Source organism: Ovis aries, chromosome 6 (genome assembly GCF_016772045.2).
Source record: "Ovis aries strain OAR_USU_Benz2616 breed Rambouillet chromosome 6, ARS-UI_Ramb_v3.0, whole genome shotgun sequence".
In the NCBI taxonomy this organism is placed as follows: Eukaryota; Metazoa; Chordata; class Mammalia; order Artiodactyla; family Bovidae; genus Ovis; species Ovis aries.
The window spans coordinates 21,053,909-21,198,087 of NC_056059.1; the positions used below are offsets into that span (position 1 = coordinate 21,053,909).

Sequence of the window (144,179 nt, forward strand, 5' to 3'; positions counted from 1 at the left end):
CCAGTACTTTGGCCACCTCGTGCGAAGAGTTGACTCATTGGAAAAGACTCTGATGCTGGGAGGGATTGGGGGCAGGAGGAGAAGGGGACGACAGAGGATGAGATGGCTGGATGGCATCACTGACTCGATGGACGTGAGTCTGAGTGAACTCCGGGAGATGGTGATGGACAGGGAGGCCTGGCGTGCTGTGATTCACGGGGTCGCAACGAGTCGGACACGACTGAGCGACTGAACTGAACTGAACTGAACTGAAGAAAGGTGTTCAATTTAAAATAATTTCAATGCAATTTTCAGGTTGTTGCATGTAACGGTTCAGATCTTTAGAATATAGATGTAATTTAAAGCCATGAGATTATACATACTATCAGGTATATAGACAGCTGGTGGGAAGCCGTTGCAGAGAACAGGGAGCTCAGCTCGGTGCTCTGTGATACCTAGAGGAGAGGTATGAGGGGCTGGTGGGAGGGAGGTACTTGAGGGAGGGGACCTATATAATACATACAGCGGAAACTAACACAACATTGTAAAGAAATTACACTCCAATTTAAGAAAGAACTTATTTAAAAAATAAAATCATAATATTGGATGAGAGCTGCAAGGGAGTGAGTATAAACAGATAAGATGTCTAAACTTTGGATTACTGCAGTGTTAAGAGGTTAATAACACAGAAGGTAAACCAGGAATATGGTTTCCTAAAAGCTGTGTGAAGAAAATGCCAAATGCTGCTGATGGGTCAAATAAAAGTAAAGCTGAACACTTCGGATTTAACAAGGTGCAAGTCATTAGAAATCTTGACAAGAGCCTAGCTGGATTGCAGTCATTTCAGGAGATAAAAAGGATATTGTGACACGGCATATACACCATTCTTTCAAGACATTTTTCTGTCAAAGGAAAGAATAAGCTCCAGGTTGGCAGGGAGAGTGGAATTATATCTACAGATAGATACAGATGGATATCAATGAGTTTGGATAAGGAGACGAGTGTACAGACATACACAAAGGTTAGAATCTACAGACCTCTCTTCATCTTAATGGAGGTGTGGAGACCTTCATCAAGAGATGACCTAACTGTATAGTTATCCATGTGACCATAGAGTTTTTGATTTTTCCTTAATGGCATAAAGTCCTTACTAGTAATTTATTGGCTTCTGTAAGGGGTAAACTCAAATACATAGCAGGCCCCTCTAGCTTCTGTTTCTCCACAGAAAATAAATGATAATTTCCCATGAATAATCAAATAACCAAAGTTTTGGCACATATATGAGCAGAAGTTGATCATGAGATTGTACGAGGAGAAGTAATAGTAATGGAAGCTTGCCATCTCTTCCCAAACCAATTAGTGGTGAAAATAAAACTGCTCTGACTACAACCCTAGGACTGCCCCTGGCAGCTTCTTTCAAGGCTTTCTGGACCTTTCAGCATCATTATTTCTGTGGACCACTCAGCAGTTTAGGAATACCCTTCCTTTGGGGAATTCCTGTCACTATCTCCCTTCCTGATATCTCTTTCTGAGTCACCTTCCTTGTCTTCTGAAGCTCACCTGTCCCTTAAATAGACTGTAGGCATCCCTAAAATTTTCTATGAGATCTCATTCCTATCTTATTCTGTGACAGGGATCTGAATCTTAAATGCCCTCAAGGGACAGAATGTGTCTCCTTCCACCAAATCATCTTCTCCAACATACATCAGAGGGACTTCTTCAAAACCCAAAAAGCTGATAGTAAACATCCCATATTCAAAACACCGAATGACCTCTTTTTACTACTGAGCAGTCTTGTTTTACTTAGCATAAGGTTGAACATTGTCCATTACTGGTTTTCTTCTTAGGCAACCCTTAGCTGGGTTCTGATATACACTTGTGTTCCTTGGCTTCCCAATATTCTTTCTCTTCTTCTTCATTTGTTAGTCAGTCCAGTTCAAAGAGGCCTTCTTTTGTGAGGGCTTTCTGAGAAGCATCTCAGTCCTTCTAATTGCCCAGTCTTCCCTGCTTCCTGTCATGACACTGTGTGTGTGTGTGTGCTCAGTAACTCAGTCGTGTCTGACTCTCTGCGACCCTATGGACTGTAGCCCCCCAGGCTCCTCTGTCCATGGGATTTTTTTCAGGCAAGAATACTGGAGTGGGTTGCCATGCCCTCCTCCAGGGACTCTTCCTGAACCAGAGATCGAACCCACATCTCCTGCGTCCCCTGCGTTAGCAGGCAGATTCTTTAGCAGCTTAGCCACTGGGACACTTTGTTTAACATACTTTCAATACAGATATTTTCATAGTCTGTTTTTGTGTTACACTTTACCTATTCATTTAAATTCTTCTTAAAAAAGAAGTGAGATAATTGTCATTAAATTTGTGTATGTATGTGTGTGTGTTTTTTCCCTGAGTACTCTCTATTAGATTATTAACTTCCCCAGGTCAGTTTTTTATTCCCTCAGTACTTCATACTGTGTTATGCATATATCTGCTGTTAAAGAAATGTTTATTCAATTAAAATATGACAGGGAATAACTGAGGCTAGAAAGGAAAAGTGAATGGCCATCAGCTTAATAAGGAGATGCCACTAGAATGTGAGTTCCAGAAAAATAGGAATTTTAAACTGCTTTGTCTTTTAGGAGTGCTGTTAAAATTCGTTGAATAAAAAAGACTAATATAAGAGATTTCACACTTTTATTTCAACACTTAACCTTGAACAACATACAAGAGTTATATGAAAAGTAGGGTTTGCTACAGCCCAATTCAAATGCACTTTTCAGAAATGGTGGCTACTTTTCTAAGGTTTTTACAGTCAACCTTAAAAAAATCTGAATATACGTAAAGGAGAAAAATGTCTTCCCAAGCATAATATTACAATAAAATAGTCATTCTTCTTTTCATCAAACTTTTAGGTTTAAAGAATGCTCCTTAATTCTATTCAATTTTTATATCAATCACTCTTGTGCTGAATATTTTTAAATGAATATGGCACTTTTGCATGGATCCATAAATAAACAAAACGTGCACAGCTTTGTTTATGTTAGGAACCTTCTGCTAAGTGTTGCTTCTATTTATTTACTTTTAAATTATGCCAGATTTTTGCAAATTTGAGTCAGTCTGGGGATCAACTTGAAATTTTAAAGACTGGCTATTTACTTTGTTTCTCATACCTCACAGATATATTAAAGTAATAGTTTTAAGGGCCAGCAGAAGTTACAAGAGGAAATTATTCATGATGGACTTAGTTATGGAAATAGATGTGATATACCATTTCTCTTAATTTAATTTATTTTTAACTTCCTCATTCTCTTTGCTTTCTTCTCTTATCCAGAGTTTTTAGCCCCATCCCTTATCTTAAGCTCAAATATTACCTAATTTGCATGCCTAAATGCTAAGTCATTTCAGTTGTGTCTGACTCTTTGTGACCCCATGGACTGTAGCCCGCCAGGCTCCTCTGTCCATGGGATTCTCCAGGAAAGAATACTGGAGTGAGTTGCCATTTCCTCTTCCAGGGGATCTTCCTGACCCAGAGATTGAAACTGCATCTCCTACAGCTCCTGCTTTGCAGACTTATTTTTTACTGCTGAGCCAGCTGAGAAGCCCATCTGATTTGTGTAGCATGGCACAATTTTGAGAAGAACTTGAAGGAGTCTATTAAGGATATGTTAATAAATCAAAGCTTTACCCAAAAAGCCATGTTGCTAAAAACAAGCTCTACTTATAGACATTCATAGCTGAAATTATAACTCACTAATTCACTCATCATAAAGAACTGGTGTCCATGAACTGACTTCTTACCATGTGTAATTTGGCATGATTCATGAGATTTAGAGCTGGTTAGCTTTTCTTAGAGAGCAGAAATGAGGTGATGGAGTCATGTAGGGTAACAATAAACACTGATACTGGTCTCACCAACATTCATCTAATCCTCCTACTTCCTTCTTCCTCTTTCTTAATTGAACCACAATTATGTTCCGGTATTTCCTATCCTTCACACTGGCATGTGCTTCAGGATGATCTCATCTCTAGCTCTATGGATTATTGTTATTATTTAGTCACTAAGTTGTGTCCGACTTTTTGCAACCCTGTGGACTGTAGCCTGCCAGGGCCCTCTGCCCATGGGATTTCCCAGATAAGAGTACTGGAGTGGGTTGCCATTTCCTTCTCCAGGGGATCTTCCTGACCCAGAGATCAAACCTGCATCTCCTGCATTGGCAGGTGAATTCTTTACCACTGAGCCACTTGGGAGGTCCAGCTCTATTACCTATAAAGCAAGTCAATCTCACTCCCTTTGAGAGTGGTTGATTTAAGCGTGGGCATGCGACCTAATTTGGGCTAATGAGATCTTAGTGGAAGTCAACCTTAGTGCTTCTAGGAAATTATATCACTAGAGATATACACACAAAAAGACAGTCATTTTCTTTCCTTGATTGCTTTTTGTGCTTGGATATGATGACTGGAACTGCTGCAACAGTACCTGTGAGGGAAGGCTGCCTGAGGGAAGAGCCAAGATGATGGGGATGGCGGAGTGTGAAAGAGTGGGAAGAACCTACCCCACCCATGACACACTGAAGCCTCAGACTGTTCCTGCCTGGAGCCTGCCCAACCTGGGACCCCCTCATTCAGGCCACTTTCGAGCCATTTTCTATTACCTGCAGTCAGCAGAAATCTAACAACTTTCCTTCTCTTTGTGGTTAAAGAAGAAAATTATGTTTTATATGTGAAAAAGACACAGATACCCAGATTCCTTTTGGAAGTACATTAGTGGCCATAACATAACTGGAGATTAGCTTTCAATGGACATTGATCAAGTTTTGGACACTTGAACTTCAGTAAGGAAAGAAGTATAATCAATTACTGCTGCCATTGGGTAACAGAATTATTTCATTTTCCCTAATATAAGGTAGCCAACATTACAGGAATAGAATAGCTTTAAAAATAGAAACATTCAAAAGGAAATGCCATCAAATCATCATGCATTTTAAAAGAGCTAAGTTACAAATAGATTAAAAAAAAAAAAACTGCTCTTCCTAGCAGTTCAACCATTACAAAGTGTTAGCAGCTAGCAGAAAGAGACTAGGGTGTGAACAGTGGCCTCCTCTTATAAAGAGTAGGTTTTCCCAAAGAAAGAAATATAACATTATTATGACTCTCCAATATACATGACTGCTTAAGTCATTTTGTTAATTTTCAATTAAATACAGCTCCCATTTTCTGTTTCAATGAGTTAACACAATTAAAATTTTCATATTATTTTCATCCTATTTGTAAAATAGTTTATATTAGAATGTGTTTTAGGATGAAAATGGGTCCACAAAAATGGGGTAAGGATAAACTTGAATATGATTTTAAGTTTAGTCTAGATATAGTGTTATAGGATATAATTTCAAAGATCGGATGCCAGATTTTAATGCTAATTAAAGTGGCTATGACATTCATTGCTCTATTTAATTGACTTATAGCTGGGATACTGACCAGGCCATTTCTGCTCCCTAGAATGCCTTTATGCAAATGAGACCAGGACATGGCTTGGCAAGCAGAGCAACGGGCTGGATTCCAGTCCCTACTTGTCCATTTGGCCAGGCATTGTTGTGTGGTGAACAGCCAGCACAAACGTACTCAGGGGCCCTGGGTTGCAAATTCCAATGTTTAGGCGGACAAGTGTTAGATAATAAGGAGTGCAAAGAATGGGCAGACTAGAGACCCCATTTCTAATCATAGCTCCAGCTACTGTTTACAAGAGGGAAAGTAGACACAGTGTTTTCAGACCTCCCAAGTTTTGAAAGAGGCTGGAAGTCTAATTCAGTTTATTTAACACCATGGACCCAAGCAACATGTGTGTGAGGCCCAAACTGAAATTATGGACTAGATGCTTGTTACTCTGATCTAAGTGCATCACCACAGCTGCTTACTCAGATTCCATGGTTATCCTGATCCTGTGGGACTTGGGAATGTGTGAGCTCTTGGAGGTGATGGTGCAAGTGAGAGATGTGGGACAGAGGCTATTTGTCATCCAAGGTAAGATTCAGGTAGGAGAGGTCATAGAAATAGATATGAAGGGCGGCGGGGGAAAAGGTAATAAACGTGATATTAACTCTGAAGAAGAAAGGAGTATATAAAATTAAGTACTACATGGGGAGGGGGGAGTTGTGATTTTCAGGTAGTTTGCTTTTTATAGTACTGTTCTACTAAATAGCTCCAACACGTTGCTAACATTAATTAAACCTCACAAACCCTTGAGATATGTAATTACTATAATTAAACTGATATTCCAGATCAGTAAAATAAGACTTAGAATGCCCAAGGTCATAGTGAGATTGTGCGGCCCAGTTTGGCAGACAAACTACATATTCTTATAATGTATTACTTTCCTGGAAAGGACTTTTCTAGCTCTCTCAATCTCTCTCTCTCCCTGTTTAGGTTAAGAAGATATAATGATAGGATAAATAAACTTGATCACTGAGAAGTTAAACCTGCAAGTTGATTAGGGAAGCTTAAGGACAATATGAAAAAAAGAGCCTAGATGAATGAACAATTCATAGTTCTAAACCTTTATAATATGCAAATTCCAATTAATTGCATTTGTTTAAAATATTTCCATTTAAATTGCTGGTTTAGCTAAATGCGTCAATAAATCAAGACATCAGTGCATGTAAAGCTTTCTTTAGTTTAGAAAAGACTGTCATTAGTTTGGAAAGAGAATACAACAGGCAGACAGAAGGAACTCTTCTTGTTGCTATAACTACAGCATAACAAAGGTCAGCACTGGGGAAAATAAAAAACAACACAAAACAACAAAGCTTCCCGGATTGAACATTAATAACTCAGGGATATTATCCTGAATTTTTCCTCCCAACAGAGAAAGATAATAATCCCTTATGTTGTAAATAGTTAATTGAAGATAAACCAAACAATGGAAACCTACATTTTAAAAAACCAAGCATAAAAAAGTTGGTTTTGATTTGAAATCTTGAGAGCAATGTCAGAAACTTGTGCTTTTGCAAACAGGGTCATTCAGGTTACACTGGAAGTCAAAAATCTCAAGTTCAGAAGAAAAAAATTAAAATCACATTTTATGAAAAATCTTTCTTGTATTTAAAATGGCAAATCAAAAAATCCATTAACATTATTTAATAGAGAATAGTTTACAATAAATTTAACTTCCAAGTTGTTTGACGGAGCTAAAAAAGTATGATTTTTATAAGCCTCATTTTACGTCTCTAGAAAGTCAACTTTAGAAAGAACTTCATTATTAAAATTCTTTGAGTTTTTTGTTTGTTTTGAATAACTGGGCAAGTCCTATCTGTTAATTTGAAGATTCAGAAGCCTATTTATAAGATGCCAAGTTTTTGCATATGAATTCAGTTTCTACCTTTGAGCTCAGGAGCAAAGTGATTACCCGAGTTACTGGGTTTGAGATTTTTACTGAGAGTAAGAGAGGGACTGAGAGAGGAGATTCTGTCACTTGCTTTCCAGCATTCTGTAAATCCCTGTCAGATAACACTTGCGTGCAGAGAGAATAGCGGAAAGCGCGTGGAATGCCGCCGCGTTCTGGACTGCTCTCTGGGAAACAAGGACCCTGTGGCAGTGCTTGTTGCCGGAGCTATAGGAAGTATTTTCTGATCAACTCATAACTGCCCGTTTCATCGGGTTCCTAAATTATCGGAAATAATCATCTCATATCCACTTTAAGAGATACTAATAACTTTCAAGAAAGCATACAGATGGCTCCATGCCTAAGACAAATTTTCCCAGGAGAAAGGTCAGTGAAGGGTGCCTGGATACTGCCAGGCAGAGGAAAGAAAGAACCCCCCCAAGTAGGAAGTTGGGGCTCAAATTGCAAATTTGTGTTTATATCTTTGAGTGTCTGGAAGCTACTCACTGTGACTTGTTTTTTGTCTTTTTTAAACCACTATTTCCTTTGAAAAAAAATCTGGAATGTTATTGCTTGGGTTTTCTAATACTCCAATGGACAAAACATACCAAATATTTATGGTAAAATACAAGGAAGCTCATATATTACAAAGATCAAGCCACATTAAGGAGCCTTATGGAAGAAATGTTCTTCCAGAGATTTTTATTTTTAGCCTATTGTTATTTCATCTGTGTGGGTTTCTGCATTTGGGGACAACTGCTATTATCCTGCCATGCAGTATCAACCCATGGACTATACAGTCCATGGAATTCTCCAGGGCTGAATCCTGGAGTCCGTAGCTGTTCCCTTTTCCAGGGGATCTTCTGAACCCAGGGACTGAACCCAGGTCTCCCGCATTGCAGGCGGATTCTTTACCAGTTGAGCCACCAGGGAAGCCCAATAATTTAATAGAAATGAGAATTTATATAACGAGGAGTGAAAAAATAAGAAATGGCCTAGACCAAATTAACTTTTGCAAAGAACAATTCTAAAAATTAACGCCCAAGTTAGTGTTTGGTACAGACTGTCCAAATTGTATGTAAAAATAAGTGAATGTGTGTCCTGATTAGCAGAGTTGATTAGAATATGCTGCTAATGAGGCCAAGGTAATGGGTTTAACCCTGTGAACCCATTATTTTCATTATCCTCAACAGTCACAGATGTTATCCCTAACAGTGGTCAGCCATTCCATAAATGCATCCTGTTAGTCATTAGGAGGACAGGGCAACAGAGTGTAGATAGCTTAAGATAAATTTATTATTGCTAGAAAACAGCTCAAAGCACATGACCTGTGGTTGGCAGGTTAAGAGTGCCAGCTACCAATATGAAGGTCAATACTATGATAATGATGTATAGATGCTTAATTAAAAGTGAAAGAAAATAACAAGAGTGCAGAATATTGATTTTAAAGATTAATTTCATCAAATTCCACTTTGTTGAGTCACCATGAAAATCTCAGAAAATTTTAGTTCATTTAAGAGATTTAAAAGCATTATTTCATTATAATAGTTCATTATAAGTAAAATATATCATATAAATAATAATAACTTCATCTTAGTTCATGGTTTTCTATCAAAGAGTTTCTATGATCATGGTAAGGTGATGAATATTTTCTGGGAGAATTGGATCTGCTAGAGTAGACAGTTCTTGCCAGCTGTAACATGAGATGAGATTCAAAACATGGGACAAATTAAAGAAGGGTTTTGGTTGCCAGTTTATTAATTTTGCATTTTTATCCTACAGACCATGGGGGAACTTACTTCCACATATTTCGTATGCTACTTTCTTCAATGTGCTTGGGACAGAATGTAAGAACCTTCTGTGGGCCAGGTGATGTATGAGGTAGAACACAAAACTGATTGTGACATCAGACACAATCACTGATGTCAAGGATCTCCATCTCTGGCAAAGAAGACGGGTCAATAAAAATCCAAGGTAGCTAAAGTCAGAGAAGAATTAAAGACATTATTCCCTATTGTTTTATTGGCGTAGTCCTCCTGTGAACGTGGTGGTTATTGTATTATTAATTGCAGTATTAATTACTATGGAAAGAGGCAGTCCTCAGAGACTGTATGAACAGGAATTGGGAAGCTGGGTTCTAAGATGGGTGAGAGAGTTTCAAGCACTTTACCTAATCTGAACAGCGAGTAGATTTTGTGACTAACAGGGAGCACATTATTGGTGGAGGGATTAAAGCTTACCTCCGGGTTTTGAAAATACCAGTAGACAAGCTGCTAATGCCTAAGATTTATCTCTAAGTCAGTTTATTTTAGATTTATGGTATTTCCTCTGCTTGTGTTACTTCTGTTTCTTTATTCTTTAGTAAATTTTTGCTTGACTATTTTATCCATAGCTTGGCTGTTCTACAGGTATTTAAGAAAACATAGTTTGTTCATAGTTGCCAAACTTTCCCCAAAATCATTAAGACTGCTTTTAGTGGTAATCTCTAAGGATGGTAATCAGCAAAAAAATGCTCGCAAGGGAATTGAACTCTCATGTTCGATTGAGGGTTGTGTGGGCCAACTTAACCTCTCTGGTGGGTTATTTTCCTTCCAGTGTTACTCTTCTGGGAAACTGCCAGCTGTCCACCAAACTGTTTTTCTCCTCCCCAGTAATAGAGTTGCATCTAGGAAGTGACTGTCCAGCCCATCTCTGCAGCTAGCTGCGGCATGTGACTGGTTCTTGACAACTGTCAATGAGCTGTGGTGCTGTGGGTTACTTCAAGATGAACTGTTTAAGAAGGGATCAGGCCCCTTTCTTGCCCTTCTGCTCATTGGATGTAGCTGATTAGTAGCCGGTCAGGGATGGCAAGGTCCTGTGATGGAAGGAAACTAGATCCATGAATCAGTCATAGAGGAGAGCCATCCTCTAATCTGCAATTCCCACCCTGGATTGTGACTTAAACAACAAATATACATCTATGGCTTTTGCACTGACACATGCAATGTGTTTTAGAGATTCTGGATAATGATGACAATATTGACTATGATGAAAGCAGCCATGCTTTAAAAATATTTCATAGCACAGCGCAAAATTTCTGCAGAGTACAGGACACTTTTTCAGGTGATACGCAAGTTAATTTTTTTCCCATGAAGATATCAGTGAAACACCCATACTCCTACTGCAGATCACAAAACAGACAAAGCGGAGTATTTTGCATAGAGAAGGAACCTGAAGTTTTAGTACTTTATAGAACTATGAGTTCCAAAGTAAAGTTAATAGAAGACTAAGTGTTCTCAACAATTTACCTAAAAACTCTGACACATTATTCTGAAGAATACAACAAAGAATGTGGAGTAATGTGAGAAATGGCAGGCATGAAAGTGCTAAAACTAGCCTATATAAAAAATAAAAGATATAAGATATTCTAGACCAGAAGAGAGATGTTGCCCTTTATCACATTTGGCTAAAGTTGCTCAGTCATGTCTGACTCTTTGCGACTCCATGGACTATATAGTCCATGGAATTCTCCAGGCCAGAATACTGGAGTGGGTAGCCTTTCCCTTCCAAGGGATCTTTCCAACCCAGGGATCAAACCCAGATCCCACATTGCAGGTGGACATTTGGCTAAGGATGTCATCAGTTCCCTCAATGCTTCCCTGATGGCTCAGCAGTAAAGAATCAGTCTGCAATACAAGAGACGCAGGTTCTATCCCTGGATCAGGAAGATCCCCTGAAGGAGAGCATGGCAAGCCACTCCAGTTCTCTTGCCTGGAGAATCCCATAGAAAGAGGAGCCTGGTGGACTACAGTCCTTGGGGTCGCAAGGAGTCAGACTTGACTGAAGTGACTGAGCACATACATGCACGTAATCAATTCCCTGCTGCTGCTGCTGCTGCTGCTAAGTCATTTCAGTCATGTCCGACTCTGTGTGACCCCAGAGACGGCAGCCCACCAGGCTCCCTCGTCCCCTGGATTCTCCAGGCAAGAACACTGGAGTGGGTTGCCATTTCCTTCTCCAATGCATGAAAGTGAAAAGTGAAAGTGAAGTCACTCAGTCATGTCTGACTCTTAGTGACCCCATGAACTGCAGCCCACCAGGCTCCTCCGTCCATGGGATTTTCCAGGCAAGAGTACTGGAGTAGGGTGCCATTGCCTTCTCCAATCAATACCCTAGCAGGAAGGAAATGGATGTTGTATCAGAGCTAGGAGATATACTGTTTAAAATATATTCTGTATGTCATATGAGGGGCTTGTGATCATAATTAAAGCTAAGGTTCTAGGATGCAGAGAGGGCTATTGGTTAATTAATTGTTAATAGTGAGACTAGAGCGGAGGTTATAAGCACAAAGCTTTGGAGATACAGGATTGGGTACCAATTTCAGCCTTGTTGTCGTCATTCAGTCGCTAAGTCGTGTCCAACTCTTACTGACTGCATGGACATACTAATCTTTTGACCTGAGTTATCTGATATCTACAGGCTTATTATTTCCACTGAAAATAATAATAACTACCTCATAGGGTTATTTCAAGGACAAAGTCAACTGCAAATTACTCCCTACAGTGTCTGACACAGATGGGTCATTAATAGTCACTTTTACTAATGATTAAGGCTAAGCATTCTGAGTTTTCCCATTATAGTCTAGAAAGTAAAATTCTTTGGAATTTAGACCTTATTTTCTCTCATTTGTTTTCATTTTGAAAGAGAGCTTGAAGCATTCTGAAAAGGAAAGCAAGGTTGGCATAAGAAAGCATGATATCTTTATTTGATTTTTAATTTTTAATTTTTATCATGTTGTGTTGGTTTCTGCCATACAACAATGGAACCAGCCATAATTATACATATATCCCCTCCCTCCCCATCCTGCATCTCTCCAGGTCATCTCAGAGAACCAGACTGGGCTCGCTGTACTACACAGCAACTTCTCACCAGCTATCCATCCTAATTACATGACACTGTATGTATATTGATGCTACTTTCTCCATTCCCCACTCTCCCATTGTGTCCAAAAGTCCATTCTTTGTATCTTGTCTCCATTCCTTCCCTGCAAATAGGTTCATCAATACCATTGTTCTAGATTCCATATACATGCAAATATAGGATATTAGTGCATATATATGGAATCTTTGATTTTTAAAATCATTTATTTACAAACTTCAAAACATTGATATTTTAAACATTTTGAAAAGATGTCTAAGAATCTATCATCTTTCCAGTATAATGAGTATAGGCACTCATTAAAAAGGGCCTACATTTTGCTGATATACTTACCATGATGTTCAATTAAAAAAAAAAGCAAAAGCAAAAGCAAAATTCTCTTCTTTGCTTTCACAAAGCATCAATAAAACTATAAAAATGTCAATGAACTTAAATAATAATTACTAATAACCATCTAGTTATTTTGTCTATAAATACCACGTCACTGGTTTGATTGATTTTATAGCCAAATTTATTCTATCTTTTTAAATTACAAAACATACTTGTCAATGAGTCAGAAAACAAGCTGCCCCCTATTTCAATAGTTGTCCACTCTTGGTACAGCACCTTCATTTATGTACACCACAGTTGTTAACAACTTATCAATAATCAGTCTTCCAGAGTTGGCAGAATCTTTATATGGTCAAGGTCAATCTTGAAAATTCAAACACAAAGTGCTTTAAAATATCTCTTCAGCATTTTGTTATTATAAAAGAAACAGCTCATTATCATACTTTTCATCTTTCTCTGAAACTATATTATTGTATTCTATACAGTTTTAATTTTAACAGAGAACTTTATAAGATCAATTTAAATAATCTGAACTTTTTTCTTTCCTACTTTTGTAGCTTATTAACCATTTTTTCTTTAAAACTATCCAAAAGATTCATATTTTATATGTTTCATATAAATATGAACATACTTCAATAGTGGGATAGCATGTAACCAGGGATATCTCATGTGCTTTAAGGCAGCAGTGAAGAAGTTAATTCATAGTTGCATTTATGAGTGAGTTTTATTTATTTTTGACCTGTGGTAAAAAGATTTATCTTTCAATTACTAAAGTATTTTTCCCAAGTGTCAAGAAGTCATACTAGTATAAAATAGATTAATGTAGCTATAAAAGTAGTTTTTGTTTAAGTAAAGTTTGGAATTAAAAATAGGGTAAGTTACAAATCAGATTTAATCATTGGAACAGTCAGATGGAACAGTAAAAGAATGTGGGGGGATGAGGAGAGGGATAGAGATTGATTTTGAGCTCGGTCAAGCTCACTTTTTTTTTTTTTTAAACATTCTGGCATACTAATATTTAGAAGAGCTGGACAACCTGAACACCAATCCGTTTTCCCTTAAAGATTTAAATGATCATTTTTAAAGTCGTCTTGGGTACACCAGTAGTAGTATTTAAAAGCCATGCGGCAGAGTGTGAAATAAGAGTATTTTTCAAACAAACACGACCTTTTCTGTTTCTTGTACCGCTTTCTCTACCCAGCCAGAAAACCCAGACAAGTTTATTTACACACACACACCCGCACATGCACACACACACACACACACACACCGCACACGCAGAGTGAGAGAGAGAGTGGCGGAAACGCCCTCTTTCCATTCCTTCCAAACAATTATCTCCGAGAGTAAAAGAAAATAATCAACAGCCCTCTGTGCTGGGCGGCTGAGCCGGAGAGCCAGGCGCGAGGAGGAAGGGCGAGCAGCAGGCGAGCCGGGAAACGTGGCTCCTCCGGCGAGGAGAGGATTTGTGAAGGGGAGCGCCGGCCCGCGTGCGCCTCTTGTTCCCCGTGTAATTTGCAGCCAATCATCAGTAGGTGTCCGCGTCCCTGCGTCCTCCTCACCTCGGCGCCGACCACCCCCCCCCCCCCCCCCCGCCCCCAGCCTCCCACCTCCTCCCTCGCCTTTCTCTCCCGCTCCCCTCCCCCAGCAGCCGCACACAGGCACACACACAAACAGAGAGGGAGAGAAGGGGGGGGAGACGGAGAGAGGAGAGAGAAGAGACTGAGAGGAGAGAGAGAGAGGGGAGAGAGAGGGAGAGAGAGGGGGAGAGAGAGGAGAGACTCCCCGGCTCCCTCCCTCCCTCGCACACAGCGACTGGAGACGGACGGAGAGCAACGCGCTGGGAGAGGAGAGACCACCGAGAACAGCCCCGCGCTCTCACACATACACTCACACTCGGCTCTTTCCTCCCCCCCCCCCCACCTCCTCCTCCTTCCACCCCCACCACTAACACCATCTCCTCCTCCTTCTCTCTTCAACAAGAAAAAAAAAAGCCATTTACAGGTATATATTTTTTTTGATCCGCATATTTATTTATCCCCCCCCCTCCCCAACAGTTTGTTTACAAGTATTAAAGTTGTAATTGGGAGCTGCCAAGACACATCTGGATTTGTGTTTCTTTGTGTTAGGGGGTGATGTGCAACTAATTAAAGGCAGACTGGCAGCGTCTGCAAATTCTAAGGCTCCCCAAATAAAAAGAGACTGGTAAGTGATTGTTCTTTCTCTTTCTCTGGCTTTTTGCTCTTAAATGTTTGCTGTCCGTTGGGATTGTAAAAGTAGATTATTAATGCTGGACTCCAGCGATGAAAGGCGTCGCTGTATTAATTTATTAATTAATCTGCACCCGCCCCTCCTCCTGAATGTTAAATATGACCTTTGATCTCTGTGTCTCTGGTAGACCAGACATACAATATTAGGCATGTACAGTCACATTGTTTAAAGGCAAAACAGGATCATGAAGTATGATGTCTAATTTAGCTTTGGAATACGACTGTAGTTATTTGTGTGTGTTTTATTTTGTTTTTTAAAGAAAATCCAAACAATAGCTGTGGCTTAGATACCTTTTTCATGCTCCAGAGATGCATTGATTAAACAATAATGACCTGGATACTGGGCACAATCATTTTCTACAGTTTCTGGTGGCATTAAACCTTGAGGGAGAAGGGGGAGGTGATGGTAATAAGGAAAGCTTCTGTTTGGAGACACCACTCTAATACTCCGAAAAAGGGACATTAAATTATTTCTTTATTTGGAACAAGGTCAAAAGACTAAAATGTTGAAATTTTTCCCTCCACTCAATGCGCTGGTAGCTAATGCATGGTTGGCATAACTAGTTTTTACTGAGTAGCAGTTATTATGGTCTTGCAGTTACAATGTGATTCGCAGAAACTGAAGCTATATGCATATTCTTACTGTGTCTTCCCCCATCGCCTTCCCAGCATCAAGAATATTTAGCCAGGAGCATTTTGGGGGCACCCTTTGTATTGCCTTCAGACCTCTGAAGGGAGCAGTTTTCCCTAATGCGAAACCACAGAGGTGGCTCCTGAGTGATTAGGGACTTGCTGTGATTGAAAGATGCCTGCTAGCTTCTAATCCAGCCTGGGGTGAGGTTCCTTATCTTGATTTACTTTGCCTAATAGGGATTTGTTTACATAAACCTCTCTTTTTTTTAGGGCGCCTTCTCATCAGGACTTGAAGTTTTTGCACTTGGAGTTTGGGCATAAATGGCTCATTAATCTAATTATAAGCATAATTGCTATAATTGATATCCATTTTGAACTGAATATTTGAGACTGAGACTGCTGGGCCCCCATTTAAAATTCCCTGAACTCCACATTCTAGACCAGTATGTGGGTTTCAGAAGATGTCACAAAAAGATATCTGTCCCCCCCCCCCCAAAAAAAAATCTGGAAACAAAGAAACTGGTTTTTTAGGTTAATATACATTTTACATTTTTGCTTTACTTCTTAAAAGGCTCTGATGCACCTCTCCCCCTGTAATAAACAACTAAAATACCTCTGCCTAAGCATAATAATGCCCTGTAAGCAAAGAGATGAATGCAAATACTCAGTTAATATTAAACTTTGCTCTTAAAGAGAGCTAAAGAAAAAAATCATCTTAATGACTGTTTCTTCATGGAACACCTTAAATGATGTCCCCCTACTTTTACTCAATGTAAAAATCAGTGACTGGAGAAAGCCTCAAAGTCCATGCTTTCCTCTTGTCTTGGGAAGAGGCTGGAGACTCCATTAGGAATTATTGGGAATATTCTTAAAGTGACTACAGGCACTTGGTTTGAAAGCTATGACACGGTTTGCATTATTAAAAAAATTTTTTTTTAATCTAGCCCATCTTTCTTTTCTTTCTTTTAAACAAGTAGAACACCACCCTCTTACCCCCTCCAAGCCCCACCACCAAATGGCTTGTACAATTGAGACCTGTCCTTGGTCCACTGAATTAAGACCCTAACAGAGCCAGCTGTGCTGGGATTCAAACTAATGACCGCAGACACAGAAGGACACTGTGGCAGCTGGTAGTTCTTTTTTCCCTGCCTCTTTAGTTCAGATTGTATGTGGGCAGTCTCTTAGCTCTCAGTTGTATTGTGTTTGCTTACAGTTTATACTCGGATGTATTGTAGACTTTCTCAGTACTTCATTTGCTAATTTCCTGTTCATTTTCCTCATAGGGCCATAGCTGTTTTCTACTTTAGAGCATTTGCATGCCCAGGCAGCACTTGTTCACACATTTCATAGTGTTTAAATGCCCTCTGCTTATAGGTAGTATCGCCCTCCCACCCCTGATTTGCATGTCTTTAGCACTCCAATTGCCCTTTTCCCTCGGCATTTGTCACCCCCGTCTTTCCTCTACCCTGGGTATCCTGGCTATTAATACATTTTCTCAGGAGGGTTATAAGAATAGGGGGGAGGAGCCGTGGTGTGCTCTGGGGAGGGAGGGATCCGGGTTGGGAGCGTGGGGGAAGGATGGGAATGAGGTGGGGGGGGGGTGGTGTCACGTCTTGATGATTGTTATGCAAACGACCTGACGAAGAATGTGGGAGCTTTCTGTGTCTGCGGTGGGGTAGTGAGGGAGGCTGTTTATTTTTTCATCTTTTTCCTCGTGCATCTCGTTGGAATGACTTTCTTTATTTTAGTTGTAACAGTTGGAGGATAATGCAAAGGAAGACGCTGCCTGGGAATTCACCGTCTGTGGAAATGCGCCCCAGAGAGGAATAAAGCAGTCCTCACCTTGCTGTCCCCACCCGGACCCACTTTCCCCTCCCGCCTCGGCCCCCACCCCAACATCACCATCACCCCCTTCCCTCCCCCCCACCTCCCCCCCTTCCCCACCCAGGTGTCGGACCAAACGGTCCCCACTTCCACCCTGCACCCCTTCTTTCCCCCTTGCACCATGAACACCAATGTCTGCGTGGAGCCCGGGCCGAGCCCGGAGGCCCCGGGCTTGCCCAAGGAAAGCCACCTGCCCGAGGGGTCCCTGAACAGCCTTGTGGATTACAACTCGGAGATGGAGCGCTACCGCTCCTTTGCCACCTCCTTCTACAAGACCAACGGGGGCGCCTTCCCGCAGGCCGCCAAGATCGCGCGCATCACCACCCCCATCTTCCCCAGCAGCGCCGCCGCCGCCGCGGCCGCCGCGCGCATCGGCATGTCCCCCTGGAACTGCGACAACGCGGCCACCGCCGCCGCCGCCACCGCCATGCTCTGGGGCAGCGGCGGGGGCGGGGGCGGCGGCGGGGGCGGCGGCGGCGGCGGTGGGGGCGGCGGCGGGGGCGGTGGGGGCGGCAGGAAATCCTCCTCCGCCGCCGCCTCCTCCTCCGCCTCCTCCTCGGCGATCCTCCCCGCCGGCGGTGGCGGTGGTGGCGGCGGCGGTGGCGGCGGCGGCGGCGGCGGCGGCGGCGGCAGGACCAGCATGCACCACCGAAACGACTCCCAGAGGCTGGGGAAAGCTGGCTGCCCGCCAGAGCCATCGTTGCAAATGGCAAATACTAATTTCCTCTCCACCTTATCCCCTGAACACTGCAGACCTTTGGCGGGGGAATGCATGAACAAGCTCAAATGCGGCGCTGCTGAAGCAGAGATAATGAATCTCCCCGAGCGCGTGGGGACTTTTTCCGCTATCCCGGCTTTAGGGGGCATCTCATTACCTCCAGGGGTCATCGTCATGACAGCCCTTCACTCCCCCGCAGCAGCCTCAGCAGCCGTCACAGACAGTGCGTTTCAAATTGCCAACCTGGCAGACTGCCCGCAGAACCATTCCTCCTCCTCCTCGTCCTCCTCAGGGGGAGCTGGCGGAGCCAACCCGGCCAAGAAGAAGAGGAAAAGGTGTGGGGTCTGCGTGCCCTGCAAGAGGCTCATCAACTGTGGCGTCTGCAGCAGTTGCAGGAACCGCAAAACGGGACACCAGATCTGCAAATTTAGGAAATGTGAAGAGCTAAAGAAAAAACCTGGCACTTCGCTAGAGGTCAGAGGAGATGATTTCTTGTTTCCCAGTCTCCCCCCTTCCCTCCTCACTCCCCTCTCCTCTCCCCTCCAGGGCTTCTTGTCTGGCTTCAAGATGCAGTCCCCTTTTCCTGAAGCTTCATTCAGGTTGTAAGATACAGTTGGTGGTGGTTTGCGGAGGGCATGGCCTCTCCTCGCCCCCTCCCCACCTGCACTTCGCCTGGAACCGCCCTCCTGATGCGAGGGCGCTCCTCCTTTTTTTTTTTTTTTTTTTTTTTTTTTAGCTCTGGGAGGAAAACTAATGTAATTGGTTTGAAAAATCAGAAGTTTCACATTCAATATGGTCAAAAAATTCCCTAGGTGGTTGAAAATACCCCCTTCCCTCTTATTATTTTTAAAAGCATCTCTGCCCAAAGGGTCGGATACATCACATTCTATATACTTATACTGGGCAAGAGAGACCTATTACTGACCCAGGTGTAACTGTGAGGACACAGTTTGTGGCACACAAGCCTACATTCCCTTTTACACACACACACACACACACACACACACACACACAGAGTGAACATTGAAACTAACATGCATGAATTCAAAAGGGGATTTTCTAAACTCTTCTAATTTTTTTCCTTACCATGACAAAATTTTTCTGTTTTCCATTTTATTTTCTGCATAGTTGGTATTTTTTCAGAAAGGGGAAATAGTAGAGAAAACTGAACACCACTTGCAGTTTTTTTAAGGAGAGATGACAATTTGTAGCAGGTGAGATGGTAATTTTATTTAAGAATTATTTTATTTATATAGTTTAGAAACTAAGGGTTCCTAAAACTCAGTTACAAAAAATATAAACTTGGGGTTCTGTGTTTAACAAAGTAACCACTATGTGGTCACAAAATCGTTCTATACATCAAGCACTGTTTTGGTTGATACACTATATGGTCAATGACAGTTTCTTTTCCTGTGTGTGCTTAAAACAATGTACAGATTATCACTAAAGTACTTGTTAAATTAGGCTTTTGGCTATGTTAAACAAAAAGATTGATGTGTTTGGTGGAAATTTCATACAGTGACCTGATCACAAGAAAAGGGGGAAAATGGAAAATCAGAAGTAAATGGCTTTGGTGATATACTTAGTAATGAAATATGGACAGATAATCATATTTAGCCTCTTGATATAATGTACAGAGTAGATGGCTAAATGCTCATACATAGGTGATAGATTTAGCATTAGGGAATATTCTATGGGCTGGACTGTAGGCTGAGAGTGGTTCTCACATGTTCTCATCAGAGGGAAACCTGCATAGGAGTTTTCTCCAAGGACTGGCCTTTGAAAGAAGAGTTAAAAATCTTTGCAGGTTTGGATATAAATAAGATACAGATTTTTTTAAGTTTTATTACTATAAATCAAAGCAAATAGCACTTTGTAATTCTCCTCAAACAAATATTATGTTGATATCATCATTGATTATGATCAATTCCATAAAAATATTGCATTTATTCCTCCTTATAAGAGAACCCATGTCTGCTGAAAGTTTGACTTTATTCTAGAGTGGTTTATTACATTCCCTTTGGCAGCTCTTCTTAAGCAAAGATAATAGCAATCATAAAGGCATGGATCATGTGTTTTCTTAGGTGGAAAAAATTTGTTTTTAGCTTTGAAATATCTTCTCTGGATTAATTTATTATAACTTCTTAAGGTCTCTAAGACCCATGGGAAATTAAAATTCAGTTCATACTTAAATCTTCTGTTAATGCTTAGTCGATGAGCACTCCTGGCTTTAATTATTTTACCCTTGAACTATAGCATCTAGAATTAGAGAATCTAGAATTATAGATTTGCTGTGGTTAAGTGGACTTCATGTTTAGCTAGACCTATGTACTGCCTAAATTCCAATTTATTGTATGTAGTAGGTAGGACCACGGAATAATTCCGATTTATCTAGTAAGCAACCTCTCTGAACAAGTTTAATGTGAATACCAGTAGGTTTTCTGCACAAGTTTCTATGCCGGTTTGTTAGTCTAAACAAACTTCATAAGTTTCTTTTTTCTTCCTTTTGATAGTTTTCCCAACTTCTTGTGATCTTTACGTTCCTTAGCTTTTTTTTTTTTTTATCACAAAATTCCATAGTATTACCTTTTCTTCTTTTTAAAAATTCACATGCAAAAAGTTCTGCTGATCTTCGGAAAGTGAGATGTAGATGAGAGGGGAAACATATTTCTCTCTTTGTAGAGCTCTCTGAAAATGTTCTCCTGACTATATACCCTTTCCTACCAGAGAGTTGTTCTTGGTTCAAGGCTAAGATTATTAGTGGAATGCAATTTGGCAGAAAGAAAGAAAAAAAAAAAATTAATTGGCTAAGATTCTATCTAGGTCACTTTTAAAAGGAAAGGCAGCATGATTGCCTTAAGCACATGTGTAACCGCACAGTTATGGTTGTAGGAAACCAGCTGGATGCGTGTCAGAGTGACAGGGTTTACAGGACTGAACCAGAGCTGAAACAGTGGTTGCAGAATGGTGCAAAGTCCCCCTGCTGACCTGCCTCCCGCTCTAATTTGGTTTCTGTAACTTATCATCATCTGTGGAGATGTTTCAGATGTCAGATAGACTCCGGAGCTGAGGATAGTAATTTGAAGATTCATTATGGATATTACCTGTGGATTTCAGGTGTAAGTTCAGTAGCTAATATTTATTGGCTTTAAGTTAATATCTGGACTATAGTCATTGCTGATACTAGTATTTATCACTTCAAGTCCCACGTGCTCTTCTTTCCTTTGACTTATTCTCATGCCAAGGACTGGAGGCATAATCAGATTTTCAGGGTGAGTAAACTGAAATTAAGACAGACTCACATGGGTGTGTTGGGCCTCTTGCCCACATTTTTTAAAGCCTCCCCTCTGGCATTCCTTTTAAAATTGCTTTACTTATTTCCACATTTTCCTGATAAGTCTCATGTGAAGGGCATCTTAATTCCTTAAAAATTTATTTACAAAATCACCACTTAATAGTATTTCATAGGATAAAAATGCACATAAAATAAATTTAGCTTTTTGGTGTTATTGTGTACTATATAGTTGCATATAACACTATTCATTCAATCAATCGCTGTACTAAAAAATTATCACTGATTAGTCAAAGCAGTCATGCTGTATGCCCTTGTGTAACAAAACTTATCTTAAAAACTTGTGTTCTAAATGGTTAATATTAAGTTCTCAGATATTTTAAAAAACTTATCATATATCATAAGTTCTATGATAGACCTTTGTCTCATACAAAAGTAATCTCATACAAAGGTATTCCTTTAGTTTTCATATTCACAGCAGTTACATTTCTTATACTAAGATCTAAATCTCTCAACCTAATCTTACTCAAGGGAGAGTCGTCCCGTGGGCCACCCCAGCCTCTCTTAGTCCCTGAACGTTGTTCAGGTGACATGATTGATCTCTGTGGGACAGCATTAGAGACCACACAGATCTGGTTTCTCTCCCATTAGCTGATTTATGGAATTACATTAGTCAGCAGTGCCTCAGGAGTGTTCCCTGCCCCCACTCCTGGCTCTCTGCTGCTGGGCACACAATGCCACCGCCACCTATGCTTCCCCTGAGCTGGACAAGGGACGTAGGAGAGGCATGTGAGAGTGAAGAGGCTGAGAAACTGGAAAGTCAGGAGAAAGACAGTCTTTTTTCCCTCTCTTTTCTTTTCTCTATTTTCAATTATCTGCTGAATGTACAGGCCCTAAATTATTTCCCACAAGTTAGGTCAAGCTCCTAAGGGGTCTGGTGGAAAACATCCAGGTATTGTCCTGCACTTGATAACTGGATTTAGAAGAGTATTTTAAAGGAGGATGTTAAGTTCTCAGAGCCCCAACCACACAAATGGCAATTGTAAGAGTCTGGACAGAGTGTTGACTGCAGTTTGTGCAGGAAGGTGACACATGCTACCCAAAGAAATGCATTTGTTTATTTCAGTTCACTTCAGTCGCTCAGTCATGTCCTACTCTTTGTGACCCCATGAACCGCAACACACCAGCCCTGTAGACACACACATAAAATAGTTGTGTCACTCAGATTCAGAATCTGTATGGTCAAATAGTGAAACTGGTCACCAATTAAACATGTCATATAAGTTCTTGAAGTTGATGACCAAAAAAAAAAAAACTAGAGGTAAAATATGAACGTTTCATATCTTAAATTGTGATACATAGTGGTTTATCTTTTTATATCATAATTCAAAAATGGGTTTTCAGATTGAAGAGTCAGAACCGTGCCAGTATAAAAACAAACATATTTTTTATTGGAAAATGTAAATATATAGCTATTAAAAGGAAAGAGAAAATTTTTCAATAAATTCAAACAAAATGATAATATCTTAACACTGGAATGTAGGATAGAAACAACATAGAGAAAAGTTGCAGAATTTCATAAATGTTAAGAAAAAAGCACAGAGAAGTTCAGCTTTGGCTGAAGTCAGAAAGTAGATTTGTAGCTAACGCAGCAAAGTATTATACAAGTCCAGTGAGATTCTCTTTCCGTCACTAGGTTTAGTACAAGGTAGTCAAAGTTGTTTTGAAAGAATCACACATTTTTAAATAATTCCTAAATGAAAATAACTTCCTTTCCTATCCAAACATCACGTAAATTCTAAGCAGTCTTTTGGATGGCAATTAGGAATAGTAAAATGAAAAAAATTAAAAGCATTTGTAAATTATTCTATAAGAATGTTTGAAATTCAGTCAGCACCAAGCAACATTTTTTTAAAAAATCAGAAGCCAATAAGAACAAAAACAAACTTTAGACTTTAATCATATAAAAATATGTGGATATTTTAAACAAGAATGGAAAGTGTATCCAGTGATGAAGTAGATAAAAATTACTTGATTTTTAAACTTTTTAATTAATTGATTACTGAAGCATTGTTGCATATTTTTGTTTGTCAACTGTTTTTGGGTGAATACTTAAGATTTTGGCACAGTTCAGACTTACAGATTGACAAATACAGGACAATTTATAAAAATAGCCTGTAAGACTGAAAATTGAAAGGTGTGTCAAAAGTGATGGGCTTTTCATCCGTATTTGCTCTAGAGTACACAGTTGGAGATTGAAGATCTATGTCGGGGTGACTGTGAAGAAGCTGGTAGAATATTCCTTCTGGATATAAACATAAACATTATTGGAGTTTTCCCCAGGAATAGGTTTTAGTGTGTCTTTAAAAAATCTCTTCGGAAGTAGTTGGTGCTCCTAGAACTTACTGTTCAGTCTGAGTTGGTCAGATTGGTCTTGTATTCGTTTACTTTTACTAGAAAACAATTCAGTTTTGATTTTTGCTTTGGAAAAACATAACAAAATGTCCTGCTATCCAAACATTTCACAAGCATGGATATGCTCAGTTTCTTATGTTTATTTTTATTCAAGTTATACAAAATGTTTAACATAAATTCATTCATCATATATAAAAATCACTACTTAAATCAATAGGTTAAATTCAAGATTTATTGAAAGGCCCATGTAAATATGCAAGTTGGAGAAAGGACTACTTCTCTTTTAGTTTTCTTCTTATTTTTAGATTAGTTTTTGAAAAGTAATAATGAATCCAAAGTAATGGTAAAGTCATTTTATAAGTGTGAGTTTTTAGTCACTGATTAGAATATCAGATGATCTTGGCTGGGGAAGCAGAGCACTGTAGAAAAAGTTTGTTTGTTTTTAACAAAACTTGTTTTTAAGAAAGTACTTGTACTTTTCTGGTGGGATTGGTATAAGTTGTGAAGATTTTTGTGCATATATAATTTAATTTCTTTATTTGTCCTGCAGTGCTTCTGTTCATTCTTAATATACTTTTTTCACTGAGCATTTATGCTGTTATCCTTAGCAGTTTCAAATAATTGGAGGAGGGGCACACGGGTGGTTTTGTCCCTCAGTCACATCTTGTTCCATCACATGCAAACACCTGTCCTGAAATTGAATTATTCTGCGGGGTAATCGAAAAGCCTGCCTCCATCCGGCATCATATGTTTTCTGTTGTTTATTGAGTTATGTTGCACCATACTTCAGATGCGACAGCCATTTAATAATGTTGAAGACTTAGCTCTGCAGGGGCTAAGAGGATCCCAGCAGGCTTGTTAACTTCTACTCTAAAACATTAGGAAAAATATTTTTTCCTCTGTGAAACTTTAGGGCTTTCTCTTAATTTATTTCAAGAACAGGAGAATCCAAAGCCAGATATGAGAGTGAGCCTGTGAAAATCTCTGTTTCTGTTTTTTGATATTTAACCTCTTTATTTCATGGTATGTTTCTTACTCAAAAGACAGTGGCAAAGCAAACAACTGCTTTTTCAGAGAACTAATGACTAAAGATAAATTTCTTTGGCTGATGCAAAACCAAATATAAATTCTATTTAGAAAATATACTACTAGTTTCTTGGCTTTTCATTTCTTTTATAATTAAATTTGTATTTGGGCCACGTCACATTTAGATGATAGGTGGTGGGAGGAGCTACCAGTTTCAGGTAACTTACCAGTGGAACTATGTTAGCTCCATCAGCATAACTTCTCTGAACATTTCCTCAGCTGCGAAATGGACATAACAATATCAACCTTCGTTTCAGCTCTTTGATACTGTATGTAGGTTCATATTCTCTGCATCCTGAAAGATGCTATATGATTTCTCATTCCTAATTTAAAGTCATCAATAAAAAGTAGAGAAGATGATTATATTTACAGATAATTCTGTACACCAGCAAGTTATTTGTTGTTTTCAGGAATTAAAGCCTAGATCGATTATTTTGTGATTTTGAGTTTTCTGAATATTTGTTTTAATCATACAGTTCACCAAAGCTCTGGCTTGATTTCACTTGGAAGGGGATAAACCTGATAAACAAGTTTCCCTTGTTCTTGTACCTGTATTGTCAAAAGCCTGGGAAATCTGCGCAGGTTACCTGGTGACCTTTGTCACCATGGTGAGCCAATTTAGATAATTTAGTGCTCTTCCTCCTTCCTCACCAAAGGCACACTACTGCCATTACTTTCTATATCTTTTAATAAGATTGTGTGTGTGTTGGGGGGTGTGTTTGACTTTACCGACTCAGTACCTTTGTTTAGCTATTTGTCTTTATTTGGGCAGACACAGGGAGTTGTTCTAAATGTGCATTAGTGAGTTTAGGAAAATCATTGTAAGAAATGGTTAAATGCTTATCACAAATTCTTATTGGAGAATGTATTTAACAAATACTGAAAAATTGTAGAGTTACTCTTGTTTCAGAAGATAGGGATGTGTGTGTATGTGTGTGAGTGTAGGAAATTAAACAGGTAGATAAACATTTTGAGATTAAAAAGTGAACTATGTAGAGCTTTTTCTCTTATTAAGAAGAGAGCATTTATGAAATGAAGAAAGTGAGCAATAATAGAAAAGGCTGGTGGTTTTCTGGGAGAAAATAATGTTAAGTCTTAAAATATTTGAAATACTAACCAAGAAAGCTTTAAAAACAAGGGAGAAAGGAATATGCAAGCAGGCTGCAATGCATTATCTGGAAGGAGTTTTGTAAAGACAGGATATGGATGTCTGCTTTGCTTCAGCAGTTGTAGAAGTTTTGCCGAGAATGCAAACTATAAAGAGGGGAAGATAATGTTTTCATACTTGACTTAGTACATTTGGTTTGGAAGTCAGAGCGAAGTCTCAAGTTCAGTGGAGTGGCAGCTGACTCTGAGACAAGGAAAAACAGATTGTGTTTTAGATGATGTTATTATATTTACTTATGCCTTTGAAACATTTGGTAGAATAATTTCAGAGTGTAAGTGAAAGAAGACATCCAACATGGGTGGAAAATGGGATCCTATTTGGGTCTCATTTTCATCTAAGTTCATGTTTCAGAGGACATTCTGGAGCAAATGAACAAAAGTGTTAAACTATTGGGGAAACTGGGCTGAAAGTGCTGTTTCTTGCTCAAGGACTTAAAAAAACCCAAAAACCTCTGAATGATTGATTGTATCAAAAGGATAGGGATCAAGTAGGATGAGAGAAGAAAGGGATAAATTTATAGATCAGGAAGAGTCATGGGCATTTCTGTATAGTTCAGCAAATCTGGCAAATTACAGAGAAGATACATTTTCTCTAAAACTTTACAGAGTGAAAGGAGATGAAATGAATTTTTTAAAGAATAATAGACTCAAGTTTAATTGTGTAGAAATGATGATTTATGAGTGACAGTGAATCAGTGGCAGATAAATAACTGTGCTGGGGGAAGACTTCTCTATGGTAAATGTCTTATTTATAGGTTAAATGAGGTCAAGGTTGGTTTTAATGAAGTCAAGAAAAAGCAAAAGAGATAAAATTCTCAGTTCTACGTAGATGGATGTGAAGTGAGATGTGGAATCTTCTAACAAACCCTAAATATGTTGTATGCTCTAATTTTCACTCCTGAAAAGCAAAATAGAGAACACCAGCCTTTAAAATTCCAAAGGCTATAAATGTTGGATCTTCTATATCAGGCTGCTATCTCTCTATTGTTAAATGTGTTATGATGTGGAGTGGTTTTCGGTTTTCCTCATGTGATGCTCTTCACATGTCCATGTTATTTGCATGGCATGCACTTGTAGATAACACATTGGTGGCATATGAGGCCAGTGTGTTGGCTTATGGCCAGCATTTTTAGAAAGTAGAATAGAGTGGAGGAGGAAATACATGAGTGCATCACATGTAATAAGAGCACATGTTAAGCTTCTGTTTTAATTATGTGTGTGCACATAAATGTGTGTGCCTGTTCTAGGCTGCTGTGTGAAATCTATTTCTAACTTGGTTGCAGTCAAAAAAGTTTGAAAAACTCTAATGACAGCAACAACTCTACTGAACAGATATGTAGTGAGGAAAGAAATTATGTTTGTAAATGGAATGATGTTAACAAGATAAAGGGTAAAATGGAACTGTGTTTCTGTAAGTAGTGTGTTTTCTCTCAGGCAGGTCTGTACATATGAGGTAGATTTATAAATTCATGGTGTATGCTTAACATATGGTGAACCCTTGATAAGTTCCATTCACAATATCTTTAGGTAGGATGAGATGGTTGGATGGCATCACCAACTCAATGGACATGAGTTTGAGCATGGGAATTGGTGATGGACAGGGAAGCCTGGTGTGCTACAGTCCATGGGGTCACAAAGTCAGACATGACTGAGTGACTGAACTGAACTAAGGAACCATTATTTTTCTAAGATTTGTAAGCAAGCGCTGTGAAACACATATACACGTATATACACCTTGGCTTAAAGAACTCAAACTTTTCTTTGTTTCTAATTACCTTCTTAAAATATCCATGTAACTCCATAACTCTACATCTTACTCTTTCATCCAAGACACTTAGCTTCCTAATTACATTCTTTATTCTCAGTCCATAAAATGGACACATTTCAAAGATATGATTATAATTTTAGAAAACTCTGAATGCAGGCTCACACCTACTTAAAAGCCTTGAATTCCTTGATTCACCCTTGGCTTAGTTCTTCCCAGATCTAGATAAGAAGCACATTGTGCAGTTGTGATTTCTACTTAGCTACCTCATGTGGTTATGTGGTATACTACTATCTTCTATTAGTACTCCAGAATTTTTCAAGGAATAAGAAAAGAAAAGAAATACTTGCCTTGAATATTTGAACACAGTGAGAATGTACAGTATGACTTGTTATTTCAAATGTATTTTATAGAATACTGGAAACCATTGTATGACCTGAATAAGGGAAAGGGCCATGTTGAAGAAGAGAAGGAAGGGAGGGAGGCAGGCAGACTGTAGTGTTACAGATTAAAGGGAACTAAGAAAGGAGCATTGTGGCAGAAAGGACTGTCATGTTCAAGGTCATCTTCTTGAGTCTGGTTTAAATAAGAAATTAGTAGGAATGGTTAATGCCTCAAACTTTTTTGAAGGATGCCACGAGTTTGGCTTAGATTCACCAGAAACACTCAGCATCATTTCTTTTCATTTACCTTAGTGGAAAAAATAGTTTCCTGTAAACTGATTAGATTTTTTTTTTTCCTTCTAATTTCTCTTTAAGAGTAACTTGATCAAGTCTGCAGTTGGAAACACTGAAATGACAGGATGGGAAAACTAATGCTCAAATTGATGAAGGAGTTTAGGGAGATAGAGGCCATTCAGCATCTATAAACAACCAACTGTTCAAATTGGCAGGGTAATTTTTAAGTGGTAATTCAGAGAACTTCCTGGAAAATACAGAATTGTGCATATAGAAAAGACCCCAGAAAATTGATGAAAGAATATTAATTATGTCTTATGAATCCTATGCCTGAAAAATGTTAGGCTTGTTAATTTACACTGCTAGTTAGTTAACTATGCAGTTGTGACTATGTGTGCGTGAAGGTAGAGCATACGTGATACACATAGAAAAATAAGTAGTACATTGAAAATCCCTGAGGAGAAATTTGACTTTTAAGGACTTGCTCAGCACAAGATATGCTGGTACCCTGTTAGTAGAGGATGCTTAAGAGTGTGTGTCCTCTTAATGATGGAGATTAACTAAAATGCATTTCCAAAGAGGTAACATGTAATAAATTGATTAAATTATAATTGTTGACTATGTACCTCTTAATTTTATTATTTAAAAAGAAAATTAAGGAAAGAAACCAAAACATCAAAGTAACTGTGAAATTTAAATTTCTGATATAACATCAACTGCAGTTATTAAATAAACTTTTTTTAAAGAAAAACTCTAAAAGCAACATGTGATTCTCAGAAGTATAATTTTAACCAAGTACATTTTTTTTAATGATAACATCTAATGACTATGAAATGTTTGGCATTTTCCCTAAATTCCTCTAAGTAATTAATGGACATAAAACCTGCTTTGATTTCTAGGCTGGGTCTATCTCAGCAGTTGGGTTTCTGTCATAGAAGATTCTGAACCAAGTGAAGTGGCTACATTCAAAACACTACAGATCTTTTAGTCTAAAATTTCTATTAAACTTCTTTTTGGATTTTATGTAATATAGAAAAAATAATATTTCTCAAATTCTGAGATCTATAATAATCAAAGAGAGGAACTATAATTTAAATTCTTTATAGAGATTAGGTATAACTGTTGTATTTTACTTGAATGTAAGTTAGAGGCTGTCCAAATCATAACTTTTGAATTTTAAAAATCACCTCTTAATTTTTTAAGTGACCTCCCATTTCTTCACATTTCACATGAATATTTCTTCTTTTCAGTATGAGGAGATAGTTCACTGTCTGCTTTAAAAAGAAAAACAAAATTTTAAAAAATTGCCCAACAGGTTGATCATGAAGAGAATATTGGTGGTTTTTCAATAATTAGCAGTGATCTCACCTAAATGTATTGTTGCAGTCAACAGTAATCAGTACAGTGATTTTGAGGGCAGATAGAATCATTTAACTTGTGGCTTTGCCATATATATGAATTTATATTCATAAATTTATATTCATATATATTGAGTCATTTATTATATAACCATATCTATTTGGATATATATTTTTCATAAAGATGTGTCATTCTTGACAATATTGATTTTATTAATCTAATTTCCACTTTTTAAATATCAATTTTAATTTCATTTCATTTCATACTTCCTCCTATATGTAAGTGAAAAATAATATCTAAAATAAATTTTCAAAAACATCTTTAAAATTTTTGGATTGTTGAAAACGTTGCCTATTTCTGCTTATCCTTATATCATCCTATTTTATTTTTATAAATCCAAGGTTATTTTAATCACTAAACTACCTATGTGTAATACAATAATTTACTTATTATTGGAAGGATGTGGTTTGAAGTGTTTTTATCAAAAGTAATTGAAATATGATCCTTTACAGCTTTAATCAAGACACTCGCCTGAAGTAGTTACGTTAGATGCTAGGACCAAAAGTGGGTGCATTTTTGGCCACTTGTAGGCCAGTTTGAATCTTGGTGTCAAACTGTTACTGTTCTTCCTACCAACCCACTCTTTCCCCATACACACATCTCCCTTTGGACAGTTGTCTTTCTTACTGGTTTAACTACCAGGTTGATTTGATTTAGTACGTTTCCAACCTAGTATACAGTCTCATCTTTCCATTTACACAAGTTAGCTAAGTTTAAAGTCATGCCATTGCAGTGGTGATGGGGAAGGTGGTGGTGGTCTTGTAGAAGGAGGGAAAAGGAAGCGCCCTCACATTTGCCAGGCATAGGGAGTAGCAGGAGCAATAGACCACACAGAATCAATACTAATGAAAAAGCCATCTCTGGGTTCCACCATTAATCAGAGAAATCCTAGCCGCAGATGTCAGTGTGGAAACCAGAAATGTGGAATGCTCCTTATAATCATGATTAAGACCTCCAAAATTTCGGGTCATAAAAGTTATGCAGTTACTTATTTGGTGCATTTCTCTCTTTTAAAGAGGGGTCTAATATTCCAGTTAGTGGCATTTGATAGGTGTTTTTAATTAATATCTGGATCATGGCCAAAATAAGGTGTGAGTATACCAAAGATTTATACAGTTATAAGTGAATCTGAATTATAAGAAAAATTAATCTGATAGATATCACATACATTTTATAACAGGAGAAAAAGAGAAAGTGAGGAAGGTGTACTTTAAAATATGGAAACATTGTATACTTATATTAATCCATATATCTTAAAACATTAGAATTATTGAAATATTGATATTATTATTTAAATATAAAGTTTCTTTCTTACAGTAACAGTGAATTACTGGACTGTGAGCTTATCATTTATCATAAATTACTTGTTCTGTCAAACTAACTGACCTATGCTATACTTGTGCTTGCTAATAATTCTTATAGTTATTGGATTATGATCTTTTAAATATACTATTTATAAATAGGATATAGAATAATATTTTTGCCTAAAATATTTGAAAGTCTCTAACATTTACTAGGTATAATTTTAGGCCATTTTTACTGATCATACACATTTGTAATTACATGCATGTGTGTGCGTTTTCACATTCACAATATTGTACAGTATATATAAAATGATTTTCCATTTCTCCAATTAGGTTTTGAAATTTTGTCAGCACAAAAATGAAGAACCTATATAATTTGATATTTTAGCATTCTCTATGAATCAAATCAGAAAAAGTAGTGTTTTTTTTTTTTTAACCATCAGGATTTCTTTTCCTTTTTTCCATCCACAGCACTCCAAAGTTTGTTTCATATGAAGCCAAAACAAAATATAATCAAATATCTAAAGGCAAACAATGAGCCTTAGTATTCTTTATCATATTTATTTATGTATTTCCTGTTGCAAAATTTCAGTGATTCATTAAGGTTTTCAAGTTCTATTGCAAAGAGAAAAATCCAATGCAGTAAGAGGTTCTGGTTTCAAGGACTTAGATGCTCAGAAGTTTAATAAACTTATAGTGGGGCTTCTCACAGTGAAAACGACACTTCGAAAGAGTTTAGAAGAGGCTGTGTTGACTAACTGCAGTTTGAAATTGCTTTGTTTTTGGGTGGAAAAAGCATACTTCCCATTATTATATGGGGATGGGAAAATGGCTGGATGATTAATGCTTCTTCAATTAATACTAAATGGGGAAAAAGGAAATTTTTGATGAATATAAGAGTACCCCAAAATACTGACTTCAGCTTAGAATGTATTGTATTAAAGCCACCCTGTTTCACAGCAGAGTTTTGAAGGCCTGGGTGAACCACTGAGTCTTTGGATCAGAAACTACATGAATACATATTGGAAAGATATATTTAACTTTAGTTGTAGAATTTGCTAATGTCTTAATTATATCTCAATTTATAACTTTCATGCATTCTGAAGTAAATTTCAACATCAAGTTGTCTTTTATATGGTCTTTGAAAACGTGTATCTAGCTTTATTAAAAGTGATTCATTTTGTTTGGTGTCCTGAATAGTGCAAATTTTACATACGTATCTGGCTAGACATGAATAGCCAACCCCATATAAACTCATATGTATGAAGATACAGATACTCAATTTCAGCTTTTAGGAGATGAGTTTTTATTGGACTGAACATATTTTAAACAAGAATATGTAGATGTGTGGGCCTTCCCAGGTGGCGCTAGTGGTAAGAACCCACCTGCCAATGCAGGTAGATGCCAGAGACAAAGGTTCAATCCCTGGGTGGGGAAGATCCCCTTGAGGGCATGGCAACCCACTTCAGTATTCCTGCCTGGAGAATCCCGTGGACAGAGGAGCCTGGAGGGCTACAGTCCATAGCGCTGCACGGAGTCAGACACACCTGAAGCGACCTCACACGCTTGCTTGTACATAGATGTGTGTCCAACCTAAAGACACCACAGTTCATGTGACTGCCTCGCAAGCACCAAAAGAGAAAATTATGCTCAAATTCTTAAGGTAGCAGCTTTGGGGATGTCTGTTGGTTTTTAGGTCATTTAATAGTTTCTTCATTGCTGATTTAATAAGAATCAAACTGATATATATTTCTGCCAGAGATATATTGATAATTTTTTGTATTCAGTTTTTAAAAGAAGTAAATGTAAAATGTATTTAGGCATGGATTACACAGTTATGTTATTCAATTTGCTTTTTAAAGTTACTTAGGAGAACAGAAGGCATTCCTTTTTATTTTTATTTCCCTGATGATCAGTGAGGAGCATCTTTTCTTCTTTTTTTAAAAAATTAATTCATTTATTTTAATTGGAGGCTAATTACTTTACAATACTGTAGTGGTTTTTGCCATACATTGACATGAATCAGCCACGGGTGCACATGTGTTCCCCATCCTGAACCTCCCTCCCACGTCCCTCCCCATCCCATCCCTCAGGGTCATCCCAGTGCACCAGCCCTGAGCACCCTGTCTCATGCATCAAACCTGGACCGGCGATCCGCTTTACATATGATAATATACACGATTCAACGCTACCCTCTCAAATCATCCCACTCTCGCCTTCTCCCACAGTCCAAAAAAGACTGTTCTTTACATCTATGTCTCTTTTGCTGTCTCGCATATAGGGTCATCATCACCATCTTTCCTTTAAATCTGAAGGTCGTTCTGGTCTGGCACGTGTAGGGATGAATTCCCCTGACATACTTCACAGCAGTCCCGGAAGGAGAACTAGGGGCTGCAGGTTTCTCCCCAGGTCTCCTGGGAGCAAGATTGCTGTTTGTCAATGTTGGCACCTGTGTGAGCCATGAAGGCTGCTTTAAACAATGCTGATCAACTCAATTCTATTCGTTAACTCCCTGTTCCTTTCTCTTCCTGGGGAATCTGGCTTCTCTATTACTCCCGATAAGGGATAACGATTTCCTGCAAGCATCACTGAGATCCAGAAAGTCACTGTAATCTCATCAACAGTGTGACTCCCCAACTGGGACTCTTGAATTTATATAACCCAATGGGAGCTGGTCAGGGTGCTTAATCCCCCACATTGCTATGCTGAGTCCCCCAGTCATTTAAAATAGAAGTCCTCTTACAAAAAGATGACCTCATTATGGCCCCAAATTAGGACAGACTTCATAAGAACCCATAGTTAAACCCAATATTTTACCTGTGAAAACAGTTTACTAACCCGTCCTGGTTGAAAAAAATTCAGCCCAGGCCATAAGGAATTTTCCAATGATCCTAGTGAAGATTGGGTAGGAGGCTAGATATACATCCATTCTTTTTGTATGGCTTGTGGGACACTGAAGAGTTTTGTTACCTTTTTTCACCCTGAAATAAAACAGAGAAGCCTCACCTCGAGTTTCTGGTGAATGCCTTGAAAATTTATTCCAATTAAGGCACCTGTGGTTTTCCTAAATTTTCTCAAACATTTTAGGTGATTTCCCAACTAATCATTTTAGGGTTCGACCTCAAAGATTTTGATATAAGGGAGAAATAATTTATAAAAGAAGCATCTCTGCTTACCTTCTCCTTCCTCTTTAGCAACGAATTGTTTGGAGATACATACCAGTCTCAAAATTGTATACATACTAATATATACACATCAGCGTGCAATTTTGTGACTGGTAATGATAGTAAAGAGAACAATCTCTCTGCTCCTCTCCCAGTTGCCTGTCAGGCAGCATGTGTGCGTGCTCAGTCGAGTCCAATTCTTTGAGACCCTATGGACTGTAACCCTCCAGGCTCCTCTGACCATGGAATTTTCCAAACAAGAATACTGGAGTGAGTTGCCATTTCTTACTCCAGGGGATCTTCCTGACCCAGGGATAGAACCCACATCTCTTGAGTCTCCTGCATTGGCAGGCAGATTCTTTACCACTGTGCCACCTGGAAAGCCCTCCTCACATTTGCATTATCTAATTTTTAGTGCTAGCAAGCATTGAGAAGTGATTATCTTTTTCTTTACAACCATGACCTTTGATTGCAGGTGGCGTCTTATAAAGCTTGCTTTTTCTAAATATTGCAAATAAAATTGAGTGGTGGAGAGGGACACAGGAAGAGCCAAGAGTTGGAAGAAGGATTTTAAAATGAAACTAAGGCATAAGGAGTTCATCTTATTTAAAAAATGTGCTCCATATATATTTCTTCTGTTTATCTTCATGAACATATATGTTTATCAGGATACAAGATATATAAGTATATACTTAGAGTCTTGTTTCCAGTTGGCATCTGAGAGCAAGTTGGCATCTCTATGTCATATACTGTACACATAAATGTGAATATATATGAATATATATGCACATGTTTATTTTTCATATGTGATTCTGCAATGCATGGATATGCTTGGATCTAACTTATCTTGTTAAAAATGACTACATTTATATAAGTATGCATACTTATATAAAATGTATTCTTAGTTGGCATCGGGCAGCAAGTTAGCATCTGGTGTAAACTAAGTTTTCATTTACTGCTTATATATGTGTGTTGTAAATTATGAATATTAGGATGGATAAATGTTTTCTTATAATTTCATAAGTACCTTTAATAATGATTAAATATGTGTCATGAGAACATATAATTACATGTATCATTTAAAAGGTAATTGTAAAAAGTAGTAAAGGGTTTTTCTCCTCAGCCAAGTCAAATGATGGGATCCAGGTATGCATAGTGAACTGGAAAGAGGAAGACATATTAAACTATGAGGAATAAGGATTATAGTATCAATAAGTACTATTTTTATGGGACCAATGGACCTTTTTTAAAAATTTATTTATGTTAATTGGAGGCTAATTACTTTACAATATTGTAGTGGTTTGTGCCATACATTGACATGAATCAGCCATGGGTGTACATGTGTTCCCCATCCTGGACCCCCCTTGCACCTCCCTCCCCATCCCATCCCTCTGGGTCATCCCAGTGCACCAGCCCTGAGCACCCTGTCTCATGCATCGAACCTGGACTGACGATCTGTTTCACATATGATAATATACATGTTTCAATGCTATTCTCTTAAATCATCCCACCCTGAACCTTCTCCCGCAGAGTCCAAAAGACTGTTCTATACATCTGTGACTCTTTTGCTGTCTCGCATATAGAGTCATTGTTACCATCTTTCTAAATTCCATATATATGCATTAGTATACAGTATTGGTGTTTTTCTTTCTGGCTTACCTCACTCTGTATAATAGGCTCCAGTTTCACCCACCTCATTAGAACTGATTCAATTGTATTCTTTTTAACGGATGGGTAATACTCCATTGTGTATATGTACCACAGCTTTCTTATCCATTCATCTGCTGATGGACATCTAGGTTGCTTCCATGTCCTGGCTATTATAAACAGTGCTGCGATGAACATTGGGGTACACGTGTCTCTTTCAATTCTGGTTTCCTCAGTGTGTATGGCAAGCAGTGGGATTGCTGGGTCATAAGGCAGTTCTATTTCCAGTTTTTTAAGGAATCTCCACACTGTTCTCCATAGTGGCTATACCAGTTTGCATTCCCACCAACAGTGTAAGAAGTTTCCCTTTTCTCCACACCTGGACCTTTTTGTTTGTGCTTTTAGAAAACACTTCACAAGCTAAATATTTTCTGTATACATATATGCAAATTTGAATTAGATAGTGTTAGTTCTTAACACATTCATTGTGACGTATATGGTATTGATTATGAGAACAGTTTTTTAAAATCCTTTTTAGTGCAGATAGCCAGCATGGTTATTTGATTTTATTCATTTAAATTCTCATTTTAATCTTAATCAATTAATAGTTTAATTTTTAGATGACATTTCTATGGCAGGATTGTGTCAACCTAATGAGTCATATATGAAAAAGTAAAAGCTAACCTCAATCATTAAAGAGTATTTGTAGTAGAATTTTTATATATTTTCTGAAAATTCAGGTGCTGTTAACACTGTCTTAAGACGCGTTTACAAGGAGTGTATGTGTGTGTGAGTGCATTCTTTTATACCTCCTAGATATTTTGGTAATATTCAACTTTCCAATTTATATACCTATTCATCCTGAGCAGCTATCTTATAGGCTCCATAGGTTTGTTGGACAGGTCTAAGGAAGAAAAGGAAGTTTTTCATTTGCCCCATATCAAGATTTACTCTTAGCTAGTCGTTTTCGCTTTTCACTTTCATGCATTGGAGAAGGAAATGGCAACCCACTCCAGTGTTCTTGCCTGGAGAATCCTGGGGACGGGGGAGCCTGATGAGCTGCCGTCTGTGGGGTCGCACAGAGTTGGACACGACTGAAGCGACTTAGCGGCAGCAGCAACAGTTGTTCCTTATGTACCTTCAATGTATTCTCATGTGACTCGTTTTATAAAGAAGGGTATGGAATGGTGAACTACTGCAGTGTTAATATATAAAGGAAAATTTGACAGCTTAACTACTGTTTATCTAGCAAAATGCCCATAGTAACTGTAAACTCGTTAAAAGAATTGCTCATATGTTTAGTGTTGCCTGTTACTCCATTGGAAAACTATAGTATTTTTCTGGTGCAAAAAGATACTTTTGCTCTATTAAGTATCATTGGTTAGTTGTAAGTTTGTTTTGTGTATATGACATTAATTTGTTGCAAATGCGGACATTTTAAAATAGAGGTATATTTTTCAGTATAGCTCATATCAGATTATATTTAGGAATGTTTAGCATTAGTGGTCAAATATAGAAGTAGTATTGATGTTACATTTGTTATTGTCCTGTCATAAAAGAAATTCTCCAGAATGAAGAAATTATTTCACTTAATTTGAAACATCAGCCTTACATAGGCTGCGTATATAGCAGATACAAATTTTAAGTACACTTGCTGGCTGATCTTCCAACTATTGCTTAGTAGTTTGTACATTCCCCTTTCTTCTGATTGCATCCATGTTCTAAACTGTGTTTCTTCTATTTTTTAGATCAGTGTGTTTTAATCATTATATTTAGTAAATTAGCATTAAATTCAATATTCTAATTTTTGTAATATTCTAAGATTAAACATTTATTTTTTATTAAATGTTGAAATATGCAAGTCATTATTTGTGTATTGTTGACTAGAAATATTGTTGAAGTGTAAAGGAGAAAATCTAATTTTATATTGGCGTAGAAAGAAAGCTTAACTTGTTTTCTTGCTCTTTTTTTATAGAGAACACCTGTTCCCAGCGCTGAAGCATTCCGATGGTTCTTTTAAAGCAGTAGTATATCTTATTTTCAAGGCATTTGGAAGTGAAGGGCAAACTAATGTCTTGTTTTAAGAAACTGCTTAGTCCACCACTGAAGAAAATATCCAGATATTATTTTCATTTTATGTATAGGGGTTTCTTCAAAAAAAAGGCGGGGGGATAAAAAAAAGACATATAAAAATAATCTGGGAGCTTGGGGAATTGGCCAGTCTATTTACTTTCAATACACTGATTCTTTCTTTGATGTAATTTAGCTATCCTAGTGAAGTTGTTGTCTATTTTGAAAGTGGCTGTAAAAAATAAGTTTGGGTAAACCCCTGCTGTAAAATCATGTATCTTTGCAAAGTACATATCTATACTTCATTTTCAAATATATGTGTTTCAGTACTGTAAACTGTACAGATAGCAGCTTGTATTTTGTGTGTTTAGACACAAGAAGACAATCATGTCTGAGCATCTATGGAGATTAACAGTTTGTTCACAACACTCCGGTTCTGCGAGTTAAATCTGGAGCAATAAATTTTAGCTTTAAATATTTTTTTGCCAGTTGTTTCTAGGAGCAGCAACAACAGTGGCGTGTTTTGCCATGCATCTTTCCGTAGAGACTTGATGCCAAGTTTTACAAGACTAAAAGATGATGATGCATCCAGCAGTTACCTTCAGTTGTATTGTTCTAAGAGGGGAAGATATTAGGAAAGTTTCAATTAATCTTTTGAGCACTATATTAGAGTAGTGGTTATGCACTTGCATTGCTTACAAACGAGCTGTACAGAAGGGTATACCTCCCAAATCCTTAGTGTAGTTGACTTGTCTTGGGTGGCACTGTAACATGGAGTACTCAGAGTAGTTGAAACATGCAGAATCTGTTGTATAACTTTTTTGTTCTTTCTTTAAACAGTGTTTTCTAGGATACAGGCTAGAGTATCATATCTTAGGGGTGAAATTCACGACTGACATTTCTTTTCCCCCCAGCCCAACATGGGCTCTTTTTTGTTTGTATGTATTTTTTTGTTTGCCTGTTTTTCTGCTTCTTTTTTGGTAGGAAAAAAAAAAAACCACTCAATAAAAATATCCAATTGTTTAAATTCCATGTATGATATTAAAAGTGTAGTTTTGTTTTAAAATTTGATTACATAAAGGCCTCCTACATCGAGACATGGCTGGGTACATTTTTAAGTTCAAAAGAGTGAAACACATTCATGGAAGTGAGGCTGTTAAATCTCTTTTGATCTTCCTTTCTCACAGCCTCCCAGTTAAGACCGTGGCCTTCCCCGAGGCCCTCCATGAAATGCTCCATGGTCCCCATTCCCATTCTCATCACCATCCCCGGGTGCTTCCATTCCTGAGGAGGCAGGGCCACAGTCTATGGAATTCCATAAATGCAAACAGCCCCCAAACAAAAGGAGCTAATGCTTCATAGGACCTGAGCTCCCTTTTCTCATAATGTTTGGTTTTCCTCTGCAGTCAGTGTTCTTTAGGCTGGCCCGTTAGGACAAATGTTTATGACGGCCTGATCCCTAAGAGTTTTAGTTCTCGCTCTCTCTTTTTTTCCCCCTGCAAATTATAAAGCCTGTTTTCAGCTTCAGAAATAAGACAGTTTAGCAAAAACACATAGAGTATGCAAGTTGCCATATTACTGTATCTTTTTGTACTGTAGTCACTATCCAGCTGTTTTAGCCTGTGACATCCATTGACCTGCTGACAACTTAGCAACATGGATCAGGTGAAGAAAAATAACTTGCGAAGACAGAGGGTGATGAAAGGAACTGTAAAGTTTTAGAAAGACTAGCAGATGAATAATTTTAAAAGGCTAGTTATAGTCTTGAATGGGAAAAAATACAGACAGAGGAGGTTTTTTTAAAAGCAGAAGGAGCTCTTCATTGCTAAAGTGCTGGCAAGGGGGGGCGGGGAGAAGGTACTTGCAAATGCCAATGTGAGAAACAATGACTTAATTTGCCTAGAGTATGGATACAAGGTCTACAGCTACTGTCAAATAGCCGTTTTGAAGAAAATTCACTATGTATTACACTTATCCATGTTTAGAGAAGAAAATTATATGATCGCAAAGTAAAACGTGCTGTATATTCATTTTGAGATAGCTTTCTACTTGATGTATATTCCTTTGAAGGTTCTAGTTAGAATTTCTATTTCTGCTGTGGGACCAATAAGAGCTATATGAGTTCTTTCTTGTTCCATTTTTAATTTTATTTGACTTTTTTTAAAACCAATTTGCTAATGAATTACGAGTAAGTGAAAACTTACTTTCACACTTGAATGGTAAGCTTGCTTTGCTTTTAGGAAAGTGATCATTGTTATTACAGAATTGAAACAAACTTTTATTCGGTTGCATTAGGCATATGATAACATATGAAGATCTCATCACAATGTACTGTGAGTCTAAAATACATGCTAGTATTGCATGTCTTGATGTGTTTTTATTTGTTTCCTTAAAGAATTAATGAGTTTGTATATTGTGAAATGTGATTTTTTACATGTGAATTCAATTTTTTAATGAAAGAATCTGTTAATTATTGATATGGAGAAGCGCAGCTCTTCTTGAATTCCTTACGTGTTTTTGTTCCTGATGTTGTTCTTTTTTCAACCACCCATTTTTTAATGTTTTGGGTTAAGCTATTTTTGTAATCGAGGGTGCATATAAGGTTCCCTTTGGTGATGCTGAAGAAACGTATCATTCCTCTGGCCTCCTCTTCAGTTTTCTCCCTCGTAAGTTCATGTATTGAGAACTTGTAAAGCATATCGTAGCAGCACTGAGGGAGTGATTGAAAGATTTACACTTTTCTTGATTCTTAAATACCAATGAAGTGTAACTTTAAAAAATTCCTTGGTGTATGTTTCATATTCAGAATCAAGAAAATTCAGAAGATAGCAATCAGCTGTAGGTCATGTGGGCTATCTTTACAACATAAAAATTACATCTCAGATAAGCCGAATAAAAAACTTTGTGTGAGAGGTCACGTACAGAGGTGGAGGTGGAGGTGGGGAGCTGCCATCGTGCGTCAGCGTCTGGGAAGACTATGGAAAGTCCTTGGGCTGCTGCCATGTAGTGCAGGGGCCCCATCCCTTTGTCAGCTCTCACTCAGCACCCTAATATCACAAGAGCATCAGAGTGCAAATCTCTCTCTTTCCAGGCCTTCAACCCAAAGTGGCTTTCTGATGGATTCCGCCTGTCTGTGCACAAGTGGAGGGCATATTTACAAACTAGAAACGTGTCCATTCTTGGGAGGGAGAACAGTAATAGGCTTCCCCCAGGGTAAGGATATATAAAAGTGTCTCCTGTTGCTTAATTCCCAACACCCAACTTTCTTCTTCTTAACACATTCATAGGAAGCAAGAGATGGAAGACTTCCTATGAATTAATATTAAGCAGTCACTAAAAGAAAGGAATATTCCCTTCCTTTCATTCAGAACCCCTGGCATGTAAGTTGCACAATTAATACTAAAGCATATAGTCGTTAAGCTGATAGTGTCTGTAATCAAATAATGAGGAAAAGAAAGCAGTTAAATGAACACACTCTTCAGGGGCAAATATGTTCAGCAAAAAACCGTTGTGGGTCTTTGATCATGGCTAGATTCACAGTGATATCACACAGTTGGTTCTCATGTAACAGCTAAATGTTTCAAATTTTGTTTTTATTAAATTTGGCAGTTTCACACTGAGATCTGTATTCCTAGTGAATAAAAGACAGTTACTATGTTAGGAGGGATTTCATTTTCACAATTGCAAGGAAGTCAGCGATATTTCAGGAACATGGGCCACAAAATGTACTCCTTTCACAGTGTTCTCCTATTCTGAACTGTGCAGTTATCTATTAAATTTTCTAATAGATATTTGTGTAAGGTGTATGTATGCTTGTGCAATTATTAAAAAAGCAGTTTTGGAAAACAGTGTATTTATTAAAGAAAATTACTTATGGGGCATGTACAAAACTGTAAAAAAAAAAAAAAACTTAAAAAAAAAACACATTCAATTTGCCCAGTAAAGTTGTTTTTGTGAAATTTCTGTGTTGTTGAATAAAGGACTTTAGTATTCAAAAGATCTCTTTTTCCATGAACAAATTTTTATTTGTGAGATTTTAAATAATCAGCATATGATCCTGAAAGTCTAATTTTTTTACGATAAAAACATTTTTCATTCTAAACTTGCTCCTACATCAGCAGAATGAATACTGTTTATAAAATTTTCGTAAAATATTCCCATTTTGTTCATCTTTTTTCTTCTTATATTTTTGTCTTTCTTATATATTTAAAGGAAAGAAAGAACATGATGCCTTTTATATTTCTAAAGGATATATTCTTGTTGAAAGCTTTAAAAGTTCCCCGAAATAGAGGAAGAAATGAGTATATCCAACCTTTCTTCCTTCCTTCATTATAAGAGTGCCGCGAGAAAGCTATCCATGAACTCCTTGTGCTGTGAATGAAGTCTTGGTGATGACACTTAAAAGCATTAAGGTACATGGAGAAATGTACCACACTGGAATTCTGTCTTCAGCCACTCCCAGCAATACTCTGAGATTACCTTTTTATTGGGTTACTTTTTTATTGTAGAATATTGTGGTCCACCCTGCTATTATTTGGTGGTGAAGGCACTAACTATTACTTTGCTGCTTCCCAGAACAAAGATCTAATTTTTTTTTTTTTTTTTTTGCTGCTTCATAAACTACAAGAAATGTAGAACACAGTATTATATCTTGGAAATCATTAATATGGTTCCAAACATGGAGCGTTAGACAATTGAAAGAGTTCATGTTCACAGAAAAAAAGACCACATGAGAAGATTTTTGTCAATGTTATAAATTTCAAGATGTGTTCTGTTAGAATAATATCACTAGTATAAGATATCTTGGCCATGGCAACAGAATTGGATTATATAGTGTGAGAAAGATGAATTAGGTAACTGGAATCATGAGAATTTCTCGGTATTCAGCAATTTTGCAGGTGAGTTGTTATGTTTCTTTATTATATTTTGGTGTAAGCAACAATATGGCAAAACTGGATTTTCATGATAATACTTTCCTTACTTGACATCTTCAAGGATACAAATGCTTTGAGGTTTAGATGTAATGATAAGAGAATAATTCTTCAAAATAGCTTGAATTAACCAAAAAGGGAAAGACAGGGGAACTCTATAACTTGTTTAGACATTGAACCAGATAATTTCATATGGTTTCTGGAAAATAATACACATTTTTAAGTGTCTTTATTGGTATCAGTTGTTTTAGTTGACATGTTTTAGCAGAAGTTATTCCCCATTTTATTTTTACTCTTTTTTTGATGGAGAAAAAAACGGTTATTTGGAATAAACACAGTGAACATAAATTTGAGATTTTATTTGCATACATATCTTAAATATCATAGGTATATAGGACATTTTCGCTTATTTGTAAGTTTTGTTTCTAATCTTAATAACTTGGTTTAAGATCTATCTTTATGTCCTTTGCAATTCAGATTTTTTTGGCCATTTTTTAAGTCAATATTTCTTATTTTCCATGTATTTATGTAAAATGGAATGTCAAATGAACTGTCTTCTCATTCTAAGTCTGTGCTTTGTTTACAATATGTTTCTTATGACAAAATCATTCTGGTTAGCAGGTGTTGTAATTTCACAAATTGGAAGCAATGTCCATGTCTCTTTCCAAGAACAGTACTTTTAAAAGCCATTCTAATCGTGTACAAAACTACATGTAAAGCATTCGTGATATGGGACTGAATTACTGACTTCTTTAATAATCAGATGTTAGGAGAATCTGGTCGCTCGGTTTGAATTATGATCTGCTTACGACTTTTCTGAAAAGTGATCTGTTTAAAATTATATGGCTTCAGGAAAATTGCACAGTTGGAAGGGAGGTTAGAAAAGAAAAACATTTAAATGGCACTGTTTAACCTTTGATACCATCATGAAACATATGTAACTGAAAATTCTTTTTCAATATGCCCATCAAAACCTTTTCTCACTTTTCATGACTTACCATGTAATTTCATTCATACTTTTAATTATTTATAAATATTTAGTTTTATTAATATTGAATTAATGTGGGGGGGATGGAGATAGATTAATCTGTGTGTGCATATGTGTGTGTTGTTTTTAGCTGACACAATTCAATTCATGCTTCCAGTAGCTAAGGGTCAGTGTAGGTTATTAAACGTCTTTCGTGTAAAAGATTCTGCCACCATTCAATTACAGTTGGCAATTGAACCTAATGACTCAACATCTTATAATACTTCATATGTTCTCTGGGGAGTCAGGGAATTTGGGGAAGTCTACATGAAATCTTTTGAACATTTTAGGGGTCTTTTAATAATTTAACATTTCACTGTGTCCCACTTGCAGTCATTCAGAACTGTTTTGAAAATTATTTATACAAATTGCTCCCCTAATATGTTATTTTCTTCATATAATTTGGACATTTTAAGTATATTTATGTATTATTGAGATGTCTATTTATACATATGTATATTTGAGCTTCAGGTGCACATGCAAACACTAATAGATTATTTAATCTGTAGCTTGTATACTTTGACCATAAGTAAAGACCTCTATCCCTCTAAAATTTGTGATGTCTATGGAGCAGCAGCAAGAAGAACATTGTGGATAATTTTTGTGTTTGCAAACCAGCAATTGATTTAATTTTTCATTTATTCAATAAGAATTATTGTGATCTTCAATGTGCCAACTACTGGAGATATCAAAATAAATAGAACGTTCCTCCTGACACATTTACCATCATCATAAAAGTCAACCAAATGATTGAAATAAATACACAAATAAACAAAATCAGTGGAAAGTGTTTGTGTTGAATGGAACAGGCATCATGTGAGTGCATGGCAAGAGATGGTGGAGTGAAGCTTTTTCATTTTAAAATTTTCCCTGTTGAAAGAAGAGGGCAAGGCTCAAGTAAATACTCTGGGGTTGTAAAACCTGAGGTTAAAGTAGTGAACCAAAGAAACTGGAATGGCAGAAGAAAGAGGAAGGTTCAAAAGACCTGGGACATGCCACCGTCCTAGTCTGAGTTACTGTCATTTCTCATGTGGGCCACTTGAATCACTACCATAGTATTCTCTTTCCATTCATTCCTGTCAACTTTCAAACATTTTCTATGTTGCAGCCTAAGCAGTTCTTTTAAAACATATACACACAAAGTTCTTGGGATTCCATGCTCATTGTCAGCGATCTCCCGTTGCTTTTAGGATAAGATCCTAAATGTGCTTGCAAAGATCTTGCAGTTTAGCTCTGCAGTCTCATCCCATTTTATGTCATCCCTTTCTCAGTGCTCCAGCCATTTAGACTTTCTTCCGTCCTCACAGTTGCAAGGTGGGTTTTGCCTCTCACCTCAGGATATTTTGTTCATTTTGTTATTAATATCTGGAATCTTTGTTCCTTCTCTATTTTCCTGGATAATGCCTCTTTATTCTTCAGAAATTAGCTAATACACTTTTACAAGAAACTTCTCAACTTTTACGACGTTGTTAAATTCACCTATTATAGGCTCTAAAGTAACTCGTACTTCTTCATAGCCCTTATTAATGAATTAATTCATTCAATAAAGAGATATTACACTTTATCGTGTTCTCTTCTAGGCAGCTAGAATATGTTCATGAGCACATAGGACAGAAATTTCTGCCCTCATAGCATTCATATTCTAGAAAGCATCCATATTCTGGAAAGAAAAGGTCATAAACAAGTAAATATAAATGTCATATAGTAATATATAATTTGGATACAAATAAGGAGAGAAAATGAGATTAGATATGCCAAGTGGGGTGAGAGGATGTGGAAGAGAGTTGGAATTTTAAATGAGTAGTTAGGGAAAGCCTAACAGAGAAGGTAATATTTGAGGTACGACCTGAAGGAGGCAAGGGGCTCTCTAGGTGGTGCTAGTGGTAAAGGACCTGCCCACCAATGTAGGAGATCTGAGACACAGGTTCGATTCCTGGGTTGAGAAGATCCCCTGGAGAAGGAAATGGCAAGCCACTCCAGTATTCTTGCCTGGAGAATCCCATGGACAGAGGAACCTGGCAGGCTACAGTCCACAGGGTTACAAAGAGTCAGGCATGAAAAGTGAGCTAGCATGCATGCTGAAGGAGGCAATTAAATAGGTGAGTAAGCAATCTTGGAAACAGCCTACCTGGCAAAGGGAATAGCAAATAACAAGACTTTGTGACAAGAAAGGGCCTGGAGTTTTCAAAGACCAGCAAAGTTTTCAAGGACCAGAAGTCATGGTGTCTGGGGTGCAATGGGTAAGAGAGAGAACAGTAGGCGATATTAGAGGAGGAAAAGAGACAAGGCCGTGCTGTCACATGAAGGACTTTGACCTTTACTCAGAGTGAGAAGGGAAATACTTGGAGGGTTTAATTGGAGAGAGAAATGATCCAACTTATAAAAGGACTACTTTGGCTACTGGGTTGCATGAAGAAAATGACTACAGAAGGTCAGGAATGGAAGAAGGGAGACCAATCTGGGGAGACCATTGCCATATCCAAGTGAAAGAAAGTGGTGGAACTAGAGTGGCAGCCTTGGAGGTTGTAAAAAGGTTGAATTCAGCACATAGTTGGAAATGAAGGGAACAGAATTTGTATAGAGAGCTAGAGCTTTAGGTATGTAAGAACAAGAGAAATTACTAATAACTCCAAGGCCTTTGATGTGAATAACTGGAAAAGTGAAGTTGCCCTTCCCTTAACTGAGAAGCAAAGGGTTTAAATGTGCTAAATTTGAGCTGCTTCTCAAACATTCAAGATGTCAAGCATACAACTGGATCTATGGACTTGTAGTTCAAGGTAGATTTATATAGGCTGGTGATATAAATTTTAAAATAATGAGCCTGGATGAGATTATCAAAGTGAGTGTGGATAAATAAAAGAGAGGAAGGGCAGAGACTGAGATCTGGGACTCACCTGCCACAGCTGTATGTTCATCTTCATTCTAACCATTATTTGATTAGCGCCCTTCTTCCATACTGACAAAAGTAAAGGAGAAATGGAAAGTGAAGTCAGTCATGTCCAACTCTTTGCGACCCTGTGGACTGTACCCCACCAGACTCCTCCGTCCATGGGATTTCCCAGGCAATTGGGAAATGTTGCCATTTCCTCCTCCAGGGGATCTTCCCAACCCAGGGATCGAACTCAAGTCCCCCGCATTGCAAGCAGACTCCTTACTGTCTGAGCCACCAGGGAAGTCCAGAGAAGAAATGGAAACCCAGGAAAAATTTCTACGGGTGAATTCTTCCATTTTCCCCTCTTCCCAGTGTCCATATTCTTTTGACCTTTTGTTATCTCAATCCTTACCCTTCATCCACAAGTGACTGATTATTCATCCCCCTCAATTTATCCCATTTCCACTGCATGCAAAAGCTTACATTCATCATTTCTATTTGTTCACAAACATTCTAATGCAATAATTATATATGACAATCTTTTCTCCTAACACACATGTATATACATGAAGTTCAACGTTTAACGCTGACCAAAATTAGTGTGTGAAAAAAATTAAGCATGATTCTGCACTCAGTATAATATAATTTATCTGTCTTTTTATATTCTTTGTTAGAAATTCCATCAAAGGGTATAAAATCTTTTCTCTTATTTAACATCTCTGGGAACCTAAATGTTTGAGCAGAAAGAAAGAAGAAGAAAATCACTCAGTCGTGTCCGACTCTTTGCGACCCCATGGACTGCAGCTTATCAGGCTCCTCTGTCCATGGGATTTTCCAGGCAAGAGTACTGGAGTGGGTTGCCATGAGCAGAAAGTGGATAGATATTAAAACTACAAATTGAGAATGAAGACTGTTTAGTTGACTCCCAGTCACAAGAAAGGAATGAAGTTTTCAAACTTGTCTAAACTTTCCTTCATGAAGAGCAAGCTGGCTCAGGACTATAAAAATGAGAGTGAAAATTTCTTAGTATTGTTTTTCTTCTTTGCCCTTGATTCTTTACAGAGACAGTCTATTCTCATTAATAGTGTAAATGTACTTCAGAGAATGTGACTAGAAGTGTTCCTTCATTATTGTATACAAGAGAAAGCATTTTGCACCAGAATTTCCTTAGACCCGAGTTTCCATTTCAAACCTACCGTTTGACAGAAATCTCTGTCTATCACAAGTTTCCCACTGAATCCTCATCACCAGAGTTCTGAGGATTAAACAATCAGTTCACTTCAGTCACTCAGTCGTGTCTGACTCTGTGAGAGTCCACGGGCTGTAGCATACCAGGTCTCCATCACCAACTCCCAGAGTTTACTCAAACTCATGTCCATTGAAAGCTCATAACCCCTGGTGGCTCAGAGGTTTAAGCGTCTGCCCGCAATGCGGGAGACCTGGGTTCAATCCCTGGGTCGGGAAGATCCCCTGGAGAAGGAAATGGCAACCCACTCCAGTATTCTTGCCTGGAGAATCCCATGGATGGAGGAGCCTGGAGGGCTACAGTCCACCGGGTCGCAAAGAGTCGGACACGACTGAGCGACTTCACTTCACTTCATGTCCATTCAGTTAGTGATGCCACCCAACCATCATATCCTCTGTCATCCCCTTCTCCTCCCACCTTCAATCTTTCCAGCATCAGGGTATTTTCAAATGAGTCAGTTCTTCCTATCTGATGGCTAAAGTATTGGAGCTTCAGCTTCAGGACTGATCTCCTTTAGGATGAACTGGTTGGATCTCCTTGCAGTCCAAGGGCCTCTCAATAGTGTTCTCCAACACCACAGTTCAAAAGCATCAATTCTTCAGTGCTCAGCTTTCTTCACAGTCCAACTCTCACATCCATACCTGACTACTGGAAATACCACAGCTTTGACTAGATGGACCTTTGTTGGCTAAGTAATGTCTCTGCTTTTTAATATGCTGTCTAAGTTGGTCATAACTTTCCTTCCAAGGAGCAAGAGTCTTTTAATTTCATGGCTGCAGTCACCATCTGCAGTGATTTTGGAGCCCCAAAAAATAAAGTCTGTCACTGTTTCCATTGTTTCCCCACCTATTTGCCATGAAGTGACGGGACCAGATGCCATGATCTTTGTTTTCTGAATGTTGTGCTTTAAGCCAACTTTTTCACTCTCCTCTTTCACTTTCATCAAGAGGCTTTTTAGTTCCTCTTCACTTTCTGCCATAAGGGTGGTGTCATCTGCATATCTGAGGTTATTGATATTTCTCCTGGCAATCTTGATTCCAGCTTGTGCTTCTTCCAGCTTGGCATTTGGGATGATGTAGTTCTGCATATAAGTTAAATAAGCAGGGTGACATTATGTAGCCTTGACGTACTCCTTTTCCTATTTGGAACCAGTCTATTGTTCCATGTCCAGTTCTAACTGTTGCTTCCTGACCTGCATACAGATTTCTCAGGAGGCAGGTCAGGTGGTCTGGGATTCCCATCTCCTGAATTTTCCTCTGTTGTGATTCACACAGTCAAAGCCTTTGGCATAGTCAATAAAGCAGAAGTAGATGTTTTTCTGGAACTCTCTTTGTTTTTCAATGATCCAACAGCTGTTGGCAATTTGATCTCTCATTCCTCTGCCTTTTCTAAATCCAGCTTGAACATCTGGAAGTTCTTGTTTCACATACTGTTGAGGCCTGACTTGGAGAATTTTGAGCATTACTTTGCTAGCATGTGAGATGAGTGCAATTGTGCAGTAGTTTGAACGTCCTTTGGCATTGCCTTTCTTTGGGATTGGAATGAAAACTGACCTTTTCCAGTCCTGTGACCACTGCTGAGTTTTCCAAATTTATTGGCATATTGGGTGCAGCACCTTCACAGCATCATCTTTTACGATTTGAAATAGCTCAACTGGAATTCCATCACCTCCACTAGCTTTGTTCGTAGTGATGCTTCCTAAGGCCCTCTTGACTTCACATTCCAGGATGTCTGGGTCTAGGTGAGTGATCACACCATTGTGGTTATCTGGGTCGTGAAGATCTTTTTTGTATAGTTCTGTGTGTTCTTGCCACCTCTTCTTAATATCTTCTGCTTCTGTTAGGTCCATGCCATTTCTGTCCTTTGTTGTGCCCATTTGTGCATCACATGTTCCCTTGGTATCTCTAATTTTCTTGAAGAGATCTCTAGTCTTTCCATTTCTATTGTTTTCCTCTATTTCTTTGCAGTGATCACTGAGAAAGGCTTACTTATCTTTCCTTACTATTCTTTGGAACTCTGCATTCAAATCGGTATATCTTTCCTTTTCTTCTTTTCACAGCTATTTGTAAGGTCTCCTCAGACAACCATTCTGCCTTTTTTCATTTCTTTTAAACAATGAGTAGTTCCAAATCTGAAAGAAACAAATGGTGACTATTTCAGTCCTTTAAAATCTCAAGGACCCTCAATATATTCAAAACAAGAAAACTAGGAAAGACTACAACAAAACCTGAAATGCTTGGTTTCACAGTTTGACAGAAAATGTTGAGACACATACAAAACGTGAAGAATAAAAAAACTGAAAATAATTTAGTGGTAAAACTACAATTGACACGTTCTTTGGCAATGTGAGCAACTTTGTCCCCATGGATAGCTGTAGAACTTCTGAGGGTTATTGACAGATTCATCACTAAGAAAAGCATTACATAAGTTTCCACTCTATCTGTTACATCAAGTAAGGGTTAATTTACACCCTGAATTATTAAATGCACTCCCATACTAGGACAAAGTTGTAAACCTGAGAAAACGAAGTACTTTCCAGTTTTATAAAGTCTGTCAGAGATTTTCTTAAGTGGCTAATTTAGAGGAAGCTGGCACACAATTTGAAGATGTAATTTGAGTCGTGGCTGATGATATACTTTTACTTGTTTAGCCTTTTATGCAGCTTGTTTGCATTACTTGAACAGATTTGCTGTTTCTATTCTAACTGCATTGTGTATGGCATGAGGAATGCTGATTAATTCTTGTCCGTAATCATCACAACTCTGCCAATGTTGAACATTTATATCCTTCATTACATAATCTATGTATGCATTCCTTATGTTATTAGTGGGAGTAGCATGTAATAGGTAAACAAACCTGTTCTTGATTTAAATTAAAAATCACTGTTGATCCTTTGCCATCTTTAACAGAAACTGCCTTAGATGGAGGAATCTGGCATAGGTTTTATCTGTTTCAAGTAGCTTTAATTAGAATTCTTTAATTGTCCCTACAGCTGCCACCAATAGTAAACTCTAAAATATCAATTGTAATTGGAAGATAAATTTGCATTGTATTCATGACATAAAGTTAATATGTCTTACTTTGTGAATTTTGAGACAGTGAGGCTATTCACTGCCGTTGGAGTGTCTCTGAATAGCCCTTTTCAATCATTTTGATACTTACATTGTAGGTGACTGTCTCATCTACTTACCTTTAAAAAGAGAATTAAGTAAACAATGACTCCTAGGTGAGCCTTATTTAATAAATTACTGGTTTATTCAGAGACTCCTGCGGAAATAGGTTCTTAAATGATGGGTTTTAGTTTGAAAAAGGCATTTCACTAGAAGTCCTAAAGCATTTAAAAGGAAGTAAAGTATGTCACTCTTTATGTGTGCATGCTAAGTCCCTTCAGTCGTGTCTGACTCTTTTGCGACCCCATGGACGGTAGCCCGCCAGGCTCCTCTGTCCATGGGATTCTCCAGGCAAGAGTACTGGAGTGGGTTGCCATGCCTTCCTCCAGGCAGTCTTCCCGGCCCCGGGATCAAATCCACGTCCCTTAAGTCTCCTGCATTGGCAGGCGGTTTCTTTACCACTAGCGCCACCTGGGAAGCCCACTCTTTATGCTCCTAGTCAAATTACAACTGCAGAGTTGTATAAAGGATGAAAAAATAAATAGCAGATAACAAAAAATCTAGTGTATCCATATCTTCAAAAGTATATTTCCAAATTTCTCAGACTTTTCTTGAGTTGCTAAGTTGGAACCACAAATCAGATGGTTAGATTCAATATAATTAGCTTCCTGTTTTCTAGACGAGTAAATGAAGTACTGGTTTGTAGGAAAATCATTCTGTTGAGAATTTTTTATTTCAGCAAGTCACTTTAAGGTAAAAACTGTAACTACTCACAATGGTAGGAATGAAAGGAAACAATGAAAGGAGTTTATTATGTCAGGTAATTGAAAAGTCCTAAGGAAAGACTTAGACCTCTCTGCCTGTAGTACTGTAAGTTGGTTTTGAGGCCTTATTGATTTATGTTTTGGCCACTACTGCCTGTAAATGTTTACCTTCCATTGCTAGGAATTTATGTAAAGGGAAAACTTTTCTTTCCTGACAAATTTAGCAAAAATCCTGGAGCTAATTCTTGGTGGATCCAATTGGCCTATACTGGATATTGTGCCCAACACTTAGCTAGTCCCTGTAAAGAGTGAAGCACTGGTTTATCTTATACAAATGTAATATGAAAAATTCTGATTAATCTTAGCCTGTCCTTAAGATCTGGGTGGAGACCAGCCTCTCCCTACCACATTTACTGAGAAGGAATTAATAGTAGTCTCCGGGGAAAATCAGGGTAATGACAGAAACAAAAAGGGAAAAAAAAAGAATGAAAGGGAGGAAGAAAGGGAGGAAGAGAAGGGGGAAGGAGGGAAGAAAGAAGGAAGGGGAGATGATAAATACCTACTGTATCATGTTTTATTGAAGGGTTAATGGACAAGGAAGCAGCAGGAGGGAGGAGGCAGAGAAACATCTTCACTGGAATTCTAATAGGATAATTAATTTCTGTATAATTGTATGATAACTCTATTTAGTTAACTTGAAAGATCCATTTTTATTAATTAGTCATGTATATGCATAAACACACACACAACACACAGGTGCACACAATACCATTATGTCTCTGATTGGATCTACATGAGCACAACACTATTTCTGGGATAAAGAAGACAATTTACAACGAGTTTGATAGACTTACCAGAAAAATTCCATTCCTTACAGTTAACCCATTACTTTATAGAAATGTGTACAAATGTTGACTATGAGGAAGATTAGCTGAAGGATTATACACGAGAGGATTTGTTTCAGGGAACTAAGGTCATAAAATCTCAAAATACAGACTAGGTTTTCGCCACCAACTTTAATGCATTTCACACAGATTGTTCAGTTGTATTTGCTACCTCACGGTTGAACCTTCATTTCACTGGATTCAGCCCAGTGAGTATGATGGAAGCCAAGGGTTTATCCAGTTTCAGCACACTTAATTTTTTTCATCTTGATCTCAATTACTTTATGCTCATGAGAAAATTCTTATTCGCTATTCTTAGGGATAGCAAAGTCACAGTTCCCATTTATTATCAAATGATAAAACTGTGTATATAATAAAAGACTTAAATGATTACCCTGAAGACAAATATGGCACAGTTGAAGAAGCTGAACTGTGGGTAGAAGTGATAGCTTCATATATTTGTTCTTTGGTGGAAAGGAAAGTGTAAATCCTGTACACCAGGCTTTCACTTAGGAATATAGGGAGCTCAAACGTGTACCACCCTCAACTCTACTGAAAGGAGGGGAGAATCAGTGTCAGAGGAAAAGCAGAGTCAAACCGTAATAAGGGGGAGTGGATGCAGTGCAGGTAAGTGCAGTCATTCTCCACTGCATGGGGAAATGGACACTCTCCACTGTGTGGGGAAATGGACACTCTCCACTGCATGGGGAAATGGGCATTCTCCACTGCATGGGGAAATGGACACTCTCCACTGTGTGGGGAAATGGACATTCTCCACTGCATGGGGAAATGGACACTCTCATCATTGCCAGCACTTAAAGCTCTTACTAAACAGGGAAGAAGTGGAGCCTGTTATACTGTTGGAGAAACAAGGCAGTAAGTAATTGAATCCATACTCTTTCTGTGGCCAACATGAGAGAGACCACCCTTTTCTCTCTGTCCCCGTAGTTCAGGTGGGTGGATTGATTTCACATCCTTCACGTTGAAGAGGAGGAGGGAACCCATTTTGATCAAAAAATGTATAGACCAGTGATTCAGGGATGAGTACAAGATCTTTAGATGCCAAATCAGATTAAAATACATTTGTATAAAGATAAAACACCTAAAATAGGTAATGCTAAGAAAGAATAATTTGTAAACTCCTGAATTAAGATTCTCATTATAGTTGAATAGTTAAAGGCAACTTTTTTTTTTAATTAAAATAGATCTTTACTACAGATATCAACATGAAAAGTTTGATCCAGGGACACTGCTGTGAAATCTAAGTATGATATTTAAATATGCTTATCAGAAATGTAATTATGCTTTCTTTTATTTATGACAATGAATGCTTTCAGTCTATACGGAATACCTAGTTTATAATAAATGGTTAGACTTAACAATGACTCTCTATCCATATTTATGAATTTTCAACTTATTTGTCATTCCTGAGTCATTAATAGAATTTATACATATACATATTAACACTAGATTTCTTTTTTAAAAGAGATGATTGTCATCCTAAAAACAAAGCATTTATGTTTACAACATTGATAATATTGATAAATTCACTGTAAATTCAATGTAAAAGCCTAAATGACAGTTGACATAAAGAATTCTTATGCAGTTTGATATTAGATAATTCAAATATAATTACTGCTACTTTTTCTGTAACATTTCACAAAAGTAAATGTTATTTATTTGCGTGTCTTTTCTTCAGGATAAGGAGGTCACCTAAGTGGATCCAATACTCTGTTCATTCCTAAAATGACAACTCTTCAGCATTAATATCACAAATAGCTCACAAACTTAAATAATACATGAATATTATATATTTCTCAAAAGCTTCAACTAAAGCATGCATGTGTGCTAAGACTTCAGTCATGTGTGACTGTGCAAAGCCATGGACAGTAGCCTCCAGGCTCCCATGCCCACGGGCTTCTCTAGGCAAGAATACCAGAGTGGGTTGCCATGCCTCCTCCAGGGGCTCCTCCTGACCCAGGGATCAGACCCACCTCCCTTCAGTCTCCTGCATTGCCAGGGAGGTTCTTTACCACTTGCACCACCGGGAAAGCCCTTCTACTGAAACAAGTATACAAATTGTTATGTTAAGTTACTTCAGTCGTGCCTGACTCTTTGTGACCCCATGGACTGTAGCCCACCAGGCTAGAATTCTAGGCCAGAATACTGGAGTGCATAGCCTTTCCCTTCTCCAGGGGATCTTCCCAACTCAGGGATCAAAGCCAGGTCTCCCGCATTGCAGATGAATTCTTTACCAGATGAGCTATCAGGGAAGCCCTTTAAAGTAGACTCCAAACAAACACATTTTAATAAGCGTCATGTATATTCAATGTCTGTGGCAGCATGACATTAATTTTCATTTATATTGCTTTTTTAAAGGAATGATTGATATTCTTCCATATTTGTATTATTTTGGAAGCAAAAACATATGTAAAGCAATGGACATAACTGAAAAGCAATCACCAAACAAATGCAACTTTGAAAGAAGCCTGCACTCTTGAGGTCTCTTCTCTGACCCTGCCTTCAGCCATGAAAGCGCTCTTTCATCCAATGACAAATAGTTCCTTCTTAATTATTAGTTAATGACTTTTTATCGGACAGCAGCACTGTGGTGTTTCATTTTTTATTGAACTAATTCATTTGTAAATGTATTAACCTTTCATATCTGATCAGGTAACACTTTCTTAACTTCCGTGAATGCCTGGTCCCTCTCTTACTTCACCAAAGCTCTGCTCATGGTAAATGAAGACTTCCTAACTGGGCCTTGGAGTTCTGGAGACTTCTACAAGGCAAGTTGAAAAAGAGAACTGCTGACCTCCTCTTATTTGCCCTTGTTTCAATTCAGTTCAGTGCTCAGTCGTGTCCGACTCTTTGCGACCCCATGAATCGCAGCATGCCAGGCCTCCCTGTCCATCACCAACTCCTGGAGTTCACTCAGACTCACGTCCATCGAGTCAGTGATGCCATCCAGCCATCTCATCCTCTGTCGTCACCTTCTCATCCTGCCCCCAATCCCTCCCAGCATCAAAGTCTTTTCCAATGAGTCAGCTCTTCGCATGAGGTGGCCAAAGTACTGGAGCTTCAGCTTTAGCATCATTCCTTCCAAAGAAATCCCAGGGCTGATCTCCTTCAGAATGGACTAGTTGGATCTCCTTGAAGTCCAAGGGACCCTCAACAGTCTTCTCCAACACCACAGTTCAAAAGCATCAATTCTCAGCGCTCAGCCTTCTTCACAGTCCAACTCTCACATCCATACATGACCACAGGAAAAACCAGTGCCTTGACTAGACAGACCTTAGTCAGCAAAGTAATGTCTCTGCTTTTGAATATGCTATCTAGGTCGGTCATAACTTTTCTTCCAAGGAGTAAGCGTCTTTTAATTTCATGGCTGCAGTCACCATCTGCAGTGATTTTGGAGCCCCCATAAATAAAGTCTGTCACTGTTTCCACTGTTTCCCCATCTATTTCCCATGAAGTAATGGTACCGGATGCCATGATCCTCATTTTCTGAATGTTGAGCTTTAAGCCAACTTTTTCACTCTCCTCTTTCACTTTCATCAAGAGGCTTTTTAGCTCCTCTTCACTTTCTGCCATAAGGGTGGTGTTATCTGCATATCTGAGGTTATTGACATTTCTCCCAGCAATCTTGATTCCAGCTTGTGTTTCTTCCAGTCCAGCATTTCTCATGATGTACTCTGCATGGAAGTTAAATAAGCAGGGTGACAATATACAGCCTTGACATACTCCTTTACCTATTTGGAACCAGTCTGTTGTTCCATGTCCAGTTCTAACTGTTGCTTCCTGACCTGCATACATATTTCTCAAGAGGCAGGTCAGGTGGTCTGGTATGCCCATCTCTTTCAGAATTTTCCACAGTTTATTGTGATCCACACAGTCAAAGCCTTTGGCATAGTCAATAAAGCAGAAATAGATGTTTTTCTGGAACTCTCTTGCTTTTTCCATGATCCAGCGGATGTTGGCAATTTGATCTCTCATTCCTCTGCCTTTTCTAAAACCAGCTTGAACATCTGGAAGTTCACGGTTCACATCTTGCTGAAGCCTGGCTTGCAGAATTTTGAGCATTACTTTACTAGCATGTGAGATGAGTTCAATTGTGCAGTAGATGAGCATTCTTTGGCCTTGCGTTTCTTTGGGATTGGAGTGAAAACTGACCTTTTCCAGTCCTGTGGCCACTGCTGAGTTTTCCAAATTTGTTGGCATATTGAGTGCAGCACTTTCACAGCATAATCTTTCAGGATTTGAAATAGCTCAACTGGAATTCCATCACCTCCACTAGCTTTGTTCATAGTGATGTTTTCTAAGGCCCACTTGACTTCCCATTCCAGGATGTCTGGCTCTAGATGATCTAGATAATCACCATTGTGATTATCTGGGTCGTGAAGATCTTTTTTGTACAGTTCTTCTGTGTAACCTTGCCACTTCTTAATATCTTCTGCTTGCTTCTGTTAGGGCCATACCATTTCTGTCCTTTATCGAGCCCATCTTTGCATGAAATTTTCCCTTGGTATCTCTAATTTTCTTGAAGAGATCTCTAGTCTTTCCCATTCTGCTCTTTTCCTCTATTTCTTTGCATTGATCGCTGAAGAAGGCTTTCTTATCTGTTCTTACTATTCTTTGGAACTCTGCATTCAGATGCTTATATCTTTCCTTTTCTCCTTTGCATTTTACTTCTTTTCTTTTCACAGCTATTTTTAAGGCCTCCCCAGACAGCCATTTTGCTTTTTTGCATTTCTTTTCCATGGGGATGGTCTTGATCCCTGTCTCCTGTACAATGCCAAGAACCTCATTCCATAGTTCAAGCACTGTATCTATCAGATCTAGGCCCTTAAATCTATTTCTCACTTCCACTGTATAATCATAAGGGATTTGATTGAGGTCATACCTGAATGGTCTAGTGGTTTTCCCTACGTTCTTCAATTTGAGTCTGAATTTGGCAATAAGTAGTTCATGATCTGAGCCATAGTTTTTGCTCACTGTATAGTGCTTCTCCATCTTTGGCTGCATAGAATATAATCAATCTGATTTCGGTGTTGACCATCTGGTGATGTCCATGTGTAGAGTCTTCTCTAGTGTTGTTGGAAGAGGGTGTTTGCTATGACCAGTGCATTTTCTGGGCAAAACTCTGTTACTTTGCCCTGCTTTATTCCACATTCCGAGGCCAAATTTGCCTGTTACTCCAGGTGTTTCTTGACTTCCTGCTTTTGCATTCCAGTCCCCTATAATGAAAAGGACATCTTTTTGGGTGTTAGTTATAAAAAGTCTTGTAGGTCTTCATAGAACCGTTTAACTTCAGCTTCTTCAGCGTTACTGGTTGCGGCATAGACTTGGATTGCAGTGATATTGAATGGTTTGCCTTGGAGATGAACAGAGATCATTCTGTGGTTTTTGAGATTGCATCCAAGTACTGCATTTTGGACTCTTTCATTGATCATGATGGCTACTCCATTTCTTCTGAGGAATTCCTGCCCGCAGTAGTAGATATAATGGTCATCTGAGTTAAATTCACCCATTCCAGTCCATTTTAGTTTTCTGATTCCTAGAATGTCAACGTTCACTCTTGCCATCTCTTGTTTGACCACTTCCAATTTGCCTTGATTCATGGACCTGACATTCCAGGTTCCTATGCAATATTGCTCTTTACAGCATCAGACCTTGCTTCTACCACTGGCCACATCCACAGCTGGGTATTGTTTTTGCTTTGACTCCATCCCTTTATTCTTTCTAGAGTTATTTCTCCACTGATCTCCAGTAGCATATTGGGCACCTACTGACCTGGGGAGTTCCTCTTTCAGTATCCTTCATTTTGCCTTTTCATACTGTTCATGGGGCTCTCAAGGCAAGGATACTGAAGTGGTTTGCCATTCCCTTCTCCAGTGGACCACATTCTGTCAGATGCCCTTGTTTAGTCATTTTAATATAACTGTATCACCTACCCACATAAAGGATATATTCATTATTATTTCACGTTTTTAAAAAGTTAAAATGATTTTCAATTGTTTGATTCCTAATCCCTTTTCTCACCCTGAATCCCCAATTATGATACTCCCAGCAACCCTTGTTTATGTTAATTACTTGCCATAAATAACCAGTTATCTCACTATAACACCTCACTGAGCAGGTGGGGATATGATTTTAAGGTGTGTTATCAGATCTAGACCTTAGTTTCCAATCTCATGTCCTCTTTTTGCTTCTATGAAACCTTTGACTGGGTGTGTTTACTGCTTGTGCCAGTATAGAACAATCCACATCAATATTTCTGTCTGGGAAACCCCGTGGACAGATTAGCCTGGTGGCGACTTGACTGAGCGACTAAACAACAACATAGGTCCACCTGGAAGCAGAAAATATATCAGGATTAGAGGTGAAAGAAATATATTCTGGGGAGGATTAGGAGAAGGAAGGGAGGACTTGTAGAACAGAAAAGTTGTGTGGAAGGAGCATGCAGGATTGAAGTTTGGGTCGCATGCATATTGTCATGTAGAATCCTTTCAAAAAAGATCTTAGGCTGATAAATCAAGTTGTGAATTTGCCCACTCCCTGAGGGCTTTTGTCAGGAAGCTAAATTTGGAGAAACTGCCCCTTTCATCCAAGTCAATGAATTTTCCCTTACCTAATCTTATATTCCAACCCTCTTGATTAAGCACTTTCCAAATGCAAACCCTGGGCTCCTTTCCAGGCTCTTGCTGGTACAGGTGAGCTAATTCTCACAAGTACATTCACATGCAGTCTCTGTCCTCCCTTATCAAGCCCAACAACAACCAACTGGGTTTTCCTGGGATTTAGCTTTAGTTAGGTCCCGGAAGCCTGGAGAAGGCAATGGCACCCCACTCCAGCACTCTTGCCTGGAAAATCCCATGGACGGCGGAGCCTGGTGGCCGCCATCCATGCGGTCACCAAGAGTCAGACACGACTGAGTGACTTCACTTTCACTTTTCACTTTCATGCATTGGAGAAGGAAATGGCAACCCACTCCAGTGTTCTTGCCTGGAGAATCCCAGGGACAGGGGAGCCTCATGGGCTGCCGTCTATGGGGTCACACAGAGTCGGACACGACTGAAGCAACTTAGCAGCAGCAGCAGCAGCAGCAGGTCCTGGAAGCCAGGAGAGGAGATGGAGGTTGGTCCTTTAAGGCAGGAGTCCCCAGCCTCTGGGATCTAATGACTAATGATCTGAAGGGGAGCTGATAAAATAATAATAGAAATAAAGTACACAATAAATGTGATGTGCTTGAACTATCCCCAAAGGTCCAGGGAAAAATTTCTTCCATGAAATTGGACCCTGATGCCAAAAAGTTTGGGGACCACTGATTTAATGGATATCAGTTGCCATGCAGAATAGTAACTTTTGCAGCATCTTCTAACCCATAGGGTTGAAGCTATAGGCCACCTCTGAGTGGTCAGTGCAAGTTCTGAGGGGTCAGTGCAGAGCAAACAGCTTCAGGGGCAACTGTCTGCATGTCCCCACCTTTATATTTTAAGATCTCAGGTTTTCCCAAACAAATCCCTGCGTTTTGTGTAATAGATCTTCCTCTTCTGAGTATTCTCAGGTCTCTGGAACTCTTGTGACTTATTGGATCTTTGGTCTGCTACTTAGCTGATCTGTTCTTCATTCAAGGAGATAAAGGCTTTTTGTAGCTTACTAAGAATCTCCCTGGGCTTCCCAGTTGGCACAGTGGTGAAGAGTCCACCTTCTAATACAGGAGATGCAAGAGTTGTGGGTTCCATCTCTGGGTTGGGACAATCCACTGGAATAGGCAACCCACTTTGGTATTCTTGACTGGAAAATTCCATGGACAGAGGAGCCTGTTGGGCTACAATTAACAGGGTCACAAAAAGTTGGACAAGACTGAGAGACTGAGCATGCACACGAGTCCCTTTAGCTCTTATGCTAACTATTTATAATGCTCCTTAGTGTCCCATTCTCTGTAGGATGTCAATATCAGTACAATATAGCAGTAACGAGCCAACACAACCCTATTTTAAATGTCTGAACCATTATGCCTGAAAGGCAAATCATCACCCAGAGTGAAATCTTTAGCAATTGGGCTTTGTGCCAGGGCATTTCTGTGACCCATCTTTGTCTCAAAGTGAATGGTTGGTGAGATACAATTAAATATCCACTTTGTCACTGTTTTCTCTGTTCACTCTTAGTACCACGTGCAATAGTTGAGGTTCACAGAGAAGCAGATGCCAAAAGAGGGTCAGACAACAGACAAGAGATATATCGAAGGAAGAAGTAGCAGAAGGTGAGGGCAAGCTTCAGATCATGGTATAGGTTTGACAGCTGTGTTAGGAGAGAAGCAAGCAAGGGGAATAAAGTAGAATCACTGACTGCAACACAGTTCCCATAAGATTTGGTGAGGACGACGGGAGTCCTTGAGCCAACATCCCCGTTGGAGGAGTCCCATATGTATCCTCCTCAGGTCTGTCAGTGAGTGGGAGCAACTAGCAGGAGGTGTAGTAAATGTAGAGGTGGGCCTAAAGGGACAGTGGTCATGTTGGGGCATCAATCAAGTTGCCCGTTGGAGGAGATGTAGGAGTGCATTTGTGCGGACACCACAGTCGCTTTCCTGAAAAACGATGGCATAGAGACTGGGAACGTAGACTTGGGAGTCAGATTGCCCGAGTTCAAATACTGCTGGACCACCTACTATGATGACTTGGCCAAGTTAATATATGTGATCTTTCACTTTTTTCACATTTAAATTGATAATAATATGCTCAGAGAGCCATTGGAGGGATCATTCATGTAAAAGCTATCATTATTATGATGATTATGCCCAAAGTTCAGTCATGCAAAAAAAAAAAAAAGAGTAATTTTCTTTTTCTATAACTGAACTTGTTTTTCATGTTGATCCCTAAACCTAGCCGGTGTTAGAAGCTAAATCTTAGGGAGCACAATGTGTCTTCCTTAGATTGCACAAAAGGATTGTGAGCCCTATTTACAATCAGATGACGGGGATCCAAAGACCAAGGCTGCCATTTCTAATGGAATGACTTTGGATATATTATTTAACCTCTCCATGACATAGTTGTGCATGCGCCTGCTCAGTTGTGTCAAACTCTTTGCCACCCCATGGACTGTAGCCCACCAGGCTCCTCTGTCCATGGCATTTCCCAGGCACAAAACTGGAGTGGGTTGCCATTTCTTTCTCCAGGGGATCTTCCTAACTCAGGGACTGAACCTACAATTCCTATGTCTCCTGCATTGGCAGGTTGATTCTTTACCCCTGAGTCACCAGGGAGGCCCTTAGTTGTATGGCCTATAAAATGGGGTTACTATAATGGTTAGAACCTCATAATCTGGTTATGACTCAAGATTTGGTCAGAATAATGCCTGATCCTGTTCAGTGTTTGATCACGACTGGCCCTTATTGTTCTCATTCTGGGGTCTGACGTGGCCCTATCCCAGTTTTGGTATCTCAATCCTAACAGTTTAATTATGCTTACCGAAGTTAAGGGAGGGCACAGGACAGGGTCCTTTTCAGGACTGTAACAACATCTAAGCCCTAGCTTCCTCCTGGGTTATCTCCCATTTTTCTTAGTCTGTGCAGTCTTCATGTAGGGAGGTATAGTTCTTTATTCCCTGTTTGTGGCGTAAACATTATACCTTGAATGGTTCAGGGCTTAGCTTCTTTCAGTGTAAAAGCCTTGCCTTTTAAGGTTTAAAAGCTTTAGTTTTTGAAAATCAAAAGATTTTTCTTTGTGTAGTCTATCTTTCCCACAATGTGAGAGGAGGAATACAGTACAAAGAGTTAAAGGAAAAACAAGAGGCAAATCTCAGTTAATATCTCAAAATATTATTCCTCTACAATGTTTATGTTTAGGCTCTTCTCTGTTCCTGCAATTCCTTTTTGCTACCAATTAGAATTTTATATATTCAAGCCACAATTTGAGTGCCTCCTCTTCTTGGAAGCACTCTTTCATCACTCCAGTCCAAAGTGATTTCTTTTTCTAACTTGATTAATGCAGTCGTTAAACCACATGCATTTGAAATGGCCTGGTACATAATCTATTTTCCCCCACTACACTACATGTGACTTGGGAATAAACTCTATACATTTTTTTATACCTATATTCTCTCTAGTACCTAACATAGGACTTGACAAATAGAGGTAGTTAAAAACGGTGAACATAGAGGGTTGGCCAAAAAGTTCATTCGGGGGTTTCCTTACCATTATGCAGAAAAGCTCGAAGGAACTGTTTGGCCAACCGAATAATTAAACGAATTGCTTCCTTAGTTGCTCAGTCACATCTGACTCTTTGAGATCCTTTGGGATTTTTCAGGCAAGAATACGGGAGTGGGTTGCCATTTCATCCTCCAGGGGATCTTCCTGGACCCAGAGATCCAACCCTAGTTTCCAGTGTCTCCTGCATTGCAGGATTCTTTGTCTGCTTAGCCATCAGGGAAATCCAATTAAACAAATTATAAGAAGATTTTATGCAAGGGCCTATATTTCTTTCTGAATCTCTACCTATCTTTTCTTGGTTTTTTGAACAGGCCTGTGTGTTGCTATGGATCCTTGTTTGATACACATATATAACTGTTGCAGGAAGGGGGACCCCTTCCAGGGCCTGAGAGTGGACTCTTGTCTAACATGTGGATATGAAACATGTGGATATCATTGGAGGAGAAATGCATACTGACAAAGCAGAAGACTTTCTTGGGAAAGGGCAACTGGGCGGAGAGCAGAGGAGTGAGAGAAGCCAGGAGAACTGCTCTACCACAAGGCTCGCTGTGCTGTGCCATGCGAAGTTGCTTCAGTCATATCCTACTCTTTGTGACCCTATAGACTATAGCCTGCCAGGTTCCTCTGACTATGGGATTCTCCTGGCAAGAATACTGGAGTGGGTTGCCATGCCCTCCTCCAGGGATCAAACCCATGTCTCCTACAACTCCTGTGTTGTAGGCCTATTCTTTACCTCTGAGCCACCAGGTTAGCCCAAATGGCTCGCAGTCTCAGGGTCTATGGTAATGGGGTTAGTTTCCGGGTTGTCTCTGGCCAGTCATCTTGCTTGCCCCACGTTTGGTCTGATTCATGGTCCTTTCTGGCAATGCACACATCTCTCGGTCAAAACAGATTTCAGCATGAGGGTTTCTGGGAGATTGACAGGAGGGATTGGCTGGTGTCCCCTCCTTCTCCTTCTCCTTCTGATCCCTTCTGAATGCTTCCAGGTTAGTTTTATGAGACACTTCATGGGTTGGCCATCCAAGTTAGAGGTTCTTGAAACAAGCAATTTAAATGATACATATCCCAAGTGGCTCAGCGGTAAAGAATCGCCTGCTGATGCAGGAGACGCAGGTTGGATCCCTAGGTTGGAAAGATCCCCTGGAGGAGGAAATGGCAACCCACTCCAGTATTCTTGCCTGGAAAAATCCCATGAACAGAGAGAAACCTACCGGGCTACAGCCCATGGGGTCACAAGAGTGAGACACGACTTAGCAACTGAGCAAGCATGCATACCTAGTACAATATCTGACTCATGGTAGCCCTGAGAATGTTATTAGAGAGGGAATAAATTAACAGACTGATGGAATTAGTCATGGGTTTACTTTAGAGCACAGAGCAGATAACTTTTGTTTACTCCAAGGAAGACTTGAAGGGGACTGTGACCAAGCTGAGTCTTAAAGGATGAACAACAGCAAAGAAAGCAAAAGTCGAGAGACAAACTTGACAGCCTAAGCAAGAACATGGTGGTGTAAAGCAACAAAATTATGTCCTTTATGTAAAAAAAAAAAAAAAAGCAGTTTTGTTTATATTTTAGCAAAAATAGATTTTCTGTGCAACATAAGATTATGGTTTAGAGTGTGGACTGTGGAACCAGACCGCCTAGGTGTAAGTCTTCATTCTATCACTTATCACTTGCTCTTTACTCTTAGTGAAATATTTTACCCTCTCTTGCCTGGGTACCCCACTTGTTTGGAAGTCATACTTTTTAATGTTATCATGAACTTCAGATTGAAGCAATACATTTAAAACCTTAAAAAGTGTCTAAAAAGTGTTTGATATGTTTTAGTTTATGAAGATTAAATATCATTTTCTTTTTTTTTTTGCAATATTTCATTAGAAGTAGTTCCTATTTACCATTACTGTGATCCTTGTTTTCTGCCCAGAGATTCTCAATAAAGAGACAGTAGGAAGAATGGTCCACACTCTTAGGAAACTCAGGAGAATAATTTGAGGTTGGGGTCATTTAAAATCACATATCTATTTGGCTTCCCTCCTTCCACCCAATTTCAGAAGTACTGTCACCTCTTTAGTTAATCACTGTTATGGGAAGGTGAAGAGTACACTGTGACTTCTATTCAGGGATGTTGGGACAGAATGACTTTGAATTTAATTTTATAGGCATTCTAGATACAGAATCAAGATAGTTCTAGATTAAAATAGTTGAAATATCTGACCTCAAGTCTCTTCCTATTTTACCGATTTGTGTTGGTCCCAGGACTAGGAAAATACCAAGAAGGTACACTTGTTCTGGATATACCAAAGCCTCAATGACTTCTGGTAAGTATACCACAACCAACCCATTTCATTGTTTTCTTCTGATGAAAATATATTTTTGAACATTTTTCTACGATCAGTCAAGATAAAATAGAATGAACAGAAAACTTTTCAATGTTTTGACTCAAAAATCATAATTTTTAAGTTATGGCAAAGAAGTTCCATATGATAAATATTACTTTGTGCAAGGGTGGATTTTGGCTTACCTGCAGTTTTCATTTGCTGGAGGAAGTAGTTGGAAAGTGTGATGTGGGAATGTGGAGTGTGTTGCAATGTCTTCTTGGCTCCAAGGTATTGAAAACCTGTTCATTTTTTCAGTTAGATTCATCAGTCACATTTACAAAGACTTTTATTTAGCTAAAAGTGATTAATCATTAAGATTTTTTTCCATGTGTTTTATTCCTGACTTATAACACAATTTTAATCAAAACAAGTCTTATCTATTTGGTCAGAAAAATCCTCTATGTGTTAAACACAGGTTGTTGCTTTACTTGTAAAGTGAAATAACTCTTGAAACTAAGATTTAGATGATAAAAATACAGGAGGCTATGCTCTATTTTGTTTTTTAAAACCATGTAACTCAATAGAAATTGTAATTTAAAAGCTGGGACAGCTTATGACATTGCAGTTTAGTGACTAGGGAAGGGAAAGGGAAAGGGAGGTCACTCAGTCGTGTCCGACTATTAGTGACCCATGGACTGCAGCCTACTAGACTCCTCTATCTATGGGATTTTCCAGGCAAGAGTACTGGAGTGCGGTGCCATCACTTTCTCCAAGTTTAGTGATTAACATACAGTTAATTCATAAAATAATATTCTTCATTCATCCATCACTATAATTACGGTTGACCCTTGAACAACATGAGTTTTAATTTTGTGGGTCCGTTTATACTTGAGGGTTTTTTTTTTTTTTCAATAAATATACAGTAGTACACAGTCTGTGGTTGGTTAAGTCTGTTCCTGCTGAACTGTGGATCTTGAGGCCCAACTATGGGGCTTGAACATCCTTGGGGTTTGGTATCTGCAACAAGTCCTGGAACCAAGTCCCCGAGGATACCAAGGGATATTATAATGCAGTATGTGGTATTGGAGAAGACTCTTGAGAGTCCCTTGGACTGCCAGGAGATCCAACCAGTCCATTCTGAAGGAGATTAGCCCTGGGATTTCTTTGGAAGGAATGATGCTAAAGCTGACACTCCAGTACTTTGGCCACCTCATGCGAAGAGTTGACTCATTGGAAAAGACTTTGATGCTGGGAGGGATTGGGGGCAGGAGGAGAAGGGGACGACAGAGGATGATATGGCTGGATGGCATCACTGACTCAATGGACGTGAGTCTGAGAGAGCTCCAGGAGTTGGTGATGAAGAGGGAGGCCTGGCGTGCTGCGATTCACGGGGTTGCAAAGAGTCAGACACAACTGAGTGACTAAACTGAACCGATGATGATGCAATTGATGTGCCACAAATTGCTACTTTCAAACTACTTTTTAGATCTAGTCCCCTATACCAGATAAAGAATTATAATAAATAATATATGTAATAATGATGATATAATAAATAAATAATATATGTAATAAATAAATTATTATTTATAAATAATTATATGTAATTATAATCACATAAATAATTATATGTAATAATAATGATATAAATTTGTGCAATATTTTGCATTCTTCAAAATATAACAGTTTTTAAAGTTTTCTTTCAACTTCATGCAAATCAAGTAAAAAAGTAGTCTCCATTAGAAGGAATAGTAGTTTAGGATTAGAGCACATAATATATGTGAGACATTGTGTTAACATGCATTGACTATGTAAAAGTTAAAATGTCTTAACTCTTCAAATCCCATGGACAGAGGAACCTTGTGGGCCAAAGTCCAGAGGGTCTCTAAGAGTTGGACATGACTAAAGTGACTCAGCATGCACTCTTCTAATCCTCATAGGAAACCTCTGATGAGGGACTAACATTATCCTCATTTTACATAAAAAGGAACTAAGATGGAAACCAAGTTAACGCAACTACTTCCTAGTAGAAGAACAATTAACACAAACATATGTCTGATGTGGAGTCCGCATTCTTAAGGATAATGTCACACGGCCTCCTATAATTTTTCCTTGCTATCCTTGATGAAGTCACTCATTTAAAAAAAAAATCTGGTTAGGCTATTTTGACACCACATGATTCCAACATTAATTAACTATATGATTCATTTGAAAGTAGTTCCTTATACACAGAGTGTAAAAGTTATCAGCTTAGCAAAGAATTAATTTTTACATGTACAGTTAGTGAAAGCTGTCTCTCGTTGGGAAAGCATTTATTTCTATACAGACTGGCCTGGGTCCCGGTCATCTCATCTTTTGATCTTATTTCCTTGTCTTCCTTAAGAACCTACATTGTCCTTGCAGATCCTGCTGAGCAGCCTGTCATTTCTTGGACAATCTTTCCAAGCTGGCAGACATGCTATTCCAAGGCTCTCATAGTTGTTATGAATTTCATGGGAGATTTACAGATTCCTTCCACAGATACCTCATTTTCCTGCTGATACTACTGCTTGCTTTCCTTGCTGTAAATCCTTATTATCTCACTTTACTTCTCCATTTTCTCCTTTCTGTCTAGCCATACTGCTGCTGCTTCTCTCCACTCACTTCTCTTGATCCCTGTGCTTTGGCATTCTCATTTAGACATCCTTCTTGTTATGTCTACTTGCTTATTTGTATATGCAGGCCTTCCTATTTTGTCTTTTTCCATCGATCCTCCATAAGCATCACCGTTTTGTCAGAAAGGACCACCTTCTGGGTAACACCATCAGGAATACATTTCTCCCCCAGGAAATATGACAAAAACCTTTCTCTCCAATGCTTTCCGTTCTTTCCCTTTAAAGCATTTCTCTGCTGAAGCAGCTAAGTGGCTGCACAACATAATCCTGTATAAAGCTGGCAGAAATGCTATTTTAGAGAATTTGTGTAACTCTTTACTGTCCATTCTGTATAAGAGGCAAACCTACGTGAATAATCCTTCAATGAATTTTCACTCAAAATACACTTTTTACGCAATTAGGATCCAGCAGCCCTTTCAGACCCCTCATTATGTATTTTTCTTTGTGGTTCCAATGTATTCTGTCCTCAGACACCACCCTTCAAAGCTAACCATATAGGCTGCATCAATGGGCTTCATTTCCCTCTGGCTTGTGGTTTGGGCTCAGAATATGGGAAACGCTAACTAGCCAGGGACAGGGGCTTCCCAGGTGGCTCAGTGGGTAAAGAATCTGCCTGGAGATGCAGGAGACACCAGAGAAGCAGGTTTGATCCCCGGGTTGAGAAGATCTCCTGGAGAGGGCATGGCAACCCACCCCAGTATTGTTGCCTGGAAAATGCCATGGACAGAGGAGCCTGGTGGGCTACCATCCATGGGGTTGCCAGAAAGAGTCAGAAACGACTGAACCAAACGAGCATGCACACATGCAGCAGAGACAGAGGGCGCTGAAGAAGGAATATTTATTATCTTAGTTCTTTCTCTCTATGGAGTCTGCTTCAGGTTGATGGCATCGCTGTTGAAAAGGCCACAATTTTGGGGTCCCATATAATGACCCTCTCCAGGTTCTGTAATTGCTCCCTTCCCTTATCCTTCCATATGGGTTTTCCTCTCTGTTAGCTTCCAAGTTCTGACTTATCCATGATCAGTTCCTCAATTCCTGCTATACCTCTTAAAACGAGTGTCCTTATTGAACAGCCCTCAAATTACAAACTCTGAGCATGGCATCTGCCTTCTAAACGGACTGGCACAGACTTAGAATATTAAGAAATTAGATATAGCTGTTGCCTTTAAGAATCTTGCAACTGTAGAAAAACGAGGCAATCATGTAAACGCATAAGTGACTTATGAATTATAGAACATGTGATAGAAACGGATATAAGGTACAGTGAATTCACACTGGAAAAAGTGATTCGTTACATGCAGGAAGAGCCTAGCAGAGAGGGCTTCTTGGAGTAATGTTCAAGTGATGCGTGGAGTGACGAACTTGTTATTAATGGCTTGATGAACGGATTGGGCTGAAACTGGGGCAGAAGAGCCACTGTCAGATGAGGGAACAGAACTGGTGAAGCAAGAAAGCCTGGGACATTATTCTTGGTGCAGACAACTTCACACTCATGATAGCCAGAGGTTACCGGGGGAGAAGGGGCATGTATGTTCAGACAAATCTGAAGATCTGAGAGGCTTTAATATATCAGAGTGAGGAATTCGGACTTTACTGTGTATGTCGTGGGGGAGCCACAGACGTTTGTATGCTAAAATGTAGAAAAATAGGGCTTCCCTGGTGGCTCAGTAGTAAAGAATTCATCTGCCAGTGCAGAAGATGTGGGTTGGACCCCTGGTGCAGGAAGATCCACGTGCTGCAGAGCAGCTAAGCCCATGAGCCACGATTGTTGAGCCTACTGAGCCTGCGCTCTAGAGCCAGGGAGCCGCGACTACTGAGGCTGCGCTGCAGCTACTAAAGCCGGGCCACCCTAGAGCCTGTGCTCTGGAGCAAGAGAAGCCACCACAATGAGAAGCCCGCACACGGAGTGAAGAGCACCCCCTGCTCACTGCAACTAGAGGAAAGCCCACCCAGCGATGACGACTCAGCACAGCCAAAACTAAACATCTTTTTTTCAAAAAGTAGAATAGTAAGTTTTGTCTTTAGAGCATTTTGGTGACAGTGAAGCTCATCTGAAGGAGACATGGGGAAGAGCAGAGAAGCTGAGAAGAGGCAAGAGGCTGATTAAAGCAATAATAATATAAAGAAAGATTAAAAAGCTAAAACAAATAAACCTTGTCCACCTATTAGAAATGGAGGTGAAGGAAAAAGAGCCAGCTCTACTTGGCTTGGTGATTGGTAGTATCATTTCATGAGACTTGCAGTGCACAAGAAGGATGTATTTGGGGGATAAAATAATAAGAAAAGACAGATCACTTTGGGATTGAGTTTTTTGTGGGATACTCACATGCAGCAACTGAACTGCAAAAGAGAACTTTGGGTAATGATACAGATTTGAGCATCACCATAAAACAGATGTAGATGCCGCTTTAGAAGTGGTGGAGATAACCAGGAAGGGTGTTTCTCTTAGTAAGAGAAGGGCAAGGAGAGTACCAGCCAAATTTATGTGATGATTTAAAAAAGAAACAGAGTATTCAGAGCATGCTAAGCATTGCAATAGTCAATTTCTTCTGTACCTTATTTGACCTGAACCATATAGCTAGGTTGTAGACATTTTATTTTCCTAATTTCACAAATGAAGAAACTCCAGCTTAGAGAGTTAAGCTAAAGTCACAAAACAATGGTAAAAATGAGGCTGGAATTTGAAACTTTTAACTCTGTCTCAGTACATCGTATTGTCTTCTTACTGCTTTATTTTAGCAATGCTGGAGAAGGATATGGCAACCCACTCCAGTACTCTTGCCTGGAGAATCCCATGGACAGATGTGCCTGGCAGGCCACAGTCCATGGGGTCGAGGGTTGGACACAACTGAAGCAACTTAGCACACATGAACAAAACAGGGCTTCCCAGGTGGCACTAGTGGTGAAGAATCTGCCTGCCAATGCAGGAGATGCAAGGGATGTGGATTCAATCCCTGGGTTGGGAAGGTCCCCTGGAGGAGGAAATGGCAACCCACTCTAGTATTCTTGCCTGTGAAATCCCATTGAGAAGCTTGGCAGGCTACTGCCCATTGGGTCGCAAAAGAGTCAGACACAATTGAGCAATTGAGCACTGCACTGATGAACAAAAAGCAAGGAATAAAGAATAGGAAAAAAATATAGACAAAGGACGCTTGGGATTCATCAAAAATAGCTCTAGTGATAGAAATGTTTGCCTATCCTCTATAACGTGCCATTGTTTAAAACATTTCAATTTGAGGAATGCAACCTTTTTTATTTTACATATTTGGAAAGTACACTTCAAATTTCACTCGTTTGACTTTTTTATGCTCTTGTTTTCTTAACCTAGACCTACTTTAGCCCTTCTCTGCTCACCCTGACTGTCCTTGTAGCATTTCCTCACTGGCTCACAATAAGGCACACTGTAGCTTCATTAAAAGAGCCAGGGCTCTCAAGACTGGCATAGCCTTCTTTCAGAACTGCACCAGTTTCCACTTACAATTCAGCATTACAAGGGGGATAGATCTTGAAACTAATTTGGAAGCAGAAGAAGGCATTTGTACCAGGTTTGTGCTTTCCACTTACTTCCATATTAGTTTCCTGAATCATAATCTAAGGCCATGAATTGGAAGTGCCTTGCGAAGGTAAATGCAAAGATAAAAGCACTTAGATTAGCGCTAATGCTCTGCATTATGCAACATGACCCATAAACCAGCATACTCTTATTATTCCATGATGTAATCATTTATAGCTGACTTTCGCAGGATGGAGTCATGATTTACTAAAGGAAAAGAGTTCATCAGAAAAGTCTTTATACACATCCTAGTGCCAATTTCTGGGTATTTTGCTGAAGCCTTACAAGTCAGCTTTAAAGAAACAGGTTGAATCAAAGGAGACTCATCATGTGGGCCTGCTTCTCTCTGCAGTTGAAAAGAAATGAATCTGACAGAATGCCTCCATCATCAAATTAGATGCAGATTTATTTGGTAGGGCGAGGATGAGGAACCACTTTTACAAATTGTGAATTGCTTCTGTTCCCTCAGTGAAATAAGAAACAAAGTCAGCCTGAGAGTCAGTGAGTGAGGAGGTTTTGGGGATAAGAAGAAAAAGGAGGGGAGATACAGATAAGTTTGAGAGCACAGCAATGTCACTTGATTAAGTGGTAGTCACTCAGTCGTGCCCGACTCTTTGTGACCCCATGGACTGCAGCCCACCAGGCTCCTCCGTCCTCGGTCCCTTTACCGACTGAGCTACAAGGGAAGCATGCTGTCAGTTGACTGGAGAAAAGCAGTAGGTTTATCAAGCTGGGCGGGGAGGCAGAGCTCACTTGAAGTCTGTGGTCATCAACTAAAAGTAAAACCTGTCAGTTTTCCTCCATCCATGTTCACCAGAGGAATGTAATCTCATGTAAACAGAGTTAGATTTAGCAAGAAAGAACTCTGAAGAGACAGCAGGACAAGGCAGTTGTGTTTATGTATTGTAGTGATTATACTGATATAACACAGAACCTAAGATGGTTAAGGAGAGAGAATATGAGGGGATCATGGGTAGCAAAAATAAGGCTAATCAATCAATGAAATTGGTGAATGGTGGAAAAAGGTATCCTAGAGGATGACATGGGTTAAAAAATAATTATCTTAGATTTTTAAAATTACTGAGTGAGAAATTATAGGAAAAAAAGTAAGAGAGTAATAAATAATCTAGATGGTATAAGTTTGAGAATATTGCAGCAAAAATGTATAAGGATAGACATAAGGGACACTTTTTTTCCTTTGGCTAGACAGCTGGTTACCTAGCTTAAAGTACATATTTGAACAGTATTCTCTTGATTATCTGCTAAACAAAGAGAGTTTGTTTCATGCATTTAAATGTATGAACATCTCACCGTTAGATTCTAATTGATTTGTACATAGTAAACCTATCACATAAGGTGGGACTGAGGTATGCTAAGTGTCTGTTTAAAATGCCCTGAATTTCAAAGAGCTGTAGCTCAGGAATTATGTAAGCCATATGATCTCATATATCATAATTTCTTGACAAGATTATCCTATTTTTTGTAAATATTTTCTCCTAGGAAAGGAGAATTCTGAAAATGACAATGGTGTGAGCTTTCTGGAAAGATATTTACTTTTCAGTAAGTCAAAATTTTCAGAAAGGAAAAGCTCTCATGAATTTGGCAAAATGATTTTAGGACAGTATGTACCAATTAAACTCTTAAGTTAGTGTCTCTGCTTAATACAGCTTCATCTCAGTATTGGGTTTTATTATTGTATTATTCACTAAGTTTTTGATAAAATAGGATCTTATGGATATTTTAATGGGCATTTGTCTGGTTACTAGTATGATTAAAATCTTTCTCTCATTTTAGTCTCATATTTAGTTTGTTGGGTATCAATTTACATCTTTTGTCTATTTTTCTACTTTCAGTTTATTTCTTAACATCTTGTAAAACATTTTTAAATAATATTAATCCTCTAAGTTTGGGGCAAATATTTTTTCATTTAATTATTTAGAGTTTCAGACATATGCATTTTATACATAGTTATTCAAATTTCATAACATCTATGCACAATAAGCATTATTATTCCCATTTTGCTTATAAGAAAATAGTGATCTAGACAAGGTTGAATAATCTGCCCTCACAGTCCCACAAGGTGAATTTTTGATGAAGTTTTATCTGGCCCTAGAACTCATTCATTCTTCCCAGTTACTCTGTAACTGGATACACAAAGTATGATGATCAGAGTATTTTAATAGGAAACATGTAAGAGAAGGATAAAGCAAAAACATATATAGTGAAGAAGGGCCATATTTGGGAAGTATAATTACAGCAAGAGTTGAAGACAATAGATCTATAGAACAAAGGACAGTGATGAGTTGACAATTACTCCAAGATTTCCTGTGTGGCTGGCTGCTGATATCGTGGCATTACCCAGTGTGACAAAGGAACCAGGCACAGAGCTCTGTCACTGCAAGATGATAAGCTGAATTGTCTTCTCCACATTTCATTTCTGTTAGTGACAGTACATACAGTTTGAAATGCCTTGTACAGAAAACTCTCACCAAGTGGGGTGGAAAGGCCAAGTTCACAGTTCGATGAGTAGATCTGGACAGGTTTATTGTACACATATGGAACGGAATGACGTGCCCAATGTTGGGTGTGTGGCAGGAGGAGCAAAGCATCTATTAATTTTCCAGAGGAAACTCCATTGAAACGATTTGAGAAGGTAGAGGAAGATCGGGCAAGCTGGAAGAGTTTCTGCAATAACACATTATACAGGTTTCTGAAAATTCTTGTGCTCCACAACATTTACAGAAGAGTAGCATTCTGAAGGAGATCAGCCCTGGGATTTCCTTGGAAGGAATGATGCTGAAGCTGAAACTCCAGTACTTTGGCCACCTCATGGGGAGAGTTCACTCACTGGAAAAGACTGTGATGCTGGGAGGGATTGGGGGCAGGAGAAGGGGATGACAGAGGGTGAGATGGCTGGATGGCATCACTAACTCAATGGATGTGAGTCTGAGTGAACTCCGGGAGTTGGTGATGGACAGGGAGGCCTGGTGTGCTGCGATTCATGGGGCTGCAAAGTCGGACACGACTGAGCGACTGAACTGAACTGAGCAGGGACACGACCGAAGCGACTTAGCAGCAGCAGCAGGGCATATAACAGGATAGGTTTGGGGTTGTTCGCTTGAAACGTTTATGGTTTCCTGAAACTTTGAATCTCTTTGAAAGTTTGTAATTAATGTACTAACAAACCTCAAAGCAATCCTAATTAAAATACTAAACACAGTTTAAAAGAAATGTTAAGTTCCTTATACATGGAGAATTACTAGAGTAAACACAGGAAACCTATACTTTAAAAAAAAAAATAGGTGGAGTAGGCTTATAAAGGAATTTTATCAGAAGGCTGAGGTTGCTGTGTTATGGAGACAAGGGGGAAATGCAAAACCACCAGGAAGACTGCGCAATAAGTACTATTTCCAAGATAGAGCACATGGCCAAAGTGAGCTCAGAGCCAGAGCCTGGGGTGAGTGGGCACCATGGCCAGTGTGCGTCCCTTGTGCCCTCCTGCTGGGGTCAGCTGTGAGAAAGCTTGGAAGAATATGATCTTCACACCAGCTGGGAAAAACCTGTTCGTGAGTCACTGAAACTTCCATGTTATGCTGATGTCAGTCTACAAATCATGATCGAGGCAATTTGCCCCCAGAATTAGAGAAAATTGGATTTCAGACTTTAAGTTCATGGAAGGTCTAATTCATAGTCCTAAATATCACTCCCACCCCAGGTACTCTTTTACTTACTATATCATTTTTCTTCTTTCATTTTATCACAATTTGTATCTTTCTCTCACTTGATGCTAAGCTCTATGAGGACAGGGACTTTATTTTATTTATTACTATGATGCTTTGTCTAGCGTATGGTATCAATAAATATTTGTGAATTGAATGAATACAAGCAGCATAACCATGTATTGATTCAAAGATAAATGCTTACTATAAGCTAGTCAATGTATAAGCTGCTAAACCTGTAGCAGCGATCAAGGCTGGCATTTTGAGAAGGTAGCAAGCTAGATCTAGTGAGATAGATAAATATGCAATTGTAATACAGTGTGTGTAATACATGCTTGAAAAAGGTAGGCACTAGGTGTTCTGACATCTCTACACTAGAAGAGTACAGATTTGGCTTTGGGGAAGGGAGAACAGTTTGCAGGAGACGTGAGGTTTCATCTGAAATTTGACAGGTGATCAGCAGTGAGAGAAATTAAAAGAAAAGGGAGGGCAGAGAATTTTAGATATTTAACAGCATGTGTCAAACCTAGAACTGAGTGAACACTTGAAATATTCCAGGAAAAGTAGGTAGCTGGGATCAGACCATAGGATCATGTAGAAACGAAGGGGATGTTAACTGCTACTAGAAGTAAACCACAAGTTCTAATCCTGGGGCGGGGATAGGGACCGTCCTCCATGTCATTATTCAGGAATGCGTGCCTCCTTTGTCTTCCGGGACAATCCTTTCCTAAATCCTCACAGTCCTCTTTATATAGCAGGCAGATGCAAAAAACACACCATGGAAAAGATATACCCGTTTTAACCAGTCTAACTCAGAAGAGACACATTATTCTTTTTTTTTTAAATTTATTTATTTTTAATTGAAGGATAATTGCTTTACAGTATTGTGTTGGAATTTGCTGTATGACTCAGGAAATGTCGATGGTTGGCAGAACCATCAACACAAATCAGCCATAGGTGTACATATGTCTCCTCCCTCTTGAACCTCCATCCCAGTTCCCTCCCCATCCCACACCTCTAAGTTGTTACAGAGGTTTCCTGAGTCATACAGCAAATTCCCACTGGCGATCAATTTTACGTATGGTAATGTATATTGCCCTGTTACTCTACTCTCTCCATACATCCCACCTCTGTTCTTCCCCTCCCTCTGCCTAATTGTTCATCAGTCTGTTCTCCGTGTCTGGAGAACATTATTCTTGTTCACATTCCATTGGTCAGATTTTTGTCACATGGGTACAACAAACAGCAAAGAATACTGGAAAATGTAGTCTAGCTCTGAGAACAGCTGAAAAACAATTGTTTAAAAACATTTTGTTTTGCGATTTTTATACAGTTTTTAAATGTTACTTTCCATTTATAGTTATTACAAAATATTGACCAAATCCCCAGAGTTGTACAGTATATCCTTGAGCCCATCTTACATTCAATAGTTTGGGCCTCCCACTCTCCCACCCCTCCGTCACTCCTTTTCCTCTTGCTGGTAACCACTAGTTTGTTCTCTAAGTCTGTGTCTGCCTCTTTTTTATTTCAGATTTTATTTTATTTATTTATTTATTTTTTTAACTTTACAATTGTATTGGTTTTGCCATACATCAACATAAATATGCCATGGGTATACACATGTTCCCAATCCTGAAACCTCCTCCCACCTCCTTCCCCATACCATCTCTCTGAGTCATCCCAGGTCACCAGCCCCAAGCATCCTGTATCCTACATCGAACCTAGACTGGCGATTCCTTTCTTATATGATATTATACATGTTTCAATGCCATTCTCCCAAATCATCCCACCCTCTCCCTCTCTCACAGAGTCCAAAGGACTGTTCTATACATCTGTGTCTCTTTTGCTGTCTCGCATACAGGGTTATCGTTACCATCTTTCTAAATTCCATATATATGCGTTAGTATACTGTATGGGTGTTTTTCTTTTTGGCTTACTTCACTCTATATAATCGGCTCCAGTTTCATCCACCTCATTAGAATTGATTCAAATGTATTCTGTGTCTGCTTCTTCTTCGTTATGTTTGCTAGTGTGTTGTAGTAGATTGCACACATATATAATATCATACAATATTTGTCTTTGTTTGGCTTATAGCATAATGCCCTCTGAGTCCATTCATGTCGCTGCAAATGGCAAGATTTCATTTTTTGAAAGTATTCCTTTGTGTGTATATATATATGTATGGGAATATATATAGATATATGCACATGAATATGGATATATATATGACACACATTTATCCATTCATCTGTTGGTAGACACTTAGGTTGCTTCCATATCTTGGCAATTATTCATAATGCTGCTATGAACACTGGGGTACATGAATCTTTTCAAATAAGTGTTTTTGTTTTTTTTTTTCAAATATATACCCAGGAGTGGAATTTCTCCTGGAGAAATTCCAGGAGTGTATACATTTGGGAAAAAAAAAAAAAAGCAACTGTGATCTGGCCATTTCAGCTTAATAATTTTAGAAAAAAAAAAACTGTAACTCTTATGGAATAAATTCTTGGTCTTTAAGAATGAAAAAAAAATGTGTTTTAATAAACATACAGCAGCCTCTGCCATGGATGAATGTAATACTTAAAAACAGTAAAGTTGGAGAATCAGACTAGAACTAGTTTATAAAGGATATTTTTGTCTTTAGACTTTACCCTGAAGAGAATTAAGTGCTACAGAAAAATTCTTAACTGAAGTATAGTAATATCATATTTGGACTTTAGCAGAAAAACATCTATTTCTGCTTTATTGACTATGCCAAAGCCTTTGGCAATGTGGATCACAGTAAACAGTGGAAAATTCTGAAAGAGATGGGAATAGCAGACCACCTGACCTGCCTCTTGAGAAACTTGTTTGCAGGTCAGGAAGAAACAGTTAGAGCTGGACATGGAACAACAGACTAGTTCTGAATCAGGAAAGAAGTACTTCAAGGCTGTATATTGTCACCCTGCTTATCTAACTTTTATGCAGAGTACATCATGAGAAATGCTGGGCTGGAAGAAGCACAAGCTGAATCAAGATTGCCAGGAGAAATATCAATAACTTCAGATATGCAGATGACACCACCGTTATGACAGAAAGTGAAGAACTAGAGAGGCTCTTGATGAAAGTGAAAGAGGAGAGTGAAAACGTTGGCTTAAAGCTCAACATTCAGAAAATGAAGATCATGGCATCTGGTCCCATCACTTCATGGCAAATAGATGGGGAAACAGTGGCTGATTTTATTGTTTGGGCTCCAAAATCACTGCAGATGGTGATTGCAGCCATGAAATTAAAAGATGCTTACTTCTTGGAAGGAAAGTTATGACCAACCTCAACAGCATATTAAAAAGCAGAGACATTACTTTACCAACAAAGGTCCATCTAGTCAAGGCTATGGTTTTTTCAGTAGTCATGTATGGACGTGAGAGTTGGACTATAAAGAAAGCTGAGCACTGAAGAAGTGATGCTTTTGAACTGTGGTGTTGGAGAAGACTCTTGAGAGTCCCTTGGACTACAAGGAGACCCAACCAGTCCATCCTAAAGGAGATCAGTCCTGGGTGTTCATTGGAAGGACTGATGTTGAAGCTGAAACTCCAATACTTTGACCACCTGATGCGAAGAGCTGACTCACTTGAAAAGACTCTGATGCTGGGAAGGATTGAGGACGGGAGGAGAAGGGGACGACAGAAGATGAGATGGTTGGATGGCATCACCAACTCAATGGACAGGAGTTTGGGTAGACTCTGGCAGTTGGTGATGGACAGGGAGACCTGGCATGCTCAGGTCTGTGAGGTCTCAAAGAGTCAGACATGACTGAGCGACTGAAATGAACTGAACTGAGACAACATATGCAACTGTTTTAATAGATTGGATAGAGCCAACTTAAAAATAAGTAATAATGCAGATTCTAGTCTAGGCACTGGTGGCCTGGATGGGAGTAGTGTCAATTACGTTGATTATAGAAGAGGCATTACAAAAATAGAGCTTTTCTTGGTATGTGAGGGACCATGAGGAAGAGAGAGGAGTCATTAGTTTCTCGCTTGAGACAAGTGGCTAAATAGCAGTGATGATATTTGTTGAGACAAGGGACAAATAGAGGTAGGCTGAGGAGTGGAGATATAGATGATAATCTCAGAACGAATGAGACTCTTTGATGACTGTGGTGTATTACCTTCCTCAATTTCTAATTCCTGTGTTGTATTTATTGTAGAACTCAATTGATACACTTTCATTGTTAATCCAATTGTGGTATTCACTGACTCAGATCTGATTGTCTATTTTGAATCAAAATTTCAGTAGAATGGAAAGAAAAACGTATACAGGAGAGTATCTAGGAAAGGTTTTGCTTCAGGGAGGTTAATATACATGCTGCAGGAATTTGGTTAAAGCCCACTACCTTCATTTTATAGTTGTGTCAAAGCCAATATTCTAATAATATGGTTCATAACCTGAGAAAGTAAGCTCAGAAACATCTATTATATCTTTTTGGAGGTCTGTTTGTGATTCTTCCTTAAAATATGTTTCCAATGATTTCCATATTTTTTATATACAAACCACTAGAAAAATAATGCTGTATGTATATGTATACAGTATTTCTGAATTCACAGAAAGTTATTTCCTAATATTGACTTCGATAATGGAGCAAAGAGGCTTGCTGAAGTATACAAATTAATTATAAATGAAAATATATCCAGAAAGCTTAGGTTTATCCAACAGAAGTCATCCCGGGGACTGAAGAGTTATCTGGCAAACTAATGTAGGTAAACAGCCAGTTTGGATAACATTTATCTGTGGCTACTGCTCTCAATTTATTTCATACAAAGGCTTGGTGATAAAGAATCCACTTGCCAATGCAAGAGTTGCAGGTTCGATATCTGGGTCAGTAAGATCCCCTGAAGAAGGAAATGGCAACCCACTCCAGTAATCTTGCCTGGAGAATCCCATGGACAGAGGAGCCTGGAGGGTCGCAGTCCGTGGAGTCACGGAAGATTAGGGTGTAACTGGGCAACTAAACAACAACAAATCCAGAGCAACTAGTTAATTCAAATTATTTTTGCTGGAATTAATTATTCAGAAGGATAGTACATATGCTAACATCATTCCTAGATAAGTAATCCACTTTCTTTTAACTGTCCATAACACATTGTTATAAAGACTATGGACTCATTAACAGTGAAAACGACACACAATTCTCTGTTTAGGAACTCAGTTGTATAAATGGCACTTGTGTGTTTGTTGTATTACTTGACATTTGACAACCTGTTCCCAGGTCTTGTATGGGTTACTTGTCTTCAACTACCTCACATTGCCCTTCATGGAGTTAATGAGGTAGTATGCATAAAGCTCTCTGAACCAAAATGAGAAAAGAATTATCTAGCTACAAGGAGACACGATAAAGCAGCCCACCGTGATGAGTGAGATTTTGCTAGAGGAATTCTGGCGGGATTCGTCTTGACACTTTAACTGCTATCAAACTCATTTTTATGAAGGAAAAGACATAAGAAAAAAAGGCTGTTCCACATTTTGTAAGTCAACCCCTTTTCTCCAGGTATTATTTAGAGGCAGACTGGAAAGATGATAAGAGGGATTTTTTTTTAAAGAGAGTTGTGACATTTTCAGCCCATATGTGAAGAGAGTTCTTCAACCATAGGGCAGCAGCCATTGTCTTGTGGCTCCTGGAAAAATAGGGAAATTCTAACTGCGAAACTAAATGAGTGTTTTGTTTGGATGTAACTGGGTTTGTATTACTCACACTCAATCCTACATTGCTTTTTGTGAGTATAAGGCAGTAAAGGTTCATATCACTCTTCCCCAGTGATCATATTAATATTTAGTTATAGCTTCATTTGATGAAGGCTTATTTTTATATGACATTTAAAGTAGAGGTGATCACATCATCATTTGCAAGAATGGACAACTGTGTGTGTGTGATTTTTCACACAAAAAGAATTCTGCAACAGTTTTTCTCTGTTACCTTTTAGACACATGGAAAACAATTTCAAATTGCAGAAAAACTCAGAGGTAGAAAAGGAGGGGCAGAGAAGAATTTACCATTTTGAATGGGGTTGTATTTGACTGCGATCCTCAGGAGATTTGTGTCAGGAATTTCATCCAACACAATCTATAGAAACCAAATATTCAGTAAGGGGACCAAGTTTACCATATTGTTTTAACCTCGTCTGAGCACATTCATTGGTGTGGTTATGATGTAGCAAAGAAGCAGAATACCTTGGAACTACAGCTTTCTACTTCTGCATGGATTATGCCATTTTATTGTTTTTAATATTTTTAAGATTTTCTAAAATTTAATTTGATTTAATTCATTTTTATTGAAGTGTTGTTGATTTACAATGTTTCAGGTATACAGCAAAGTGATTCAGTTATATATATATATATATATATACATATATACATCTATATTCTTTTTCAGATTCTTTAGCATTATAGAGATTTCATCATTTTAAGCAAATATTTATTTATTATCTAGTTTGTGTAGAGTCCTGCATAGGCTGGGGTGATATATTTTGTCCCTGTCTTCAACAGGAATTGTAGTCCAGTTGGTGGGCAAAATGTTAAATTAACACTAAATATTAAATGAAAACACTAATTACCATATTCTAAAGACCAATTTAGTGTTTATAATAGATACCAAGTAACTATCTCCTATCTCATTCTGATGATGAAAATTGGCAGCTCAGAGCACTGTGTTTAGAAGGATTATGAAAATAATCCTGAGTTCTGAAAAAAAAAAAAAAGTACCTCAGTTAGTTTTTGATGTCTGTCCATGGTGAGGGAGAGAGAGGTTCAGCCTTATATATGTACAGAAATTTACAAGTTACAAATTTCAGATGTCTGGAAGTTAATAATATTTTAAAATTTTATTTATTCAAATACTAAGTACTAAGCTATCTAATAGTCTCCTGTGAGTAAAATATATGTCATATTTGTCTTCACGACCTCATTGGTTTGTCATTTCTTGTGTGTGTCTTGTGTATTTTTTTTAAGTTGGCTTGTATTTGAATTTTGATAAAGGGTATGCTGGACTGGAAGAAACACAAGCTGGAATCAAGATTGCCAGGAGAAAAATCAATAACCTCAGATATGCAGATGACACCACCCTTATGGCAGAAAGTGAAGAGGAACTAAAAAGCCTCTTGATGAAAGTGAAAGAGGAGAGTGAAAAAGTTGGCCTAAAGCTCAACATTCAGAAAATGAAGATCATGGCATCCGGTCCCATCACTTCATGGGAACTAGATGGGGAAACAGTAGAAACGGTGTCAGACTTTCTTTTGTGGGGCTCCAAAATCACCACAGATGGTGACTGCAGCCATGAAATTAAAAGATGCTTGCTCCTTGGAAGAAAAGTTATGACCAACCTAGATAGCATATTCAAAAGCAGAGACATTACTTTGCCGACTAAGGTCCGTCTAGTCAAGGCTATGGTTTTCCTGTGGTCATGTATGGATGTGAGAGTTGGACTGTGAAGAAGGCTGAGCGCCAAAGAATTGATGCTTTTGAACTGTGGTGTTGGAGAAGACTCTTGAGAGTCCCTTGGACTGCAAGGAGATCCAACCAATCCATTCTGAAGGAGATCAGCCCTGGGATTTCTTTGGAAGAAAGAAATGCTAAAGCTGAAGCTCCAGTACTTTGGCCACCTCATGCGAAGAGTTCACTCATTGGAAAAGACTCTGATGCTGGGAGGGATTGGGGGCAGGAGGAGAAGGGGACGACAGAGGATGAGATAGCTGGATGGCATCACTGACTCAAGTCTGTGAATCTGAGTGAACTCCGGGAGTTTGTGATGGACAGGGAGGCCTGGAGTGCTGTGATTCATGGGGTCGCAAAGAGTCGGACATGACTGAGCGGCTGAACTGAACTGAACTCTTGAATTCACTTGAACATCTTTCAAAACATTTGCACACTCACACTGGATGACAAATTGCAGTGAAGGCCACCACAGTACATTTAGGTGTGGAGACTTGGGGGTGTTCTGGGGTAGAATGATGAGAACAATTTGATAAAAAGAATGACTTGATGAAGGGTGAAAAGACAGACAAATGTTAACAATGTCCAGAGACCAATGAATTGGAGCAGGGGATTCTTGCAAATAAAATGTAAAGATAGGATTGCAATATTAGTTATATTTCAGACAGTAGAAATTCTTGAATTGTAGACCAGCTGGGCATTTATTATCTTGTGTGCTGTGGAGACATGTTGAAATTATTTAATATTTAACAGAGGAGTGAAGTGGGCAAAGCTGAACTGAAAGATCTTATCAAATCTTATAAGGGAAGATAAAATATCTAAATGTTGTAGATAAATAGTATTTTTTGACTGCTATTATGAGACTTTGCATTTCAAAGCTTTTACTGCATGCAGTCATTAAGTTTTGATAAACTAAATGCCACTTGGTATGTGTGTGTGTGTGTGTGTGTGTGTGTATATATATATATATATATATAAATATATATATAAAATGATGAATTTTATTGAAATTAAGATTTACTATAGATAAATACTTTTATTGTTATGGGCCCTTATAATTTTGGGAATATCTATCAAATGTATTTTGATTAGAACAGAAATTTTAAAATGTTCCTTGAAAATTTAGCCTCCTGCATAAGTAAGTATTTCAGGAAATCGCTTCAGACTCAATTGGACTTTTACCAATCCTGACTTGCAAGTATCATCCAGAATCCCTAATATGAAAAGCTTTCATTTACCAAAGCAGCCTTATTTATTCTCAGCAAGTTTTGAGTAACTTGGTACTTGCATGATAATACATGTGAACTTATACTTACATGCCTGCTTTGGTCATTTACCGTGTACAGTACTTCTACTTCCAGTTTCATTGGGAGAAGTATTGGTTTTGCTGCCCAGAACATCAGGAAATTGCCAGAGTGAAGCAGGATCCTAGTCTGGGTTGCCAATCCTTTCTCTACCTACTACGTCTGTACATTTTATGTACCTCCTTTGTTCATTCAACAAGTGCTGTTTGAAAAGATACTTGTGCACCTTTTGTCTTTCAGCTCTGTTTCCAGCCTTTATTGTTCTTCTTTGTATACCAACTACTTTTCTAGACTCCCTAGTCAGCTGGCTTTTCCTTTGGTTCGGCCAATGGGAGGCATTAGTAGGAGTTTGGAAGACAAAAGGAAAAGAGAAGCCAGTCCCAGTCCCAGCTGCAGGAGATGCTTCCTGCAGTAGCCAGTGGCAGGAAGACAAGCTTCTGCTTAGGTAATGCTTTTCTAAGCGCAGAAACAGCAACACCTCCAGAGGGATTAGCGCAAGCTTATGCTCCTGGGTCTCCTTCTTCAAATGTGATGTTGCTCCAACAGTGCCAGAGTGGTAGTGCCTGGGCTCCTGGCCTCAGCCGGGTCTCTGGGTAATGCTCTTCTCTGTAGTGTATCACCAGCCCCAACTTTCTTCTTTTAGTTCCAATAGCTCTTTCTAACTCCCTGGTAAGGAGTTCTTGACATTAAATTCCCCCCTCCTAGAAACACCTTGAATGGCTTGTTATTTATTTATTTATTTTTTCTGATTAGACATTACCTGATTGTGTCAGAACAAGATTGTGGTGAGTAAAAAGACTGAAAACCAGACTTTACAGAACTAGAGAACACATCGAACTTCCTATGTAATACTTTAAATATTGTCTAGGTTATTCTCCTGTATTAGAATATAAGCACTATGTGGGCATTGAATCATATAGTCCTTTTGTTTGTAGAGCCTGTCACACACTGGCTGAGATGTAAAGACACCCAGTAAATGCTCTCTAGTTGGATCCATGGAAGCATAAAGGAGGTGATGGGTTCAATCTCTATGAGAGGCGACTCACTGTCATGTACTTCCCTTTCTTCTCCTCTTTCCTTCTCCCTTATATTTGTGATTTATTTAGTCAAACACTGTATTCTTATGGGCCAAAATATTGAGATGGGGGGAAAGAAATGAACAGCAAAGAAGAGGACTAACTCAAACAGAAATAAATAACATTGCATTTTAAATCTCTGTCTAGGATATTGATATCTCTTGGAAGAAAGGGCACAGAACTTGTGGAACAAAGCCTTTTTCTTTGAGATTTGCACAAAATGTCAAGATATGAAGCTGCCCTTTTATGATGCAAGCTCAGACTCTTCCTATATAATGGTTTGATGCTCAGTTTTGAATTATCTCTAATCCCAGGTAGGAGCAGAAATGGTTGAATACATATTAACTTTATTTGGCTGGATGGTGAAATTTACAGCAGTGATGTTGATTCCAAAATAAAGATTTGATTATTTTAACTACTATGTTGGAGAATCTATTAACAAAGGTAACATTCTCAGTTTTCTTGGCTAGATAGACAAATTCATGAGAAATTCCAATAGTTATTTCTCATACTGTTTTAGCCATTGTAGAAGCAGTTGATATTTAATGAAGATAAGAATGCTGTGGAGTATTATTCTTTAAGTATTTCATGTTAGATACAATTGTAGTGATACTATCAAAAAAGAAATGCCAAAAAGATGATAAAAATTTATCACAGCATATTTTTTCCAACTATGGGTGTAAGAATAATAAAAATATTACCATTTTTTCTTTTTGTCGTAGACATTCATATGCCTATGCTCATTTTTACTACACATTTTGTCATTGCTATTGTTTGTTTTACCACGCGTTTTACTTGGTTAAGGCTTAGAAGACAATGTATTGATAAAAAGTCACCTTCAAAAATTATCCTTTTAACCTTGACTTTTAGTCAATTTTCTTAAAAACAGTTACTTTTATTCAGCCAATTTAGAAGCACAGGGCTTAACACTACTGCCTAGGTGTTGCTTTCCTCCTCCCTACCTTTTTGGGGTAAAAAATTTGTTAAAATTCCTCATTAATAAAACTCCATCATAATTCCCCCTACTATTGCTGAAAGATTATAGCCATCACTTCACAACATTACACCTCCCTGGGAGATGCAGAAAACACAGATAATGTTTGTTTTTGCAAATCTCTAATTGAAGGGTTGAGAGAGGGAGGGATTTGGAGAGGGAGGAATTTGTAGACAGATTAGACTGCTGGGGATTTCTCCTTTTAGATCATAACTGTTTGTGTTATATACCCAGTTGAAAATTGAGCTAGCTGGCTTGTTTTCTCCACACTGGAGGGTCGAGAAAAACAGAAATGACTCTAGTGGGGCAGCATTTCATAAACATTTACGTTTTATTTATGGGTTCTTGGTGGTAACTTTAAATAAAGTTAGTACATGGAATTCCAGTTCCTCAACAAAGAACTCAGAAAGTTCTTTGGTGTCTTGTGCTTTGAACTTTTTTTTTTCCTTGTAATAATTCAGAAGTGCAGTTACAGATCAGTTAAAAACGTACCTGTGGGTTAGCATCTCTAAAACAAAATTAAGCATGCATGAGAAAGTGCCTCGAAAGGGAATTTTCTGCTGTTATCTAGGAAACTTGTGCTGAGGAGTGTAAGAAGTTTAGTTCCTGTTCCTCCGTCCATGGGATTTTCCATGCAAGAGTACTGGAGTGGGGTGCCATTGCCTTCTCCGAAAATTATTTTAAAATTTAGTAAATAAATAGAAAAAAGAGTATTTCCTTAAAACAGTACATCTCTCTCTCTCTCTTTTTTTATCCCCAAACAATTGAGTCAATATCACTCTAAATAAATCCTAAGGAGCTTGGGGTAGTTTTGAAGGCAGATCCCTAATGACCTGAAGGTTACCAGCCATATGCTTCCTTTTTATCTTCCAGCATCCAGCCCCATCTCCCTGATCTTATGCTACAGCCTCATACAGCATCCAGGGTAGGCCTGATAAGCAGTCATAGAGTGGTTTCAGAGGTTGTCAGGTGGATTGTGCTGTGCTAAGTGAAGTGTGCAGGGAAAGCAGAAAAGAAAAAAAAAGAAAAAGAAAAACTGGAGTTATATGCCAGTTCCTCAACCTTTGGTAGGTTGACAGCCTCCCACGGCAGCAGAGGTGAAGGTGGCCCCAAATGATGGTCTCAGGTGAGCCCTCTCTTGATGTCACTCCTCTCAAGGATCTGACCCTGGCCTGGTGGTGTGAAAAGCCATATGAATATATGAATATACTGGCCACCTCCCTTTTCCTCATTCATGTTAATCATGATAATCCCACCACTGGTAATGATGGAGAGCCTTAGTTGTTTCTGGGCCTTGCACCTCTGTGCCCTGAACCTCTGAGCACTAACCTGGAAACAAAGAGGAAACAACCCAGAGTCAGGAGGCAGGCTTCTTGTCCCCTGCACGCAACTCTAACCTAAGCCTCTTTGCACTGGGCTGCCCAAGAAGCAACATATTCATCAATGAGGGTGAGTAACACAGAAATTTAATGAACCACTTTCTTGTCCATATTTATCTCTAAATATCTTTACAGATATAAGAACAAATCACGACATGATATAATTGCATGATGGTGATACAATTAATTTATGGAGTTATCAAGCAGAGAAAAGAAAAAAGGAAATCACTCATGCAATAATTTTAGTGCAAATAAATTATATGAAAAAAGACCATCTCCAAAGGTGCTCTCATTTACTAGGGGAAAATGACTTTGCTTTCAATATATTATGAGTATTTTCTCTTGTACATATAGGAATCAAATAAAATAAACACCATTTGGTTATAGAACTCTGAAGTTGCCAATTTAATTTCTAATTGGGTCCCCTCCTCCAAAATAACACATCATGAGCCTTAAAATGCAATACCTTCCTATGACTCTAAGTAAAAGGTAAAAATAACATTTCACTCCTTAAAGCTTTAAATTTCATCTCATTTCTAATCAGCCGTCTGGAGTGACTATACAAGGTTACATGGACCTGACTGATTTATGAATATAATTTTTGTTTTAATTGAAACAGCAACATTTAGGTTCCACCTTAACAGTGCACCTTAAAAGATTATCTCGGTTATTTCACAGGCACCGAGCCGGCACTAATAGTCCAAGGCAGATATTGAAAAGCAGCACAGGGCCAGGCAGATCTATTAGAAATTCCCATCCACGCGCCTCATACATATTGATTTCTGACACCAAGCAGCAGTGAAAGCCCCCGTGGGAATAATATATTTAGCAGGGTTCGCTGCGAGGAGGTCACAGAGTGCATACAGATTAGCTTCAGAGGACCAAGGCACTGGTGTTGGAGCCAAATGCTAGATTTTATATCATTTTAATCTGAACTTTTATAATCCTTTTAGTTCTTCTTTCTCTGGATGGCAGAGAGGAGGCTCCTTCACATGTATCCTGCATCTTTCCCTTTATTCCTCCCATAAATGTGCAAATGCCGTTGTAAGGGGGAGGAATGGTCCTTAGCATAAGCAGCGGAGCCCCGACCAGATTTGCTTTTATAAACGATGGTCAATTCAGACGAAGACATCTTTATTTAAAGATTTCTTTCCATGGGGGAGGGAAAAATCACAAATCCGTATCTCCAGTTTAAAGACTGAAGCCTAAGACCTGGCTTACTAAAAGAACCATTCCTCCCCTCCCCCGCCTCTGATGCGAGGGCTCATTGAGCAAAAGTTGCCTTTATACTGTTACATCTGTGAACACAAAAATCTAAACATTTTTTTAATTACCTTTCTGATGAGTAGGGTATGCCTGCTCATTATGCAAAGAAGTGTTGTGACTGTATCAGATAAAGGTGTCAGAGGAGAGTCAAACAGGCATTTTGGAGCCTGGAGAGATGCCAGCAGTGAGAAGGGAAAGGTTAAAGTGGACACACTCTGACAGAAGGGTGAAATACATTCAGACAACAAAGGGAAATAGGAGGTTTCCCTCAACAGACACAAAGGCTTATTGTCTTCCTCTAGACTGCATTTAAATTTTAGGTGTTTTATGAAAAGTTCCCATGATTACCAATAATCAGAAACAATGAGTACATCTTTTGAATCCCACTTATTTTCTCTGGCATTGACAAACATAAAAGGCTGGGGAAAAGGAAAACAGTGTAGGGATAAGCAAATAAGACCTATCTTTGAAAATATAACAATAATGATAAGGAAAAGGTGAATTTGAGTTTTATTTTATTAAGATTTGTTTATTTATAACAAACAAATATATTTATACTATTAAGATTTGTTTTACTGATAAGGAATAATTAAAGTATCCAATTAATACCTGGAATTTTGCCTGTCCAATTATCTAACTACAATATGTCAGGTATTCAGATTCGTTTTTCAAGACTGTCTCGAAGATATTATGTGAACTTTTATTTTCTAATATGTTCAAGCTGAGCACAGACCAATGAAAGAGAGCCAGTAAGTTTGGCAAAGAAGAAACAAGGGAAATAAAAATCTCAAACAAAATTTTTAAAATGAACATACACTTAGGGTGAATGCCCTTGTCAGAAATGCTTGGCCAAGGTGCTGCCTAAAATCCATATTTAAATCACACAATGAGGTAGTCAAAAACGTTAAACTTTCTATTTGGCTTTTTTGTGGAATTATAAGGGTCCTAAAAGTTAGAACAGACCCAGAGTTCTCAGCAACTAGAGAAATGGCAGGATTAAGAATTACCAGATGCTGAATAATCTGAGAGCCTCTCAGTCAGATTATTCTGGTCTGAAGAGATGGTACCAAAACACTCAGATTAAAGGAAGCAGATGCAGAAAATCAGAGGGAACTGGATCACCTAAGCTAGCTGACAAAATAAGAGGGATCGAACTCTGTAGAAGTTAGAAGTTCCTTCCGTTAGGAAAGGACAGTGTGTGTGTGTGTGTGTGTGTGTGTGTGTGTGTGTCTATGTTCACTCTTGAGTACTGGTAAATTGCAGTACAACAAAACAGGATATTTGGTATAATCAGGCATGTTTGCAGGAGCATGGTGATCGATCTGAGAAAAGTCCAAGGTCGACTTTGACCCGAGATTGGATCATGTCAGTCTTCCTTGGTGGAAGTGAGTGGAAGGCGCTCAGTAGTGTCTGACTCTTTGTGACCCCATGGACCATACAGTCCATGGACTTTTCCAGGCCAGAATACTGGAGTGGGTAGCCTTTCCTTCTACAGAGGATCTTCCCAATCCAGGGATCGAACCCAGGTCTCCCACACTGCAGGCAGATTCTTTACCAGCTGAACCCTCCCTTATTTGGGATATTTTTGTATGTTGTACTGACTTCTATAATAAATGACTGTCAGGTCTGTGGATGCCCTTTAGCTGAGGGAGATGCCTTCTGGTTAGAAAAGGAGGAATGGGCAATCTTGAACCTGAAGGAGCCTGGGATAAGCCTGGCGTCAGCAAGGACACACTCAGGACTGGGTGCAATCTATCAAGAATGCTAGAGAACCCTGTGGAAACAAGCTCCTTTATCACAGCACCAGGTAAAATCCTTGTGCAACATATGGCAAGGAGACCTTGAATATAATATCACCCATCTTTCCCAGTTGTCAGCACGTTTCTTAACTTCCTTGTACCTAGATGTCAGTCAAAAAATATTAGATGACTTGAATAAATTATATTAGACAGAAATTATACCTGGGGGACAGAGACCAAAACATAATTGGCAAAACGCAAAAAGACAACAAAACAACAGATAGCAAGTCATTCATCCAGCAGCTCTGTCTTTAAGGTGTCTGACATCCTTCTTGACTGCTTCTTTCTGAACTGACTGTGGATCTGTGCTAGGTAGACAGTCTGAGACTGATGAAGCTGTTCATTTTTGCCTGAAGGGGGAGGGGCGTATTGTCCCTCTCAGAAACAAGCTTCTGTTAGTACAGGGCAGGGTTAGTACAAGTATTGATAGCTGATCTCCTGAATCTGACTGGAGTTCCACTGCCCAGGCGTCAGTTCACAGTTTACATTCCATTTTTCACCCTGAGCCCACACTCCAGAGCTCCCTGTCATATAATCCCACCTGCCACCAATGCTGCTAGCTATCTGTCCTGATGAAAGTTTAAAAATGGACTGTTACATTTCTTCCACTTGCACCTCTGAGCTTGTTTTAGTAGATGAATGGGGGATGTTACCTAGTTAACAGCTAGTAACAACAACAGAAGAAGCGCCTCAGAGAGCTAAAACTACAAACCTTTAGGTACCCTCCCCTCTACAGGATAAGTAACACATCCTGCTATTTATTATTGTGTTGCACTTATTTTTATTATACATGTTGATGAAACTGCCCAGCAGGGGAGGGGCCAACCACAATAGCAGGTGTTGGGAAGCTGGTTTGGTTTCCTATCAGCATTTAACCCCCCAGTCAGACCAGAGGCTTCATCCTGCTGGCCATCATTTATAGTGCCTCCTTGGTAACTCAGAAGGTATCCTTGGGCTTAATGAGAGCAGAATGCAGGTGTTTGCAAAGCATTTTCCCATGGGAAGAAAATTCAGGGTTTTTATTCACTGAATATACTATATAATATTGGAAATCCTGAAGAAACACGCACCTTAATTTTAATTATTTATATGAAATCTTCGCCGCAGTCAAAAGAAGCTGGGTGGTGGAACCTTTTTGGATGATTTTTTGATAATGTAATACTTGATTTCCACATAGTTAAGGAAGTGTAAAAATACACTAGAAATTAAATGGTGGAATTATTCCTGAAATTAATTTGGGCTCCCAGCCTTCCTAGCTGGGTTACATATTTCCTTTATCTCCACGAAGAGCTTAAAAATAATGGGCAATGTGTGTGAGGAAATAAAATGTGAAGGTATTATAAACTGAGAGCATAAACTATGTGTGTGTGGTCTACAATTCCAAATTCTGACAATGTCCACAGTGTAAGGGTAAGATGCAGAGAGAATATACAGATGCCTTTGTGAGCAGGAAACAGGGGAAAAAGTCCCTTTTAGTTGGGGGCAAAAATATGCATTTACTTTCAGTCGAAGTAGACACACTTAAATCCCTGCTGAGCGCTGGGGAAGGGTTGGATGAGCTGTCTAGAAAGCATTTTCTCTCTCTTTATAATGTTAGAAATCCTTGGACTGCATTGTGCATTGCAATGCAAGGATTCTGCCGTGTAAGAGCACATGAGGGCATTGAGAAAGGCTTAATGCGTTCTCATTAGAGGAGGAAGGGGAGGGGGAGGGGAGGCGCCTTGGGGGACGGAGCCGAACTCGACCACTCTGGGAAGCCTTACAATTTTGTGCGTTCTCACTTCAACTCCCTCAATCCCCTAGCTTTACATAGCTCTTTCACAGACAGTTCAGTAAAATTCCTCCCAAGCCTCATGTAAAGAGAGCAGTGTTGTATATCGTTGCTTACAGTTTAACAGTTTGTTTGCTTGGGCCTTTTGAATATTTTTTTCCCTTCCCGGACTGCCTCCACAAACCTTCTTTTTCACATTCACTTGTAATCAGAGGAAAACTGGAAAGGAAAAGAGGGCCATCTGATCAATGAAAGAAAATCTAGATGCTTTTATAGCGTTATTAAGCTCTGCAGAGCCGCCAGTAAGAAAGTCCAGAAGGCGCCGGAAAGCGGGTTTTATAATTGGGATTCTTCATAGCTGGTTTGATAACTGTAATCTTCCAGACTAATTTGCTTCACTTTTTTTGTTTTTTTTTCCTTTCGAGTTTGCTTCTTTTCTAGGAAAAATCAAAAATAGGCTCTTTTCAAGAACATTTTTTGTTTGGGGATTTTTAACTTAGAAAGATGACCATGTGGAAGACTGCCCATGAAGAGCAATTCATTTTATGATGGAGCCTCCCGCAGCCAAGCAACCAAGTGAAGATAAGGTCCCTCAGGTATAAAGTGTTGAAAATGGCTGGTGACCCCTTGTGTTCATTAGCTATGGTGCCTACTAGAGGGACCATTTTGTGCTACAAACACAGGGCTAGTCTACTCACTCTTGATATCAAGATTTCCTAAGGTAGATTAATAACCCAGGGAGCAGGGGGAGTGTGAAGTTCACTCTAGCCATTTCAGTTTTGAAATCTCAAATTACTCTAAAAATTTTCTACTTGGAAATAATTATAGAAATACAGACAGTATGTATTCTCACAGAGAAAGCCACCAGACTAACTAGACTGCCCTTTGTGATTCTAGTGAAACTGGGGTCTTTGGGTCTGCTGCTGCTGCTGCTAAGTCGCTTCAGTCCTATACGACTCTGTGCAACCCCATAGACGGCAGCCCACCAGGCTTCACTGTCCCTGGGATTCTCCAGGCAAGAACACTGGAGTGGGTTGCTATTTCCTTCTCCAATGCGTGAACGTGAAATCACTCAGTCCTGTCTGATTTTTTGCAACCCCATGGACTGCAGCCTATCAGGCTCCTCGGTCCATGGGATTTTCCAGGCAAGAGTACTGGAGTGGGTTGCCATTGCCTTCTCCGACCTTTGGATCTGACCTGGATATTTTGTTTTGATGAATTTCCCAAGTGTGGTCTCACAAGATTCACATTTATTGTTCTTGCCTCTACTGAAAAAGTTTCCAGCATTCATTTATTTTAAAAATATCTGGCAAATCTGTCAGTCAGCCAGTATGTATTTGAAGCTCAACATTCTGAGATTTTCTTCTTGCAATCTTCTAGTTTGGGGAAATTAGCTAAGAACTGTTTGAATTTTTTTCTGGAATGAGGGTGGAGGGAGGAGGGGTGGCAATTGAGTCCTAGCTGTGGCTCAGCTGGTAAAGAATCTGCCTGCAATGTGGGAGACCTGGATTTGACTTCCTGTGTGGGGAATATCCCTTGGAGAAGGGAAAGGCTATCCACTCCAGCATTCTTGGGCTTCCCTTGTGGCTCAGCTGGTATAGAATCCCCCTGCAATGTGGATTTGCATAGAACCTGGGTTCGATCCCTAGGTTGGGAAGATCCCTTGAAGAAGGGAAAGGCTACCCACTCCAGTATTCTGGCCTGGAGAATTCCATGGACTGTATAGTCCATGGGATCACAAAGAGTTGGACACAACTGAGTGACATTCACTTTCACTGAAAGAGGGAGTAGTGAAAATTTTCAGACAAAATTCTGTCCTTATTAATATAATTGGACACCTGTTCAATGAGGGGTTTATGGGATTGGGGAAGAATACAAGCATTTGGTAACACAAAGTAGAAATGATCACCAAGACTACTGGCTACTGACCAATAAAAACATAATTTCTAAGCTTTCTGAAGGATGCCTATTTATGTATCTTATTATCAAAATAGCTAAATACTGGACTTAGATGGGGGAAACTAAGTTTGTACCCCATTTACATAACTGCAATTTCACCAAAACCATACTACATATACAGTTGCCATTTGACTGAAATTAGAGTGACATTACTATTATGTTTTGCATATGAATTTTTATAATTGCATGTTGCTGTGTGTTAAATATGTTAAACAAAAACATGTTGAATATTTTAATAGGATGGATTTTACAGTTTTGGCCAAAATAAAATGTTGACTAATTTTTATGTATTTACTCTTAGAGATGTAATTAAATTGAAAATAAAAAATTAAAAAATTAAATCCATGTTTGTCCTCATTCTAACATTGTTTCCCAAATTATAACCTGTGCTGTGTGTGCTAAGGCACTTCCGTCGTGAACTCTTTGCGTGTGGAACTGTAGCACTCCATAGACTGTAGTACTCCAAGCTTCTTTGTCCATGGGAGTCTCCAGACAAGAATGCTGGAGTGAATTGCCATGCCCTCCTCCAGAGGATCTTCCTGACCCAGGGATCAAAGCCATGTCTCTTAAGTCTCCTGCATTGGCAGGTGGGTTCTTTACCACTAGTGCCGCCTGGGAATTCTAATTCTCATTATTTGAAGTTGAGCGCTTATTTTTATTCCCATATTTTCAGAAAAGGTATCAAACATGGCAAAACACTTTATCCAGTTAACTGAAATCAAGCCCCAAATAAATGACAATGTAGCAATTCCTGTTATCTTAAACAAAATATTAGATTAAAAAGTTTAAGGCAAATAAATGAATGACTAACATATATCTCTCTTTATTTTGAAATTTTCAGTGCTGGCTATGAATTTATTAACTGTTGATTTAATGTAAAGAGAGGTTTTGGCTTTTGTTTCTTTACGATGATAATACTAATAGTTAACATAGATTGAGTACCAGGTTCTATGGTAAGAGTTTTACATATGTGATTATATTTAGTTTACACATGGTGCTATGTGGTAGTACTATATTCTAATTTTAAATTTGAGAAAACTGTGGCATAACTAGATTAGATAATTTACCCAAGTTTGTAAAGTTCATAATTAAACACATCAGTATTGAAAGCAGTTCCATTTGGCTTCAAAGTTTCGTGCATTAATTCTCTAAAGATTAGAAAATATCATGAATCATCCATTTTATGCTAGCCATTAGAGCAACTTTCCCTCAGAAGGTAAACAAAATTTTATCACTGATTGAATGGAAGCTTTTAGCTAATCTTTCCTCTTAGATAATCCATTCATTTATTTGTTCAAAAAGTATGGGGCACTGATGGTCTGGGTAATGTCATACTGCTTTAGGTATTGGCATGCCTCAAATCTAAATGAACAGCATGAAAAGTGTCTGCCTATATTGTATTAATATTCTACAGGAGAAATATTTATCTCCATGGGAGATAAATGATTATAAAAGTGAACAAATTTTTTAAAAAAGATTGTGTCAGAGAATGATAAGTAGTTTGAAGACAATCAAACAAGATGACATTACAAAAGGTTTGGAAGGATTTATCTTAGGGTGAGTTCTCTGAGCAAAGACCTTAGAGGCACAGTCTAAATGATGAGGAGCCAATCACCAAAGAATCTGGTGAGCTGGAATCTTCTGAGTTGTAAAGGCCGAGGGCTGTGACCCTGGAAGGTCTAGCTTGGTATGAGTATACTATCTTGTAAACCATGGGAGCAACTGCATTTTATCTTAAGAGCCACAGGAAACCTCTAAAGGATTTCATTTAGGGTAATGCATGATTTGTATTATCATTATTACTTGAGGAAGCTTTCTCTATTACTGTGTGGAAATGGATTTTGAGGAGCAAAAAGAGGGCATCGACACCAGGAAATGAAAGCTCTCCAGACTTTGTTCTCTTCAACAGTATATGTGAAATTACATACTATTTATAATGTTATGTTATGGTGTCTTCAATTATAGTCACAAGTTATGTCCAGTGGAGTTCTATGAGACAGGATAGCATAGTTGTTAAGGTCACAGAACCCTGAAGCCAAACAAACGGCAAGTAGAATCTTAACTCTTAACGCTTTATAGCAGTGTGATCTTGGAACTTTTATTAACCTCTCTAAGCCACAGTTTCTTCAGATGTAAAATCAGGATAACTAGAGACTCCATTGACCCCACCTCACTGGGTTGTTATGAGGAATAAATAAATTTGTAAAAAGCAGAACAGTTCTTGGAACCTTGTAAATACTATAAAAATGTTTGCTAATTAACATTAATTAAATACAGTAAGATGTGTGCTTGGTATCTCACCTCCAGAGAACTGGAGAAACTCTTTGAGAGATCAGAGAGGTGGGTTTCTGTCCTGGCTCCTCTGAATTTTACCTTTTATTGAGCTCCCTGATTATACGTGGGCTTCTTCTGAGTGTACCATGCTGATCTGTTCTGGGATGTTCTTTGTTATTTCAGGCCCCACATTCCTAACCCTTAGCAGATGCATTTGTTTACAGTTCCCATTAAACATGCAGTTTTTATTGGAGGCATTACCATGGAAGCTTTCCTTCCTTCCAATGTTCCCCATAGAATTCTGGCTGCCAGCTTCCTTCATTACCCAGAGATGGCTGTGTGGCCTCCCAGCCCTGTGGCCTTGGGCACAGACTGACTCCTCAGCCAGCCTCAGTCTTCCACTGCCCTTGCCTTCTGTTCTGTGTTAGTGGGGACAGTTACTTCTCTGAGCAGCCAGGTCTGGTCTAAAGAAATTGCTCTTGGCAGGAACTGTTTAAAGCCGACTGTTATCTAGGAGGAAAAAGGCGATGGCACCCCACTCCAGTACTCTTGCCTGGAAAATCCCATGGACACAGGAGCCTGGTAGGTTGCAGTCCATGGGGTCGCGAAGAGTTGGACATGACTGAATGACTTCACTTTCACTTTTCACTTTCATGCATTGGAGAAGGAAATGGCAAGAGAGAGTCCCTGACTTTTTCACCTCATGACCTGATGGAAATGATCATTAATTATAGAGTATTGTGAGAAAATGGGCGCAGCAGTTCAAGGTCTGAGGTGATATATGCTGGGATCTGGCTAACTTGGGTTTCTCTCATCACCTGGAGGCTAAAAAGATCACAGGTGTAATCCAGTCACAGCTCACCAGTGAATCTCAGCGCAAGTTGGGGAGAGTTCTGACCTATAGGATAAAATTGAAATCCTTGGGCATTTGATCTGTCTACCCTTCCAGGTTAATTCCTAACTGTTCACCCTTCACATCCGTGCTAAGTCACTTCAGTTGTGTCCAGCTCTCTGCAACCCTATGGACTGTAGCCCACCTGGCTCGTCTATCCATGGGATTTTCCAGGCAAGGATACTAGAGTGGGTTGTCATGCCCTCCTCCAGAGGATTTTACCAACCTGGGGATCAAACCCGAATCACTTATGTCTCCTGCATTGACGGGTGGGTTTTTGACCTCTAGCGCCGCCTGGGAAGCCCATTCATTTTTAAAGCATTTAAAATCCTATCATTTTAATTACCTCTGGGCCTTTGCTCTCTTGAATTTCCTTTACTCGAATGCCCACTGCTCCCCTTCCTTTTGAGTTGACGCTTAGCATCTTTATGTCTTTGTTCAAGTGACATGATTTCCAGGAAGTATCATGAAAGTCTTTTCACTCCCACATAATCAAGCTGGTCAGTTGCCTTTATTTTATACTTTCTACTACCCTATTCATTCATTTGTCATATCTCTTAACAAACTATCAGATATGACTAAACCCCCTAGTAAGCGAATCTTATTCATGAGTGAGGGAATCTTACTTTTGAACCTCTTGAAAAATTAACACAGTAATAAGTGAACACTGAGTGCTCAAATTGTATCTGTTGAATGGAAACTTGGATGCCCCAACCCTTTTTAGATTTACTAATTATCTTCCCCAGTGATAGAGCGCAGGGAGTTTCCATTAAACCACTCGTTGTCCATATAGGCTAATCTTATGTTTTTTGTTATTTTACAAGTGAAAAAGCAGAGAGGTTAATGATGCACCTCAGGTCATGTGGAATAGGCAGAATGGGGGCCTGGACCCAAGAAATTATACACAAATCTAGCAAACTGAGATCCCTGAAGCTCAGATAGTAAGGAATCTGCCTGCAATGTAGGAGATCTGGGTTCAATCCCTGGATCAGGAAGACGCTTTGGGGAAACGAATGGGAACCCATTCCAGTATTCTTGCCTGGAGAATCCCATGGACAGAGGACCCTGGTGGGCTACGGTTCATAGGGTCACAAAGAGTCAGGCACAACTCAATGACTAGCACTACTACACTACACATAAATACAACAGTTATGAAACTATCTTTTCAAATTATATTAAAGCACCTTTTGTATTGGGCTTCCCAGGTGGCTCAGTAGTAAAAGGATCTGCTGTCAATTCAGGAGATGCAGGTTCAATCCCTGGGTTGGGAAGATACCCCGGAGAAGGAAATGGCAACCCACTCAAGTATTCTTGCTTGGGAAATCCCATGGACAAAGGAGACTGGCAAGCTATGGTCCATGGGGTCATAAAAGAGGCAAGACTTAGCGACTTAAAAACAACAATGATTTAGCACCGTAAAAACAACAACAACCTTTTATATTGGGCAATTAAAGGAAACAAAGAAATAATATTAATAGGTATTTTAATATATTTTGCCAGTTGTCTGTTATTTCATTTTTAACATACTAATTAATGTATCTTTAATAATTATTTTAAAGGTAATCATCCTTTAGATAGTTTATAACTGGGTTTGGATGATATTTAATTATTGGGAAATACTTTTGGAATTTTATTAATAATACTTTTTACTTTCAAAGTTCACAATCTCAATAATTTTAAGAATCTTTCCCGACTGTTAGAAATATGTGGAAGTGGATTTATTTAAGTTTATATTTTTAATGAAACTTTTTATTTTATATTGGAGTATAGCCAATTAACAGTGTTGTTGTGATAGTTTCAGGTACAGAAAAGGACCGGAGCCATACAAGTACATGTATCCATTCTCCCCCAAACTCCTCTCCCATCCAAGCTGCCACATAACATTGAGCAGAGTCCCCAACTTATACAGTAGGTCCTTGTTAGTATCCATTTTAAATATAGCAGAGTGTACCTGTCCACCTCAAACTCCCTAAAGAATATCTAAAATAAAACAGTAGTTAGTAACTTTGCTTTTTAGAGGTTGTTTCTGAATAATATCTTAGTCAAGACATGTTCAGTTTAATTTTATAGCTTAGTGAATCATTGGCCAAGATTTTTCTCATCCTTTCTTTTTCTCAAACATATTCATAATACTAAAATGATGATTATGGTCTTTTCTGACAATAACTTTATATTTGAAGTCCAAACTTGAAACATTTGTGGAATTAACTTTTTTGACCTATAAAATGCTTGATTTTTATATTGTGTTTGGGATTTAGAAAGCAATAGTGATATTAGTGAGATTTATAATTGGCTTGAACATAACTTTGCTCAAATGTAATAAAAAATTATATATCATTAGTTTTGGTTTATTTCTTGGCCCAAAACAAATGTAACTTTCTGTTTTAAAAGTATCTGTATGCAAATAAATCAAAAATATTTTTAATTTTAAAGTAAACATTATTCTGCTTTAAGTAATAAGAAGGGGTAGCTCAGCTTGTAAGGAATCTGCCTGCAATGCAGGAGACCCTGGTTCGATTTCTGGGTCAGGGAGTTCCCTGGAGAAGGGATAGGCTACCCACTCCAGCATTCTTGCCTGAAGAATTACCACGGACAGAAGAGTCTGGCAGGCTATGGTTCACGGGGTCACAAAAATCAGACACGACTAGGCGGCTAAACACACACACACCTTTATATGCTTTTGACTTATTCCTCTGTCAAATATATTATCGTGGGATAAATATAATCTTATTTATACTGTATGTTTTGCCCTTTGAGGTCTGTATTGATAAGATAAAATCACAAACTATAGATAGAATCATTTCAAATAATTTTAATTTATTAGAAAAATTTTCATAATAACTGGAGACAATTTTGTTTTTACCCATCTTATTTTTCTTTATTTACATTCTTGAATTAAAAATAACCACAAGATTTTTAAAAATTAACCTCTTTGGAGAGTATATCAGATTGGAAGTTAATGCATTGATATTCCTTGAACAAAGACATAAAAATGACTTGGATCCCTGTGAATATGTATCAACAAAAGATGAACCCAAATGATTTGATGAGTAATTCTCTAATTACCAATATTACTTTCCCTGTGAATAACCATGTAGTACATTCTTCATTTATTTTAAAAATAAAGCAAATATAGCCATAAATACATAAACATTTGCTTTAATCTTCTTTATTTGCTTGTAAGTTACCTTCTATCTTTTACACTCTATGAAACACTCAGGAAACTATCAGCTTAACTTGAAAATCTATCTAGAATACTAACCACTTGCACCATTTCCACTGCTGCCATCCTAAACCAGCTCACTATCATCTGTAGCCTGGACTATTATTGCAATAGCCCCTAAATGCTCTCCCTACTTCCCATGTGTTTTTCCTTGCCTATGGACATGTCTGCTTGGCACCCAGAATAATCTTTTCAAAACAGATTCAGTTCCTGTTATTCCTGTTTCCCATCCCAGTAACCCTGTCTTGCTTGGAATAAAATCAGAATGCTTACAATGGTCTAGAAGGTCCTGAATGATTTATTCATTACCTAATACCTGCCTGAACTCATCTTCCCTCACTTTCCTCATGCTCATCGTCTCGAGAGCAATGCCATCTTATAGTCATTCTAGATTCCTCATTCCTTCCACATCATGCCAAGTACATTTCAACCTCATGGTCTTCTCTTTGCATATACTCTACCCTTAGATATACAAACAGCCATCTCCTCACCTCCTTCTAGCTTTTGTCCAAATGTCTCATTTTCAGTGAGGCTTTTATTGAATACCTTACTTAATTTAAAAAATATTCCCACCCCAACTAGGAGTTCTTATTCTTCTTCCTTCCAGGTTGTATTTTGTTGTATGGCACCTCTGATATTCTTAACTACAATATTTGCTTTGCTTATTTATTTTGCTTATTGTCTGTCTTCCATCGTAGAATGCAAATGTTATGGAGACAAAGCTTTTGATGTGTTTTATATTTGTCTGGAACAAAATAAATGCTTAATACACATATGTTGAATAAATGGATGGATGAGTCAATGTAAAAGAGAAGAAGCCTTCAGAAAATGAAAACACTTAAATAGGACTTGATGATGTTGAGCGAGTGAGTTTAATGAAAATTCTTTTGAAAGAATGCTTTGTGGCAACCCTTCTTTGAGTAGTTTCAATATAATTCTTAAATAATAATTATTTTTTAAATGATTTTTTGAAATGAAAGTTTATTTATTGCCAGTCTTCAGCTTGAATCAGTTTATATCAAAAAGATGGAAATGTGATTAATAACACCTGAAATCCTTTTTCAGTCAAAATTGAAGTGTGGGGTTCTGATTCCCCAGTATGCTGCTGGAATTTGCTTTTTCTTGGATCTAGGAAAAAAAGAAACTGGCACACTTGCCTCCCTGCTGCTGTCATGTTCAGCGTGCTCACTTCACAAGCTCCTGCGGATGAAAGTGTAATTGTGTGGAAGGTGAATTGATTGCAATTAACCTCAGGACTTACCCTCAGGCTGGGATATTCTACCTCCTTTTCTAGGAGTGTGCCACCAGTGCTGTGATACATGGCTGATGAATACATATATCATACAGGGAAACACATATATTATGGGATAAAGTACATAAATCATGTAGAAAAACATGCATTATACTGAGATGATCAAATTATAAATGAAGCACATAAATCATAAGATTACACTGTTGAGTTGTATCAGGAAACATAAATTATATAGTGAAACCCCAGGGTCACTAGAGAGTTCACTGAATAATGAAATGAGCTCCTATAACTTAAGGAAAAGTGGAGTAACTCAGTGAAAAACCCATTGTGCATTACGTTGAATATTCCATTTAATTCAATCTAATTTCCTACATCTCTTGTACCCAAGGAATCAACATTGTACAGTATGAGAAAGGGGAATAAACAAACAACAAATGCAAGATTGAATGATGCTGTGCTATAAGTACACTCAAAAATATAAACTTTCAAATATAACGAACATTTATAGCCAAGTTTTAAGTCAAAGTTGGAAAGAATGGTTCCAAAGTCAGCTACAAACAGCAGAAGGACAATGCTTCACTCTAAAATGAAGAACATCTTGAGTCTCAAGGAGAAGATCCTAAACAGAAAGAAGAGATGAAATTAAGATCGGCTTGCTCTCAATGTAGGCAGGCAATTGAAATTTAGATTGATTCACTGAATTAAATAATGAAGAACAAAAGCACTTATTTTATATTATCCATATAGAAAGGCTTTGCTTGCCTTCCTTTGGGAATCATTTTTCACGTTTGACTTTGTTTTTCCCCCTTTACTTCACTGTACCTTTGTTCACACATGTAGTCACAGGATGAAAGAGAAGCAAGATGGAAAAGAGAATTCTTTAACTTAGTTTTGCTTTTTAAAAGAAAGCTGAGAGCTGGTCGAGACCATTCTGCAAGACTTTAAGAGATGCTCAGGCTATGACTGACTTTCACACACAATACAGGACAAGGATACAAATTGGACTGATCTTGCAAAGTTTCTCAGCGCAACGGTCATCTGTGTGAATTATGTTCTCACTAAAGCAAAGGGCTGGAATTCACATCCATTCCCAGATCTGGTGAGTTAGGGTTATGGTCAAAGCTCAGTGTACTGAGGGATTCCTTAGTCATAAACAAAGTGTTTGACCCACTCTGTTCCTCAGGGCCATAGAGAGCCAGAGTGAACTGAATTTATACAGTGGGAATTGATAGTTTATTGCTGACCCTGGAGGGGCAGGGGCACTGACTCACATCCTATTTCTGGCTTTTCTTGGCATTTGTTACTGCAGATAAAGGTAGATTGTGTCAAGATGTGCTGCTGGTCCTGGAATACAATTGTGTCAAAATGCAAGTGCTAAATTTTATCTGAAAGGAAGCCATAAATTGGCACCCCAAACATGCCCTGCCTTCCCTAAACATCATATTTCAGTTTCTCACTGTTACTCATCTTGAGTGCTGGTTACCACACCAGTAAGGATGTTAAAAGATAAACATTCTGTTAATTGTGTATAAGTAATTGTAGAAGGAACGGGAGCATTAAAGACACACAGAACTCCTCTGTTTTGAACAGCAAGTGACATAACAAAATATTAATTATAATCATAAAGGGTTAATCCAGAAAAATGTTGAGTTTGCTATTTGTAAATTCAGCTTTGGCCTGCTAACCAAAGCTGGTTTGTCCCTAAAACATTCATAAATGGTTAAATCTGCTCAATATAAGGATAATCATTTTACTGTGTGATCTATGTGTTTCATTAGTTGAGGTACACATTTTGCTATAATAAATGTGCTTCAGTAAATGATCTATGCATTTCTTTCTGAAATGTATGTGTTTCACTAGGAAAGGTATGTGTTCATCAACTATGAATAATGTTCCTAACGGCTCCACATTATATTACTTGGCTGGTATCAGCACGGCATTTCACATCCATTCCCTCATGACCATGAGCACTGCATCTGCCAAAAAGACACACATCAGCCCTTGTCACTCTCGGGTGTTGATGCACGTGTGCGTGAACTCTGCAGGCCTGGGAAGCACAAATAGGGAAGTGGGGGAGGGATCGTTTTGTAGGTGAATATGTTTGTTAAATGAATGGGAAACAAGGGATTTTTTTCTAGTCCTGCCCTTTTAAAACCCGGAGGAAGGGAAACACAATATAGCAAAACACAGTTGAGATTTTACTGTTTCTCATAGGCAGACTTCCTTCCATTTACTTCAATTAAACATGACTTGGGTAAAGGATGAAATTATGTAATTCCAAGTTAAACATTAAAAATAGTCTTATACTTAGGTGACTTGTATATGAACATTCCACCAGTTTCCTGATTTCAGTGAATTGGCATCCAAACTGCTGAAGTGAAATTGGCTTTATAAAGTGAAATTAATTACTTAGGAAGTTAAATAAATTCTCCTTCTCTAAAAGGTCGTGTTGGTATAGATGAGGGGTTTATGCTGTGCTTAGTCGTTCAGTGGTGCCCAACTGTTTGCAACCCCATGGACTGTGGCACGTCAAGCTCCTCTGTCTGTGGGATTTTTCCAGGCAAGAATCCTGGAATGGGTTGCCATTTCCTCCTCCAGGGGATCTTCCTGATCCAGGGATCAAACCCCAGTCTCCTGCATTACAGATTCTTTACCTGCTGAGCCATCAGGGAAGCTCTGGGATTTATGTTAGTTTACAGTTTAAAGGGAAAAGACAGTTTCTCTTAGGTATTCCAAAGCATACATGACTGAGTTTTCAGCATACTAAATTTCAAAGCATTTACCCATTTGAACTCACAACCAATTCTTTGTTCCAAACTATATGAAAGCAATAACAAATACATTTTTAGATTATCTATAACAATCCCTTTTCACCAAGTATATGAGTTTCTTATGTCCAACTATCAATGTTTTGAAATGTGCTTGACTCTCAGAGATTACCATTAATTTCATAAGTGTAATCTCTCCATGACTTTTTTTCATTGTGATTTAGAGCCTGTGCATAGGATATTTGTTAATATTACCATGAACAGACAGAATGAATTGTAATCTCTTCTTCCTGTAAATGTGTTAATTATGACAGACTCGCTTATTTTTCACAGATTAAAACTAATGTTTTGTATATGAACTTCCCATTTAAAAATCATTTTTCAATAAACACTGAACACTCTTTTACATATGACACCAAATAATTCATTATACATGTCTCCATTTAGTGACCTAATTTTCTCTCTACTTTACATCTATCATTGCAGATATTTCTTCCATTTATACCTGCCTTTTACATTTTTTATTTACTGAAATGACTGAAACTTGGGGGTTATTTTTCACTATTTTGGGAATTAGGAATTTCTGTAGATCTTATCAGCTGGAAAGTCATTTATCTTATACTTAAAACATTATATAAGGATAGTCTACATTAAGTATTGTGAAAATAATTAATTCAGTGCTTTTAGAGAATTACCCCGGAGAAGGGAATGGCAATCCACTCCAATATTCTTGCCCGGAGAATCCCACAGACAGAGGAGCCTGGGGGGCTACAAACTATGGGGCCACAAAAAGTCGGACACAACTGAGCAACTAATACTTTGGAGAATTAAAATTTTTTTTAACAACAAAATGTTTTGATGTTACCTTTGCTCTTATTTTTTGAAGGATTATAAACATACACATATGAAAAACAGAAGTTTCTGGACAAAAGCAATCTTTCTGATAAAATTCAGTTCAGTTAGGTTGCTCAGTCCTGTCTGACTCTTTGCGACCCATTGAACGGCAGCACACTAGGCCTCCCTGTCCATCACCAACTCCCGGAGTTCACTCAGACTCACGTCCATCGAGTCAGTGATGCCATCCAACCATCTCATCCTCGGTCGTCCCCTTCTCCTCCTGCCCCCAAACCCTCCCCGCATCAGAGTCTTTTCCAATGAGTCAACTCTTCGCATGAGGTGGCCAAAGTACTGGAGCTTCAGCTTTAGCATCATTCCTTCCAAAGAAATCCCAGGGCTGATCTCCTTTAGGATGGACTGGTTGGATCTCCTTGTAGTCCAAGGGAATCTCAAGAGTCTTCTCCAACACCACAGTTCAAAAGCATCAATTCTTCTGTGCTCAGCTTTCTTTATAGTCCAACTCTCACATCAATACATGACTACTGGAAAACCATAGCCTTGACTAGACGGACCTTTTTTGACAAAGTAATGTCTCTGCTTTTGAATATGCTATCTAGGTTGGTCATAACTTTTCTTCCAAGGAGTAAGCGTCTTTTAATTTCATGGCTGCAGTCACCATCTGCAGTTATTTTGGAGCCCCCCAGAATAAAGTCTGACACTGTTTCCACTGTTTCCCCATCTAGTTCCCATGAAGTTACAGGACCGGATGCCATGATCTTCGTTTTCTGAATGTTGAGCTTTAAGCCAACTTTTTCACTCTCCTCTTTCAATTTCATCAAGAGGCTCTTTAGTTCTTCTTCACTTTCTGCCATAAGGGTGGTGTCATCTGCATATCTGAGGTTATTGATATTTCTCCTGGCAATCTTGATTCCAGCTTGTGCTTCTTCTAGCCCAGCATTTCTCATGATGTACTCTGCATGGAAGTTAAATAAGCAGGGTGACAATATACAGCCTTGACGTACTCCTTTTTCTATTTGGAACCAGTCTATTGTTCCATGTCCAGTTCAAACTGTTACTTCCTGACCTGCATATAGGTTTCTCAAGAGGCAAGTCAGGTGGTCTGGTATTCCCATCTCTTTCAGAATTTTCCAGTTTATTGTGATCCACACAGTCAAAGGCTTTGGCATAGTCAATAAAGTAGAAATAGATGTTTTCTGGAACTCTCTTGCTTTTTCTATGATCCAGCGGATGTTGGCAATTTGATCTCTGGTTCTTCTGCCTTTTTCTAAAACCAGCTTGAACATCTGGAAGTTCATGGTTCACGTATTTCTGAAGCCTGGCTTGGAGGATTTTGAGCATTACTTTACTAGCATGCGAGATGCCACATTATAAGTGGTTGGATTCAATCTATGTATGAAACTAGGTCAGCCACTAATATTTTAGGGACATCCAGAAGCCATTAAAGAAATAAAAATGCTGATTTGTACATAGGGATCAGACATAGTCCTTTTCTTTAATGCATGTTAGACTAAGTATTTTTTAGTGATCTTATGAATCAAGTATGAGTTATATTATAATAACTTTCTCTGATATCTTGAATATCACCTATAAGTTGTTGCTTAAATGCAGAAGCATGGAATTGCACTAAATGTGGACATGAGTTTGAGCAAACTCTAGGAGACAGTGAAGGACTGGGAAACCAGATGTGCTACAGTCCATGGGGTCACAAAGGGTTGGACATGACTGAGTGACTGAACAATAATACTTTCAGAAATTCTCACAGTTTTTGAAGTCTATATTGAATTTCCTTCTAGAAAGTTGGATTAATATCCTTAATTACGTACTGCATTTTAGTTAGAGAAAACCCTCACTGGGCTCATATCAGTCATATGCAAGTTCATAAGCAAGTGTCTTGAGACCTGAAATGGTTTGAATGTTAAACATTTAACCCATTTAATTCCACTCTACATGTGATTATGTATTTAAGAGGAATCTCGTTGGTAAAGATTCCTTAAAGACCCACACTGAGACTGACCTGAACTCGAAGTACTCCACTTTGTGAATAAATAAAATAATAATATATATGTTAGATTTTCAAAAATATAATATTTTATTCACAGGTTTCCACCACCATACAGCTCCTATGCACATACATCTGTAATATATTTGTAATGAAAGTGAAAGTCGCTCAGTTGTATCTGACTCATTGCGACCCCACAGACTATAGTCCATGGAATTCTCTAGGCCAGAATACTGGAGTGGGTAGCCTTTCCCTTCTTTGGGGGATCTTCACAACCCAGGGATCAAACCCAGGACTCCCTCACTGCAGGTGGATTCTTTATCAGCTGAGCCACAAGGGAAGTCAAGAATACCAGAATGGGTAGCCTATCTCTTCTCCAGCAGAACTTTGCAACCCAGGAATGGAACCAGGGTCTCCTGCATTGCAGGCAGATTCTTTACCAACCGAGCTATCAGGGAAGACTTTTAGATATTTGTAATATCTAAACATTATTCAAAGAATAATTTTTTGTTTGGTTTTTGCTTTAGTCCAGATTCACTGTGATTAATCCGTCTTACTGGTATCATGAGGACCTATGTAATGTTTGCTGAATCCCAAATGTGATCTAAATTAGTGCTCTCTGCATAAAATCTAGTTCTGGCTTTGTCTATGACCTGGATGTTTTCAGTTCTAATACCATAGTATCTTTTCTGTGGCCTCCACAATGCTTTGAAAGCTATGTCATAAGCTTTGATACCCTCCCCCCTAAAAAAAATCTTCAACCACTCTGAGGTGAAAAACATACGTTGAATATTAAATACAACTTGAGAATTCCTTTAAAAATTTGTGCAAATGCCAATACATTTAAAAATAGGGTTAAAATCAGGTTATATTAGACCAAACACACCTTAGATTGCTAGAGTTTCACAGTGACATTTTGGTCATCAACTGTAGCCATTATCTGGGGATAAATCAATTTTCAGCAGTTGTGGACAGCTATTTGAGTGTAGAGCAGAGCAGCTTAACTGTGGAAGCATGTTATAAGTTAAAAGGCCAGAGTCCTGCTGACTACACATAAGGAATTTTTTTTTAAGGCAAAACCATAACACAACACTGCCTGACTCAGAAGGCATCAGGCCACTCTTGTTAATTCATCCAACCTAATAGCTGGTTTGAAATGCTTTATTTTTTAGCTCCCTTGTTAAGGATGGTGCATATTACAGAAACTTGTCTAGATTTTTTTTTTTTCCTTTTGGTAAATAATTCTCTTTAGAGGTTCAGTTAGTGCTTCTGGCAATGGCAGAACTAGCACTTTTACGGTCTTTTAATCTCTGAAAAAGATTGTCCTTGGTTTCTTTAAAAAGGTCAGTATCAGGTACAGAGTTTTCAACTGTAAGCAGAACGGTGCTGTACTAAATGCAAAGGTTTGCAACAAGTTAAAATAAAGGTGACCAATTTACCCCAGTGATATTTTAACTTATTTATAACCTACAGTTTGTCATCTTTTTACCTTTATTTTTCTCATCTGACACAATAGGAGTTTGTTTTCTAAGTTTCAGACCTGGAGTTAGGGAGTAAAATAATTTGCTATGTTGTATTTTATTTTAAGTTTCTGTATTGGTATATCTAGAAAATGTATGATGGACAGAGAAGAAAGGAGGGGTCTTTATAGAAAAAAATAGCTTTCTGAATTAATTTGGAAATTATATATACAAATCCAAGTGTGCACCAATTGTGATTTATTAATAGGTTTACTTTTCACCAAGTAGTGCATCCTGTGTAACCTCAGATGCTTGAGACAATGTACAAAGATGCTTTATATTCTGCAGAGTGATGTAATCTAATATGGACCAGTTACTGCTGTTAAAGTAGGAATAATGATTCTGTCAGAGTGCAGGGAATATTCATTGTAAGTAATCCTGGCCATTGAAGATATGACATAGTTGTGATCTGAGGACTGTAGTGGGATAATTTCAATAGTCATCAGTCAAGAAAAAAAGGGATTTGAAATATCTGGCACATTTTTAGAGCTCCACCCAAATATTAAATGAAATGATAAATTATATATGTAATTTTATATTTCAGTTCAGTTCAGTTGCTCAGTTGTGTCTGACTTTTTGCAACCCTATGAACTGCAGCACGCCAGGCCTCCCTGTCCATCACCAACTCCTGCAGTTTACCCAAATTCATGTCCATTGAGTCGGTGATGCCATCCAGCCATCTCATCCTCTGTCATCCCCTTCTTCTCCTGCCCTCAATCCCTCCCAGCATCAGGGTCTTTTCCAATGAGTCAACTCTTCACATGAGGTGGCCAAAGTATTGGAGTTTCAGCTTCAGCATCAGTCCTTCCAATGAACACCCAGGACTGCTTTCCTTTAGGATGGACTGGTTGGATCTCCTTGAAGTCCAAGGGACTCTCAAGAGTCTTCAACACCACAGTTCAAAAGCATCAATTCTTCAGTGCTCAGCTTTCTTCATAGTCCAACTCTCACATCCATATATGACCACTAGAAAAACCATAGACAGACCTTTATTGGCAAAGTAATGTTTCTGCTTTAGAATATGCTATCTAGGTTGGTCATAACTTTTCTTCCAAGGAGTAAGCATCTTTTAATTTCATGGCTACAATCACCATCTGCAGTGATTTTGGAGCCCCCCAAAATAAAGTCTGACACTGTTTCCACTGTTTCCCCATCTAGTTCCCATGAAGTGATGGGACCAGATGCCATGATCTTCGTTTTCTGAATGTTGAGCTTTAAGCCAGCTTTTTCACTCTCCTCTTTCACTTTCATCAAGAGGCTTTTAGCTCCTCTTCACTTTCTGCCATAAGGGTGGTGTCATCTGCATATCTGAGGTTATTGATATTTCTCCCAGCAATCTTGATTACAGCTGTGTTTCTTCCAGTCCAGCATTTCTCATGATGTACTCTGCATAGAAGTTAAATAAGCAGGGTGACAATATACAGCCTTGACATACTCCTTTTCCTATTTGGAACCAGTCTGTTGTTCCATGTCCAGTTTGAACTGTTACTTCCTGGCCTGACCTGCATATAGGTTTCTCAAGAGGCAAGTCAGGTGGTCTGGTATTCCCATCTCTTTCAGAATTTTCCACAGTTTATTGTGATCCACACAGTCAAAGGCTTTGGCATAGTCAATAAAACAGAAATAGATGTTTTTCTGGAACTCTCTTGCTTTTTTGATGATCCATCAGATGTTGGCAATTTGATCTCTGGTTCCTCTGCCTTTTCTAAAATCAGCTTGAACATCAGGGAGTTCACAGTTCACATATTGCTGAAGCCTAGCTTGGAGAATTTTGGGCATTACTTTACTAGCGTGCGAGATTTTATATTTAATTAATGGTAATTATATATGATTATAATTTGAAAGAAACAAAGGAAAGAAGAGAAAAAAATGCTGTTTCTATGGGCTAAATATGCTTGCTGGAAATTTTAGTTTGACTGATTCCAATGTTAAACTGGGGCTTCCCAGGTGGCTCAGTGTAAAGAATCCACCTGGACTGCAGGATCCTGAGCTTCAGTCTCTGGGCTGGGAAGATCCCTGGGAGAAGGAAATGACAACTCACTTCAGTATTCTTGCCTGGGAAATCCTGTGGACAGAAGAGTCTGATGGGCTATAATCCATGGGGTTGCAAAAGAGTCAGACACAACTTTGTGACTTAACAACAGTGTTAAATTGAAATTTTAAAAATATATAAATATCGCAACAAATTCAGCCTCCATGCATCTTGGTCACATGTTAACTTTTTAAAAATCACTGAGGTAAATTAGTGTAAATTCCTGAAATAAGGATTATTTGGTGATTCTAAATATTCTTGTGGAAACATCAGAATCTGAGAAAGACTGAATCTAAGTTGCTATTATTTTTAAATTACAGGCAAAAATAAAGAGCATATAGATTCATTTTTTAAAGTGTATTTTAAGTTCACAAATGTATACTTTTAGTAAGAACCAGTCAAAACAGTGATATCAATTTAAATTATTGGTCAATAAGCACAATTCTTGGCTAAAGGCTCTCTTTTAAAATACTCAGCAATGCCCTTTATGCACTCTGTGGTAAAATCTTGAACTCAAAAATCCTGAAAAATTTCCTGGGAAAATACTTGATCTTTTTATTGGAGATTGAAGGAAACATGGAGGCTCCTATTAACTGTTCTTCAAATGAAAAATGCACCTTAATAATAGTAACAACCAACATCCATTAATACCTAACTCATTGCCTGACACTTAGTGTTCAGTAAAACATTGTAGTGCAAGTTTGATCAAAATTCCTATTCTACAGATGAGGAAACTGAGTCAGAGAGAGTGTAAATGTCTTAGCTATGGCCATAGGACAAATAACTAATGATCTGGGGCCTGCTGGTTGTCCCCCAGTGTCCATTCTCCTCTTCTCCTTTCAGTAATAAAACCCCTAAACTTAGATTAGGCACATGGCTTAAACCCCAGCCAGAGACTCGATTTCCCATCCTCTCTCCAAGTTAGTTAGAGCTAGCCATGATAACTATAACTATCATGGAGAGCTGGGGAGGGAGTCGTGAAGGAGGAGAAGTTTCCACACAGTAGGAAATCCTCTCACAGGAGGGTCTCTGGGGAGTTTTGGAATCTCAGAGGGCAACATAACCGGGGGCGGGGTGAGGGGGGAACCCACAGAATAGGCACCTCCTGCAACTGCTATGATACTTCATTTTTTGTTAATAGTTTTGAACTAGAGTATGGTTGCAACCTCTGAGTCTTATTTTTAAAGAGACTAGACTTTACTTGGGCACATGTCTGAAAGCTGTGTGTTCAGTAGGACAAAGCAACATAATGCAGGGAGCCTGAGAGGCTAATAGTGTCAAACCACAAAGCCAGACCAGGACACCTTGCCAGACTTTCACATGAAAGAAACGTAAGTGGAGAGGTGGTTCCAAGATGGCAGAGGAATAGGACGAGGAGACCACTTTCTCCCCTACAAATTCATCAAAAGATCATTTGAATGCTGAGGAATTTCCATAAAACAACTTGTGAACGCTGGCAGAGGATACCAGGCACCCAGAAAGCCAGCCCATTCTCTTCAAAAGGAGGGAAGACAAAATATAAGAGACAGAAAAAGAGAGAAAAGATTTAGGGATGGAGAGCTGGGGAGGGAGTCATGAAGGAGGAGACGTTTCCACACAGTAGGAAACCCTCTCACAGGCGGGCCTTTGGGGAGTTTTGGAATCTGAGGGCAACATAACCAGGGGGTGGGCGGGAACCCCCCCCGGAATAGGCACCTCCTACAACTGCCAGGAGAGAAGTAGCCCAGAGCTCGCGGCTGTCATCAGCAAGCAGGGGTGCGGCGGGGAGGTGCGGGCTGCATCCCTGGGCCTTAGGGTAAGGACCAGGCCTGAGGACAATCAGAGGGAGCTAACGTGAGCTAGCAACCCAAACCAGGGGATCACCTGAGAGACCAAAAAAACCTTTCCCCCCAAAAGGCTCTAATGCAGCATGGTGACCCCTGGTGCGCTCACAGAACAAAGGATTGAGCGAATGCCAAAGGAAAGCTGTGTATAGGCCCCACCTCACCCCACCCCCTGGGGGCAGAGAGGAAGGCATGCTATGAGAAGGCAAGGGGCAGCTGCAATCACAGCTCCAGAGAGGGCATCTTCTCCCAAACTGAGCAGATACCCAGTTGCTAACCATGCCTTCCCGGGATCCTGGACAGTTGACATCTGCCAGGAGTGTTGCAGCCTGAGATCAGCTCCCCAGAAGAGACACACGGCACACCTGGGAACCCAGGAAACTGAGTGGCCGGGACTGGGGAGGTGATTGAGATGCACGGCCCACCTGGGGCAGTGTGCTTGCCAAGTACCTGGTCGCCTGAGCTGCTTGTACCTGGGAAAGGGCACAAAACACACAGCCAATCCCATTCTGTGCCCTTGCAGAGTACCTGAGAACCTGAGTGGCTTAGTCCTGGGAAGTGCATGAAGTGCAGGGCCCCCTTGAGACAGTGCCCTTGCAGAGCATCCTGGAGCCTAAGTAGTGTAGACCTGGGAAGCACACACCGCTTGGGCTGTGGCAAACCCAGTGTGGTCCACACACTGTGAGCACTCCCCGTACATGCCAGCGGTATTTGTTAGCAATGTCCCTCCCTCCCCACAACACAACTGAACCAGTGAGCCTAAATAAGTGATCACCTTTGCCCCCTTGTGTCAGGGTAGAAATTGGACACTGAAGAGACATGCAAACAGAGGAAGCCAAAATAAACAAAGAAGAGGGAACCTCTCTGGAATTGACAGGTGCAACAGATTAAAACCCTGCAGTTAATACTGACTGCGCATTGGAAGGGGACCTATAGACCTTGAGGACAAGTACAAGCTGGAACAAGGAACTATTTGACACTGAACTGACCCCACATTGCCCACAACAGCTCCAGAGAAATATCTAGATATATTTTTACAATTATTGCTTTTTAATTTTTTAAAAAAATTTAAATGTTTTATTACTCCTTTACTTTTCATTTTTATAACCTATTACCTTGAAAAAAGACCCATTTTTTAAAGCAAATTTCATATTTACGTATTTTTTAATTTTTGTGATTGATTTTGTTTTGTATTTTTTATATTGTATTTTTGAGAATCTAACCTCTATTCGAGATTTTTAATCATTGGTTTTTGATATTTGTTATCAACTTTGTACCTTTAAGAATCTAATCTTCAATATCCATTTTCACTTAGGATTTGATTACTGGTTGATTGCTCTCTCCCCTTTTTGACTCTCCCTCTTCTCCTCCAGGTCACCTCTATCTCCTTCCTCCCCCTTCTCTACTCTACTTAACTGTGAACCTCTCTGGGTGTTCCAGGCTATGGAGAACACTTAGGGAACTGATTACTGGCTAGACTGCTCTCTCCCCTTCTGACTCCCCCTCTTCTCCTCCTGGTCACCTCTATCCCCATCCTCCCTCTTCTTTTCTGTATGTAATTCTGTGATTCTCTCTGGGTGTTCCTTGCTGTGGAGAATTGTTTCACCATTAACCTAGATGTTTTATCATCTGTGCTGTATGGATGGAGAAGTCTTGAGGCTACTGTAAGAGAAGGACTGAAAGCCAGAGGCAGGAGGCTTAACTCCAAAATCTGAGAACATCAGAGAACTCCTGATTCCAGGGAACATTAATAGACAAGAGCTCACCCCAAAGTCTCCATACCTACACTGAAACCAAGTCCACCCAAGAGCGAACAAGTTCTAGTGCAAGACATACCAAGCTAATTCTCAAGCAAAACAGGAACACAATCCTGAGCATTAAAAGACAGGCTGCCCAAAACCATGCCAAACCCATTGACACCCCCAAACTCACTACTAGACACTTCATTGCACTCCAGAAAGAAGAGATACTGCTCCAACCACCAGAGCACAGACGCAAGCTAGCCTAACCAGGAAACCTTCACAAGCCACTAGTCCAACCCCACCCACAGGGAGCAGACTCCACAATAAAGAGGAACCATGAACTTCCAGCCTACAGAAAGGGCACCCCAAACACAGTAATCTAAACAAAATGAAAAGGCAGAGAAATATTTAGCGGGTAAAGGGCCATGATAAATACCCACCAAATCAAACCAAAGAGGAGACAGAAAGTCTACCTGAAAAAGAATTCAGCATAATAGTAAGGATGATCCAAAATCTTGAAAACAAAATGGAGTTACAGATAAATAGACTAGAGACAAGGATTGAGAAGATGCAAGAAATGTTTAACAAGGACCTAGAAGAAATAAAGAAGAGTCAGTCAATAATGAGTAATGCAATAACTAAGATCCAAAGCACTCTGGAGGGAACCAACTGTAGAATAACTGAGGCAGAAGAGAGGATAAGCAAGGTGGAAGATAAAATGCTGTAAATAAATGAAGCAGAGAGGAAAAAAGAAAAAAAGAATTAAAAGAGATGAGGACAACCTCAGAGACCTCTGGGACAATGTTAAATGCCCCAACATTCAAATCATAGGTGTTCCAGAAGAAGACAAAAAGAAAGGGTATGAGAAAATACTTGAGGAGATAACAATTAAAAACTTTCCTAAATTGGAGAAGGAAATAGTCACCCAAGTCCAAGAAACCCAGAGAGTCCCGAACAGGATAAACCCAAGGAAAAACACCCCAAGACACATATTAATCAAACTACCTAAGTTCAAACAGAAAGAGAAAATATTAAAAGCAGCAAGGGTAAAGCAACAAATAACACACAAGGGGATCCCCATAAAGTTGATCTTTCAAAAGAAACTCTTCAGGCCAGAAGGGAATGGCAGGACATACTTAAAGTGATGAAAGAGAAAAACCTATAACCCAGATACCTATACCCAGCAAGGATCCTATTTAAATACGAGTGAGTGAGTGAAGTCGCTCAGTCATGTCCGACTCTTTGCGATCCCATGGACTATAGTCTACCAGGCTTCTCTGTCCATGGGATTTTCCAAGCAAGAGTACTGGAGTGGGTTGCCATTTCCTTCTCCAGGGGATCTTCCTGACCCAGGGATTGAACCCAGGTCTCCTGCATTGCAGGCAGACACTTAACCCTCTGAGCCACCAGGGTCAAATGCTTTACAGACAAGCAAAAGCTGAGAGAACTCAGCACCACCAAACCAGCTCTTCAGCAAATGCTAAAGGATCTTTAGACAGGAAACACAGAAGAGGTTTATAAAATCAAACCCCAAACAGCAAAATAAATGGCAGTGGGATCATACTTATCAATAATTATCTTATATGTAAATGGGTTGAATGTCCCAACCAAAAGACAAAGACTGGCCTAACGGATACAAAAACAAGACCCTATATATGCTGTCTACAAGAGATACACCTCAAACCAAGGGACACATACAGACTGAAAGTGAAGGGCTGGAAAAAGATATTTCATGCAAATAGAGACCAAAAGAAAGCAGGAGTAGCAATACTCATATCACATAAAAATAGACCTTGAAATAAAGATCATGAAAAGAGACACAGAAGGACACTACATAATGATCAAAGAATCAATCCAAGAAGAAGATATAACAGTTATAAATATATATGCACCCAACATAGGAGCACCACAATATGTAAGGCAAATGTTAACAAGTACGAAAGGGGAAATTAACAACAACACAATAATAGTGGGAGACTTTAATACCCCACTCACACCTATGGATAGATCAACTAAACAGAAAATTAGCAAGGAAACACAAGTTTGAAATGCTACAATGGAGCAGTTAGACCTAATTGATATCTATAGGGCATTTAACCCCAAAACAATGAATTTCACCTTTTTCTCAAGTGCACATGGAACATTCTACTGGATAGATCACATCCTGGGCCATAAATCTAGCCTTGGTAAATTAAAAAAAATTGAAATTATTTCAAGCATCTTTTCTAATCACAGTGCAGTAAGATTAGATATCAACTACAGGGAAAAACTATTAAAACTACAAACATATGGAGGCTAAACAACATGCTTCTGAATAACTAACAGATCATGGAAGAAATCAAAAAGGAAATCAAAATACGCATAGAAATGAATGAAAATGGAAACATAACAACCCAAAACCTATGGGATTCAGTAAAAGCAGTGATAAGAGGAAGGTTCCATAGCAATACAGTCTTATCTCAAGAAACAAGAGAAACGTCAAATAAATAACCTAACTTTATACCTAAAGCAACTAGAAAAAGGAGAAATAAAGAACCCCAAAGTTAGTAGAAGGAAAGAAATCATAAAAATAAGAGCAGAAATAAATGAAAAAGAAACAAAGGAGACTATAGCAAAAATCAACAGAACTAAAAGCTGGTCCTTTGAGAAGATAAATAAAATAGACTCATCACAAAAAAGGGGAGGAAAATCAAATCAATAAAATTAGAAGTTAAAATGGAGAAATCACAACAGACAACAGAGCAATACAAAGGATCATGAGAGACCACTATCAGCAACTATATGCCAATAAAATGGACAACTTGGAAGAAATGGACAAATTCTTAGAAAAGTATAACCTTCCAAAACTGAACCAGGAAGAAATAGAAAATCTTAACAGACCCATCACAAACACAGAAATCGAAACTGTAATCAAAAATCTTCCAACAAACAAAAGCCCAGGACCAGATGGCTTCACAGGTGAATTCTACCAAAATTTTAGAGAAGAGCTAACAGCTATCCTACTTAAACTCTTCCAGAAAATTGCAGAGGAAGGTAGACTCCCAAACTCATTCTATGAGGCCACCATCACCCTAATACCAAAACCAGGCAAAGATGCCACAAAAAAAGAAAACTACAGACTGCTATCACTGATGAACATAGATGCAAAAATCCTTAAAACCATTCTAGCAAAAAGAATTCCACAAGATTTTAAAAAAGATCATACATCATGACCAAGTGGGCTTTATCCCAGGGATGCAAGGATTATTCAATATTTGCAAATCAATCAATGTGATATTAACACCATATTAACAAATTGAAAGATTAAAAACCATATGATTATCTTAATAGATGCAGAGAAAGACTTTGAGAAAATTCAACACCCATTTATGATAAAAACTCTCCAGAAAGCAGGCATAGAAGGATCATACCTCAACATAATAAAAGCCATCAGTGATAAACCCACAGCAGACATTATTCTCAATGGCGAAAATGTGAAAGTGTTTCCCCTAAAGTCAGGAACAAAACAAGGGTGCCCCCTTTCACCACTACTATTCAACATAGTTTTGGCAGCCTTAGCCAGAGCAGAGAAGAAAAAGAAATAAAAGGAATTCAGATTGGAAAAGAAGTAAAACTCTCACTGTTTGCAGATTACATGATCCTCTATATAGAAAACCCTAAAGACACCACCAGAAAATTACTAGAGTTAATCAATGAATATAGTAAAGTTGCAGGATATAAAATTAATACCCAGAAATCCCTTGCATCTCTATACACTAACAGTGAGAAAACAGAAAAAGAAATTAAGGAAATGATCCCGTTCACCACTGCAATGAAAAGAATAAAATAATTAGGAATAAATTTACCTAAAGAAACAAAAGACCTATATATGGAAAACTATAAAACACTGATGTAAGAAATCAAAGATGACACAAATCGATGGATAAATACATCATGTTCATGGATTGGAAAAATTAACATAGTGAAAATGTACTACACAAAGCAATCTATATATTCAAGGCAATCCTTATCAAGCTACCAGTGGTATTTTTCAGAGAACTAGAACAAATAATTTCACAATTTGTATGGAAAAACTAAAAACCTCGAATAGCCAATCTATCTTGAGAAAGAAGAATGGAGCTGGAGGAATCAACCTGCCTGACTTCAGACTATACTACAAAGCCACAGTCATCAAGACAGTATGGTACTGGCACAAAGACAGAAATATAGATCAATGGAACAAAATAGAAAGCCCAGAGATAAATCCATGCACCTATGGACACCTTATCTTTGACAAAGGAGGCAAGAATATACAATGGAGAAAAGACAATCTCTTTAACAAGTGGTGCTGGGAAAACTGGTTAACCATCTGTAAAAGAATGAAACTAGAACACTTTCTAACACCACACACAAAAATAAACTCAAAATGGATTAAAGATCTAAACGTAAGACCAGAAACTATAAAACTCCTAGAGGAGAACATAGGCAGAACACTCTCTGACATAAATCACAGCAAGATCCTCCATGGCCCACCTCCCAGTGTAATGGAAATAAAATAAACAAATGGGACCTAATTCAACTTAAAAACTTTTGCGCAACGAAGGAAACTACAAGCAAGGTGAAAAGGCAGCCTTCAGAATGGGAGAATATAATAGCAAACAAAATAATTGACAAAGAATTAATCTAAAAAATATATAAGCAGCTCATGCAGCTCAATAAAAATAAATCACCCAATCAAAAAATGGGCCAAAGAACTAAACAGACATTTCTCCAAAGAAGACATACAGATGTACAGATGTCTAACATACACATGAAAAATGCTCAACATCTCTCATTATCAGAGAAATGCAAATTAAAACCACAATGTGGTACCATTTCACACCAGTCAGAATGGCTGCGAGCCAAAGTCTACAAGCAATAAATGCTAGAGAGGGTGTGGAGAAAAGGGAACCCTCTTACACTGTTGGTGGGAATGCAAACTAGTACAGCCACTATGGAGAACAGTATGGAGATTCCTTTAAAAACTGGAAACAGAACTGCCATACAACCCAGCAATCCGACTGCTGGGCATACACACTGAGAAAACCAGAAGTAAAAGAGACACACGTACCCCAATGTTCATTGCAGCACTGTTTACAATAGCTAGGACATGGAAGCAAAGAATAAGGCAAATCAGCAGGCAAATGGATAAGAAAGCTGTGGTACATATACACCATGGACTATTACTCAGCTATAAAAAAAAGAACACATTTGAGTTAGTTCTAATGAGGTGGATGAAACTGGAGCCTATTATACAGAATGAAGTAAGTTAGAAAGAAAAACGCCAATACAGTGTATTAATACATATATACAGAATTAGAAAGATGGTAACGGTGACCCTATATTCAGACAGCAAGAGACACAGATGTAAAAAACAGACTTTTGGACTCTGTGGGAGAAGGTGAGGGTGGGATGATTTGAGAGAATAGCATTGAAACATGTGTATTACCATATGTGAAACAGATGACCAGTCCAGTTCGATACATGAAACAGGGGACTCAAAGCTGGTGCACTGGAACAACCCTGAGGGATGGGATGGGGAGGGAGGGGGGCGGGGGTTCAGAATGAAGGACACATGTACACCCATGGCTGATTCATGTCAATGTATGGCAAAACCACCACAATATTGTAAAGTAATTAGAATCCAATTACAAGAAATAATTTTTTTTAAAAAATGAGAGAAATAAGCCATCTGAATTGTCTTTTATACTTAAAAATATACATTTATTTATTGAACTGTGCCAGGTCTTAGTTGGGGCATGTGGGCTCTAGTTCCCTTACTAGGGAATGCAGCCCCCTGCAAGGGGAGCACAAAATTTTAGCCACTGAACCCCCAGGGAAATCCCTTTTTTTAAATACTTTAAAATTTAGGTTTCTCCCCTTATTTTCTCTCAGCAATCTGATAGATATCCTAATGACTATGCATTGAGTTTCAAATTCAGATCAGTCTGAATCCAGAGCCCAAGCTCTAAAGCATTATAACACAACCAATGAAAATGTTCGTTTATTAGGATTATCAAGGTCGTTTTTGATGTAGGATTTGTTTCAGTTACTAATTTATGTCTCTAGGAATGTTGGATCAACTAACTTCGACAGAGAAAACCAAATAGAAGAGATATATGGAAAGAAAAACTAAGTTCTATTAATTCTTTTCCTGAATTAATATTCCCCAAATACTTAGAATTGTTAATCAAAATACCCATCATTTATAGGTTCATTTTGATAGTGATGATGTACAGAATTTTCTTGATAAGATTATCTTTTTTAAAACATCACATGTAATGGCTTTCTATATATGTACATCAGAAAAAATAAAAAAGTTTAAATGCTACTGGCTGAGGTGTTGAAGTGGTTTGTTATTTTTTAAAAAGTTGGTTTTGTAATTGTATTCATTAGAACAGGCGTGTGCGTGTGCTCAGTAGTGACCGACCCTTTGTGACCCCATGGACTGAAGCCCGCCAGGCTCCTCTATCCATGAGATTTTCCAGGCAGGAATACTGGAGTGGGTTGCCATTACCTTCTCCAGGGGATCTTCCCCATCCCTTTTCCAGGGATTGAACCCATGTTTCCTGCATTGGCAGGCGGATTCTTTACACTGTGCCACCTAGGAAGCCCAGTAAAACAGAATTCTACACCAAATCTAAGGTGTGATGATTATTACTATGTAACATGTTGTCTTACTACTGTATTACTAATAGCCACAGTCTTGCTAACAGCTGGGCAAGCATAATACTGTAACCATATGACAGAAAAGAACAAATCAACAGCAATTTGTTGACCAGTATTTCACTTTCATGCATTGGAGAAGGAAATGGCAACCCACTCCAGTATTCTTGCCTGGAGAATCCCAGGGAGAGAGGAGCCTAGTCTACGGGGTCGCATAGAGTCGGACACGACTGAAGCGACTTAGCAGCAGCAGCAGCATTCCAGCTGCCTGAAGAGTTAACTGCTTTGTCCAAAGTGCCTGGTTGCTTTCAGGAAAATGTTAAAAATACACCTGGAAGAAGTAAACTCATTATCTACTACATCTATGTGGAGAGTAGTAGTATTAGAGACTTTCTAATTAACAGTGGCCATGTTCACACAGTATTATAATTTGAGTTAGAATTTTATATAATACATAGGTCTTAGGGATGTAATTCAAGGAGGTTTTAGAAACATATAAACCTCTGTGACTATCACTCTAATCAAGGTATCAATGTAAATGTATCACCCAAGTCACTAGTGTCCCATCCTATTGAATTCACAACCTTGTCTCAGAGCTAACTACTGTTTTGCCTTTTTTACTACTGAAGATAAGTTTTGCTTGTTCCTTAACTTCTAAAGAATGGAACCAAACAGCACACATTTTTTTGAGGAGGACTTTTTTTGTGCAACATAATCTTTTTGAAAAGCATAAATGATTTTGTATATATCAATCATACTTTGTAATTGCTGAGAAGTATTCAAACATAAATATATAAATATACCCCATTTTGTTTTCTTGTTCTTCTATGATAGGTATTTGGATTTGCTCTAGTTTCCTGATATAATTAATAAATGTGCATGTGCTCAGTCATGTCTGACTCTGCAACCCCATGGAATGGAGACCACCAGGCTCCTCCGTTCATGGGATTTCCCAGGAAAGAATCCTGGAGTGAGTTGCCATTTCCTCCTCCAGGGGATCTTCTCAATGGAGGGATCGAAAGCTGCCACCTGGGAAGCCTATAGTGAATGAAGCTATTATAAATATTCTAATAAATCTTCTTGTGAGTTTATATTTTCATAACTTCCTACATTCCCAGCATCAGTGAATACGTTCCAATTGCACTATATTCTTAGCAACATTAAGTTTATCAGTCTATTTTCATATTAGCCAACCTAGTAAATGTTTTAACTAATGACAAGTAATGATGTTGAGCATCTTTCTCATATACTGATGCCGTTCATATCTCTTTTTTTTAGAAGTACCAGTTCAAGATCAACTTTCCATATTTTAATGGTGGTTTGTCTTTTTATAATTGAGTTATAGAAGTTCATTATATATTCTAGACACAAGTGTTTTGCCAGCTTTATATTTTGCAAATAATTTTGTTCTTTGTAACAGTGATTATACTGATGAGCAGAGATTTTAATTTTTAATAAAGCCTGTTTTTATCAATTTTTCATTTAATGGTAGGATACTTTTTCCTATTTAAGAAATCTCTGCCTATACTAAAATCACAAAAGCATTCTGCTGGTTTTATATATAGTTCTATGTTGGGTAAATTTTTGTGTGGAGGGTGGAGTAGGTGTTGATACTGTTTTCAGTGTGTTAAACTATTTTTTCCTTGTGCATGTTAGTCGCTCAGTCATGTCCGACTCTTTGTGATCATTACCGTTTGTTAAAAAGGCTTTTTTTTTCCATCGATTTGACTTGGGATCTTACATTGTGAATCTAATTCTGTTCTCTATTCTGTTCTGTTGACCTATTAATAGTTAGATATCTTCACATCAGCATTATGTTGCTTGATAACGGTAGTTTTATAATAAGGTCTTAAAATTAGACAGTGTGTGTACTCCAACTCTATCCTTCTTTCCAAGATCTTCTTGACTACTTTAGGATGTTTGCATTTTCATGTGAATTTAGAAATTATTTGTCAATTTATTGACTCACATAAAACTTTTGGGGACTTTTGGTGGAGCTTGCATTCAATCTTGGAGAAGGCAATGGCACCCCACTCCAGTACTCTTGCCTGGAAAATCCCATAGACGGAGGAACCTGGTAGGCTGCAGTTCATGGGGTCACTAGGAGTCGGACACGACTAAGCGACTTCTCTTCCACTTTTCACTTTCATGCATTGGAGAAGGAAATGGCAACCCACTCTAGTGTTCTTGCCTGGAGAATCCCAGGGACGGAGGAGCCTGGTGGGCTGCCGTCTCTGGGGTAGCACAGAGTCGGACATGACTGAAGTGACTTAGCAGCAGCAGCAGCAGCAGCAGCAGCAGCAGCAGCAGCAGCAGCAGCAGCATTCAATCTACAAATCAATTTGAAAAAAATTGATATATCAACAATATTGTCTTCCAATGAATAAGAATGATATATCTTTCATTAATTTAGGTCTCATATTATCAGAGGTGATTAGAAAACATCTCTCTTTTATTTTCTAAAATTTGTTTATTTATTTTTGCCACACCAAACAGCTTGTGGATCCCAGTTCCCCAGTCAGGGACTGAATCTGGGCCTTGGCAGTGAAAGCCCAGAGTCCTAACCAGTAGGCCACCAGGAAATTCCCTAGAAAGCATCTCATGAAATAACAAATCCATGAATTTAGTTCTAGGTGTTTTTCTTACACCTAACATATGGGCTTTCTAGACCTTAACTGAGAAGTCAAGTTGCTGAGCAAGGTCTCCTAGGTTGGTGATAACTTATAGTGTTACCATTCAGCAATAAATTTCACATGAAAAGATTGCCTCTAGGTATTTGGAGTCTTCTTCCCTGCATTCCCAGGTTAGTCTTTAGCCAAGGTCTATATTTTAGATCCCCAGTATTCTGAAAATTCTGGCCTCTTAAGCTGACTTGAACTCTCGTATCTGAATCTGAAGCTCAACAAGACTGGCACTCAAGTTGGACTGAACAGCCCTGTGCACTAGAGAAATAGATTATTTCCAGGCAGAAGCCAGGGTGGTTGCAATAATTACTTCAAAGTTTACAGTGTTGCATTGCCTATTGTTTAATGCCAAAAATAGCTGCTGCATATATTTTTATCTAGTTTTAGGGATTTTTCCTTTTGTAAGAAGGCAAATCAAGTAACAGTTATTGTCAAGACTGAAAGTGGAAATTTATAAATGTTTTGCCATAGCACTCTGACCCCCATATTTTTGGGATTCTTACAGAGGCTTCATCACCTAGGCATGATAGACTATTAATTCCATTTCCGGCCTTTATCCTCTCTTTAGAGAATGGGGCATGAGGATAAAAATTCCAATCCTCTAATCATCTCTTGGTCTCTCTGATAACTAGTTCCTATCCAGGAGCCCACCAAAACTCAGCTCCTTAGAACAAAAAATATTGTTATCACCCAGGGAATTCCAAAGGATTTAGGAACTCTGTGTCAGGAACCAGGGTCAAAGACCACATACGAGAACAATGACGTAATGACTGACATCATTCTCCATTTCATTTTTATTATTGATGTTTTTGTCAGATTTTATGAAGATTTTCCCTCAATTGGCGTTAAAATCAAAGATCTTTTCCAAATACTCTCCTATGTTCATGTTTCCTTAAAAGAACTCCTATTTCTGGGCAGAAACAGTATTGGAGCAATAATTATAATTCTTTTTTTCTCACCTCTTACTTCTCAAGAGAAGGAAGAATTGAAATCTAACTCTTAATGTGTTCCATATTTGGACCCTTCTGGCATAAAGTTAGAAGCTTCTTTTTAACCCAAACTGTACTAAAAATATAATAAACGAACATATTATTCCCTATTGCTTGTGAAGCATACAGGTGACTAAATAAATTGATTTTAAAATAAACCTAATCAAATTACAAACATGTAGTAGAGAAGCATATTCCTGTCTCACAAAGAGGGAGGGTGGTCTTGTGCTGAGCAGATTTTCTACAAGGAAAGTCTCATGTAATTAACGTGACTCTGGCCCTTTAACTTTTAACATGCTTCCCCAATTAAGCTTTCAAGGCCTTGAACTATAATATCTGGCCACAGCAGCTAGAAATTGATTTATACTGGAAGATCATTGGAGCTTCTGACCTCTCTGTTAGGAAATTTTATTTAGCTTTTTGGTTATTTGTCTCTTTTTTTGCCCCAGAAGGAGGGTGGAAAGGAAATGATATAAATATTTGCATATGTTCTAAGAGGAGCTTTCACTACTTCAGTCTTCTTTTTTAGACTTATGTAATTGTACTCATTCTGTGAATGTAAAACTATAGCTATTTAATGGTATAAGCATTTACAAAATCATAAATAATGCACAGAAAATTTAGAGTTAGCTTATCTTATAAAATTAAAATAATGCAGTGAATACTTGCTTGTATGATAAGAAATTTTATTTCAGCCCAAATCCTCATGTAATTTACTATTACTATGATTTGGGTTGTTGTAACATTCCTAAAATTAATGTTCAAGTATTCACCTAATAATAGGTGGAAATGATCATCAAATGCAATTCTGTTTTGAGATGTGCTAAATAAGCACAGATCGTCACCATGGGTACAGGACCTGTATGGCCTGTTCCACTGGCATATTATTTTTTCCTAATTTTAAAAAGAGTTTGCAAGAATTATATAAGTCAGAGACACGTCTGCTTTTTTAAGGAGTTGAAGACTAGCCTGTACAGTCTTGACTCTGCTGGAGACCACCTCCTTGCACACACTACCTCATGTTTAAATGTGAGACTTGCCTTTCTTTGTCAGGGTCCTGGCATGTCGTGGCCCCACGGGACAAGGAGCCCTCCCTTGCACTCTTTTGCCAGCGCTGCATTTTTCTTCTGTCCCACCCTCCCCCACCCGCCCTTGGTCCCAGCAGTTGTAACAAACCACAGGTGTTTCAAACTCTAAATTGGAATTGGATGTTGGATTTTAAAAAAAAAATGATAATTACACAGCTGTTTTAAATTGTGGTTAAGTGGCCGAAAACTGCCAAGAAACCCCACCCACATTCATTACTGTCTAAATGAAAAGGACGTGTATACAGTGATTATGAGGTTTCGTGTGAATCCCCCAAGCCATAAAGCAGACTTTCCTAATTGTCAGCTGGACTGTGCAGGGCTTGTTTAAAATAATTAGAGTGCAGCAGCAGCTTCAGCAGCAAACCTCGTTTTCCTATTTTTTTTTTTTTCTCCAAACCTCAGTGCAGGTTTTTATATCAGATACTATCAGCTTCCTGTTCATTTTGACACTATCATTCTGCCAGTGTGGAAAATGGGAAGGGGGGGGGGCAAGAATTATCCTTAATGTACACAAATAGTGCAGCCCGCAAAGTCAGGAAGATCCAGCCCCTTGTGTGAGATGGATGGAAGCAATTCAGCAAACAAATCTAAACTGGGAGGAGAAAAATGTGATTCTCTTATTTTTTTCAAGAGGGATAGCTGAAATCTTTCTTAATTACCGCTTATTCCAATGACAGAATTGTAATTTATCATTTAGTTGTAATTTGACATATGTTCACACCTTTGCCATTTCCAATTTCCTCCTTCATTCTAATTGTCTGCTCCACTCGCCTGTCATGCGCTCCTCTTGGGATTAATTCGAGCTGTCTGTCTGCACCAGGCTACCAGCACACTTGGGGCTGCGGAGAGCGTGACAGTGTCAATGTGCACACAGTTTATCTAAGGCATTACCCAGCCATCACACTCCCGGAGCCTCTCTTCCCTCACTGTTTACTGTTTATTCCACTTTGCATTTGTGACTTTTCCGTGTTTTATTAGACTCTAATTATGCTCTTGGCTGTCAGCTGTAAAGAGAGAAAATGTTACGTTAATTACAGTGGAGGGGGAGGTGCTTGGGATCGGTAATAAATGGACCGGTAGATGTCTCCCTCTGTCTCGAAAATCCATGCATGATTTAAATACTCTTGCAGTTCCACTTTGGTGTGGGTCCTTGGTAGATACCTATACTCAAACACAAATATGCAGATGTTCAAGCTAATGAGCCTTTCGTGTGCAAAACCATTTTCCCCCGTTTAAAAATTCTCATCTAAGACTAGGTACATTGGCATTAGTGAGACAGAAACGTCAGCTTTCAGATAACCAAGGGTTTTCAAAGGTCAGCTGTTAATCCATGGATGGTGTCAAAACAAGCAACTTGGAGAGGGCTGATGGCGGAGGCATATCCAGTGAGCACTGACAGAGTTCAGCTTTTTAGAGGTAGATGTTTTGGTGCGCTGGAAGCTGTTAATTTCTCCTACCTAAGGGCATCTCAACCCATTAAAATCCAGCAATAATTTATTCATTTGACATCTTTGTTTTTTTGGTCTTTTTCAGGAAAAATTCCTCCTGTTTCCAGCCTATCTAAACCATAATAATACAAGTTTTCTGTTCTCATGCTGAATAGATTTTCACTGTAGCTAAAACTTCCTGGTAATATGAACCAGAGGAAATATATCTTCCCCCTACCAGTTTAGTCCATTAGGATGGACAGTAATTCCTTGAATTAGTTGCATCATTCCCCCAAAGGTCTGAAAGAGTGAATGTGACGCCTTTGAATATCTCATTTTCTATAAAGATAGACTTACATGTTATTTTCTTCTTTCAGAATTTCCTCAGTCACACTACAGGTAATTATGAGTGAGGATATTCAGTAGCTTAGATTTTTCTTTTTTTCTCTCATAATCCCAGCAATTAAAGTTCTGCTAATTACAGTGTTTTTTTTTTTAAACCTTCAGACTCATACCTTCCATTCTATATGCTGTTAAAACATTGTGTAATGTAATTCTACGGTCATTATGTCACATATTCTCAGCTGTGAAATGGCTTTATTTCTTCAAGTAAACACATTAATTCATATGGCTAAATTAGGATTTTTTATGAAAAACCAATAAGTCATGGGTGAAGAAAGTAATGGTCTATAAAATATATTTAAATACAAAAGTTGTGAAATATTGTCCAGACTTTTTTTGAAAAGTTAAAAAAAAATAACAGACCACAAATTTCTGACCTAACCTAAACTACCTGAACTATACACATTATATACTAAAATGATTATCTGAGAATATTAACATCTCTTACCTATTTAAGATGACTTTTGATGTTTCATTTTTATTCTTCCATCCTCACTCTAGAATAAATAAAAAATAGTGGTCTAAATCAAGTTTTTAAAATATCATGCAAATAGAATATAGTCTATTATGATCAGAATTTCAGCAACTAGAATTTTCTAGTATTTAATGTTTTTAGCTAAATATATTTAAGGATTAAAAGTTCAAGAATAAGGGGGGTGGGTGTGAAAGGATGAAGACAGCAGATGAGGAATGAATGACTCAGAGGACAAATGCGAGTGAAGGGCAAAAAATCATCAAATTAGCTATTATAAATGCAGTATTTAACTGAATAATCAAATAATGTTATATAACATTTGAAGTCTGCTTTCAAGAATTTTTTTAGACTATAAATGCCCTCTTCTGGAAAAGGACATTGCAGCCCACTCCGGTATTCTTGTCTGGGAAATCCTAAGGACAGAGGAACCATGATGGGCTACAATCCATGGGATCACAAAAGAGTTGGACACGACTGAGCGACTAAACAGCAACGCTCTCTTCATTTGCTAGGTATGTTTTATTTTCTGAAAACAGTGCAAGACCTTAATTATCACACGCCTGTATTCCTGCAGCACATTTCCAGCTGGCCTTTTTGTCAAAGGTGGAATCTCTCCATACATGTTGTTTGTGATTCCCTGATGAATCTGGCTCAGATATTATTTTTATTTACTGATACCTGCTTTAGCTCTTTTAGTGGCTTTCAAGGTCATCCATAATTTGATCTTGCTCTAAATATTCATAACTATTTTCCACTAAACCAGGATAAAGTACATGCCACTCTCATTATTCATAGATTGATTGGTTCATTCATTTATTCACGTTTGTTCAACAGGTGATATATTGTGCATAAAGCTGTGAACAAAACAAAAGCAGTTTCTACTTTGAGTTGACTAGCTTGTTCTTTGTATTGATTCCCGAGCGATTATTACTCCTGCCTCTATGCTCTTGCTTGTAATATAATATTGTCCCCCTTCCCATGTACTTCTACCAGCTCTGCAAATCCAACCTGTTCTTGAAGCTACAGATCAATTCTAATCTTCCTAATGAAGCCTTTCTAACTCACACTGTGCCAGAAAATTCAATTTTTAATTACATGTTATTTTATACATTTTAAAGTCTTCCTGATTTTTTTTTTCAAATTTACTAAATCAAGTCCTGTTTATTCTGTATCCCCCCAATGGCTTAAAGCAGTATTTCTCAGAAAAGACTGTGCATTCCAATCATTTGTAGAACTCTTGAATAATCCACATGCTTTGAGTTGTAGTACTTTAGGGATTAGGACCCCTGATGTTTCTTTAAAACTGTCATTCTGCTGATTAAGAGTCACTGTCCCAACCAACACTGGACATAGTACATGCTGATTAACGGATAAACTGATCTGGGCACTAACGATGGTACATCGCCTGCTCTACCTGGAGTTAACCAAGTTCATTCACTTTACATGTGTTTTTCTTTACCCGTTTACTATATAAACATGATAAAAGACTTAGGAATATTTGTCTGAAAGATGATAACATTCTTTAATGTGTTAGTCATTGTGTTATTTTTATTTAAATGTTTGGATAAAGCTGATCATGCCCATTCTCAGTCTCTCAGTCATGTCTGACTCTTTGAGACCCCATGGACTATGGCCTGCCAGTCTTCTCTGTCCATGGAATTTTTCAGATGAGAAATACTGCAATATGTTGCCATTTCCTCCTCCAGAGGATCTTCCAGACCCAGGGATCAAACCTGTGTCTCTTGCATCTCCTGTACTGGCAGGCAGAATCTTCACCACTGAGCCACCTTCACGTGTGCGTGTTCACTAAGTCGCTTCAGTCATGTCTGACTCTTTGCAGCCCTGTGGACTGTTACCTGCCTGGCTTCTCTGTCCATGGGATTTTCCAGGCAAGAATACAGGAGTGGGTTGCCAAGCTATCTTCCAGGGGATCTTCTGGGATGCCCCAAATTGATCACAGATGACTTTAAAATTGCATTAAATGATGAGAGGAAAACTACAAAGAAATTTAATATTTATATTATACAGAACAAATTTTCATGAGAGATTATGCAGTGAAAGAATAAAAGAAACAGCATAAATAGGTAATAAGTGGGTTATAAATGTCATTACCAAATTAAAAAATTATCAAGATATTTAACAGAAAATAGGAGATGGAGAAAATAGTTATTTCTTAATGCCTTGTAGTTGAAAGACTTCCTAGCAGAATATGTTGTTTTATTCTGATCAATTGTGGTTGAAGTAATTTGCTCTGCAAAGTAAAGTTACAGGCATTTGAAATTATGACTAAGTGGCCAAATAAGCAATTCAATAACCCATTAAGAAGGTATATAATAAGGTGCCTGCTCATTTGAGTGGGTGTGACTGTGGAAGAGAACATTAATGCATATCAATCAAAGACTGTAATAGGAAAAGGTCAGGAGAGCTTACCAAAAACTACAAGATGTAAACATAAATAGGATTGCAGATCCTGCTGGCATCAAAAATTAAACCAAAACTAACTTGAAATATATGATGTCTTTCATTAATTTGAATTCTTTCAGGACATAGGAGAGGATACGTTGCTATGAATCTCCTTTCCTCCGTCTGTATTTAGTGAGATAAAGGAGATTATGGACACACAAAGAGAAAAATTAAAAATTCATTTGGTTACGCCACATTAACTTGCTGCAGATTGACATTCCTAGTAAAAGGTAATAAAAAATAAAAAGTAAAAGTAGAACAAGACTTTAAAAACAATATCTTTTAAAAGTCATTATAGAAAAAAGGAAAAAAGAATGTAGAACAAGTAAGACAAACAGAAAACAAATGAGTTAACTTTCAACATATCAGGTAGACCAATCAGTATGAAGTTAATTAATAATTTTTAAAAGAGTGGGAGAATTGCACTTCCCAGGCTGAAACTAGCTTGTTGCCTGCTTGTTTTTTTTTAACTGATAAAGTTTTATTGGAACATAGTCATGGTCATTCATCTATGTATTTTCTATAGCAGCTTTGGTCTACAATAACAGAGTTGAGTAACTGTGATACATACTGGATGTAACCCACAAGGTCTACTATATTTACACTCTGATTTTTTACAGAAAAAATTTACTGACCTCTGCTCTTAAAGACAGAGATTATCAAACTAGATTTAAGAAAATACAGCACTTAAAAATGCTATCAATCAGCCTAAATATAATTATGTGTATTGTATATTATGTAAATATACAGGAAGACTGAAAGCAAAAAGATGGAAAAATGTATATTATACAAACAGTATCTGGAAGAAGGCTAGTGAAGCTATATAAATATCAGACAAAGTAGTCCTTAAGGTGAGAAGCATTACTTGGGATAAAAATGGATATTTCATAATAATAAAGGAAAAAGTAAAAGAGGAAATAATATTTATCCATTTTTATGCACCTAATAGTAATATTAGTGGTAGCACCTAATAGTAATAGTAACTGATAGAGTTAAACAGGGACATTTTATAAACACTCCTTTTTAACATTTCCATTATTAACTGATGGAACAATATTTCTATTAGTAAGTGAGAAAGGAAGGATGGAACCTCACAATTACAAACCACCTAACTGATGCTTGCTATCTATCTACCAACATGCTACCGCTAAGTCGCTTCAGTCGTGTCCTACTCTGTGCTACTCCATAGACGGCAGCCCACTAGGCTCCTCTGTCCCTGGGATTCTCCAGGCAAGAATACTGGAGTGGGTTGCCATTTCCTTCTCCAATGCATGAAAGTGAAAAGTGAAAGTGAAGTCGCTCAGTCGTGCCTGACTCTTAGGGACCCCATGGACTGCAGCCTACCAGGCTGCTCCATCCATGGGATTTTCCAGGCAAGAGTACTGGAGTGGGGTGCCATTGCCTTCTCCGTATCTACCAACATACCTACCTATTTATGTAATCACTTCCAACCACAGAACAGACATTGCTTCCATGTGCATATGGGGCATTTATCAAAATTTGCCATATACTGTGAAACAAAGCAAGTTGTACCAATATAAAAGAATAAAATTAGAATGTGTTTTCTGTAGTAGAATTAATCAAAAAATCAATAGCAAAGACATCATAAGAATATTGCTAACTCTTAAAATTAAGCAACAAACTTGCACATCACCCATGGATCAAAGAAGAAATAAAAATGTAAATTAGAAACTAGTTTGAGCTGATTGATAATGAAAATATGACATCAAAACTAGTGTATGTGTACTTATCTCGTGTATATTTTGCTATAATAATAACATTATTATAAAAGAAAAAGTCTAAAATCAATATTCTAAAATTATTCAACTCAAGCAGTTAGAAGACAACAGTAGATTAAACACAAAGATAATAGAAAGGAGGAAATGACAATAATAGTGGAAATTAATAATGTAGAAGGAAAACAATACAAAGAAAATGAAGAAAGTCTAAACTCTTTCTGTGAAAATGTTCATAAAACTGATAAATTTGTTTAGCCTGACCACGAAAGTAGAGGGAGAAAAAATTAGTCTGTCAGAAATGAAAAAGAGGACACCACTAAGACAATAACTATCATTATTAAAATGATGATAACAGCAAGTTGGAAAGAACTTTATTTCACAGAAGTGGAAAACAAATAAAATTGACAAAATCTCTCCCCTATAAAAGAGCTGTGACAATATACCAAAACTGACCCAAGAAGAACTGAAAAAATGAAAATAATGGTCCAATATTTATTAAATTAGTTGGATCTCTAAATAAAAACCTTCTTCCAAGAAAATTTGACTGTGTTTATTTCAATAATAAATTATGCAAATAATTTTAGAAAAAGTAATAATCATATATGAACTATATCAGAGAAAAGCAAAGAAGAGGCAATTTTCAATTTGTTTTAGAAGGTCAGTAAATTTTTACAAGAATGGAAAAAAAAATACACCAATATTCTTAAGTCCCTTAAAAAGTGAGCAAAGTAAATCCAGAAAGAAAACCAAAACACTGAAAAACAACATCATAACCAAGTTGGGTTTATGCTTGAATGCAAAATTGGGTAATCATTCACCAATCAATGTAAAGTATCACATTAATAGAATGAAGGAGAAAAATCATATGACTCTTTCAAAAGTTCCAGAAAAAACAGCTATCACAAAAACTATTCCTAAATGAGGAATAAAGAAAATTCTCCTTTAGATTAAATGGTGCCCAAGAAATACTGAGAGTTAGATTTCCATCTGAAATAAAAAGTAGGATAAATATAACTGTTATCACCACTTCTGTTTAAATATATACTTAAGACTGTAGCCAGTGCAACATATTATGAAAAAACAATAAGAATGCAAAAGGAAGAACAAAAGTGTCTTCTCCAGATTACATTATATCCATGTAGAAAATCCTTACAAATCTATGGAGAAACTATCGGAACTAATGCCTACACTTAAAATGGCCTTTGGATATAAAATTAGTAAACAAAATTCACTATTTCTTTACATTTCTGTAAATAGTCTACAAATACTTATAAATTAAAATTAAGAAAATTGTTATTATTTGTGATAACTCTAAAACCGTTGAATAGGGGACTTCCTTGGAGTCCAGTGGTTAAGACTTCACCTTCCAATGCAGGGAATGTGGGTTTGATCTCTCGTCGGGGAGCTAAGTTCCCACGTGCCTCCCAGCCAATAAGCCAAACAACATAAAACAGAAGCAATAGTGAAGCAAATTCAGTAAACACTTTAAAAATGGTCCCCATCAAAATTTTTATTTTAAAAACCCATTGAATACCTAATAGTAAATCTCACAAAATTTGTACAAAAACAATATATGGTATATGGTAAAATAAAAATATTTTTGAAAGATTAAGGAAAGCCTTAATATGAGGAGGGCTTTACTGGTAGCTCAGCTGGTAAAGAATCTGCTTGCAATGCAGGAGACCTTGATTTGATTCCTGGTTCAGGAGGATCCCCTGAAGAAGGGATCCTCCAATATTCTTAGGTTTCCCTGGTGGCTCGACTGGTAAAGAATCTGGCTGCAATGTGAGAGACCTGTTTGATCCCTGGGTCAGGAATATCCCCTGGAGAAGGAAATGGCAACCCACTCCAGTATTCTTGCCTGGAGAATCCCCATGGACAGAGGAGCCTGGCATATTATGAATAGAACCGTCATTTCTTTCCAGATTGATCCATAAGTGTAATACCAATGGAAATTCCAGAAGTTTTATTTTGTAGAAATTGACAAGATTCTAAAATTTAATACAAATAGTCAAGAATAGCCAAACTTGAAGCAGAACAAAGTTTTAACACTCACACTACAAGATTGTAAGAATTGTTATTAAGCCACAGTTATAAAGACAATGTAGATATGGGGAACAATATAAATAGGCCACTGACATAGACTAGAGAGTCCAGAAACAAACCAAAGTATATAAAGCCACTTGACTCATGATAAGACAGTGCTTTAGAGCAATAGGGAAAACATTGCTTATCCAATAAATGATGCTGGTTCATTTGGATATCCCTTTGAGAAAATAGTAACCTCTCTCACATAATAAACTTCCTAATGTGAGCCCCAAGAGAGCTCAGGATATGAAAAACACAGGATACAGGCCCAGGATAGCTGAGATGCATATGAAAGGAAGGATTTCAGTGACCCCAGACACTTGCATCTTTCCATACATAGAAAAACGCTAAATTCCTAAACTCGGGATATCTGGTTTTCTTTAATTAGCAATAATCTTCTTATATTCAGACTCAGTTCAGTTCAGTCTCTCAGTCGTTTCTGACTTTGCGACCCCATGGACTGCAGCATGACAGGCTTCCCAGTCCATCACCAACTCAAACTCATGTCCATTGAGTCGGTGATGCCATCCAACCATCTCATCCTCTGTTGTCCCCTTCTCCTCCCACCTTCCATCTTTCCCAGCATCAGGGTCTTTTCAAATGAGTCAGTTCTGCACATCAGGTGGCCAAAGTATTGGAGTTTCAGCTTAAGCATCAGTCCTTCCAATGAACTCCCAGGACTGATCTCCTTTAGGATGGACTGGTTGGATCTCCTTGTAGTCCAAGGGAATCTCAAGAGTCTTCTCCAACACCACAATTCAAAAGCATCAATTCTTCGGTGCTCAGCTTTCTTTATAGTCCAACTCTCACATCCATACATGACTACTGGAAAAATCATAGCTTTGACTAGACAGACCTTTGTTGATAAAGTAATGTCTCTACTTTTAATATGCTGTCTAGGTTGGTCATAGCTTTTCTTCCAAGAAGCAAGGATCTTTTAATTTCATGGCTGCAGTCACCATCTGCAGTGATTTTAGAGTCCCCCAAAATAGTCTGAAACTGTTTCCATTGTTTCCCCATCTATTTGCCATGAAGCGATGGGACCAGATGCCATGATCTTCGTTTTTTGAATGTTGAGTTTTAAGCCAACTTTTTCACTCTCTTCTTTCACTTTCATCAAGAGGCTCTTTAGTTCTTCTTTGCTTTCTGCCATAAGGGTGGTGTCATCTGCTTATCTGAGGTTATTGATATTTCTCTTGGCAGTCTTGATTCCAGCTTGTGCTTTATCCAGCCTGGTATTTCACGTGATGTACTCTGCATATAAGTTAAATAAGCAAGGTGACAATATACAGCATTGACGTACTCCTTTCCCAATTTGGAACCAGTGTATTGTTCCATGTCCAGCTCTGACTGTTCCTTCTTGACCTGCATACAGATTTCTCAGGAGGAGATATTCAGACTACCTTCCCTTTTTTTCAAAACTTCTATATAACCTGGCTGTTCCCTTTGCCTCCTCAGAGCAGTTCTCTCATGGTTGCTTGAGTTGCTGTCTCCTGGGCTTGAAGTCCTAAAAATCCCAGTGAATAAAATATAACTCTCATAAAAAACCCTCCAAATTCTAGGTGGGTTATATTATGAATGTACTTATTATTATTAAATTATTTTTAATATAAAAGATACAGCATAAAACTTTAGAAAATTACAAATGGAATGTATTTAAGGCTGACTATTTCTTAAACAGGAAACAATTATTCTTAAGCACTAAGGGAAAGATTGATAATTTAAATATATTAAATTAAGATTCCTGTGTAGTGAAAGTTACTATTAAGAGAGTGATAAACCACAGTGAGGCAGAACATATTTGCAACACATGTAACTGACAAATTGTATATTTATAGAATATATAAAGATCAGAGTCAAGTCATTAGGTTACACCTGGCGTTTCTCTTTTTTAGGGCTTCCCTGATAGCTCAGTTGGTAAACAATCCACCTGTAATGCAGGAGACCCCGGTTTGATTCCTGAGTCAGGAAGCTCCACTGGAGAAGGGATAAGCTACCCACTCCAGTATTGGGCTTCCGTGGTGGCTCAGCTGGTAAAGAATCCACTGGCAATGCAGGAGACCTGGGTTTGATCCCTGGGTTGGGAAGATTCCCCTGGTTGGGAGAGAGGAAAGGCTACCCACTCCAGTATTCTGGCCTGGAGAATTCCATGAACTGTATAGTCCATGAGATCGCAAAGAGTCAGACGACTGAGCGACTTTCACTTTTTCACTTTCAAAAAGAACTCCTAAAAATCAATAAGAAAATAATCCCCAGACAACCAAATTAAAAAGCTGGCAAAGATGCATCAAAAAGTGTTTAGGGAAATGCAAATTAAAATCGGAATTAGATACGATCACAAATACCAGAATGGCCAATGAATTAGACTAACAACACCATACATTGGCAAAGATGTAGCATAATTGGGACTGTCATACACCGTTGTGGGGGGTTACATTTGTAGTACCACTATGGAGATTGGTGTAGTAGTACCTACAAATATGAATACTCTGGCTCAGCATCTCCATTCCTGGGTATACACCTATCAGACAAATGCTGTCTGCATCCCAAAGCACATATGCAAAAATATTTATAAATTGTATTATTTGTAATAGTCAAAAATGGGAGGAAAATGACCACCAAAAATTAAATGGGTAAATAAACTGTGCTCTTTTCACATAATGGACTACTATAAGGCTATGAAAATAAATAAAATATTGCTACACCAACAATATTGATGAATCTCAGACTATTACTGTGAAGAAAGATAATGCTAAGTTGTGTCCAACTCTTGGTGACCCCATGAACTGTAGCCTGCCAGGGTCCTATTCCATGGGATTCTCCAGGCAAGAATACTGGAGTGGATTGTCATTTCCTTCTCTAGGGGAACTTCCCGACCCAGGAGTTGAACCCAGGTCTCCCGCAATGCAGGCAGATGCTTTACCAACTGAGATACGTGGGAAGCCCTGTGAAGAAAAGCCAGACGCAAAGTAGTATGTATTATACAACTCCACTATATAAATTTTCAAAACAAGCACAACTAATAACATTAAAAGCCAATTAACGCCATTAGACATTAGTATGGGCAGTGTGGATTTGAGTGGAACAGGCACATTGGAGTGACTGAGATTTTTATGTTTTTTATTTATTAACATAGAAGGTTATAATAGTTTACTTTGTGAAGACTCGTCAGTCTGTGAATTCTCTTTGTCTTCTTTCAGTTCAGTTCAGTTCAGTCTCTCAGTCGTGTCGGACTTTTTGCGACCCCATGAATCGCAGCACACCAGGCCTCCCTGTCCATCACCATCTCCCGGAGTTCACTCAGACTCACATCCATCGAGTCCGTGATGCCATCCAGCCATCTCATCCTGGGTCGACCCCTTCTCCTGCCCTCAATCCCTCCCAGCATCAGAGTCTTTTCCAATGAGTCAACTCTTCGCTTGAGGTGGCCAAAGTACTGGAGCTTCAGCTCTAGCATCATTCCTTCCAAAGAAATCCCAGGGCTGATCTCCTTCAGAATGGACTGGTTGGATATCCTTGCAGTCCAAGGGACTCTCAAGAGTCTTCTCCAACACCACAGTTCAAAAGCATCAATTCTTCGGCCCTCAGCTTTCTTCACAGTCCGACTTTCACATCCATACATGACCACAGGAAAAACCATAGCCTTGACTAGATGGACCTTAGTCGGCAAAGTAATGTCTCTTCTTTAGCCAGTGTTATGGCCTGATCTCTGTTCCCCTTAATTCAAATGCTGATGCCCCAACTCCCAACTTGTTGGGAAACTTAGGAGCATGATTAGGTTAGATGGAGCTCCTGTTCTATGGGATTAATCCTGAGAGACACAAGCAAGGAAATTTTATGAAAGGACACAGAGAGAAGGTGGCCACCTGAAAGTCAGGAAGAAAGTTCTCACCAGGAACACAATGGGTTGGCACCCTGAGTTAGGACCTCCCAGTCCCAAGACCAATGAGAAAAAAATTTTTTTTTGTTACTTTTTAAGCCATCCTGTCTATAGTATTTTGTTATGGCAATCTGAACAGACTCAGACAGCCCAGAAGCTCCAGGAAGAGAAATACTGTATTTTTAAATCTTGCATCTCCTGTTTGTAGCACTCTGCCTGTCTAAAAGTAGTCTTACTGGAGATATTTAAACACTTACTTCCTTTCAACATGCCCTTTCAGTGAGAGTAAAAATCTCACATCCTTTCCTTAATTTGTCTTACAAAAATGAAACCATGCTATCTACCATATAGAAAAGTTACAATGAGTAACACTGAATCTGCTTCTTCAAATATACCACCTTACAGTTTCACTATATCCTCTCACTGTTGCTCCCACCCTCCACCCTTTTGGATAATTAACCACTGGTTTACAATTCTTTATAGAATGACTCACCTCACCTTCCAAAATCAGTACTGCAACTCAGGTAGACATGTCAGAATTTAAATCTCAACTGAAAAATACATGTTCCCAGGGCTGTGTATATAATATACCTTCTTCTGTGGACCAAAAGGTGTTATCTGGGATATATTGTATAATTCAGGTGATATATAAAGACAACAGCATGTATGATCATGGATTATTGGGAAATTCAATCCCATGTGTTCTGAGTCATTCTATGATCGATAATAAATAATAATCTGTATGCTTTTGGTTTTAACTCAATGGCTATGAAATAATGCAAATATTTCTAAATCTTTCATTCACTGACTTTCTTTTTTTTAGGTTTTTACTCCCTTCTCAGTCTTTCTTGATTACTTGTGGCTAAAACACTTTTGAATAGTGCTGCTAAAAAATGTATACTCAAATATGGACTGTATTTATAACACTCATTTTATTTCTTTCAAAACCATCACTGTACTCCCAAAAAAGAGAAAAAAGGGAGAAACTATCCAAAGCAAGACATTGATTCTTTTTATATGAACATGAATCTTGAAATGCAAGGACTTCAAGTATAATATTTATAATACAGAGCTTTACCTTCATATAGCTCTTTGCTTTCCAAATAGCATCACGTACTTTTATCTGTTTGTATCTGCATATGTATTTTATTAGTATATTTTTGATGTGACATTTAAAAGCATAAACATTTTCTTTTACCTATTCTTTAAAATAATCGTGTTTAATTCTGTTTTCCAGTCTTATGTCTATATCCTGATCAGTTCTCTGTTATTTGATCTTTCAAACAATACATTTCAAAATTACATGTTAAAGAGTCACTGTAAATAAAGTGTGCCCTTTTCCTGAGTTATTTCATACTTAACTGTGTGTCTTAATTGCATGTTTTATCCTTTCTGACATTTTTTCATAATAGCATTGATTCTATTTTTAAAATAATCATATTATGTCTATTCTAAACAGCCTTAATTAATTAACACCTTATTGATCACAGCTAATTCTTTATCCTCTGTTGCCAACTAGTTTAAAATCCTCTCATATTTAACCATCTTAAATGGTGAATTTTCAATATATTTTATACCTTGATCTTCCAAACCTCTTACCCTTGAGAAGCAACCTCATATGGACTGATTTTGCATCTATCCCTTTTTTTTTCCACCACATTTTGACCTTTGGCAAGATTTTACCCTGAAACGTCATATCTCCTTTGAGCAGCATTGACAATCTCTGCTACAAGATTGAATCTCCTTCACAATGATTTCAATCACTGCCTTTCAATTGTTTGGGCTTACTGTTCCATAAAGCAATAAGAAAACTCTCCACAGAGATATCCCACATCCAGTTGGTAGAAGGCAAACATAATTAATGGATAAAAGACAAAGGATTAAAGTTGTTTTATAGTACTGTATGTGTCTAAGAAAAATTCCCCCTTTCTTTTTGCTAAACCATCATCAATAAGCATGTATTGTACATCGTAATAAAAATGTTGATTGTTAAGCTCATTACAGTCTCTCTTTACAAATTTAGTGTATAGATTATTCCTAAAAATTATATAAAATATAGCAGCCAATTTTTAAATGCCCATTATATTTTCTTTATTTCTCATCACTTTAAACTAGTTTTTTTAATTGATTGTAGATATTAAAATTTTGCATTTATTTTGTTCTTAAGAATTCTTTTCTGACAACATCCCTGTGATTCTGTTCTTCCAGTAGTTGTTAATAATGGACTTAGCATCAGTATTCATAAATTAATTTCTTTATTAGTAAGTACTCTGCTGTTAACTTGGGCCACTGTTTTCTCTTTGAAACTCTTTTGTTTAATATATACAGACTAGAGGGCATCTTGGACTTTCTTTGCACCATATTTTCACATCAGATCTTATATAGCAAATCAGAATAACCCTTAAAAAGTCCAGAACAGGAGGGTGGAAAAAACATGGCAATGCAGACAAAGAAAGCGCAGTTGGCTTATAATAGGCTGTGGCTGTACCCTAGATTTAAATAGAGACACAAAGTCCAGAGTCTATGTGATCACAGTTGGATTTTCAGTTAGATCAGTGATTTAACCAGAAGCACTTCAGCTGCAAATGACAAAAATCTTAATCTAATTTAGCTTTTTAAAAATAAATGCTAACATAAATACATTCTTACTGGCTTTAGGATTGTATTGAACCAGAGGTTCAAACACTGTCTCCAATTGCCTCAAAAACTCCCTCAAGAGAAAGAGAAACTCTTCAGAGAGCTGAGACTAATATGTCCCTCTGAGGGTCTGGACTGAGTCATGGGCCTGTTTCTGAAACAAGTGCAGTGCCTGAGGCGTGAAAAGTGTAGGGTCAGCCCCACCCCACCTGTGTGTAAAGTCCTCCTTCACAAGGAACAAGTGGCTCTGTTAGCTGAAGAGGGCACAGGCAGTAGGCAGGGAAAACCAATAGACATGCAGTAGCTGGCCAAGTTCCAGATGGTTATAACTAAACAGTGGACTTCCTGGATGGCTCAGTGGTAAAGAATCTGCCCGCCAATGCAGGAGACACAAGTTCGATCCCTGGGTCAGGATGATCCCCTGGAGAAGGAAATGACAACTCATTCCAGTATTCTTGCCTGGGAAATCCCATGGACAAAGGAGCCTGGAAGGCTATATAGCCCATGAGGTTGCAAAGATTTGGACACAACTTAGAGACTAAACAACAAGAACAAGAAGAAGACTAAATAACCAGAGGAAGTAGGTGCTGATCCTATAAACATATATAATTACTATTGGGAGGCAGGGACAAAGAAACCCTGGCTAAGAAGGGTCAGAGCCTAGATGAGAAGGAAGGCTTGGTTGATAGCTCCAGAACCCAAGTCAGAGAGGTTGACTAACAGGGGTCAGAATCACAGCAGAAGTGTGTGCAATGGACATGGAAACAGGCTGTGAATTGACTATGATAATGAACCAGTGTCTTTGGAGGCATGGGCTCCACATACATTTCTCTCTCAAAGCCTGAGTTGATATATAGAAGTTAAGATAAAGTGTGGGTGGAATTAAAGTCACAGGCCAAGCAAGTAGGGAGTGGGGTGGGGGTGGGGGATTCTTAGAATGGATGAACAGTCATAAACCTCCTTATAACATGTATATCCAATCATATATGCAAAATATAATTTTCCTCAAAACAAATTTCATCGTTCTTTTTTTTTTTTTCTCAGCTGGTGTTGGATATAGAGGAATTTGTTCTAGACTAGTCCACATGTCTCCACCTAGTTAAGAAGCCTATATTCTTGCAATGACTATTAAACTTTATTTTCAGATCATGTTTATTCATTACTTCCTCATGTTCCTGTTTTTCTAGGGAACATAAGTTATTCCAGCTCTACTGATTATTATTGTCTTGCGGGTTATGAAGCTGATCTAGGTAAAGCACCCAGCACAGAGCTCAGCTCCCAGTAAACACACATTTCAATATTTATATATATATATACGAAAGAGTGACAAAATAACACAACCCATAATTTTTCACACTAGAGCTGAGACAGTGCCTGAATTACCATGTATTGAGCAGGAATAACACAAAGACAGAGTCTCAGTTGAAAGAAAAATTCTGATAAATGGATGGGTCACTGCGTCTGAGTTATTCATTTTATGAGTTCATAAATGAGGGAAGCTGATCCTTGGAGGACATGTCTCAGAGGAAGAGACAATGAGAGAGAGAATTGGGAACGACAGGATGGAGGCTTTTCTCAACTGGACCTTAGAGTCCAGACCTAAGTCTGTGGTAGAAGAGAAAATAGTTTAAATAAGATTTCTTCATAAGGAGCTCCATAAGACTTTGGTATAGATTATGCTAAGAACCGACTTATTGGGAAAGACTCTGAAGCTGGGAAAGATTGAGGGCAGGAGGAGGAGAGAGTGACAGAAGATGAGCTGGTTAGATGGCATCATCGACTCAGTGGACATTAGTTTGGGCAAACTCTGGAAGGTAGTGAAGGACAGGAAAGCCTGGCATGCTACAGTCCATGGGGTTGCAAGGAGTTGGACACAACTTAGTGACTGAACAGTGGCAACAGATACTATTTCTAGGGCCAAGCTGATAAAATTGCAACACAGACCCGGAGACATGTGCTTTCTATAGACTTTTCATGATGTGTGCTTTGGCTGAAATTGAAGGATAATTTGTCCATTTGAAGATGTTGCAGTTTGGGGAGTGGTAAGAGACCAAGTTCAAGGGCAGTGCTACTCAAAGCGTGGTCTACATTTGGTCCCAGTCCATGCACAGAGAGTGAAAGCAGGCATTCAGAAACTTTGATAGCAATATGACATTGCTATGACATTCACGAACATGCTATTTTTCATGAAATTCATTTTACTTGTACTTTACAAAAGTATTGGTTTTATGTCAAATTAGAGGAGAAAACTCTTTCTTCAGCACAGGTAGTTTGAGGAGAATGACTGCTCTATGGAATGTTCTGTGTCTTAGAGATCACTGTCAGCTCTGGAGGGAACATGTCACCCCCCTTACCTGGGTTTCTGGTTGTGAATATCAGTGATAAACTGAAATGGGAAAGCTTGAATGAATTTGACCCTGAACATCTGTGTGCTAAACATGAGAGTTTTGGTGATTTGCTGTGGGTAAACATAAGTAAAATGCGTGTTTGTTTTTACTGTAGATAGGACACCCATTGGATTCTCAGAAAGCAAGAGGAACTAGGAGGAACTTGGGTCTGAGAATTGAGATCCTGCATCAAGAGGTGAGGGCCAATGAGTCAATAAAAGTTGGATTGTTAATATTACTGTTGGATAGTTTGCTCCTGCCTAGAAATTTTGGAGTTACTATCGTATAGTTTTCTACATAGATCTATAGGTAGTAAAATAATATCACAAGGAACAGCTGAACTGACCATTATAGGAGAAACACAACGAGCCAAAGATAGCTGTTTGGTCATCTCAATGAATAATAGAGCAAAGGGTTAATCTAAGTGCCTCTGCCGGCACAAAGGAGAGTCTGAATAGGAG

General features: G+C 38.5%; 1 protein-coding gene across 4 annotated transcripts; it reads left to right on the forward strand.

Annotated features, from left to right (window-relative positions):
- The first annotated feature begins 13,941 nt into the window (after positions 1-13,941).
- Positions 13,942-44,829, forward strand: CXXC4 (CXXC finger protein 4). Of its 4 annotated transcripts, none has more exons than XM_060417555.1 (5): positions 13,942-14,114; positions 14,713-14,788; positions 17,235-18,562; positions 19,217-19,302; positions 38,000-44,829. In XM_060417555.1, the coding sequence occupies exons 3-4, from the start codon at positions 17,492-17,494 to the stop codon at positions 19,277-19,279; spliced, it is 1,134 nt and encodes a 377-aa protein (XP_060273538.1). In that variant the 5' UTR covers positions 13,942-14,114; positions 14,713-14,788; positions 17,235-17,491; the 3' UTR covers positions 19,280-19,302; positions 38,000-44,829. The 4 variants fall into 4 exon arrangements, with proteins under 4 accessions (XP_060273538.1, XP_060273537.1, XP_042107114.1 ...); XM_060417554.1 differs by lacking the exon at positions 13,942-14,114 and adding an exon at positions 14,388-14,587; XM_042251180.2 differs by lacking the exons at positions 13,942-14,114; positions 19,217-19,302 and adding an exon at positions 14,388-14,587.
- The last annotated feature ends 99,350 nt before the right edge of the window (positions 44,830-144,179 follow it).

Coding starts and splice junctions, on each gene's coding strand:
- CXXC4 (XM_060417555.1), top strand. CDS start 17,492: ATGAACACCAATGTCTGCGTGGAGCCCGGGCCGAGCCCGGAGGCCCCG. Junction 18,563..19,216: donor AACCTGGCACTTCGCTAGAG/GTCAGAGGAGAT, acceptor TTTTCTGCATAG/TTGGTATTTTTTCAGAAAGG.